This window comes from Mirounga angustirostris, unplaced genomic scaffold (assembly GCF_029215605.1).
Source record: "Mirounga angustirostris isolate CCGP_5_RB_7025 unplaced genomic scaffold, mMirAng1.0.hap1 SCAF_1, whole genome shotgun sequence".
Lineage (NCBI taxonomy): Eukaryota > Metazoa > Chordata > Mammalia > Carnivora > Phocidae > Mirounga > Mirounga angustirostris.
In genome coordinates, this window is record NW_026991709.1 from 178,903,732 (window position 1) to 179,047,910 (window position 144,179).

The 144,179-nt window shown below is 37.6% G+C and overlaps 1 protein-coding gene across 2 annotated transcripts; it reads left to right on the forward strand.

Annotated features, from left to right (window-relative positions):
• The first annotated feature begins 2,415 nt into the window (after positions 1-2,415).
• On the forward strand, positions 2,416-107,921 carry MDFIC2 (MyoD family inhibitor domain containing 2). 2 transcript variants are annotated; one of them, XM_045861971.1, is made up of 4 exons: positions 2,416-2,503; positions 61,736-61,774; positions 98,951-99,172; positions 107,662-107,921. In XM_045861971.1, exons 1-4 carry the CDS (start codon positions 2,416-2,418, stop codon positions 107,919-107,921), a joined length of 609 nt encoding a protein of 202 aa, XP_045717927.1. The 2 variants fall into 2 exon arrangements, with proteins under 2 accessions (XP_045717927.1, XP_045717928.1); XM_045861972.1 differs by lacking the exon at positions 61,736-61,774.
• The last annotated feature ends 36,258 nt before the right edge of the window (positions 107,922-144,179 follow it).

Below are 144,179 nucleotides of genomic sequence, written 5' to 3' on the forward strand. Positions count from 1 at the left end.
AATGCTACAATAGAACATACCCATTTACGAGCGAAACTCCACTTTCTTAATCCCTCCCCTAATCTAACATTTGCTCAAACACTTTAATAAGTCCACTTTCATTTTCTTTTACTGAGAAGCCCACTTTTCCAATGGTGTGCCCTCTTCATTGCCACAGGCCAATAAATCCAACTTCATTGGACTAGAAAAAAAAATGCCCTAACTATAGAAAAGAGACAACCTAAAGGAATTTTTTAATAGGTGTATCCTAACTGAGACTTTGGGACAAAGGAAAACACCACCAATTGTGTATGCTGGTTTTATTTCATTATTAATCTGTAGAATATACATTTTCAACCCAGATACATATTATCTGTGAGGTTCTTATGCTGTAGAATGTTCTCCTTGATAGCCAAGAAAACGAAATAATTTGAGAAGTATTTTTTACATAATAATCATAGAAAGAAATGCATGCTGTAGGAAGTAATAGTAATGAATCACTATTCGCTGCAATTAGAGAAGCCACACACTGCGCAAGATACAGAAAATGCTGAGATCTAGGCTGAGCCCTCCCAGGGTTTATAGTCTTGGGAGGAAGATAAGACAGATTTACGTGAGACCAAAATAGAGATGATTACACCAGGAGTCCCAAGTGGGATCAGAGTAGGGAGCAATCATTTCCAGGTGAGAGGCATCAAGAAGGCTTCAAGGTGGGAGTGGAAATGGGATTTTGAGGAAACATCTCTGGAATGTTAATAACAGAAGTAGGCAAGTTCAAGGAACAGGAGCATTACAGTTAGGCTGGAATAAAAGTTTAGGCACCTGGAGAACTATTGAGACTTGTAGCCACAGTCTCAACCTGATGTTATATAGAATCTGACCATTCGAGGCCTTCCTTAGATGCCTGAAGATTTTATCTTATTGACAATGGGAGGAAGTGAAAGTTGTCTTAGTACGAGAACTGGATTATCAAGGGAGTTTTTAAAGATGATGAAACTGGAAGCAAAGTACAAGAAACGAAGTTGGTAAAGGAGATGAAATGGGTGCGAGGTGATCAAATAGCAGAGTTGTCCAGGGACACTGGAGGAGGAAAACCACTTTGGGCCAAAAAATAAAGATTATTTTCCATGATGGAAAAAAAAAAAAAAAGATAACATTTAGGAATGATGGACTATTTATCATCATGCATAACTAAGGATCATACTTTATGTTGTTAACTTCAGGTTGAAAATTATATGATCTTCGACTAAGAATCTAATGACAAATCCTCTTTTAAAATGTTACTCCAACTCCTTTTTGGAATATGTGCAGACTCTCAAAAAAAAAAAAAAACTTGAAATGTTTTCTTGTTGCCTAAAAAATGTTAGAAAAACTTGCTTTTCAAAATGTCAGCTGCAGGATGGACTTCTAGAGAATACAACTTTGTAGAGATTTCCCTTCCTTTTCTTTTAACCCACATAGTCCATGTCTATTTTTCCATATGTTTTTTCCACGTCCTTCACATTTAACCCCCTAAGTGATGAATGGTGGGTGTGGAAGGAAAAGGACTGGAGAAATGGTCAATTTGAAAAGAGTTCTTTATTTGTACCCTATTTTGCAGAGTGTCATTTTAAATAAGTGCTATGCTGGAAAAGGTTTTTATTGTTTTGAACCCTCTCAGCCGTAAGTTAGATGCTTCTGGCAGCAAGACAAATCTAGCACCACCCAGGGAGGGAGCATATTTACTTCTCTGCTCACTTCTGGCAGGGTGGAGGAATGCTGGACATCCAGAGACAACAAGGAAGGCTGCCCAGAGCATCGCCAGGCTGCTCCCCTGTCCCATGCCTTGGGCCTCCTCCTTTGGGAACACTCAGGTAAATTACACTGAGGTGCTGATTCAAGTGGAGTGTCCTAGCTCACCGCGAGCAAGCCATTCAAGTCAAGTGCAAATGCACTGAAGGTGCACTAATAGGTCTCAGCACCTTCAGGGAGCTCCACTTGGCCTGACTTAGTTGTAAGGTTCTCACTGGATCCAATAAATTGCTGAAAAGGTCCTTTTGAGTTTTATTATTGGTTATATCTTTGTATATCACTTTGCAGCATGCTTTTTTATAGACTATAAAAAAGACATTAAAACAGCAACTGAATGTGTTTTTTTTTTTACAAATCTGTGACTAGTTGTTAATCTGTTATTCTTTTGTGTTCAGAAATTATTAGATCTTATAGCCATCCTTACTGCTGAAAAATGAACTATCATATAAAGTTTAGTTCTCACTGTCAATGTTTTAAAATACTACAAATGGATAAAATGTAAGACTTAACATTAGACAGCGAGCTGAAAAATTAGAGAGATAAAATTTTCCTATAATATGGCAGTAGTCTCTAAATATAAAGCTCAATGTTATAAATTCGGGTTCTTAATGAATTTTTTATATCACAAATTCTGTTTCCACTTAGATGTCAGAAACTGAGCTGGAAAAGATAAAAGTAAGAACAGCTGAGCATTTTGAAAATGATAAAAATAACATTTCTTGGTTAAAGGAAGGTAAGTCCTCTTGCTGTTCATTTTCTATCAATGTGAAAAATTGTGCTTTTGTTTATTAGCAAGGGGTAGTGTGGGAGAAGGAGGAAAATGTCCCAGAAGTTCAAATAATGTTAGTACTTCTGATTTTCTTTTTTCTTTTTCTTTTTTTTTCCTTTGGCCTAAGTGGTAGTTTAATGTCTTTAGTATTGAAATGCTTTTTGTATTCCCTATGCTGCAGTAAACACTGATTATTTTGTTGATAAGAAAATACACATTTTCAACCCAGATGCGTATTATCTGTGAGGTTCTTATGCTGTTGAATGCTCTCGTTTATAGCCAAGAAGACTAAATAATTTGAGGAGAATTATTTTTTAAATAATAATCACAGAAAGAAATGCATGCTGTAGGAAGTAATGTCTACAAATAGAATCACAATTCACTGCAATTAGAGAAGCCACCTTCCCAGGGGAGAATGCTGTCCATCACGGGCCTAGCATGGGTAAGATGGTTGCTTGAAATATGCACACAAATCGATATGTTCTCCTAAGATGAGTACAAATTTGTGCGCTTTTGAAAATATGTAGAAACTCGTGATTATTTACTAGAAGGTTTGGTTTTATAATCTTTTCGTTTTATGACTATCTTTAATGCCTCCTAAAGAAAACTGAATTAACATTTTATCTCAATAGATATGTGCCTTGTAGACTATTGCATGAATCTATCCAATTGTAAAGAGACGCCTAAGTAGTTGTCATTCCTCAAAATTGTTTTATAAGGTCATGGGGGACTTGAATGTTTATGTCGAGGAAGCTCTACAACACCAAAACAATAATGACATCAACCACACTGACAATGTGTATCGAGGATTATGCTGAGTCATCATACCCATCCGAGGAAGCAGTAACTATTCCTAATTTTCAGATGAAAAAAGAGAATTTCAGAGAGTTCAAGTAAAATTGCCTCAAATCACAAAATCATTAAGTGACAGAGCTGGGATTTGATCCCAGACTGTGCAGCTCTATAGTATGTGAATTTTACCACTGGCTTGCACAGTGTTTCAAAGGAAAGATACTTAAGTTACTTGTCAGGGCATGGTAGTGCTCAGATGCTTTTCTACACTGTTTAAATCAACACCTCCGCCTTCACACCCTCACATCCGCTCTTATCCTTAATCCCACCCTCATTCAAAAAGCGTTGACTTTGTAAAAAAAGATCATTTCTTCGGCCGGATGACCCAGTAATCAAAATTAATGGCTGGAGCTCTCATCTTTATTGCAGACTCTGTTTCTGGATAAAGGCTGGTACAGACTCAAAACGATTTCAAAAAGTCACAGGGCAAGAAAATTCTCTAACTTCTCTTTATTAAATATTTTTAAATAGGATGTTTTAAAATACAATGTGGAAGTAAAAAAACTGAACTTGAGTCAGAGATCCCCCTTGGTTTTTCTTGTGAACCTCAAACCCATGAAGACACAGGTGTTCTTCACTACTACTTAGCGTGAAGTTTATATTATTTATTTTTGCTTTAGTTGCTCCAGGCTATAGATGTCTCACGTAAAAGTAACGGTAAAATTGATAGAACAGTCAATTGTCTCCTGAAGAATTTTTTTTTTTAAATTGCTTCCATTAAGTACGATTTAGGCATTGAATTCTTGTAATCTATAAAATCTAATTTCCCAGGTGACCTGTTTTATCCCATTTGGACACTTCATTTAAGCTATACTCAAATTATGTTTACTATATTTCATAAAAGGAAATTGAGCCAGATGCTAGATGACAACATCTTAATTGGGAATTATCAGGATGAGTTAGTTTTCGAACATAAATGTCTTTTTTTTTTTTTTAATGTTAAGAAAAAGTATATGTGCTGGCTTTTTTTTTTTTTTTTTTTTAAGGCAAACTGGAGCAGTAGGAAGAACAGAGCATCTAAAGCAGGCAGGTGTGGTTTTTAAATCTCAGCGCAGCTATTTAACAGCTGCATGACTGTGGCAGTTTACCTAACCTCCCTGAGCCTCAGATTCCTTACTTAGCCAGGGACCATGATACTTGCTTTGTGAGATTATGGGGATAAGATTTCATTATTACTGTGGGGTTTCTTTCCCTTTTTAAGGCATGATTCAAAATAATGTAACTATGTTTTTTGAGATCTTGATTCACACTTTGAACCATCTGTAATAGTAACAGCACTGCATATTTTTATAGTATTTTACATAAATTCCTTCATTTAGTCCCTACAAAAATTGGCTATGCAGCAGCATTATCCCCATTTTACAGATTAAAGTACTGAAGTTCAGAGAGACTTTGGATCTGCTCAAACTGGCAGAATAGTTAAGTGGCAGCCTTAATCTTTTTTTTTTAAGATTTTATTTATTTATTTACTTGAGAGTGAGGGGGAGAGAGAGAGAGAGAGTGCACGAGCAGGAAGAAGGAACAGAGAAAGAGGGAGAAGCAGAGTCCCTGCTGAGCAGGAAGCCAGATGCAGGACTTGATCCCAGGACCCAGTGGAAGGCAGATGCTTAAACAACTGAGACACCCAGGCGCCCATGGCAAACTGAATCTTGAACCCAGTTCTAAATTCCATTCCTGGCCTTCATCCACTTTGTCACAGTGACTCCTCCAGGGGTTATCAATCCATATTTTAAATTTATCAACCCCTCACTTTCAAAGAAATGAAATCTGATACTTTAAAGTTATTCAATTTTTTTTCATGAATGACAAAGGTAGTTGCTTCTCACAGCAATGTGTCTCTTGCCTTCCCCTGCAAGTCCAGCTGAATGCTCCCTGTTGTTACAATGGAGGGAATCCCAGCAATGCCTAATTAGGGTTGGGGCAAGCCTCCCCTGGTTTCACCTACAGAAAGCAATGACCTGAGCATCTGGCCTCAGAGTGAGCATGTGACCCACAGGAGTTACCACTCACTCTCAACCTGAGAACTGATATTCCTTCTAACTTCTCAACTTCAAACATTAATTCAGTTTATCCGATGTGATTCAACATTTCTTAATCATGGCATTACTGGAAACAAAGCATGAGCATGTAGAGAACCATTAAAAAAAAAAAAAATAGAAAAACAAACACGGTCCTGTACTCAAGGGGTTTATCTAATTGTCTTGCTTTTGCCTGAAAGGCAAAGAGGCTCTTATTTACCTTCCACTGGCTCTCGGATGGGGATGGATCTCATGTGCCTGAAGGCCTCAGTCACGGTGTCAAAGAGCTGGCGAAAGCCACACCCAGAGCTGCTAACAACAATTAAGAGTAAAAAGTGTTTGAGAAACACGTTGGTAGGCCTGAAAATGCAATCACTATAAAATTAACTGAATCTTGTTTGATTTCCTATCAAACCATCAGGCAATCTTGTACCACTATTAGTCATCTTGCCTTTAAATGCCAGATTTTCCAAATTTGAGATTTATCAGATTCCTGGGCCCCAACTTAAGGAATTCAAGAGTATATAGGAAGCCCAGGAATAAATGCTGAAGAGCAAGACAGGTGATTCTGAAGTAAGATATGCACAGACCTTACATGGAGAAACTGTTTTAAGACCATCAGAGAAACACAATATAATTTTAAAATACATATGGGGCAAGATGAATCATGAGGTAGAAGGGTGGACCAAAATAGGTAAGAAAGGAGGTTTTTGTTTTTGTTTTTTGTTTTTTTTTAAAGATTTTATTTATTTATTTATTTGACAGAGAGAGACACAGTGAGAGAGGGAACACAAGCAGGGGGAGTGGGAGAGAGAGAAGCAGGCTTCCCGCAGAGCAGGGAGCCCGATGTGGGGCTCGATCCCAGGACCCTGGGATCATGACCTGAGCCGAAGGCAGACGCTTAACGGCTGAGCCACCCAGGCGCCCCAAGAAAGGAGGTTTTAAAGGAGCTCAGGATCTATTTGCGCAGGTGGAGAGGAGGAGATAGATGACTAGGAGTAGAGGCATCGGGGCTGGAAGACCCCTGCTTTGGTACAAGGGAAATGGGCCTTCCGGCTAGTCATCTGTGTATGGGGAACGAACAGACTGAGTTCGGACTACAGGTTAAGTCGCTGGACGCAGGTTCTGGGTTGTCACGACAGGTCTCAGGGCAGGGACGAATATACTGAAGGGGGATTTGGGGATATAATCTTTCACTGATGTGCAGAGCGGGAAGGGACAGGCAGAGGCAAGTTTAAAGCAGGAGGGACAGTGATGGCTAAGACAGCAATGCATTCATTCAGGAGCCCAGAAGTGAGGAAAACAACCTGGATAAAAGTCATAACAAGGAGAGGAAGAAAATAGGCCCAAGTGTGAAAAACTTTATGAAGGAAAAATTGATATAACATAGAAATTGGGGGGGAAATTACAGGTGGAATAAGATGGCATGTAATACCCCATTAAGCCAGGGAGCATTCTGGGTAAGCATTTTAGTGCTTGTACTTTACACCATTTGATACGGAAGAGAAACATCAAAATGAAGGGATGGAAGCCTTTAAATTGTTGCCATTTGCAGTTTAAAATCACAGCATCCCCAGTGTTTGAATGGCACACAATTTTTTACAGTGTCTCCAGATTTTTCAGGAGAAGACAGAAATCTGGATTTCTGTGTGAAATCTCCGGATTTCTAAAGATGAAGTAAAAACAACAGCAGCAGCAATAATAAAGCACCAGGCAGGACAAATGAAGGCAGGTTCTGTGAGTCTATTGTAGCCCAGAGGCTACCAGTTTGTAACTTCTGTCCCAAGAGCTTCTATCTCTAAACAGAATCTATTACAATTTCCCAAAAGGCACTCTTCCATAAATATTGCTGCATTGGCACAGATATATATAAATAAACACACACATTTATAGGTATGAGCAAAGACAAGTGTTTGACCTAAAAAAGGTAAAAGTAAGAACCTTGAAATAAAACTTTGTCCTTCTAAAGAATAGCTGCTTGTAATTGTTTTAGTGAAACATTCTTTTTACGGGCGTAATAAGCAGAGGGAAGAACGAAATCATCCCAAGTTCTAAGTGTGCTCTCAGTGTAACAAGCCACAGTTTTGTAATCTAACTGGGTGTTCACTCCACCCAACAGTTGTTAAATTGGGAGATGCGCCAATGAGAAAATACATACTTCGAAATCGGGTCAAATAAAAGGAGGGAGGAAGGCAATGCATAAGCTTTGCTGGCACCTTCCATAAATGCCTGGAAGAAAAGAGCACGAAAAATGAGGATTCTATAGTTATTTTGAATCAAGTATCGCTCCTTTCCTATAGACAGTTATGTGGTGACTACGCTCTTTGGTGATTTCAAAATCATTACTAAATACATTTTAAAGTAAACTTCCCTAAACTTATTTAGCATTGAGGTAGAAGGCTTAGGTCACCAATGACTTGGCAACTTGACAGCATTGGTTATCATTTAATCAGAATTCATGAGTATTAGAGGCTAGTAATCCAAGATACTGAAAACAGCCCGGAGGTCCCAAAAGCCATGTTCCCCAAATTCCGTTTTCAATAAAATGCCAAACTTCAAATCCATAATACAAGAATCCCATCTCATTCCTGATTGATGTTTGTTTGCAAAGGAGACAGCAGAAGTGAGAATCTTACATTTATTGACATTCACACATTCACTGGCCTTCCCTTAATTCTAAGTGAAGACAGTTAACTTCATTTGCTCAAAAAATAATTTCGGATGATAAGCGTTAAAACAGTTCCAAAATGCATATTTTATTCAACTCAACAACCCATTTGATGAAGCTCTTCTTGAACTCACAATGTGTTAGGCAAAGAAATAAAGATGCCAAAGACTGAAGATGTCACAGTCCCAGTCTCTAGGAGCTCATGTATTTGGGTGCTTTATTATAATGACTAATATTAATCCATGCTAATTCTCTCCCTCAGATAATTCTCATTTTTAAAGGGGTTTTCTTGTCTCTACCTTAAAAATTAAGACATGCTAAATTCAATTGTTAACTGCCACAAATAACATATCTTGAAATGTCTTCTACTATGTATACACATAAAATGGAATCATTAGCTCTTATTTCTGTACTCTTCATTAGCTTGTAAAAATGTGTTCCCTAATAACCAAAATACAGGTGAGTAAAAAGTAACAGCCAAATAGAATGTTGTTTTGTTTTTAAACACAGTTGAAAGGGAAAATTAGATGTGAAAATATGCCCTTGCAAGTCATATAAATAAGAAAACAAGTAAAAGAACACGATTAATTTTACAAGGGTAATTATTTTGAAGCTTTGAAGCAAGGTGATGTGATAGAGACTGGCATGAGGAATTATTCTTTCGAATCAGAAGTTCTGAAGGAGAAATGTTTGAGTCGGGACCTAAATGACCAGAAGGAGCCAGCTGTGACAAATCTGGGGAAAGCATTCCGACAGGGAGAAGAGCCTGTGCAAATAATATGGCTCAGCATGGCTGGAGGGGAGGAAAGAAGGGGGGCGGGGGGGAGGGGGAAGGAGGCAAAGGAAGTAAGTTGGAAATAATGTAGGACCCTGCTGGCCACAGTCAGGTATTTGGATATTTTTTTCCTCACTGGAATTAGAAGCCACTGATGACTCCAAGCAGGGGAATATACAGTCGCTTATATTGTATGAAGCAAGGAGTTTATGCAGAAATAAATTAGAAGACATTGCAGTTGACCAAGCAAAAGATGATAACTGGAATAGGATAAAACTTTGAAGGTGAAAGTGGGAGAATAGGGATTGGGATCTATTTGGGAGGTAGGGCCAACTGAACTGGCTGGTGCATTGGAGTGGGGCAATACAAAGAAATGAGTCCAGGCTGACTTCTGGTTTGAGACACTGCAGGTCAGTAACGCTGAATGGAGAAAAATGAGAGAAAAACTGGCTGGAGGTGAGAGAATCAGAAAGTCTATGTGGGTCAGGTTAAGTGTGAAATGTCTAAGAGGTATCCCCATGAAGATTATCGACTGAGCAATAGGATATACGAGATCAATTGTTCACTTGGACTAATGTTGATGGAGAAAGTCTGCTAGAGATTTTGCTTAGACCTGAGAATGAGAAGGCATTTGTTGATGGGGAGAGTGAAGGAAATGAAATACAATTTCAGGTCAAGGACTAAGGCAGGAAAGAACACGTTATGCTCTTTGTGAATAAAGTGAATGAAAACAAGTGTCTGGAGCATCTTGACCCAAAGGAAGGTTGGCATTCAGTGAGTCTGGAGAGTTTGCTCAGGAACAGAGCTTCGAACCTTTCATAGACCTTGGTCAGCATTTTGGATTCCAGTGCAATCATTACCCTGGAAATGCCTGCAAAAGATATATTTTATATTATAGTAAAAATATCCCACTGTATTTTATTCTCAAAAGAATGTAAGGTAAGAGACTAACAAAGGACAACACATTACTTTCAATATCTAATAATTACAACATAATTACCAAAAAGCTTTAGTAGTTTTTATTAGTCAGGGTTCTCCAGAGAAACAAAACAAATAGAATGGATGGATGGATGGATGGATGAATGGATGGATAGACGATAGACAGATAGATGATAGATAGATAGATAGATAGATAGATAGATAGATAGATAGATAGATTTATTATGATGAAGGACTGGCTCACACAATTATGGAGGCTGAGAGGTCTCATGATCCATTGTCTGCAAACTGGAGGCTCAGGAAAGCCAACAGTATAGTGCCCAACTAAGTCCCAATTTCTATGAGCCAATGATGTAAATCCGGGTCCAAGTAACAAGTTCTGAGAAACAGGAGTATGTCCAAGGGCACAAGATGATGGATATTCTAGTTCAAATGAGGAGAGAAAATTTGCCTTTCTTCTGCCTTTTTGTTTCATCTAACAGATTGGATGATGCCTACCCACATTGGTGAAAGCTTATTTAAAAAAAAAAAAATCAGACTATAAATTTGAATGTTAATCTATTCCTGAAACACCCTCATGGACACACCCGAAATAATATTTACCAGCTACCTGGGTATTCCTTAGCCTTGCCAAGTGACACATAAAATTATTCATCACATAGTTCTTGAGAAAAAAAAAAAGTAACAGATAGTGATTCTAGCTAAATTAATAAAAAAAGGAATTTATTGGCAGGCTTGGAGGTAGTTTACAGTCTAGAGGGAAAATCCAGGTCCAGAATGGGCAGGCACCAATCTAGCTCTGGTGATCCAGATAGCAAGACTTAACAACTTACTTGGGTCACCATTCCTAGAACAAATTGGCTCTACATACTTTCCTGTCCTCTTATACTCAAGACTCCAAATCCCAAGGAAGAAAGTTCAGTAGCTTTGGCCATGAGTCCCCCTTGTGGTTAGGCAAGGCAGGGAACCTTGACAGACAGTACCGCAAGACTGCATGTAAAGGGATAGAGATGCTTCTTCCGAGGGAATTCAGGAAATTCAGCACCAGAATAGAGGGAGAACAGATGCTGTGTGGCCCCCAAATGATGTTGACTCCACAAGCCAGTACCCATGATCTGACTTCCAGTGCTTTTCTCCACAAGGGAGAATATGTTCTTAAGAACCTGACATGTGCTATTGATGGAGCCGCTGAACATTTCAGGAAGGAGAGTACTTACTTTAAATGTATTGGCCTTCTCCTGAAGTTCAAGTGTCAGAATCATTTTGATTCTCTGATAACCTTATTTTATGTTTAGAAAGTTCAGTAAAAGATGAGATATTCTGTGTTCTCATAGGTCAACAAATTAAATTCCAGTGGCACATCCTACAGCTGACGTTTGAAATTTCTTTCCAACTAAGCCTATAAAGTAGTAAGCTCATTTCTTATAAAATGATGATGTTGATCCCAATGGAATGGAAGGCCTACAAGATGCAGTGTCAGCCTTGAGACTATGACCAGATGAATTAATCAGTGCAAAGTCCCTGTAAGTTGTTAAACAGCAGATTTAAGGACTCTCTTTCAATGATGATAGGGCAGTACATCAAGTCCAGAATGATCTTAGCTCACCATTATTAATTGCAATTTTATGAACTAACAGTGAAGCAATCTGTAGAGACTGGAAGCCATCTCTCCTGTCTTAACAGGAAGAAGAAAATTGTAGATAACTAGAAACTTCAAGAGATTTACCCCTTTCAGTTGAGATGTTCAAGAGACACATTCGTTTTCTTTTCGTCACAACAGCTGTTGACGTGGTCCACCTAATCAACATTAGTAGAAAGAGCAATCTTTGAGTGAGAGAAAAAAGTCCCTTATGTTCTATGCCTCAGGAATAAGGACATACCATTTCTTGTAAATTCTACAAAGAGATACTTTATTTTTATATGATTATGGCCCATTTCTTTCAGCTTAGGAACAGCATTTAGAGGGAATATACTCTCTAATAAAACGCACCTACACTAGGTGTTCACCAGACCATTAGTAAAAAAAGAAATGTGAATAGAGCAAATGAAGACATCACTCTACAGGCATAAATCATTTCAACCATTTTAGCCATTATTTAAGCCTGTCGAAAAGTAAATGTGCAGCAAAGACGAAAAGCAAGGGCAATGACAATAGTTTTGCCAGTGTCTAACTTCAAGAAAAAGTAGAGAGGACAACTCGTAGAGGCATAGTACTGAATAAGACATCAGGAAACTCTTCCTCTTGAGCTGAATTTCCACACCAGTGTGGGTTTGAAAAGAAATAATTACATTGCAGCAGGTAAGAAAGGTGCTTTGTGATGTCTAATCTCAAACAACAGACAATAGGAAAGGAAAATCTGCATTTTAGCTCTTCTTTCACTTACCAATTTTATTTTCTTTTTAATATTTAGAAGAGTCAACATGACAGATGGAAAAACAAATTTCTTCTGGAGTTACCAAAAGATAGGTGCTAATACTAAAACATCTTACATATAAATTGCAAAAACACATACAAAGTACATATAAATAAACTCTTCCAGAGAAAAAACGTATCAAGAGTTATATTCAGGCCACGGTTAATAAAAAGGAAAAAACTCCACTCTATGCATGTGTCTTAAAACTAATTTCTTAAAACAATACATGAGAAATCAGATTGATAAGATAAACCATTCATACCATAAAACAAGTACAAAATAATATGAAATTAAGTAAACCAAAACAACAAATGTTTTGATTTCCTACAAGACAGACTTAAACAAATAATATACTCTGCCTCCCATGCCCAAGGACCTTATAATTCAGTTGGGGAAAACAAAATATCAACAGTACATTCTGTTTGCCATATGATTCAGACAGGAGCAAGCTCATAAGTAAGCTGTATTTGAATCATAGTAGAATGTACACGAACCATTTGGGTGGAAGCTTTCAGTATCAAATCTCTCACATACTAAACCATACGGGTACACCCAATTCCTTAGATAGATACAGATTTCTCTTAAGATTACAACAGTGCTTTTTGGTTTGTTTCATCTTTAATGGATTTAGCAGATTTGATTTAAAACAGCTATACTAAGGAGTCGTTTGAAAACAGCTGAATTCATTTAAAAACATTAACTTACTGGGTGATGGACATTGGGGAGGGGATGTGCTATGGTGAGCACTGTGAATTGTGTGGGACTGATGAATCACAGACCTGTACCCCTGAAACAAATAATACATTAGATGTTAATAAAAAAATAATAAAAAAATAAAAATATTAACTTAGATTCCTTACAGTCTCTTAAAAGAAAAGACCTTTTGTGTAAATATCCTTTAATGTATTACCAGCCCTTTTCCTTAAAAAAAAAAAAAAAGAGAGAGAGAGAAAGAGAAAACAACTGATATCCTCATCTTAAAATGAGGAAAAACTGGGTGCCTGGGTGGCTCAGTTGATTAAGTGACTGCCTTCGGCTCAGGTCATGATCCTGGAGTCCCCGGATCGAGTCCCACATCGGGCTCCCTGCTCTGCAGGGAGTCTGCTCCTCCCTCTGACCCTCCCCCCTCTCATGTGCTCTCTGTCTCTCTCATTCTCTCTGTCTCAAATAAATAAATAAAATCTTTAAAAAAAAATGAGGAAAAACTGTAACATAAAGAGATAGAGATATTTAATAGATAGTAAGGGAGTTCATGTTTCCAAGGGAAATTCTTAAGGGAATAATTTATTCCATGAAGAGGGAAAATTACACTAAGGACTTTTTAAAAAATTAAAATAACAACACAACCTAGAGGCATAGTGTATTTACAGATCATAAATATATTGAGTGTCCAAATTCAGTACTCTGTTAAGCCTTTAAATTCTTGTAGGCGAACATCTACTAAATAAAAGACAGACACTCTCGAGTCTCGGTCTTCCAGGCTAAATGATCAAGTGTGAGATCTGTAACATAACTTGCTCTCTAACAGAAAAAGGTGCTCTGCCTCAGTTTTACTTAAGGAAATCAGTCTCATCTTGGACTCCCCTGGAACCAACTAGCAGAAAGAACATGTTCTCATCATTTAGAGATCAATAATGCTCCATAGGAACCAAATTTACATTTTGTTTACTTATTTATTTTTTAATTTTAATTTTTTTCCAAATTTAAATTTAAAAGCACTGAACAGAAAAAAAGTTACATAGTTTAAAAATTATATATGTACTATATAAAATTATATATAATATGTAACTATGTATAATAGTTATATGTATATGTATAATATATACATATATATGTATATGTACATATATGCATATATATACACATATATAAACTATGTATAATAGTATATAGTACATAAGTATACATATTTTATATATATATAATATATATATATAATTATGTTCCTCAAACAAAATATTTTATTCCATTCTTCTCTCTGCCCTTTCAACAATACATTTGTTGACTGTTTTCTATTTGTCAGATGACACAATGCTTCTATAAGAGAAGTCAAACATAAATAACACTCAAGGTGCCTACAATCAGTGTATGTGTGATTGCAGGGGGAGGTGGTAGTTAAGGCAAGTTCACCATAAGTAAATAGATTTAAATAAAGCAGAAATGCTTAAGTATTAGATTGTTAATTGCTCAAGGGCAAGAGTATATCTGGCTTGTTCACCTCTATTTTTGAGCATCTAGATAGCCCCTAGAACACAGCAGCTGCTAAAAAAAATGATACGAATAAATGAATGAATATACAAATAAATTTCAAAAATTCTATGAGATTCAGAGGTAGGAAAAAGTACACCTAGAATTCTGAAAAAGTGGGACTTGAGCTGGGCTATATAAATCATTTATAGGGTTTTAATAGGCAGTAGCATTACAGACTGATGACTATGATGATCTAAAGTGGAGACAAAAAAGTCCGGGGCATTCAGAGAAAAGTAGTTATGTTTGGCTGGGTGAAGGGTATGTGTGAGAGAGCAGGAAATAAACCTTGGCTGTATTTTAAAAGGCTTTAAATACCAGACTGAAGAGAATAAACCAAATATCCTAAGACAAAGAGAAGCAATCAGATATATCTGGGGTTAAGGTCAGGAGAGCAGGCAGGACCTAGGGTAACAGAATCAACTCTGCACTCTAGAAAACATCTGTGATTTGAGGATCTTTATGAAGATGGATTGGAAGAAATAGAGGTGAAAGGTGGAAACAGAGGGACTAGTTAGAAGCTTGTTGCGTCCACAGATGAGGAAGAATGACTTCTGAATTGGGACACTGGTTGCCAGGGCAATGGAAACAAAGGTACCAGCATCCAAGAGAGTGCTGTCCCCAGTGCCTTGGCCATAGACTGGGTATTAAGGGGTATGAAGAAGAAGGAGTTATCAGATATTATAGAAAGCCTCTGGTTTGAAACTGGAATTTCTAATGTCTGTGTGTGTGTGTAGCCTTATATAAATATTCTATGTTTATTTCAGAAAAATTAGAAGATGTGAATAGCCAAAATCACTCCAAATCCCGACACCAAGAGATAGCCACTTTACATCTTTCCTTCTATTTTACATTCATGAGTCAATGTTTGTATGTGTGTTTGTATGCATGCATGCAAAATTAGCAATTAGTAATTAATAAACTAGTAATTTAAATAAAATCTGATTATGCAGTATATTTAATACTGTGTTTTTCTTACTTGTAAATGAATATGCATTCCTTTCCAGATGAATATAGATGTACAAGATCATTTCAGTGATCATACACGTGGTATTCCACTAGCGAAGTAATAAAATATATACAACCCATTTCCATTTTTGGATATTCAGGTTGTTTCCAATTTTGTGCTTTTAAATCTCACACTACAACATCTACTAGAAGTTCCTTATAAGTGAACGAAGAACAAGCATCTTGCAGAGTCCTCACACCTTACCTCTGGCTTACAGGTGACCACTTCCAATGTTTTGTATATCAGTGTTTCAATTTAGTTACGTGACAGCCACGTGCAGAAGGCCTTAGCATGCTTTTTTTCTATAAAGGAAGAAAGTTAAGTCAGAGATGTTTAGATAATCGGTCCTAAGTCTCATGGTTAATGAACACCAGGACTAGGTCTCATTCCAGGTATTCTGATTCCAAATCCAGTGCTTTCCCACTATGGACTCTGCTTTGAAATACACTTGAAGGTAGATAACCAATAACCCTTCACTGGCACTTATTTTAACAACTAAAATTAAAGGAGGTGGGAAAAGTTTGGAGAAGTCATGCAGATAATGCATATTTAAACCTATGATTCATTTAGCTGGATTCTCTCAACATCTATCTTCAGCCCGGTCATGGTGACTCGAATGGGAAGGAGGACTTAGTTATGACATCAGGCAAAAATTCAGAAGCCAACTTATCTGCAGATTGTAGTGATTAAATAGGTCAGGATGAATTACAACTCTGTAATATTACACTGCATTCATATTTAAGAGATAACAATTAGAGTCCAGCTCCCATAATTTCCAGTCACTTAAGACACAAGCAAGTTATAAGGATTAATCATTTCAATATCTTCCTGTTGAAGTTGGCTAACTAAACAAAAACCATGGCCCATGGAAGAGGGAAGTGGATATCTTATTTTGCTTGTTGATCTTTGTGAAACAAACATTTGAAAAATAAAACATATCATATCAAAGCGTGGGGGGGAAATACCTCTAATGGCAGAATCAACTATGATCAGATTATGAAACAACAATATATTTTTGCGTGGCCAATAAACATCAAAAACCTGCAAACTAAAGGGCATTTAGATGCCAAATCTAACTTTAATTTTCAAATATCCCTATCTGGTCATACCATCTCTCCAGCAAGAAAATTACATTACATACAGTCCTGCTTTCTCATATTCAGCAAGTAGCCCCCCACCATCAAACCTAGACATGACCTTGATTTTCCTTGTTATATTTAGAATTTTAAAAAAGTGTCCCCTTAAATCTTTAAATAGTAGGATTTAGCAAAGAATAAAAGACACCACTCTGTAAAAGCTTTAAGCCAGAAACAAATATACTTCAGATAGCCATTACGGGCGTGGCATCCATTGTATTTTTCAATTATGAATTAATCTCAGTTATACTTCAGTGATTGGAAGTCTGTGAGCTTACAATAATAACATGTTTTAGTTAAAATGATAAAGCTTGGAGTTCAAAAAAGCTAGGTAGTCAAATGATACTTTACAAATTACCTGAATTTTTAACATCTACCTCACAGAAGGAAAACAACAGTAACAAAATGCTTAAGGAAGGATTTTAATTCCTCCTTTTACATAAGGAGAAAACAAAGTCAAATACTTTTCCACTCTCCAAGAAGAAATGTAATGAAGCTCAAGGAATTGTGTTTACCCAAATAATGCTTATTATTCTGCAAGGTACCCAGACATATGCAATAATAAGCATCTGTATTTCTGTCCAGTTGAAACTATAGACATTACATTAATTTGGCATTAGCAAGCAGAGAAACTAAATGAATAACCTGGGGGTTAAACAAAGGTACAGTCTAATTACAGCCCTTTAGTGGCTCAAATATCTAAACTGTTAATTTCCACCAAGACATTCAGTCTTTCTGCGGTTTGTAACATTTACCTTACAACCTCTATCTCAACTTTCCCTAGCGTATTTAAGTAAACAGGTAGGCTCGTTGGTTCTTTCACTTTGTTTTCATAAGGACTCATTTTACAGTAACTAACGATCCAGAGCCAGGGAAAAGAATCTGTACAATTATTAAAATTGTCCAATGTTAAATTCAACAAGAGAAGCATGCTTCAATATAAATTTGGTTTGTTCTCTCTTTTTTATTTAAAAGATGTATTTATTTTAGAGAGAAAGAGAGAGAGGGAGAGAGAGAGGGTGAGCACCAGTAGGGGGAGGGGCAGAGGGAGCGACTCTTCAAGCAGACTCCCCACTGACCGTGGAGCCTGACATGGGGCTTAATCTCACCACCCTGAGATCATGACCTGAGCCGAAATCAAGAGTCAGACACTCAACCTCAACTGACTGAGCCACCCAGGCACCCCTTGTTCTCTTTTTTAAAGTAAGCAGGGCTCAGAGAAAAATAGGTTTGCATCATTTCTGAAGAAATATCTGATAAGACATGATCAACAAACATTAGTAAAACCATGATACACTGGGGGACATCTACCAGAGCCTGGCAACACACTAAACCAGAAAGGCAGAACACAGTACTGAACAGCATGTGAAAGAAGCTATGCTAAGGGCAATAAGAAAATGCTAAATGGCAGTAAGCACAGAGGGGTCATGATTAGATTTGTCTTTTAAAAAGAACATTCTGGCAGCAATGTGGATTGGAAAGGAGGAAAAGCTGATTGGTGGATGGCAGGCAGGAGGAGGGCTTATGGCAGCCAAAGTAATAATTAAAAGAATGACAATGTAAATGTGAAGAGAAATTTGAGAATACATTGAAAATTAGAATTGTCAGGACTTCCTGGTAAATTGGTTCTGGGGATGAAGGAGACAGAGACATCAAGGACAGTACCCAGTTTGCTGGGGAAATAATCAACCTCTTTGCTCAACTGGAAACACAGGAACAGTGTATACTCTCCCTGGCATGAATTAAATAACAACTCATTTTAATTTTTAAAATTTACCTTCAAAAAAAATTTAAATGACCTTATCTGGAAAAGTATGTTAACTAGTGTCAAGGTGTTCTGACAGGTCTAGAAATTGGGGCTGAGGGGCGCCTGGGTGGCTCAGTCGTTAAGTGTCTGCCTTCGGCTCAGGTCATGATCCCAGGGTCCTGGGATCGAGCCCCGCATCGGGCTCCCTGCTCCACGGGAAGCCTGCTTCTCCCTCTCCCACTCCCCCTGCTTGTGTTCCCTCTCTCACTGTGTCTCTCTCTGTCAAATAAATAAAATCTTTAAAAAAAAAAGAAAAAAGAAAAGAAATTGGGGCTGAGTAATTTTCGGACTTTGATGAACTAAAATGAGGCCCATCATATTCTCTGTTAGGTTCTGGAAGCAGTAGTTACTAGGGAGAAAGTATCATGTGTAGTTTGTTTACATCTCTTAGGGAGACAATCAGCTGATAATTTAGAGAGGGAAAAGCAGCATAGGGTTTAAATTAAATTTCACTGAACCTCATGTGTTAAACTACAATTTATTTAGGGGCTTATGGGAAAAGGAAATCTAAGGTTTGTAAGAGATGCCAACAACTCCTTCATTTTATCTTCGCTTTATTACAAAGTGAGGAAAATGTTTTGATAAACAAGGCTTTCCCCCTTTCCCCACCAGTAAACATGCTGCTGCTTTGAATGGGCTGTCAGATGTACAACAGTTTTAGAATTCTGCTGGTGTCCTCAATAAGCTGCCACCCAGCTTAGACACTCACTTAAATGGTGTTCCACGAGGCTGTGAGGACGATGAGACACAGGGTGGGGGTCGTCTGCTGGGCACTTCTGGTGAAGATGTTTGTTTTGTTTCATTTCCTTTGGGAGAAGATGGGTGGCTGGTTGCTTTATTTTGTTTTGTTTTTGTTTTTTGTTCTTTGGCCACTAAATTCTCTTTCGGATGCTGAAAATTTTCATGTGATGCCTGACAGTGGGGAAGCCATCTTGTCACCATAAAGTTTATTATCAGACTGATAATAAAGCTACACACCTAACCCAGAATGACACAGGGGAAAAAATCTGTTATAAGAGTTGTTGAGCCATGGATTTGATCATCCTTGAACCGCCCTACTTATGAATTGGCACACGAGAAATAAATTCCCTTATTTTAAAGCCAGCTTGAGTCGGAATTTTCTGTTATTTCCAGATGAAGGCTACTTTCCTGAATGAGCAAAAATGAATGAGAAGTACCGAGCACCCAATAATAACTACTATTATTATTACTAATTTAGTTGTTTTCTCATGGCTTACATTTTAGGTTTCTTCCTCCCTTTACCTGACCCTTTTGAAACCATCAGGGAATGTGTGGTTTCTTATTCCTTTCTCTATATCCCTACACATCCACACAATGCCTGGCAAAAGCAAGTGCTCATAAATATTGTCAAATTGAAATGAAATGGAATTTAAGCATCCTCAGGTTGTATGATAAGGTTTCATTAGCAAAAAGAGAAAATGTCTTATAAAGAATAGCATGAGAAAAATCCATGTATTTTTCATTCTTAAGAATGCTATATTTTTCATTCCAAAGAAAAATATAAATTCCCATGAACTGAGTTTTAAATGGTGGGGCAGTATTATTTTGAACAACTGACATTTCTAAAGCACTGAGAAAAAGAAATGAAGATGAAAATACTCAAAACATGACAATATCTTTGTAAAACCAAGCTGCATCCTTAATAAAAATTGATAAATATTAAAAATTCATTCAACTCTTGCCCAAAGTACCCTCCTTGATCTTGCATTCATATTGCTGAGTGATAGCCTGGGCTGTGTGTATGCTTCCTCTTTCATCAGATAACTTTGCTCTTTCTCCAGCTCCAAAAGTCTCTTTAGGCCTCAATGTGTAATACAAAAATAAATAAAGTAATGAACTAGAACTTGGTCCAGTTAATTTATAATTAGCAAACATGACCAGGCTCATAAGAAAGTCTTTTTTCTGTCTTTTCAGTAGGGTTCAGATAATCGTTCACCTTTTTTTTTTTTTTTCCCTTAAGACTATCTGGGTGAATATTAGTGTCATAAAAAAATATCCTGTTACTTCTAGTGAAGTGTTCTGTCGAATGAGCAAATGGGAAGGAAAGGAAAATACCTATTAAAAAGTCTTATGTGGGGACAAAAACCAAGCTAACACCATTTTATCTCCCTATAACTAAAGCAGAAGTGTTTTGTTTTCACTAATATTTAACTAAAACTTAGAATTCCCTTCAATCATAAATATAGGCAATATCACAACAGTGGCATTGGCAACAACTGTGATTTTGTGAAGAACAGAAATCACAGATATTTTCATATCACACTATAATTGCCACTGATATCTCAAAATATTGTTTCTTCTTTTCTGTTTTAATTTTAATTCCAGCATAGTTAACACACAATGTTATATTAGTGTCAATACTGTTTACTCTTACCCCATCATTCATATTCACTTTCTAGGTCTTATTTAACTTCCCAATAAATATGCACATAGATTACTCTATCAAAAAATTTCAAATATTTTGCTAACTGTATATAATTGGTTTCCTATGTATTTTATTTTATGTATTTAAAACATTATTCTGAGAAGGGGTCCATAGAATTCATTAGGCTTCCGTGGCACAAAAATATGTTAAGGACCCCTGCACTAAAGGAAAGCAAACAAGCAGAACACTTCCTGAAATCTGAAAAGCAGGGATGGGGAGTTGGGTTGGGTAACACTGAACCTCTGCCCCTCCCATTATATAATATGCTACTGATTTCCTGTCAAACAACACCAATCAATGGCCCGAGATTGCATGACCAACAAAGTCTCCCCTTCTTTCAAGGAGATAAGCACTTCAATTTTTAGTCATCGATTGTACATATGTTTCTCTTATTAAATAATTTTAAATCATAAATACACTAAGCTTATTTTGAAAAAGTTGCTTATGTAGGAAATATAACCATGAGGGTAATTCAGCCACTTACGAAAAAATCTGAGGGACACCTGGGTGGCTCAGTCCGTTAAGCATCAGACTCTTGATTTTGGCTCAGGTCATGATCTCAGGGTCGTAAGATAGGGCTTTGTGCTGGGCGTGGAGCCTACTTAAGTAAGATTCTCTCTCTCTCCCTCTCCCTCTGCTACTCCACCCCCCCCAAAAAAATCTGAACAAAACTGCTATTTTTTTTTACAACTTTTGTACAATTCCATTGTGTAATCATGAAGAGGAAGGGAATTCTTCCCTTTACCCACAAGCAACAGATAGATATATGATAGATAATTACATAAATAACACCTATATCTATATAGAGATATATCATTAAATACATAGTTTTAAACATCTGTGTATCATTAAAGAGAATATTTCATAGGTGTCATACTGGAAGTGAATTTTATTTTTTGTCAAGTTATTAGGTGGCATAAAAGGGCTATTGCTCAAAAAAAAGAAAATTCATCCCAATACAAAAGACTCCGACATAAAAAATACATTAAAATGTATAACAGATACAAAGTACTCCTACATAAAAGAATTTAAAAAACAAGTTTATAAACTTTCTTTTCTCACTGTCTCTCAAACTGAAGGAGCCAGACACACATATAGCTTGAATACCATTTTGCAATTACTTCCAGATTCACTTAATAGTGATTAACAGTAATTGAGTTCACTATGTATAAGGCACAGTGGCTGAAAATAGCCATCAAGGGGAACAAGGCAGGCATAGTAACAACACTCAGAGGCCCCAGTCAAGCTAGGCAGGTACTACATACTACAAATAATTGGCTAAACACAACTGATACCAATATTATAAGAGAAAATCACCGGGTGTATATTCTCACTTAATTCTTACAACAACTCTGTGAGATAGGTACTACTATCTTCATTTTGTAAAAAAAAAGCTTGAATTCAGAGAGATGGGATAATTTGTCCCATGTCCTAAGGGGGCCACAGAGCTGCCAATATAACAGGGGGGATTAACACACACAAAATTAGTCATGAGTAATAGCTTTATAATTAATAAAATAATTATGATTATATTGATAATTCATAATATTAATGTTTACCTCCTTGAGGAAAGAGATCATTTATTCATCTTGAAACCATCATGTCTCATATATAATAGAACTCAACAAAGGAATGACTCTCTTTTTTTTTTTTTTTTTTATTTGACACAGAGAGAGAGAGAGAGAGGAATCACAAGTAGGCAGAGTGGCAGGGAGCGGCAGAGGGAGAAGCAGGCTCCCCGCTGAGCAAGGAGACCAATGTGGGACTTGATCCCAGGACCCTGGGATCATGACCTGAGCCGAAGGCAGATGCTTAACGACTGAGCCACCCAGGCACCCCCAAAGGAATGACTCTTAATTAAAAATAAACCATTGGACAAATTTAAGTAAGAGAGGGAGAATGGGAAAACAAAGTATTATACTCCTACATTCTGCCAGGAAGTCAACGACAAGATCGGCAGATGCAGACTACACATCTTGGAACAAAGTTAGGTTCATCCTTAGTTTAAAAAAAAAATAAAAGCACCATCTGGCTTATAATGGAAGTGATGTTTATAATCGAAGAGGCTATATATACGTGGGAGCTGGGGGTTTAGGAAATTTCTGAACCTCCCTCTCAATTGTTTTATAAATCTAAAACTACTCTCAAAATTGTTTTTAAATTTAAAAAAAATAAACAGACAAAAGAAATTTATATCACTCATTTGATGAGCATGTATTATATGGGTAACAGATACTTTTGCATCTTGAACTCTGGTTCTAATCTACTGTCAGTGAGGCCTAGGCTGCTGTGCTGAAGAGGATTCTGAGTGGGATAAGGGGAGCAACACTGTCTTGAGTACCAGAAGGAAAAGTGTCAGCACATTCGCCAAAGATTTGGCCGTTTTATCCACCGATGTTCCTGACCCTGTGTTAAAAGTATTGTCCCTTCTCAGGAGAATATCAGAGTATAGTGGCAGATATGGGCAAAGAAACAGGAGAAGTATTATATACCATGACAGGTGCCAGAACACAGCCAGTTCAGGATTGTGGGCCAGTCCAGAGAAGGGAGATGAGAGTTCCGCATGGTAAAATTAGTAACTCGATTTATTAGCTCTAATAATAACAGTGTACATATATCATATGCTTACAATTTGTCTGCCATTGTCCTAAGTACTTACATGTTTGAATTCATCGATTTCTCTCAAAAACCACATCAGATGGCTATCAGCGTTACCAACTGAGCTCTAGAAAATAGAAGTAATTTGCCCAAGATCAATACGTGGTAAGTGGGAAAGTCAGGTGCAAACCCCTTACGGTCCAGAACTCTAGTTGTTAACCATTAAAATAGGTGAAAAATACTTTTTAAATTTTGCACAGGATATGTGTAAAATTACTTCAAGAACATGATTTTCCTTGGTAAGAAACAAGTAATTTAGAACTATAGTGATTAAAGTTTAACCCATGTAACATTGTCAGTAAAACATCAAAAACATAGATCAGCTACACCAATTCCATTTACTCTTGATGTTTGTCATTATTCAAAGACTGCTTTTCTTGCTTTTGTTTTTGTTTCCAGAAAGGTTAACACAAATACATAAAGAGTCAAATACAAATTTTGATAGTTTACAATTTGGAATTGAGTTAACCTCACTAGAAAATTTAGGGCAAGATTACAGAAAGAAAAAATCATAGGAATGAGCAAGTACAAATATCTAGGCCTTGTCACTTTTCCTGCTAGTTAACGTTCATTAAGTCTGTCTAATGAGATAAAAACTATGAATTAAACACAATATGACCCTTGCTTTCATGGAACTTTAACTAGAACGAGGTGACAGTTTTAAGAGTTGTACTCATGAAAACCAGTCTAATTGGGCTTTAAAATCAAGTTCTATTCAGGACGTTAAAAAGCCATTAGCCAGTATTTCTGCCACGCAAAGACTATGTAAAGGCTGTCTGTTTGCGGGGAGGGGGGAGACTAACATTCAGGGATCAGAAACAGAGTTAAGATTAATAATCTTGCGAGATTATTAACAGCACATATATTAACTATTTGATTTTTGACATTTTACATATTCTTTTAAAAATACATTATTTATTCACCATCCAGATTTAACAGATGTTAACATTTGGCCATATTTTCCTCAGATCCTTTTTCTTTTTTTGTTCCTTCTTCTTCTTTTCTCTTTCTTTTTAAGAAATAAGCATCTCATACTCTTTACTCTGTCTTACTCTGTATGAAATCAGAACTCTAAACGACAACCCCCTTAAAATTCAGACATCCAAACCCCGGCCCTTATCATGATAATTGCTACAAAGAACCTGACCCAAACATCAATCCCTTTAATCTGTGCACGGCCCACAGAGGGAAGTGGGTGACCCAATTATGTCCATTATACAGATTAGGTAACAGGAACAAAGAGAGGCTGAGACTAGTCCTCAAAGTCCTTGTTCTTTGCATATGTCTATAGTACCCAGGAAGAATAACGATAGCCATCAGTCTAAATAGTAACTACCCAGACTCAGCTACTGCCAAATCCAGGTCCTGTTAATTCCACTATTACTGAGCATTTACTATCTGCCAGGCACAGTGCATTAAAAACACAGACCAACCAAAAAGCAATCACCCAGAGTACTGCATCATTTTGCAAGGCTTCTGCAAATCTATTCCAGTGTCTTCCCTTCTAATAAAGCTGGGATTTACAAACATCTCCTGCCACAGAACTGCTTATGCCCCCGATGACCTAGTGCTGGTATTAATGCTGAGATAAGTAGATTCTATTATTTGATTATTAATCCCCCCCCAAAGCCACTGCTGAAGAGAATCCTACTGAGGTTTCTAAGGACTAGCCCCCAAACCCTTGGTGATTGGGATATTCAACTGTTTCTTTAGTCTCCTGCTCCATTTGTCTTGTTACCAGAGTTAGTCTTGGTGACAGGCATATCTTGGACACCAAAAGTTATAAGGCTTATCTTTTATTTCCCCATTTCCTGTTTTGTATTGGTGAGAAAATGTTGGCAGATTTGTTCATTCTACAAATACTTACTTAACACCTCATTTTTCCAGCCACTGTTCTAGGCTCTGTGGAAGGAATTAAAAAAAAAAAAGTCATATGTGTTTACATTTTAGTGGAGAATAGTAGGCAATCAACAAACAAGTATATGGAATGCCTGGTGTTGAGAAGTGTTAAGGAGTAGAAGCAGGTAGGGTATAAATTGGGTAGTCAAAGAAGGTTTCTCTGATTAGGTAACACACTAGCAGAGACCAGAATGAAATGAGGGCAAGAGCCACGTTTATACCCACAGGGAGAGAATTTCTAGCATGAGAAATAACAAGTGCAATGTCCCTGAGTCAGGAGAATGCTTGCCATGTTCAAGACCAAAGAGGTAGGATGAGCCAGCTTGAGTGGTAAGAGTGAAGGCCAGAGAGGCTCAGGGGCTGGAGGTGAGAAGATTTTAGATTTTTGTTAGGGAGGAATGAGAAATCATTAGCCCATGTAAGTAACGTGATCTGATTTATGAAACTTAGGTGGTAGGAATAATACAGGTGGCCATTTGGGAATTTGGTGGGAGAACACATCAGATTCCAAATGGATAGACCATCTTCTTGAGTCATGTATCTGTCCAGAAGGGCTTCAATTTTAAGCCAGGACTTGCCATGTTGAGCACACAGGGTGTTCAAGCAGGTCAAGGGGCCACCTACACTGGAATCACTCCAAGAGTTTTTTAGGCATGAAGATTTCATGAGACCCACCCAAGACATGATGAACCAGAATTTCTTTGGCTGGAGCTAAAGAATCTGCATTTCAGACAACGTGCCCTGGTGACTTACAAGTGTAAAAATTTTGGACAACTATGAAGTCAGGCAAAGCTTAGCAGAAAAGAGAATTATTGAGCTGAGTTTCAAATAAAAGAAAGAGTCCACCTGTGGGGAAGAAGCAGGAGGTAATGATGAGGAGGATCCCTCAAGGAAAGGAACCATCATGGATAAACACTTAAGAGACATAAAATATCATCTGATAATTAGATTCCTGCATTCAATTTGACACAACTGTGTGACCTTTTTTTGAACTTTTACCCTGTGCCAGACAGGTATGTGGTCTCATTTTATCACCTTAATCACCATGAAAGGGGATTTAAGAGAAGTGAGGGTCAGAGAAACTAAGTGGCCCATCCAAGACAACTTGGCTACTAAATGGTAAAGGCAGAGTTGAAGCAAATGTGGTTTAATTCTGAAGTATGGGATCTTAATTATTAGATTGAGGAGAGTCAAATAATGAAGTCTGAGAGATAAGAGAACAGATCAGGAGGTCCTGAATGCCTTCCTATAAGCCAAGACACTAACTTACTACTTGTGTCATTTCATTTGTCTTTATGACAGCCCTTTGACTTGGGATGGTTTGCTATGCTTTACAGAAGAGGAATCTGAGGCATAAGGTAACATAAGTTACTATACCAAGGCCAGTCATTTATCAATTTGTAGAGATAGAGATGTCAACCTAAATCCCTCTCTGTGGCCCATTATATTCTCCATGCATGATCAACTGTACATAGAAAACATATGCCAAATCCAAGTGTATTTTTCTTGCATTTTCTGTACATGCAGCATATAAGAGCATTTAAATCTATTAAAACAATAGTGCTGACAACACCAAGCACTGGAACAGCACAGAGCAACTGGGATTCTCATATGCTACTGATGAATGTACATTTTGGAAAACTGCTAAGCAGTATCTACCCAAGGCTAAACAAAACAAAACAAAACAAAACAAAAAAGCAAAATCCCACTGTACAATCTAGCAATTCTAATTCCTAGGTTTGTACCCAACAGAAATGAGTGTTTTATACCCCTTGCATAAGAACATGTGCAAGAATGTTCAAAGCAGGTTTATTCAAAATGTCCACTCACTGGGAACAGCCTCAATGTCCCCTAACAATAAAGTAGATAAATAAATTGTGGGATAGTCCTGCAATGAAAATTCTACACAGCAATAAAAAGAATGAACTACTGGTACATGTAAAAACATGGGTCAATCTTACCTTTAAGATACTCAGCAAATGAAGTTAAAGATAAAAAGAATACACATTATATGGTCCCATTCATATGAAGAAGAGGCAAAAGTCATCTATAGTGATAGAAGCCAGAATAGTACTGTAGTTATTCTTGGGGCAAAGGGGCTGACTGGGAGTGGGGTGACAGGAGCTGTCTAAGGTGCTGAACGTGTTCTACATTTTGAAGGGTAGTGTTTATTTACATGGGCATACGCAAAAAATTAAATCTGTATGCTCAAGATTTGTGAACTCTATTATACATAAGTAATATCTCAATAAAATTTTAGTTTATAGCATTGAGGAGCCAATAAAATCTGGCCAGCAGGCTAGTCATCCTCTTATTAAAACTGAGTTCCATCTTAATCAGATCTGTTCTTCCTTTCATCCCCTGTAACTTGCACATAATGGGACTCAGCAAGAATTTATATAACAAATGAGCACATGCCTATGACATTACCCAAGTTCCCACCCATCTTCAAGTGCATCCACCCTTGTTCCTCAGATGAACCATAGACCATGGTGGCAGCAGGCCCTTCAGCCCAGGAGGTGATAGAACCATCCCCATACCTGGCCATACTTTCATTAGAAGAAATAAACTATAAAACCAAGCACCAGTTTTGCAGTATGACACAGCAGTATTGCTTGCATTAGGCCAATTTTCCACTTATGACAGCAGTAACAGCACTAAAAGCCAATAAAAGCGGTCTGTTCGTTCAGAGATTGGCTTTTATGGCTTATTCTAAATATTATCAAGTGAATCAAGAGCCGTCATTATAATGTCTAAAAAGCCTTCATACCTTGTAAGCAAACAGTGTGACTTTGACAAATAATCATTAGCATGCCTGTGTGAGGCCAGTACGGGGGAAAAAAAAATCAAATAACTGATATTTCCGTTTACATAAGTCATTAAGGTAATGTAGGTTAGTTTCAGAATAAACAAAATGGATTTCATATGTAAAATGACATACTATTGCTTTCAACAATCCCAGCATTTTTTAAAGTCTTATTTCTAGGCAGCTGAAGATATGGATGGCTTTAGTTATAGTCTTCTCGGTCCTTATGAGCATATAAGGAAAGTCCAATAAAACTTCTGAGGGCTCAATCACACAGGCTCAGCCAATATTTCTCATTTAAAGTACATTTCAATAATTCTAATCGCACTAATTTCAGATTTGGTGATTACTCATGCATGTCATTTACTAAAAATGACTTGTGTTGTAAGGAGTTCCTTACGGAAAAAAAAATAATAAATCCAGTGAAAACGAAGACGTTTGTCTTGTTAATGTGAGGACTTTTCCCGGATTATAGTTGAGAACATAAACTTTCATGAGGATAACATGCCAAAATTAAAATTGACTGGATCAGTGGTTGGCAAACTTTTTCTGTAATTAGCCAGATATTTTCAGCTTTGTGGGCTCTACAGTCTCTGTCCCAACTATCCAAGTCCACCATTGCAATGTGAGAGCACAGACAGTATATAAACTTGTAAATGTGGCAGTGTTCCAATAAAACTTCATTTGTTAGGAGGAAAAAAAGCCATTAGGTTGTGTTCGACCCATGGTCCATAGTTTACCAAATTCTGCACTAGACTATGCGATACAATAGGACTGTACCTGCTTAATTCACCATGGTATTCCTAAGTAGGTATCTAGTACAGGGCACAGGTTAGATATTTGGTAGATATTTACTGAATAAATACCGAATAAATCATAAGCCTTAAAATTCCATCTAATTCATTGGTCAGCCACCTCTAGGTGTTACTCTAAGAAAATAACCATAAGTGAATGCAAATTTTGCTATGAGTCCTGTCACAATATTTATTTATAATAGCAAGACAGAAGTAATGATAATGTCCAACATTGGGGGAGTTGATGAAGAAATATTTATATTAATTAGATGGGATGTTAATCACTCATTAAAAATGATATGCAATATCAGAAGAATAATATTTAACAACATTAAAATATCTTCAAATACATGAAGTAAAATTTTTATTACAATAAAAACTTTATTCCATTAAACAAATATTTATTGAACAGTTACTCTATACCAAGCACTATTCTAGACACTGAAATACAGCAGTAATACAACTGGCAAAAATCTTGCCCACATACAGCCTGTGTCATACTATCTTAAATATGATTGTGTTTTTTGTTAAAAAGAGCATATACATATACATGTTTTTGTAAAGTTTGAAATGCTCTTCATCAGAATATTTTAAAAAATTAATTGTGGCCGAATGAAATCATGGGTAATTTTATCTACACACTTTGACTAAAAATACTAACCAAAACTGATTAGGTAATACATATTGCATCAATAATAAATAATCTGATTTTAAGTAATTATTGCCTAATTAAACACTCATAGGATAAGATACAGATTTTAGAATTATTTTTGCAAAAAAGTCCTTATTTCAAATGTAATTTATTTTATTTACCAGGCCCTCATATAGCACTTATTACACACACACACACACACAAACACACACACACACACAACACTGCTCTAAGTACTTCACAGAAATTTCCTTATCCTTGCACCAACCCTAAGGGTAGGTATTATTATTATTATCATCCTTAATTTACAGAAGAGGAAACTCAGGCCTGAGGGCTTGGGTAATAACTTACCTAAAGTCACAAAACTAACCAATGGGAAGGCTAGGATTTAAACCCGAGCTAAAAGGCTCTAGGGCAATCATCATGAATACTATTTGGAAACACAAAATACAAAGCAGATAATAATTTGTTAATTCAACTTTTTTGTAAGTTAAAATTTCTAACATTTTTAAAATTATAAGATCAGTGAGAATGATGAGGTGATACTTCTGACAACTATAGGAATTTTTGATTGGAAGTTACAGATGACAGCTACAGACTTAAATCACCCAGAAAGGGCAACTTATTTCTGCAGTGAACTTTGGAAGACAAAAATCTTTGTTATCACAGAAAAATAGTTTCACATGGTAATAGATTTTCTTCTCCCTTTTGATATAACTCATTTTGCAAAACTGGTAAAAATCTCTAATGGAACTAGCCCAGCGTTTAGAGAAGTAGTAAGATATTTATATTTTAAAGTTAAATCGCTAGCAATATCTAATAATTTTTACAACATTCCTTAGTGCTCCTAAGTTAGTCAGTCAGTTTAACACTAATTATCTGCAGAAAATACTTTTCAAACATATCATATAAAACCCAGTTGATGAACAATGTTATTAAAAATTTTATATCAGTGCTCATTTCTGTCAGATATTTATCCTATATTTTAAAAGTTAAGTTTATTTTGTTGAATATGATGACTCTAAACCTTGTTTTATTTTCATCAATCATAATTTATTTGCAATCAAAACACCAAAATGTTATAATCTAAATTGCCTCATCAAACTCCCTGAGATTCAAAAAAAACTCCACTCTCTTTCCAAGACATGTGCGCACACACATACACACAGAGGCAGCTATTCATTGTATTTATAATATTTATAGCAATCTTTTTCTGAAAGGCCAATAAATTTTGGTATCAAAAACAAATTCTGGACCACATTGTATATTTCACTACTAAACAACTCTGAAAAAAAAAAAAAAGACTGTCCTTTAAAAACTGTGATCAATTAGTAATGCCTGTCACTGGCATCATACATCGAAAATGGCAATGTCTATGTGCTGCAGAGATCTATGCCTTGCCTTTCTCCCCTCTGACACTATCAAAATGCCTTTATAAACCAAAAACAAGACCCTGCACTTCTTTTTTAAGAAGTATCTTTATAACTCAGACTTTACTCAAATATTGACTTTTTCCCAATTAGATGACATTATTGTATTATCTGGAGTTTACTGTTTTAGGGAGGATTTTTTCTGGAGCATCTCCCGGGTGATGGCAATCATCCTAAAATACTCCTGGAGAGAAACAATTCTGTGATCTCATCCTGAAGCTTTTAAGACTTCCCTTTGGATTAAAGGTTTTAGCATCTCATTTTTAAGAAGAAAAAAAGAGGTGATAAGTACTATATAAACACATATTTAGAGTAATCTTCAGAGAAATTGTTGAATCAAGAAAGTTTTAATGAACTAGCTGGGCTTAGCACACTTGTTATTCCACCTCTGGGACCAGCATCACATCTGCATGAAAGCTCATGCATACCTTTCATGTCTCACTGATCACTGGGGTAAATCTCAGCTTTGGCAGTCCTCAGGATCTTATCCATTTTAAGACAGCCTTTCTCAGACAAAACTCAGGCATCTGGCTGGACTTGCTTTGGCAACAGGTAGGCAGGAGTGTGAGATTATTTGGAGGTAAAGCGAGGAGGGAGGATACTATTTGACATGGATCTTAATGGCACCAGTCAGAAGGCACAAGCCTAGGAAGGGCTCTTCAGAGAGCAGATGTTGCTTGCTAGCTCTCTCTTACTGGAGTGATCTCACATCTCTTTTCCACTTCTGTTCCTCCCCAAAACCTTGCTGAAAGAAAATTCTGACTCAGTGACACAGTAAATATTCATTTATACTTGTCAACGAGAACTGAGAGGAAAGTGTGGGAGAATTCAGAGGAAGGATAAGAGGGTTTCTGCATTCCAGCCATGCTACAGATTCTATCTAAACTCACAATTTGAAATGTGACATATATAAATATATATATAAAATAATACATAATATATATTTATATTTTATAAAATATATAAAAAACCTTTTTTATAAAGTTAAACATGTTCTTACCATAAACCCAGCAATTTCACCCTTAGGTTATTTACCCAAGAGGAATGAAGACATATGTCCACAGAAAGACCTGCCCAAGAATGTTCGTAGTAGCTTTCTTCCTATGAACTCAAAACAGGGAACATCCAAATTTCCATCACAGGAGATCAGACAGACAAATTGTGGCTTATTCATATAATGGACTATGCCTCAGCATTACAAAGGAATGAACTAACATGGATGGATCTCAGAAACATTAGGTTGAGTGAACTAAAACAGACACAAAAGATTACACACTGTATGGCTGTACTTACATGAAATTTGAGGAAAGGCAAATTTAAGGGAAAGGTTCCCAGGGGCTGCCTGGTGGGAGGCATGGTGACCACAATGGGGCAGGAGGAAGCTTTTTGGAGAGATGGACATGTTCTGCACCTTGATCATGATGGTGTTTTCATTTGCCAAAACTTCACCATACATTTAGAATAGGTACACTGTGTTGTATATAAATTATACTTCAATAAACTTGACCAAAATAAATCACAACTCTTGGCTTGTGATGGGGATTATCATTATTGCTTAAAAAAAAGTGTTTCACTCATCACAATTTTAAACTCTATGAATCAGGGCTAGCAGGTCACTCTGTTAGGCTTTCTCATAAGTTTTTAGTGTAAACAGTCTTGGCAACTAGTATTCAAAGCTCAACCCTGCCCCTGTCTGTGAGACTTCCTTAGATGGGTCAGTTAACTTAACAGGGTCTCAGTTTTAGTAGATGTAAGATGACCAGGCCAAATTTGCAAACTGGTGGCCTGTGGTTCACATTTGGTTAACATTTGCAGGTCCAGTGTAGTGTGAGTCTTACAGTGTAATTCTTGTTAAATATTTGAATTAATTACGAATTCTTAAAAATCAGAAAAATTTCAAAGAAGTTCCAGACTTATGGCTTTTGTTGAAAAGCAAATCTCTGATGGTATTTAATCTGCATCGCAAATGGCACCAATTAGCTTGAACTGTTTACCCACGTGTAATATTCTCCAGTTTGCCTGTTCCTACCTGGCCCTTATCATCATTTATATACCTGCCTAGTCCCTGGTCATTTGGAAACCCTAAATTACAACAATGATAAATAAGCGGATCCTTAAGATGTAAATACAACTTCCAAGATTTGATAAATGACCTAGGATCCAATTTTAGGGATGAAATTTTAATGTATTAAAAATCAGTTCTGCAAAGTCACTCATTCATGTATATACACAGAGAAAGCACTCCAAGTTGTGAAATTCCAGCCATCCTTTTGCAAACATTGGAATAGGACTAAGCACGGCCACATATGTACTACAGAAATTAAAATAGCCCAGGAATTAGACTGTGATCATCAGCCACTGATCAATGAGTGAATGAAACACAAAATTCAGCCCTGAAACAGATACTTCTTTGTATGTGATGGCTCTGTATTTTTCTTATTTTGTTTAATTTATCATTTTGGGTTCAGGATTAAGTATTCTTTATAAAATAATTTTGGAAAAACTGTTCCTTTTTATTTTCTCTACTTTGAAATATTTTATAAAGTGCTGGAATTAGCTGTACCTTGGAAATTTGAAAGGACTCATCTGTGAAATCAGCTGGTAATTGAGACTTTAACTGCTTTTCTCAAAGTTGTTAGTCTATCCTGCTTGTCTACATATTCCAAATTTAAAAATAATCTGGAATTTCTAATTTATTTATATAACTCTGAGGTTTATATTATTATATTTCTCAGAATTTTGTATTCTCAGTGTCTTTCTTTCCCTGCAGGAAAAATAAACTCTTGAATTCAATTTTCTTTGTATTCTTATTCAATTCATATTTTTGCTTCCATCTGTCTTCCTCCCTTCTCTTTTCTTTAGGATCATTTTCTTTTTCAATTTTCTTGAGGTGAGTAGTTATCACTTGAGAATAGTAATTTTCCTAAATTTACAATTAACTCATGCCTTAAGGTTGGATATTTAGTATCACTGCCTTTTTTTCCCTAAATACAGTGTAATTTTGTTTTGATTTCTTCTCTGTCTTAATTTGGAGAACAGCATTTAAACTTTCAATTGGATGGGTATTTCTTTTTTAAATTGCCATTAATTTCTAATTTTATGTCACTGTAGTTAAATACAGCCTGTATGTTTTCTGCTTTGGGGAATTTATTGATACTTTCTTTTGATGTAGTATGTGATAAGTAATTAACTTTTAATTTTTGTAAATAGTGAATGTGGATATTCCAAATAAAAATTTCACAGCTATTTAAAAAGAATATGTATTTTCTGATATAATTCCACCTTGTAAGTCCTATTCCCCCAATCTTTATTTTATTTATGTATAAATACTAAGAATTTAATGATTTGAAAGAGAATGCTCAGAAATTAGAACCAATGCTCAAATTCCCAAGTCTACTTTTCAGAAGGTGAACTAATCCCTTGAGTGGATTAGTACTCATATCAGATTCCTATTCTTCCTTAACAAAATTTGTTTCCTAAAAAACAACTTAGTTCTCATCCAGTGAGGGTCTTTATCTTAAATTGTGTGCCATGAAGCTGCCATGAAAATGCTATTAAAAAAAAAAAACTGTATTAGAGATTAGAGTCCACAATCCTACAAAGTTAGATTACATTATTTTAGAACATAATAGAAATAGAAATACCTCCACAATACTAAGATGCATCCATCCTTTTGCCCTTGATAAAAATGAACCTTCCCTCACTATCTGAGAAATATGAGGGTAATTAAGTATAAAATCACTGTACAATTGGTCAGAGAAAATTTATAAATTGATTTATAACCTACACTCCCTTCTCTACCCCTACCCCCCTCCCCAAGCCAGCAATTTTGGGGAGTGACCCAAATGAATTTGACACATCACTCAGAAAGAGGCTAGAATTGGTCATCATGAGAGCTTGGATAAGAAAAACTATGAGAGGCAAATGTTGGCAGTGTTTCATCCAAGCATGTCCATATGTGAAAGCTTCTCAGCCAACAAAACTCCAATATCTTATCCCACTGCCAGACTGTGCCTCTTATGAGAATGGATGTGTAAGATCAATGTCCCCAAACTTCTACTTGATTTTTTTGACATATTCATGTAACATCTGGACCGATATTTACTCATTTACTTTAAAACTGATTCATGTTCCAAAAATTAAATAAATGTATTTTAAAAGAAACTATGTATCTCTGTGATAAGTAAAACAGCAAAGCAGTTACAGTTGCTGTAAAATGTCTACATAAAAAACAACTACAGTTGAAACAAAATGTCATTCAACTTTATAAATTAAAAATTTGACATTATATATAAACAAATATGATCAAGGATGTAATCAACTTATAAAAATGCATGGCTAAAAATAAGTTCTTCGGGGCACCTGGGTGGCTCAGTTGGTTAAGCGACTGCCTTCGGCTCAGGTCATGATCCTGGAGTCCCGGGATCGAGTCCCGCATCGGGCTCCCCGCTTGGCGGGGAGTCTGCTTCTCCCTCTGACCCTATCCCTTCTCATGCTGTTTCTCTCTCTCTCTCTCTAATAAATAAATAAAATCTTTAAAAAAAATAAGTTCTTCAATGAAAAGAACAGAAGTGTTTATATATACTTTGTAATAAAGGGACATTCTATTTAAGGCTACTTAATTGAAATCTAAGATATAAAAACCAAATAAATGTAAGAGCGTTTTCTGTTCAATAAACTTTTGGGTCAAAAGACAAACAGATCTCACATTCTCTTTTTCTCTTAAAAATGCCTACTTCAAACAAACAAACAAACAAACAAAACAAAACAAAACAAAAATGGGGCGCCTGGGTGGCTCAGTTGGTTAAGTGACTGCCTTCGGCTCGGGTCATGATCCTGGAGTCCCGGGATCGAGTCCTGCATCGGGCTCCCTGCTCGGCAGGGAGTCTGCTTCTCCCTCTGACCCTCCCCCCTCTCATGCTCTCTCTCATTCTCTCTCTCGCAAAAAAAAAAAAAAAAAAAAAAATGCCTACTCATCGGGGCGCTTGGGTGGCTCAGTCATTAAGCCTTCGGCTCAGGTCATGATCCCAGAATCCTGGGATCGAGCCCTGCATCAGGCTCCCTGCTCCATGGGAAGCCTGCTTCTCCCTCTCCCACTCCCCCTGCTTGTGTTCCCTCTCTCGCTCTCTCTCTGTCAAAAAATAAATAAAATCTTAAAAAAAAAAAAATGCCTACTCATCTTGAAAGGTCCAAAGGATACTATGGAAATATCCCTTATCCACTTAATGTTGTTATTCCATATTAGGGAAGCACCTTGATCGTGTCTTTCTTGTGTCTCCTCATAATGTGCCAGATATCTTTATGGAGCTCTTTAGATGTGTTTATGGTAAGGCTGTTCAGAGGAGGGAAAAACTTTTGTTATTTGTGTACTCATTAATAAATGGATAAGTTTAATGTGTTCTCTATCGGGTCTCTTGGGGTATTATCTCTGATGCAGGATAAAGTAATAATGCTATCATTTATTAGATACTCATTAGAAATAAAGCACTGTGGGGGCACCTGGGTGGCTCAGCAGATTAAGTGACTGATGCTTTTTTTCTTTTAAGATTTTATTTATTTATTTGACAGAGAGAGACACAGTGAGAGAGGGAACACAAGCAGGGGGAGAGGGAGAGGGAGAAGCAGGCTTCCCACTGAGCAGGGAGCCCAATGTGAGGCTTGATCCCAGAACCCTGGGATCATGACCTGAGTTGAAGGCAGATGCTTAACCACTGAGCCACCCAGGCGCCCCTATGTGACTGATTCTTGATTTCGGCTCAGGTCACGATCTTACAGTCATGGGATCAAGCCCCACATCCGGATCCGGCTCCCTCCTCAGTGGGGAGTCAGCTTGAGATTCTCTATTTCTCCCTCTCCCTTAACCTCTCCCCCTGATCGTGTTCTCTCTTTCTCTCTCTCTCTCTCTCAAATAAATAAATAAATCTTAAAAAAAAGAAATAAGAAATAAGGCACTGTGTTTAAACACACCTCATTTCAATCTCATTTAGTCACCTCATTTAAATCTTCTAATAACTCAAGAGATAGGTACTATTATTATCCCCACTATATACCCAAGTATGCTGGGCCCAAGATTTACCTAAGGCCATGCAACACATAACGATTATTTCAACTCCAGAGCTATGCTCTTAACTATTGCCTTAGGCTGAATCACACTTCCAGGCTACCATTCCACCTGATTCCTCCCAAGCCATCTGAACAAATGGATATGGTTAGAGGCCCTTTAATGGACAGGGATACTGGAACTACTGTTTCTAACTATCCCTACTCTTGATGGTTCAACCTCACCCCAAAAGTCACAAGATGGTTGGGAAGTTTCATTTATAAACAATGTATTAATGTGGGCATGCATGGTGTTGAGGTGAGATGGCATGAAGCAGGGCTGAGGGAAGGTGGGGTGGTGTTCATCAAAGTCCCATAGTCAAAAGAGATGACTGATTTCTCTGTTAGCTCTTTCCTCCTTCACATCTACTCCAAAACCTATACCCTACCCTGTTCTTGCCTACCATCAGTGAGAAAAATATCACACTTTGGAAATACTTAACTAGATCAGTTTTTCTGCTTTCTTTATCCACATAATTCTTGTTAATCCTTTATATCTCAACTTAAATATGTTATTCTCAGAGAGCTTTACCTATCCTAGCTTACTTTAGTTTCTCCCTTGATACACAGCCCCCAAGAGTTCCCATAGATCCTTATACATTACCTATCATAAGATTTATACACTGCTGTTACTCCTTGTCTAATGTCCCAAGAATTCTTACAGCATGATACTGCATTTGCCCTGTTTACAGCATTTAGCAAAGTAAATGGCATATTGTAGGTGTTCAATGAATTTGTTATATAGATGAGTGACACAATTTATGCCCTGATGTCAGCAACGATTTGATTCACCTAATTCACTTTGTTCAAATTCCATGCTCATAAATGAGTCGTCAGGTTGTGTCTCCTACAAGAAGAGAATGCACTGCTCATGTAGACTGGGGCACTTTGATGCTTATGGTTGGTCTGTAAATTAACAAACTGAAATCTAATTCTTAGACATTAGTCTGATGAGCCTATTGCTGTGAGTAGGTCCCTGAAAAATAAATCCAAACTTAGAACATTAAACAAAAACACATTTCTAAGAATGTAAAGATGATAAAATACTGCAGTATGAAAAATTACAAAATAAACTCAACTAAGGAGACAACTAGTATCCCCCTGATAAGACCAAGGCCTTTTAGAGGTCAAGGGGGGTCAGGAGAGCCTCAAGTCATTGCCATATTTTTCCCCTAAGGCAATCTATATATTTTTAAACTATGAAGAAATACCAAGACCTTTTTGACAAATCTATGTTATGTTTTAAATATTTATATTTTTAATCACTTTTAAAGTAATGCTTTATGTAAAGAGATAAAATGCAAAATGATTGTGCCAGCTACAAGATAATTGCAGAATTTTAAAAGTAATGATAATTCATAGTGAACTTCCTGCTTCTAGACATAAGGGCATAGGAGGATCTGAATCATTCTTCCATCTAGTATTAACCACTAGAAAACTGGACCAAATATAGGAAACAGCTATTTTAGGTATTTAATGACAAGAATTTCACGATTTTGATCCCTGGGAGAAAGGAAACAAAGTGTGTCCTACCATTATCCAGACCTTTAGGTTGAGGATAATTTCTGGACTGCAGTTATAGAAAGGGAACACAAAGGGAGCCAGGTAATGTCAGTGAATTGAGGAACTAGAGACTGAAGATTGGAGAGGCCAAAAAGGATAGGATCAGAGAGCCCAAAAAAGAGACCTATGCAGAGAAATATTTGAGAAATTTGCATAGGAGTCCATTGAGGCATACCATATATATATGTGTAGGATGGAACTCCCATGAGGCTAGGCATGACAGATTTTCTGACAGACAACAATTACTAGAGATCTGAAAGCCAAACATTTCTCAGAAATTACTTCTAGGCTGAGAATTATTTGAATTTCCACCAGCCAAAGGAGAAAAACCTCTGTGAACACATGGACAATCAGTAGAGGCTCCAGAAGAGTCACATTTTAGAGAAAGGCTAAATTACCCTAAATATTACTATAGGCCTACCCTAAAATAACTTAAAAATAAAACTTAGAAGAATTATGCTGGTCACAATTAATTTATTTGCCACTAGAACAAGTCTAACACACTTAGAGGAGTATAAAAATATGCAGCCCTTGATAATATAAAATTTACAATGGCCAGCATAAAATAAAAATTACTAGGCAGATGAGGAAGCAGGTGATCCATAACCACAAGGAAAAATCAGTTGATTGAAAACAACCATAAATGACAAATACAATGGATTTTACAGTCGAGGGAGTTAAAACAATTATAATAAAGCAGCGTCACATGCTCAAAGATGTAAAGGAAAACATAAATGTAATTAGGAGAGAAATGAATTGCAGAGAAATAAACCAAATGAAATATCTAGAGGTAGAAAATACAACACTGACAATAAAAATTTCATTGATGTAATTAACAGTAGATTAGACACTGGAGATTAAAAAAGTAATGAACTTGAAAATATAGCAATAAAAACTATCAAAAGCAAAGCACAGAGAAAAAATATTGAAAAATGAAACAGAGCCTTATTGACCAATAGGACAATACCAAGCAGTCTAACGTAAGTGCAATTGAAGTTACAAAGGAGAGGAGAGAGATGAGAGACAGAAAAAATACTTGAAAAAATAATATCTAAAGATTTTCCAATTTCATAAAAAGTATAAAGCTACAAATCCAAGAATCTCAAATAACCCTGAACAGGATAAACATAATGCATGCACCAATCTAAAGTCCAGTTATGTGGGACACCTGGGTGGCTCAGTCAGTTAAGCATCTGCCTTTGGCTCACATCATGATCCTGGGGTCCTGAGACCCAGTCCCACACTGGGCTCCTTGCTCAGCAGGAAGCCTGCTTCTCCCTCTGCTTGCTGCTCCCCCTGCTTGTGCTCTCTCTCTCTGACAAATAAATAAATAAAATATTTTTTAAAAAAAAGTCCAGTTATGTGACACAGCATAAACTACAGAGTGAATGACTACTTGTTTTGAACCTAGTGGTACATCTCTATATATGTATCACATATAATCTTACGTAGAAATAACTTTTAAATTATTTTATTTAACAGTAAATAAGGCCCACATGAAATGACCTTCCAAATTCCCCTAAGCCATCATGATAAACTCCACTGCATTTCCTAAAAATGCTCTTATTTCATTTTACAGACTTCCTAAGAATCTTTCTCCATCTTTTAAAAAGCTTTTATTGAAGTCACTGTCCATTATGCTTTTCAACAACCTAAACATAAGTAGCTACTTAAATTCCACCTGGATTTTTTTTTCCTCATCACAGCTTGTTTTATCCGATGATGAGTCTTAACAATGCATCATTTTCCATTTTGCTTTGGCCCCCAGGAATTTCAGAGTTACATTTTATTCTAAATCCTAGTACCTATTTTCATTCTGAAGTTCCTGGTACAACTATTATCCATCCCCACTCTTTCCTTATGTAGTCCTTTCATCTTTATTTGAAGGTTCTATTGAAAGTAGAAATTGTTAAAAGTGGTGAAGAAATCTCATTCAATATGATCTTATGTAAACAGTTTTCATTCAATGAAATCCTCTATGCCCTAAAGACTGTGCTGAGGACTTTGCATGCAATCTCTCGTTAATCCTCATAGCAACAGTGTCAGTGATATTATTTCTCTGTCATCCAGATGAAGAAAAACAGGCCTTTGAGAGGTTAGGAACTTTTCAAGGTCACAGGGCTCAGATTTATTTTGTCTGACTCCAATGGTTATATTTTTAACCACCATCTTATCCAGTCTCTGTATGTTCTGGGTGCTTGAGTATAGTAATCACAAAACATTAGGAATGATGATAGCATCACTACCAAGAGAAGAAAATTCAAAACTACGTTAATGGGCAGGAGGCAGAGAGATAGTCAAGGGAAGTTGCATCTGAGATACTGAAAGGCTGCAGGTGATAGAGCAAGTGAAGTGGCTGAGGTTTCAGATTTAGCATATATGTATTCACATGCATTTTTTTGAAGCAGAGATGTTAGAATATGACAAAGAAGGGAGAAGCCAGCAGAGCAGTCAGGAAAAAGCTACACTGTACTGACTACCTTAATTTAAAAGCAATAGTCATGCTTTTGATTTTAAGAATCTAGGATTGACTCAAGTGAATCATTTAAAGCTTTGAGTTTTTGAGTAAATTTCAAACAATGCAAAAGGAGACTAAACTGAAATATAATATTTTCTGCTCATGGACATTTGATTTTTGTGCTTTTATCCAAAATTAATGGAATTAAACTTTAAATACAACTCAAGTGCTTATATTCTTACTGTTTGAGTAAGATCCTTCCGCAGGTTTTGTTTGATGCTGAAGGGAATTTTTCAAGAGATCTGGAGTCCACAAATTCTGTAAATTTTATGACCTTGAGGACCTTATGCACCCAAAGAGATGTTGAGGTCTTAGTCCCCAGTACTTCAGAATGTGATGCTATTTGGATATAGAAACAGGCAGATGTAATTAGTTAAGATAAGGCCATGCTGGAGTAGCATGTGTCCCTAATTCCAATATGAGTGGTGTCTTTGTAAGAAGATGGCCATGTGAAGATACAGAGACATACAAGGAGAATGCCATGTGATGACAAAGACAGAGATTGGAACTATGCAGCTGCAATCCAAGGAATATGGAAGATTGCAAAGTACTAGAAGCTAGGAAGAGGCAAGGAAGGATTCCTCCGACAGGTTTCAGAGGAAGCGGTGCTCTGCCAACACCATTATTTTGGACTTCCAGTCACCAGAACTGTGAGATAATCAATTTCTTTTATTTTATGCCACCTAGTTTGTGATATTTTTTAAGGACAGCCACAGGAAACTGATATGGAAGCTCACTGATACAATCAACACACATGGGACTTTCAGGGTTCAGGATGGTTAGAAAAGACTAAAAAGTAAATCTGGAGGAAAAAATAAAAATTATCCAGCAGAGGGATAATCTAGATAGCCCTATTCAGTTCTAACTCCTGAGACAGATGTGACTAGAGCAGACAGGTCACTGCCATTCAAGAGCTTCTCTACTACTTCTAACATAAACTGGACCTGAGTGCAAGACTTGATTCATTACTTTTGACTGATAAAGGTCAGTTTTCTTGAAAGATAATGCAAAAATTCTAACCCTTACTCTTTCTTAAGGTTTCTAGCCTTGACTATGAATAGAGTGCATCCTGGCAAATGACTAAAGTTGGGGCTGTAAATCAAAGAAAAAGACCTTGTCTGCCATCCTGATGCAGTTGGGATATAAATGGAGAGCTACTGGGAGCCACTGGATAATTTTAAGTGTGGGTTGACCTGATACCTACATGATCTTGATCTAGTTTGTTAGCACTAACTTCAGGACTTTCTCTTTTATCTCTTCAACTTTTTATTTATACTTTGAGTTGTTTCTCAATTTTGCACTTAAATTTTAATTATAAAAATAACAAGTTCACTGATAGAATATGTCTAAAACCTTTTTTAAGAAAAGAAAAATATCAACTACAGCTAGCCATGCCAGCATTTCTGTGTGCTTTCTTCTAATTTTATATTTTATTGGATAAATAACACTGTATTGTAAGGTTCTGTTTTCCTATTAATGGCTATTTATATAATTTAAGTTTTCATCATTTAAAAAACGCTTCAAGGGACACTCACACGTAAAGCTTTGATTGCAAAGTTTCTTTTTACTTTCTATAAATTTCCAGTAATTGAGTTGGGTTAGAGCATATGAATATTTTTAAAAGATTGTGCCAATCAATAATCTCCACCAGCAAATGACAGAAATTCAGAATTACTAACTTTTAAATGAGACTCTACTGGCTCTTATGACTGGACAGTCTAGGGATTGGTCTACAGTTACGGATGCATCCAGAGTATATGAGTGTGTGTGTACGTGTGTGTATGTCTATATGTGTGTGTTTGTGTTTGTTTTCTCAAAGAAAGTTCTTTGTCAAGTGAATATACTGGAAATATTTTTTTCTTTTAAAATATTTTAAAAATATTTTTCCATATATGACTTGCTTTTTTATTTTCTTAATGGTCTTTCAAAGAGCAGATAATTTTAATTTTGGTAAGCCCAACTTATTCATTTTTTTACAGTTCATGCTTTTGTTGTCCTAAGAAATCTTTGCCTACTCTAACATTCAAGTTGCAAAGTCTTTCACCTATGATTTATTCTAGAAAATGATAGTTTTTACACTTATATTTGTACCTATGACAAATTTGAGGTTAATTTTTTATGGATGATGTGAGGTGAAAGTTGGGATTTATTTCATCTGTCCATATGAATATCCAGATGTTCTAGTACCAATTGTTGAAAAGACTAACCATCGCCCTCACTGAATTACCTTGGCATTTTTGTCAAAAATCAGCCATTTCGTAGGCTTTAGTGTAAAGGTCTTACACATACATCCTTAAATTTATTTCTCAGTACTTCATGGTTTTTGATGCTATTGTTAAGTGGTATTTTCTTCAAATTTATTTTCTAATTCCCTTCCTTCCCTCTCCCTCTCTCAGTCCCCTTCTTCCCTCCATCTTTCATATCTGCTTGTCTATGATTCTTTTTTTTCCCTTGGCCATATTGACTTTGACTTCTGCAACAAACAGGTTGTCTCCAAAGGAAATATGGCCCCTGACAGTCTTAAACCTAATCCTTAAAAGCTCAAAATCCAAAAGGAAAAGGTTCTTTCCTGTTAGCTCTATCAAGAAATTCCCAAAGAAGTCTATCCTTGAAGTGCCCTGAGTGACTGAGGTAACAAGTGTTAAGAAGTTGGGAAGAGTTTGCCATAGAAATCCCTTCCCAGTATTGACGGAGGGTGCTGGGAAGACAAAAAGCATAGTTAACCAGGTTCTCCACAATAATCATGACATATAGTACCAAGTTACTTTCTAGAAAAGTTGTGCTGGTTTACGTTTCCATAAACACTGTACAAACATTCTCTTTCCTTTTTCATAATCTATGCTGATGTTTATTTTTACCATCAAATCTCTAAATTTTATAATACTTACCAGCTATTTTCCCCACCATAGATGTTGTCCTCCTCTCATTTGCTTCACCCACAATTTCCTTGGGCCTCACAGTGGGGACAAATTTTAATCCATTTCCCATGGAACTGAAAACATCTGCTAAAATCCCACCTATCCATCTAAATAAATTTATTTAAGCTTCTAGTTATTAACAAAGGGAAAGTACCTATCAACTCTGAATTGCAGTATTAGTAAGTTAAACATGTTAGCAGTTCTTAAACTTGAAAGTAAATGATTAATAGAGTCACGTCTCATAGTCAAAATAAATTAAGAGATCAATAATATCATTTGACCCTTTCCACTGCTTCTTCATACTTCTAGGAAAGAAGGGACATATCCCACAACTTTAGGCTTTCCTGTATAATGCATTATTTACTGGTGGAACAGGGAGTGGCATAGGTTTTCCAAAATCATATCAATTTCTTTAAAATCACTTGAGTTCTGATATGTAACACTTAGAAGAACTAATTGAACAATTGGGTCCTGAGATCCTCAAAGAGTTAATATACTTCCCTAAATTATGGTGGAATCATAAGCTTTGAATAGTTAAAATTTACAGCCCACACTCCATCTTAAAGAAACCTTAGAAATTACTTTATATGATGGATCATCATAGGAAGGGTTGATAAAGAAGCCAAACCATGTCTTGCAAATAACCAGTGCATTTATATAATACCCAGAAACCTTGTACGATAGATACATAGATACATGCATCTCTGACTCAGAGACCCTGTAACATAGATACCTGTTATCTTGATTAATATAAAGTGGCTTTATTTCTACTAGCAATAATTTATAATATTATTAAGGTTTTAACATTTCCATCTTAGTTACTAGGACCCGCTTAAAGAGTTTTCCTTATCATGAAGAAATTAATAAATAAAATTCTTTGACCTTGCTGCTTCCTGCCCCATTACCCAGAACCCTGAATTCTCAATATATAACTACTGTTTGTACTAAAAAAATTGGAGGTGTATTATTACACCTGTAAATTAGTTCAGTTCTAATGGGGAGAGAAGAGGAAGTAGATCCTGATTTTAAATTATACATTTTAAAAATTTCACTAATTGTCCATGTAACGAAGTGGTTTTTTTTCCATAAAATGCCCAGGATCTACAATTTTACATATAACCAAGGAGTTAGAGCATTTTCCAACATGACAGAGGCTTCCATCAATTGGTGTGTATTGTTCCCTAATCCCCGATGTTTAGAGATTAAAGCATAGTTGAAGAATAGGCCACTTAAATGCTCCTTAATCACAGAGCCAGCATGCTCATTCCATATCTGCTTATTATGAACCAAATATCAAGAACAGCCCAGACTCATCTTCAGCCCATTTATTTGTGTATTTTTCATGCCTATAAAATTACAAAATATTTTTCATAGTTTCGTTTTACAAAAAAAATTACCAGTCATTAGTATAATCTACTTTTTATTCTACAGTTTACTAATACTTTAAATTCCTTTTACTCTTCTTGTAATCACCTATCTCAAAATAACTTACTTGCTCCCAAAGGACCAGAGTAATTGAAGAATCTCCTTGCTTACTATTTTCATTAGTTGAAATGTGCACCTTTAATTGGTCCCTAACTTTCACATGCATATCTCTCTTCTTCAAGCTGGCTCACTACTCCTAAAAATTATTACTTTAACATTATAGGAAACAATCTAAATGTTTTAAGCCTATTACTGGTCCAGGAATATTATGAAAACATTAAAGAGAAATGTTGAAGTGGGACAAAATAGAGACCATTGCATATAATAACCTCTCATGTTTTAAATAAAAATGGAGGATATTACATATGAATAAATCATGCATAGGAGAACGCATAAGAAACTGCTCATAATTTAACTACAATGGGGAGGTGCTTGGACATCTCCATGGAGGTGGAGTGGTTGAGAGATGACAGGACTTCTAATTTCATTTTAGAATCTCAAGATTCTTGATGCCTGATTTCACAGAAGAAAATTTCTTCTCCCTTTTTGGTTTTTCAGTGCACTACCTCTGCCACCTCACCATTAGGGAAAATACACTTGTATTTATTGTTCCAAAGACTCCTAAGTGAAAATTAATTTCCCCCAATGTTTCCCCTAAAAATGTCTCTTTGTCCTTTTACATCTTTTGTATCTAAGATGGATTATGTTATTTCCGTTCATACTCACATCTGTTTATAATAATGTAAAACTTGCATAAAACAATACAATAATTGAGAATAACTGCACAGATGGCATAAAAATAAGCAATTTTTGAATGTTTGGGATTGAGCTTTTTTTAAGATTCTTTTAAGTACTTAAAATATGACTTTAATTTATCCATTAAATTCAACAGAATTCAAGTAAGAATTTATAGCTGTTAAAATCATCCACTTGAAACTAATGTTTTCTCATTACTATTTAGCATACACTTTTTATAACCAAAACTAGGTTTTGTTATGTACAATTGCCAAAAAAATTTAATATTCTGAAAAGATTATTAAAAATATACATAAACTAAATACCTATTATTTGAATCAGACTATACAGATCAGTCTTATCTCTGCATTTGTTAACCTCTTTTTTTATTCTGATGAAATAGTTCTATATTACCAATGACCAGAATAGAAATTCTGGATTTTGTTTTGTTTTGTTTTTGGACATGATTGTGCATTTTTAATATATTTACATATTGTTATATCCTGGAGCAGAATTTTTTCCTTTAGGTTTATTTTTTGCAAGAGTTTCAGATGGGTTATAGCATAGTCTTGTTGGATGGTTTATGTTATCTTGCTCTTCTTGTGTTTTTTTTTTTTTCTCCTTAACACTTAGAACAATCTGAAATACTCTTCATTTTACTTACTTAGTTTTTTTTAATGGTCTGTTTCATAAACTAGAATGTTAATTCCATGAAGATTTCTGTTTATTTACTGTTGTATCCACAGAATCTGTAACAATTCCTGGAAGATAGCAGGTGTTTCAAAAAAATTTTTTTGAATAAACAAAAGGCTATACAGGACCTGTATGACAAAACCAGTCAAAGCCAAATAGCTACCTCTTATAATTGGGGCATATGTTCTTCAGTTTTTCATGGATGTCACATTCCTATTACCTGGCCCACTTTATTGATTTATGTTCTTTGCTTGGTTTTGTTTAACTTTTGAGATTGTAACTTCCGAATCATGCTTCTAACTTACTTACTCTCCAACCTATCATAAGTGAACTACTTAACTTAATAATCCATTTGAAAGGTATCATTATAATAAATTATCAGTTGAGACTCACCTCCCCCTTCTATCACCCATTAAAAAAAGGTCACGTATCAATCCATGGAAGGTTTATGGAACACTAGTATGCCCCACCATACCCCAGTGGTAAATTACAGCATATGATACACATACGTTAAGCCTAAGTGATATATTGGGTATGAGTTCCACCCAGACTATGTGTATCTCTACTTCATAAATTATTTCAAGTTTGCAAAAACCTTCTATTCTGTTCTATTTAACCAAACAACAGGTCTGGGCATTGGTCAATTACACATGACTCAACTTTATTCAAGCTTTTCAAGTCTATATGAGCTAAAGTCAAACTGTATCTTCAAAGCTAGCATAGCAAAAAGACTTAATCAAGAACAGTGGAGATGTCTTCCTTTAGATCAGCACCTTCTCACCTATGCAGAATGTTGTTGTTTTGAAGACACTGGTTGAGGAACCAGAACTGGACATGCTGTATCATTTGGGTAGATGACATAATAATATTGTATAACAAATCACCCCAAATTTCAATGGCAAATGACAAAGAGCATTTATTTCTTGCTTGCATATCTTTGAGTCAGCTGCAGTTTGGCTAATCTAGGCTAGGGGCAGTAGGGCTTAAGTCAAAGCTACAGAATGAGTCCAGGTCTACCCCACATGTCTCTCATCTTTCTTGGACCACAACTATTTAGGCATGATATTCTCAGAGAAAAATGTAGGAGTTCCTATTCGCAAGTATACTGCTCTTATTATAGTCTTTATCTTGGCCAAGTCATTAAACAACACTAAATTCTCCAAAAAGAAGCAGGGATGTATACTTTACCTAACACAAGCCAGAGCAAGGGCTTGCAGATAAAATGCTATTTGAGGGAGTGAAAACTTCAGACCAATAAACCAATGTAATATACCAACTATTATATAAAAGTAGACAGAGACCTGACATATCTATATTCTTAGACCGCAGTACGCATAGTCCGGTAAAATAAAATTCTGGTCGTGCTCTTAATATGGCAAATATGAGCTATCAATATTGGATATGAAGACTGAAGACTGTGGTAAGTCACTTTAGCTTCTGGACATTAAGTTCTAAGAACTCAGATGGTAGAACTGAAACTCTACAAATCACAGGCATCTCAAAATCCTGAGACAACAATAACCACAGAACCTGAGGAGTCACTTTGTCTCCAGAGATGTGGGCAGAAACCACCTTTTTGCAATTTCTCTAATGGAATTACAATTAACCACAAGCTTGTTGTGGAATAAGGCTCCACTGGGTATTACAAGTTTGGCTTAATGAATACAATTCAATAGTGTATAGCATATTCTCTATGTCTCTCTGGCAAGGTATTTAAGTGGTGATTTCATAAAATATTACTTTTGATCAAATCACATTAGCACATGTCATTATTTTATAGTTTATCTTTCTCTAAATAGATTAAAATTGAAGATCACTTTTTCAGCCAAATGTACTATATAGTTACGATAAAGCCTTCTTATTATTTGACAATTTGCCCACTAAACCTATAAAGGTTCTCCTCTGCAAAGAACTGTGTGCTGAAGAAGAAATGCATATGTTTATGTCGATAAATCCAAAGGGAACACACTATTTTCCTGGTCCCAAATTGCAAGATGCCTCCAGGACAAATAAAGAATTGCCAGTGGAAACTCTGGATATTGGTATTTGAAGTGTTGTGAGAAAGATGGAAATTTTTGCGAAATAAAAACATACAGTAATTTAAAATTACACACATTCACAGAACAAACCTTTGCCAAACTGGCTGCTCAGGGTCTATTTTTCCACCCAAATAGTTTAATGGCTTTTAAGTATTAGTTGAAAATATTTACCACCAAGTTCAAGGAATGTCCCAGAATTGATTAAATTTGGTTGGAAAACGTTCTGAGTTTTTTAAAAAATGACTCATTATGAAGAAAAAACAATATTTTCTTGTCAATAACAATAAAATCTGAAACAGGCTGTAGCTTCTTTTCAGTTACCTAAAAAATGTCATTGACCTCAATAAAATTATAAATAATTTATAAATTATGGACTAAGAAGAATTAATAAATCAGAGAGATTTAGGGCTTTAGCTGTAGAAGATGAGAAGAATTAAGAGACCCAATTCAAGAAGTTGGGAAAAAGTGCTAAAACTTCAAATCCCTCAAAATATTTATTGAACAGAAGAGATTAACTAGCAACAAATTGAAAAAAAAAAAATCCCTTGGCTTAAACCACTAAATAGAAGAGGGGACATAAAATTTGCAGAACCTGACCATTCTCTTTGTTTAAAAACAATGATTTAATTTAAAAAAGCAAAAAACAAACTCAAAGCCAGTTCTCGCTTGATTTTCAACTGAAATAGCTCAGCATCAGCTGGACTAGTAGATCTAATTATGTGCTATAACATAGGCCACTTGGTGTACAGTTCAATTTTTTTTTTTTTTTTGCCAAAAAAACTCTCCAGCCCCTCAAGAATGTTTTTCATTAGAGTTAGCAAATAAAGAAATTTTAGTTCTTTATTTTATGACCACTGGCATCGGTGGTTACAATTTAAATAACTACCGTATCTTAGCAACTCTAATCTTAACAAAATAAATACAGCAAGGAGCAAACAGGCTCCATGCCACATTAGTGTCTCATCAACATCCAAAAAAGGGAAAGGGGAAATAAACGGAGGATGACTTTCATCGCGCTGGTACTCCGGGCTTGGCAGCTTTCCCTATGGCCAAAAACATTACATTTCTTTCCATTTTCACAGCAGGGCACCTGCAATGATATATTTTAGGAAAAAATTTACTTTGACCTACAGGGGCAAGCATGAAAGAGGTAGAGAAAAGGATGATTAATCAAAAAAGAAAGATGAGGGGGGAAAATTGAAATTTAATTAATTTCTTCTCCTTTTTCTTCAGGGACATGGTCATCACAACAATGATAGCATCTGGTAGTTGTCTCCTACAATGCATCTAAACCAATGCTCATAACTTGGACAGCATGATAAGTTCCATCCCTTAGACACTAAAGCCTGAAGTAGCAACAAATTATGACTAAAATCAGAAAGAAGGCATTCAATACATCTTCAGTGAATGAATGAATGAATCCAGTTCTGTCTTTTCAAATTGGTTAGGAAATATCAAAGAGGAGAAGCTCTTGGAACCACTTCCTACTCCTGGATAGATTACTTAAAGTGTGCCTGGTGTAAAATTAAATCCTTGTTAACTTGGTCCAAATACACACATCAGTCTGAAGTCAACCTGATGCTACACATTTTAAAGGGAAGAACAGGAACTTTGTGTGTTGATGGGCTTGAAGAGAGACCTCCACACCATGATTTCATAGCTCTGTGAACTTATGACAGCACATTTAATATTTCAGAGATTCAATTTCTTCTCCAGCCAAATGGGATAAAACTCCATAGGAAAAAAAGATGGCTGTGAAGTTGTCCACTGAAACAATGTATGTAAAGCTACCTAGTCCGTTTCCTTATAAGTTGATTTATCATCAAAAAAGCTAATTCACTTTCCTTCTCTTGATTTCCCTTCATCTGAGTCACACATGCCACCATCAGCAAACACATCACAAATGGCAGCCACTCAATACAATCCTGTTTTATATTAGCCAGGTTTATCACCACTCTCCAGAATGTTCAGCTGTTGAATTCTTTGGTTCATTAACTTCTGGATTTATTATATCCTGTCCATCTCTAATTACAAACTGACACTTTGTTTAAGCTTTCATTACCTCTTGCCTGGACTATTGATTCTAAGAGTCCAAACATTGCTCTTCTAACTTATCTTGTCCCTTCCAGTCTGCTGCCAGCATTCTCTTTCTCAATTTGACCATATATTTTCCTACTTTAAATTCTCCTTCTTATTATGCATAAGGTCTCCAAGTTCTGAGTTATCCATATTTCTCAAGTCCTATTTCCTGGAATTCTTTCTACCCTGAACCTTACTCTCCAAACGACTTTGCTTCTAATGCAGCTTCATGACTCAACATTCTGGTAATTGTTGTGGCCTCTACATAAAATGTGGTTTGTTTTTTGGGTTTTTGTGCGTGTGGTTTTTTTTTTTTTTAACTTTTTTTGGCCAGTTGATAAATTCTTTCTGAACCAAACTCAAGCATTACCTCCCCAGTGAAGACACTCTTGCAATCGCATTATATGGTTGGTAACATTCTACTTGAGACCATGTCTTCACAATATCCTATGTCTTTATAGCACTTTGTTACAAAGCACTGCAATCATTTACTTCCTTGTGTGTCTCTCCCCTTAGACCATGAGTCAAAAAGTCCTGAGGTTATGGGGCATCTGGCTGGCTCAGTTGGTAGAGCATGTGACTCTCGATCTTGGAGTTGTGAGTTTGAGCCCCACATTGGGTGTAGAGATTACTTAAGAAATTTAAAAAAAATAAGAAAACAAACAACAACAAAGAATCCTGAAGTCAGAGATATGGTTTAGTACTCCCATTGCCCAGCAAAGTGCCCAAATATAGGAGATACTTGATAACTGTTAGTCTAGCTCTCTCCTATCAGCCTCCTCCCTACCCTTTAAGTAATAAAAAGATGGATTAAATTGGTTTGTTTGGACTTTTATTCTGACCATTTTAACTGAAAATTTTACTTTATTAATGTAATGTCTAATCTAAAAAGAAAAGAATAAACTTCTTTTCACCACACACACACACACACACACACAGATATTTACACTTAAAAAAACACAAATTTGATGTTATTTTTGTGCTTGTTGGATACTTCTGGTTTCTGCTTTCTTGATAACCAAAATCCTATGTGTTTGTAACCTTGAGTCTTCTTTAAGGCTCTATCTCACTCTGCTTCTTGTTACACTCACTGCACACCTCTCTCATTTTATATTTCCTTGGGAAATGTCCATAGCATGTATACAATAAAAACAAAATTAATAACAGTGAGGAGGGGGATGAAAAGACTTACTGTTTGCTATTAAAGCATCATAAAATTCCAAGTTTCAAAAGAGATGTAATTTTATATATCACAATTTTAACAAAATGGAGCTGCAGCTTGGGTCTGCACTTCAAAATTTGGCACAGTACCTAACATAAAAATTCTATATATTTAAAGTCCTTTAAGAAAATTCTTAACTCCTTCATATAGTAGATCATATACATTACATAATAAAGAATATATATGAAGTGCTCAAGAGTGTAGATCAATTTCTCAAGTTTAATGTTTCTATAATATACCTTTCCTGGTGGGGTTAAAAAAATCCTTGACTAATTCTCCCCATCTCCAGGAGAATGACCCTGAACCATCCAGACTTAATCTAAGAAATACTTGTAAGAAATACAGCCAGAGAAATACTGCCTATATGTTACCACTAAAATGGTATGACATTTCACCCTGTGTATGCTGAAGAATATCTCAAAATAGAAATTATAATGTAGAGAGAAAATTATCATTATGTGTGAAAAAGGAGGAAAAGGAGAAAAGGTTAGAAGAAAGGAGAGAAAATAAATTCAATGGTCAAAGAATAAACTCATTGAGGCAATATGGATTGAGCTCCTATCACCTGCTTAGCACCATACCTCGTTCTCAGGAAAATAAATTTAAAAAAAATTCTTTATCCTTCATGGGCAGTCAGGGAGACAGGTATCCACCAATTATAATGATATAACTTGAGTCTTATATATTCTGCCCAGGATCTACACTCACAAATTTTTTAGCAGAGTCATGTCTAAATCAAATATTATGAATTACTATTCTATAGGGAGGAAAAGAGTTTTATAAAATTTTAAGTTCGTAAGCTTGTTTTAAATGCAACAAAAAGATAAAATGCTGTGTTTTTTTCCTCTAAAAACCTTCTTTACCCCAATCATAAACTACTTTCTAAACAGTACACAAAGCCTTGCTTTTATAGTTAGGATTGCCAGATTAAATAGAGAATGCCTCATTAAATTTAAATTTCAGATAAATAACACATAATTTTTTAATATTAACTATGTTCTACATTCTGCATGGGATATATTTCTATTAAAACTTATGCATTGTTTATCTAAAATTCAAATTTAACTGAGCATCCTGTATTTTTATTTGCTAAATCTGGCAATCCTATTTTTAGGGGTGCCTGTCCAATCTTCAGACTCTTCACTCTGAGTTTACTGTGTGAGGTTTTAATGGATACAATGGATCCCACAGTGACTGCAATACAAAGCAGGCTACTCGACCTTGTGTTTACAACAGCACTGTTTTTCAAGTATGCAGACTCAGACAACTATGTTCCCAGCTTTCCTAAACTGCTTCTGGTTTATCACACAGGTAACGAAGTATGACCTTTATCCTTTTCTTCCTCCTGAAGAAAATAGAAATTTTCTAAAGGGGGAAAATTTTCAAAAATTAAAAATGACTATGAACTATTCTAGAATCCTAAGGCTGTCAATACTTTATGCTTTTAAATAGTTGCCATGGTTCACCCTAGAAGCATCTGCATATTTCTGTGGGTTTTTTTCATGGTGTGTAGTGAACTTTGATATCTTTGGGGAATAAAAGAACTCTCTGTCTATCTACACATATATATTTAACAATGCAAGTTATTGTTATATAAATGTAGGCTGTTGTCAATTTCAGTTCCCTGCCATATCAAAAGAACAAAGCAGGCAGGAAGAGCAAGAGGATGATCTAATATGCCTACGCTAATAACAAAGCCAGTGTCCTAAATTGGCAATGGCAGCCCTCTTCTGCGGAGATTGTTTTTAACACCAGCAGTAGACATTTAAAAAAATTGGATGGTGACAGGAAGAGTACATTTTAAATTGTCAACCTTCATGATGTCCTTTTGAAGAATAGCAATTACATAACTCAGGGAGCTTTATTTTGCATTTGAAAAATATATATATATATATAAAACAGTTTGCAGTGTTATGCAAGACTCCATATTCAGAATTCTTTGTAGAAATCAAAGTTACTTATTCTTTACTGTAATCATTTGTCCTTTTATTACCCAATTGTTAGTTAAGGTTGAAATCAATATTGAGTATTAGTACAGAATGAAAACTGTTTTCTATTTCAGTTATTAACAAATCCACTTAAAGAGGCTGTCAACCATATGGTATTTCTTAATCATAGTTGAGGTCCAGTTTGTAATTTCCTAAGGGTCACCCACCTTTCTTCTTCTCTATGCCATTAAAAGAGTTTGCTAATAATATTGTAATTTTTGTTGAAGTTTTAAGTTGCTTCCTCTTAAGCAGTGAGAGGAAAATCTTTTTTTTTTTTTAAAGATTTTTTATTTATTTATTTGACAGAGAGAGAGAGAGCGAGAGCAGGAACACAAGCAGGGGGAGTGGGAGAGGGAGAAGCAGGCTTCTCACCGAGCAGGGAGCCTGATGCGGGGCTCAATCCCGGGACCCTGGGACCATGACCTGAGCCGAAGGCAGATGCTTAACGACTGAGCCACCCAGGCGCCCCAGAAAATCTTATGCAAAAGTAATTTTATATCACCAAAATTCATTTGGTCTTTTTTTTTTTCCTAATTCTCTTCTTTTTTTGAAATAATTTTAGGGAAAAAAAACTTATAAAAATACAGACCTAATGCCAAGAGAAACGCATCGCAAGTACCCTAAATAGTTAATGTATTTTCTAAATGAATGATTTAAAATAGCTATTAAAGGAGAGGAAATGAGCTTAGGTTTCTAGTAATGACTTCTCCTCTTCAAAATGAAATCTGTAAATCCCTGATTGCAATTCCAAATCCCCAAAGGACCAGCAGTTCTGGGACCAGGGCTCACTGGCTTTATGTCTAATAGCACCAGATAACTAGCATGATTTTTATATATGTAATTTGGGAAAATATTCAGAATTTATAGACCTGGAGACAATTTATGAATGAATTTCCTTTTTAAAGTACATTATTCTAAAAATCAACTTTTCCACCCAAATTGTAAGCAGAGCACATAGGAATGTGAGAGGCATGGATATATACGTACAGAGACATATGTATATGTATTTATATATGCATGCACACACATGCACAAAATATAAGTAGCATCTTATTCATAAGAGCATAATGATTCGGGCTGTGATTGTTAATAAAAATGCATTTCTAACCATCAACTTTGAGTCTATTATTCTAAGTTAATTGCATTTGCCCTAAAGAGACTTACAGCTGGCTGCCAGCCTGTTTGTGTCAGTTTCATTTTATTCATCAGTCAGTCCTGTCTTTTTATATCCCATATATTGATCAAATAGATTTGTGAGCATACCTCCCCAGCTTTCACAGCATTTAAAAAACTAAACAATAATCTCGATATTGTTATGAGTTTGATTACTTCATTCGTTTGCATGTTATCTTAACTGCTATTTCAGTAGCACATAGACGCCCTTTTGACAGGCCCATAAGATTGTCATTAAATTTAACAGATGTAACACTCAAGGAGACACTGAGAAAAAGTTAAACGAAAGTTAAATGTATAAGTCTACACTGCAGTGGTCAGTGGCATCCCGGAACAGAGGGTGCTCATCATGGTAAACGTTAATTCTCTACTGGAGTGCATCACAGAGTAGAAAGCATCTTGTTAAAATTCGCCCTCCAAAGAGGTGTGTTATTAGGTGGTGAAGTGGATTAAGGAAATAAATGGGCATCATGTTCCCATTTGAGCCAAAGAAAACCAGGGGGGGAAGGGAAGAGCAGGGAGGTTAGGGTAGAAAAGTAGTTAAGGTGGAAAATCTGAGAAGAATTAGAATCTTCCTTATGTGAGTCAAGTTGCATAGAGGAGAGATAAAAGGCATCACGGGGTGAGGAGATAATTAGCAGATCAGAAGCAAAGCAGTTAAAAGGTGACCCTTACCTCCTCTGTTACTCAGTCTAAGAAACTATAGACAATTATTACAGTATTTTCTCCAGGGATGTGTGATATAGTTCCTCCACATATCCTCCAAGATACAAAGCTCTCTCAGCATTGTCATTGCATTGCTTGAGTTCAGGGCTTTTTATGGAAATTCCTTTATATCACGCCAGCCTTGTCTTTCAACCTTGCTTTAGATCAGTGATTCTCAAATGGGGTGATTTCACACACACCGCCAGGGGACATTAGGAATACCTGGAGACACTGGGGGAAGGTGCTCCTGGCCTCTGGTAGGTAGAGGCCAGGGATGCTCCTACACAGGTCACAGTGCACAGAGCAGTCCCCACAACAAAGAATTATCCAGCATCAAGTGACAATAGCGCTGAAGTTAAGAAACCTTGCTTTAGATGGATGACTGAAATGCACTTAAACCAAAAAACAAAACTACATCACAGTTTAGCAGCAGTGCAGTGAGTAGGATTTAAGCAACTCTGAGAGGCAGAGCACAGTACAGATGCTACACAAAGAATTTCACACTTGCCTAGTAAATAATACAATTCATTACCTAGACCCCAGGAACAGTTGAGCAAAATACAACCCCAATTTTGAGGAGGACAAAGAAAATGAAAATCGTTGCTTGATAGGAGACGTTTCAAAGACCTCCAAGACAAACCAACTGAAAAATCCCCAATAAAAAGACTCAGCAAGAAAATTGTGTCACAGCCCCTAATCCTCAACAGACCTTAGCAAGATGCTCATGAGCCAAAGACTCATGTCTGCAGAAGACAAAAGACATGGGAAGCAATGTAGTCTAGAGAAGGATTATCATTGAGAGGCAGGAGAAAGATAAAACATATTCTTCAACCTTACAATTAGAACTCCTAAAAATAATAACCACAAATGTGGTAAAAACCATGTCATGATTACTGTTATATCTTTCTGCTCCTGGGCAAATTAATATTTAGGTTAGGCCTGGGACAATATTTTTAAACCTTTATTTTTCGATGGGTGCTTTTTACCCCACCTGACTAGACACCCCTGCCACCAAACCAGTCCCTGACACAGATGGCCAAGACATTTGCTTTTTCAAATACTCCATATTTCCACAGCCACCCACCAGACAAAAATTAGATTACCAATGCTTGTGTAAACTTTCCAAGCTCTGACACAATAAGATTCCAGGAAATGTACATGCACGGCTAAAAGCAGCATTATACATAATGCACTGTAATTCCAACAGACAAGTTGCTATCTTCGATAGATACACACATTTTCCATGCCAAACACATGAACGTCAATACATTTTTCTCAAGTTAAAATGGAAACCATTTAACAGATATAATGGGCACAATGAATTTCATTTTGCATTACTAATGCAGCAGCAGTGAAGGAGGGAAGCTCTGGCAAGGACTGCAATGAGACCAAGAAAAACAGGAAACAACTTAGAAGCTGTCATTGCTGTCCAAGTTATTGCCCCACAGCATGGTCATGGAACCTAAGGGATACTGAAATTTCATATCCTCAAAAATCTAATTCTACATAAACAAATTTTCTGTTTATGGGGAGAAAAAGTAAAATGTGGACATTTATGCAAAAAGAGCAAGAGAGTGTCCCCAGGTATTTTTCCCACCGTTCCTGAAGACATGTTACCCTCTATTCAGGAGTATAAAGGAGAAACATATCCCCCAACACTCTATTTCATCACTGTCAGAAAAATGGCAAAAACAGGAACACACATCATTGCCGCTTACCCTTATTTCAAGTCTTAGTGGCATCTTACTTTATTCAGTCATTGCACACAGAAGGATTTTTTTTTTTTTGGTGCTATCTACAGATTTAGGTAATAAACCTCTAAAGCCCTAAACAAATGTTATCATACAGTTTAGAATGAAGGTTTTGAGCACCGGCTTATTGGAATCAGGAAAACCTCAGTTCTAAGCCCATTGCCACTACTTACAAACTGAGTGAGCTGGGGCAAATGACTTTGGCAAAATTTCAGTTTTTCCATCTGTAAAATGGGTACACGTTCCCCATATTGATAGGTTTTAGGAAGGATTAAATGGGGTCATGTGTGTAAAGCATTTGGTATCTTAATGTCCAGCAGCAGCAGGGACGTGATAAAATATTCTGGACCTCCTGGGTTCAAATCCCAGCCTCCACAACTTCCTGGCTCTGGGAACTTTGGTATGTTAGTTAGCCACACTAAATCTCAATTTCACCTCTGAAATGAGGATGATAATAATGATAATTACTTAGAGGATTGTTATGGGGACTGAAATAATAAATATAAAGGGCTGTGTAATCCCTAATACATTTTATTTGTATTTATTTTTTCCATCATATTTACAAAGGGGATATAAACATCTTTCGTATTAGGCTCCGCAATAATGGGGGAGAGTATCTCAAAATGCAAATGTACATACAGAGAAATACTTGGAAAGAAACCAACTGGATGAAGAGCATGAGCCTTTCTTATATTTATCATGAGTTCCAGCAGTGACTTGCCTTTCTTGGATTTTATTTTTGCCCTTAGAAAACAAAAACACATCTCTCCACAGTCAAGTTTTAAAAGTGGAATATGACAGTATTCAGGAAGATCAGACCGAGCAATATTTCCAAAATATCCCCACTCCCAGCAACTGATGACTTTTCCCGCTAATGCGCCATGTGGTACCTCATCTAATTACAACAGTCAATACCATGACAGTCAGTCCTGTGGCTAAAAACATTATGACAGCAAATTGGTTTCGAAGTGTAAAAAATGGTGGACACAAAAAATGAGAACATCTTTGGCTGTGAAAGGTCAAGATGAGTTAGTAAGCTATTAACTTGGCTCATTTTTCAAACTTTTATGAGAAATATTCAGTGTTTCCAAACTGCTTATCAAGATCCTAATTCTGTCATCTTCCAGGCCTATATTAGTGAACTTTTTAGAATACCACTTAATATCATAATTGTTAAATTACAGTGAGGTGCCCTGAAGGATGAAAATAACTCAAACTTTTAGCTTGTTTCCATCTTCCCATGTAGAATAAACTTTTCAAAACGAGGGGCTTCTGAGGTGCACCATGTTTAGCCAGATGAAAGATAAGCCAGATTGGTATGACAGTCAGCAATAGAAAGACAAACAAATTAAGTACTTATAATTAAAGCTTGAGGAATGAAAGAATTCACACTTTCTCAGAGCTATTATTTCAGACAGTCTGGTGTCAGAATTAAAAGCCAACCAGTGCATCTGTTTATATTGCCAAGGATTTTCACAGTAAGAAGGGCTAGGAAACACATATTTTTTAATTAGGGTCCAAATTCCAAAGAACACCAAAAAAAATAGTATGTCAAAAATATATGTTCTTGTGATTTGTATTGTTCAATGTCTAAACAAAGACAAAAAATTATGTTTCTTCCTTCTTCACAAACACAGTGAAAGAATTAAAAAAAAAAAAAAGTAATTCTGTTGCTTTGGCCACAGACTCCTTTTTCTGTTATCCTGCTTGCTTCTGGCTTAGCTACTGCTTTTCTTTCGCAGGATGAAATAATATAGGAAAAGCCGATTAAGGAAGGCTTCATTCACACAGAAGGTTCACCAGGATGGCTTAGTTACCAAGCCTTAAAAGCTGAATTACAATGGCCACCTAAAATGACCATTTTACACTTTAAAGTATATCTTTTATTTTAAAAATTCGAGTTAGCTCTTGGCTTATATTGAGCTTTGAATTAAAAGAAAGTCCTCTTTAAAATCTATGCTGATGTAGTACTCAAATCTATCACTAACCTATTTTTACCTCTCACCTGCAAAATTGGAAGAATTTCAAATATCACTCTCTTGGTCATTTGGGGGAAAAATCAAAATAAAAAGTAGTATTCTGTACACAAAAGCTAATAGACTTCATTCCCTCATCTATTTATTCAACAAATACTTATTGATCGTCTACTATTTGCCATAGCCTGGGCTCACTGTTGGGAAATACTGAGTTGAACAAGACATTACTGCATCTAGCCATCATTGGGTGATCCGATCTCTAACAGGAGAAGTACAGGGTTCTAGGGAAGCATTTACCAGTAGAAAGGTGCTGACATAGACCTGAGAGATGATTGGCCCTTATCTTTTACTTGATGGAAGAGGAAACCAAGATTTAGAAAGCTTGAGCCACATAATCACAATGCTCTGTAGTGGAAAAATCACAGGACTAGAATTCACGTCTCCAAATTCAAATCTTGTACTCTCTCTATAGCAATATTCTTCACCCTCCAAAATGACTGCTCTTTCCCCAAAACAATAATACCAAGCCATGAAGGTCAAGACAGCTGACTAAAAGTTGGAAATATGCTTTAAGAACAGAGAAAAGAGTCAACATCCATCCTAATTTTATGGCATTCCAGACGGTGAAGAAGGACAGGTTAGAAGTCAGACCCAACTGGATTGTAATCTTAAATCTATTAAACTTAACCAGATAGGGGACACCGGGCAAGACTGGAACTCTGAAAATCATTTGGATTTTTTTAAAATTTTTTCAAATCAGGATAACAATGTTTACATGAAAGGGGTAAATTTCATGAAATAGTGGAATTGAGTAAGTAGTCAATATATATAAGTTCCTGTCCCCTCTTCTCACTGTTGTAAATTGAATAAAACTGATAAAAGACCAGGTCAGCAGAAACCACATTTCAGTTTCTTGATTTCTAACCAGTCATTTTAGCATAAGATCCAGCCTCCAATTTTAAGCCATTTTTGTAGATCATTTTTGGCATACCTTCACAAAATTAAACATTTCCATTCTGTGAACATTTTGGGAGTTAGAAAGCAGAGACTAAACAATTAAATTTAGAGAATTTCATCACCATACATCCTCTAAAAAGAGATGGGAAGAAAATAGAGTCTGAAGAAATATTTAAAATTAATTAAATCTTCTATATCATTTTCTGAGTCTCTCTCCATTATAAAGCATACAAATTCAACTAGCTTAGGTAAAGGGAATTTGGAGACTCACTTACTTATCTAGGATGTCCAGGAGTAGACCAGCTTCAGGAGTAAGTAAATCAAGAGATCCAAATGACAAATTAAGTGTCCTGTCTATACCTTCTTTTCTCAGCTGTTTGGCCCTGATTTAGGCTTTACTTTCAGACTTCTTACCCATGGTGGGAAAGTGGGCTTTTGTCAGTCACAAGCCTACATTATCTTTCCACCTCGCAAAAGAGGAGAGAACCCTCTACTCCCAGCACGCTTATCTCAAGTCACAGGGGACATCCTCATTGGTACAACCTGACTCTCATAACCATCCCACAACAAACTGCTGTGGCTAACCCACAGAGAACGTAGGTTCCCATGTCACTGTGCATAGGAGAGGGGTGGGCAAGGCCATTCCACTCAAGCTATATGCAGTGGGTCCTTCACCGAAAAGTGGGGTTCTCTTTGCTGAAAGAAAGGGGAAAGGATTCTGGACACGCAAAAACAAAGCAAAACAACAAATACAAAAACAATGGATATCCAGGTGAATAATCCTTTTTAATTTCTTTTCCTTTAGGATTATCCAGCTCAATTCAAAATCCTCTTGGAGATCCTGGTAGGTTCATCCCTATTTCTCTATAACAGCTTTCTGTACTGACTGGTGGGTACTGTTGATACAACATGATAAAGGAAGAACTCCATCTTTGTCCACGTCCACAGTACAGCTGATATAACACTGGCATGCAAATCATCAAATATCTGCATTAGTCAAGGCACGCTGAGCTATGTTTTTACCTTGAAGGTGCTTATAGCCTATTGATGCATAGATCACAAAAAGTTTTAAAAATCATGTATTTGTTTATACAATATGTGTATTCAGAATCTACCATACATAGTATGCTATGTCTAGCCTTGTGGGAGTATAAAAACCTCAGTTCCTGTCCTCAAAATTGAGGAATCTCTTCATACTGCATGGAGCACTGGGTGTTATACGCAAACCACGAATCATGGAACAGTACATCAAAAACTAATGATGTGATGTATGGTGATTAACATCATAAAAAAATAAAAAAAACAATATTTACAAATTTCTTAGCACATAGCAAACCATCAATAAATCATGGATACCTTAAAAAACAAACAAACAAACAAAAAAACACTTTAAGCCTGAGATAGCAATAGAGGACTCCAAGTATAAGTTTACATTTGAACTGGGTTTTGGAGGATAAGTAGAAGTTTCACTCGAAGGAATAGCAAGAATAGCATGCACACAGAGGCCAATAGAGAAAAGTATGAAATCTGTTTTCTCATTCAGTTAAAAGATTACGCATCTGAGAGGGATGGGAAATAAATAGCAAGGTAGCTTTTAAGGATTCATCAATAAAATCTGTGTAAATATTGCTTCTGTATGAAGCAATACTATGCAGTAGATCTCGAGGAAGAGGCAGATCTAAATAGGCACTCCTCCAAGACATATTAATAAGGGGAAAATTCTAGCTTCACATTAATAAATACAGTAATGTACACTTACATAAGGTAAAAATCAGGCATGCATGTGTTCATTAATGTAGGTAAAATGTCTATAAAAGAGTTATCCTGAACTGATAATAGAAATCATCTCTGTAAAGAACAGTAAGAATGAAGCAAACATCAGTGGTGGAGTGGGGATTTTGCTTTTAGTTTACACTTCTGTGTTGCTTTTTTTTTTTAACAATAAAAATGTATCTACATGTTGCTTGCATAATAAATTGATATTGTTTACATAAAATAAAGTTTTCTATTAAAATAAGGGTCAAATTACTAGCAGACTAAGGAGTCTGATTTTTTAAAAATTAACATTATTGTTTTTGGTTTCAGTGAGGCAGGTAGCTAATAACTCAAGGTACAAATTAGGATGAATAGTATTGGCAGGGGGCATTATCTTAAAGCCTATAAACAAATAAGCAGGTAGAATTCTTTTGAGGTTATTACAAATATATAATACATATATTTTATATGTGTATATATAAATTAAATACACAGGTTAGGCATATATTTTCATATCAGAGGCTATTTTAAATGTACATGTATAATAAATAAATATATATAATTGTAAATATATAATGAATATATATGAATGAGTAATAAGAGAAGGAAAGAAGACTTTTTCTTTTTTAAACATAGGGATTTAAGGTATCAAAGAGATGTCTTGAGGATGTTATTTTGGGGCTTATCTTAAAGATAGGAAATCTGGATCTGGGGTCACAATAAGCTGAGTCTGATTTCAATTTAGATTTGGTGGTGATCTACATGAAGATGGTTGGAAAAAATGAATGAGGTCCAAAGGTCCTCAGGGATTAAATGAGGTCAGTAAGGGAAAGGGTGAAGGAAATTGAAGCCAAGCTTTTGGGAAAGATCCTCCATTAAGAGAAGGAGAACAATGCATTTGCTCACTCATTCACAACTAATAGTTTTCAAGGACCCCAAACTCAACACTGCTGGTTTTGAGGACAGAAAGAATAGGAAGGAAAAAAAAAATGGCATGGAGACTGCCCATAGGGAGCTTACAGCCACTGGAATGCAAATACTAACATTAAAGGAGCACTTATGATCTTTGCAAGGGCATTAAGCATCACATCAACCTTTAGAACAACACTATTATCACCTCCTTTCTATGGATGAAGAAAGGGGCACTTTGTCTTAAGTTTTAACAGCTATGAAATATCAGGAACTTGATTTTAACCCTAAGTTTGTCCTCCACTAAACAAGTGGAACTCTGCTTCCAAAAAAGTGGCCAGTCAAGTGTCATACAAGAAACATCAGAATAAGAGAAGAACCAGAATTCTGTTAAAGACAACAGGGACGGAGTCATAGGCCTGACTAACCATGTATCAAGGAGGAGGAAAACTGATTAAAGATCATTGAGTTGGTGTTGAGAAAGTCATGTATTCACTTGTTTATTCATTTAACAAAGTATAATGAAGCACAAAGCATGCAGTATCACATGAGCTTTGAAAGATGAGTTTCATTTAAATGGGGATGGAAGTCAATTGTGAGGGATTAAGGAATGAGTGAATAATGAAGTAGTAGGTGTTAAGGACTTCTTTGAGGAAATGGATGGAAAAATTAATGCAAGAAGCATTTGGGGCTATGGTACATGTAAGCATACATGCAAAGGGAGGAAGGAGACAGTAGAGTGAAACTCAAAATAAAGGGAAGGGGACAATGGTGGACAAAGATATGTCTTGTGTATGGTGAAGACATAGGGATGCAATTCCCTGATACATGTGTTCACCTTTAAAAGGAAGAGGGCCTCTTCTCCTCTGATAGGGTATAGAAAATGTAAAGGAAGAGACAGATATTGCAGTTAAACACAATCATAGCAAACTGTACCAATAAGATTTTGTATGTATACTTTTGTGGGAGGGGTTGGTCTTAATTTTTTAATTTATATTTTTTATTTAAGGATAAGTGACATACAACACTGTATCAGTTTTACGTGGACAACACAGTGATTCTATATTTATACATATTACAAAAGGGTCACCAAGTAAGTCTAGCTACCATCCGTCAAAACTGTTACAATATTTGTTACTATATTCCCAATACTGTACATCTCATTCTCACGTCTTACTTATTTTATCACTGGAAGATTGTACCTCTTAATCCCTTTCATCTATTTTGTCCATCCTGATCCCCCCCTCCTCTCTTTCATCAGTTTGTTCTCTGGATCCCTGAGCCTGTTTCTGTTTCTGTTTTGTTTGTTTGTTTTGTTTTGTTTTGTAAATTCCACATATAAGTAAAATCATATGGTGTTTGTCTTTCTCTGTCTGACTTATTTCCTATAGCATAATGTCCTCTGGGTCCGTCCATGTTGTTGCAAATGGCAAGATTTCATCTTTTTATGACCAAGTAACATTCCAGTGTGTATGTATGTCTCCACATGTGTATACACACCACATCTTCTTTATCCATTCATCTATTGATGGATATTTAGGTTGCTTCCACATCTTGGCTATTGTCAATAATGCTGTGATGAACATAGAGGTGCATATATCTTTTCAAATTAGTGTTTTCATTTTCTTTGGATAAATACATACAGAAGAAATGCTGGATTGTATAGTAGTTCTACTAATTTTTTGAAGAACTTCCATACTGTTTTCCTTTGTGATTGTACCAATTTATATTCTTAGTAGCAGTACATAAGGGTTCCCTTTCTTCCACATCCTTGCCAATATTTATTTTGTGTCTTTTTGATAATAGGCATTCAGAGAGATGTGAAGTGGTATCTTGTCTCAGTTTTGATTTGCATTTCCCTGATGGTTAGAGATGTTGAGCATCTTTTCATGTGCCTGTTGGCTATCTGTAAGCCTTTGGAAAAATGTCTATTCATGTCCTCTGTTCATGTTTAAATTGGATTATTTGTTCTTTTGATATTGAGTTATAGGAGTTCTTTATATATTTTGGACATTAACCCTTCATTGGATATATCACTTGCAAATGTCCTCTTCCATTCAGTAGGTTGCCTTTTCATTTTGTTAATGGCTTTCTCTGCTGTGCAAAAGCTGTTTAGTTTGACATAGACCCACTGCTTTACTTTTGCTTTTCTTGTCCTTGCATTGGAAGACAGATCCAAAAAATGTCATCCAGATTGATGTCAAAGAGCTTACTGCCTATGTTTTCTTCTAGGAAACTTCCTGGTTTCAGGACTTACATTTGAATCTTTAATCGATTGTTTAGTTTATTTTTTTATATATGGTAAAAAGTGGTTCAGTTTCATTCATTTGCATGTAGCTGTCCAGTTTTCCCAGTTCCATGTACAGAAGAAACTATTTTTTCCCCATTGTGTATCTTTGCCTCCTTTGTTGTAAATTAATTGATTATACAAGTGTGAGTTTATTTCTGGGCTCTCTTCTGTTCCATTGATCGATGTGTCCATTTTCATGCCCATACCATACTGTTTTGATTATAATTGCTTTGTAGTATGGTTTGAAATAAAGGAGTATAATACCTCCAGCTTTGTTCTTTCTCAAGATTGCTTTGGGTATTTGGGGTCTCTTGTGATTCCATACAAATTTTAGGATTACTGGTTCTAGTTCTGTGAAAAAAGATTGATATTTTGATAAGGATTGCATTGAATGTGTAGACTGCTTTGGATAGTATGGACATTTTACAATATTAATTCTTCCAATCAATGAGCATGGAATATCTTTCCATTTATTTGTGTCATCTTTAATTTCTTTCATTAATGTCTTATAATTTTCATAGTACAGGTCTTTTACCTCCTTGGTTAAATTTATTCCTAGGTATTTAATTATTTTTGATGCAATTATAAATGGGATTGTTTTCTTGATTTCTGATAGTTTGTTATTAGTGATAGAAACACAATAGATTTCTGTGTATTGATTTTATATTCTGCAACTTTACTGAATTTATTAGTTCTAATAGTTTTTTGGTGGAGTCTTTAGGGTTTTGATGACATGCAAATTATGACAGTTTTACTTCTTTTCCAATTTGGATGCCTTTCATTTGTTTTTCTTGCCTAGTTGCTGTGGTTAGGACATCCAATACTATGCTGAATAGAAGTGGTGAGAGTGAGCCTCTTTGTCCTGTTCCTGAACTTAGGAAAAGCTTTCAGCTTTTCACCATTGTGTGTAATGTTAGCTATGGGTTTGTCTTCTATGGTCTTTATTACGTTGAGGTACATTCTTCCTATACCCACTTCGTTGAGAATTTTTATCATAAATGTATGTTGAAATTTGTCAAATGCTTTTTTTGCATCTATTGAGATGATCATATCATTTTTACCCTTTGTTTTGTTAATGTGGTATATCAGGTTGGTTGACTTGCAGATATTCAACCATCCTTGCACCCCTCAAATAAATCCCACCTGATCATAGTGTATGATTTTTTTTAATAAATTGCTCAATTTGGTATGCTATTATTTTATTGAGGATTTTTGCATCTATGCTCACCAGGAATATAGGTCTATAGTTTTCTTTTCTTATAGTGCCTTATCTGGTTTTGGTACCAGGGTAATGTTCACCTTGTAGAATGTTTGTAAGTGTTCCTTCCTCTTCAATTTTTTGGAATAGTTTGAGAAGGATAGGTATTAACTCCTCTTCTTGAAATATTTGGTAGAATTCACCTGTGAAGACTTCTGGTTCTGAACTTTTTTTGTTGGGAGGTTTTTTTTTTTACTATTATTATTACTGATGCAATGTGAGGTTGTCCAGTTTGTCATATGATTGTACTAGTCTCTTATCATTCTTTGTATTTCTGTTGTAACAGAAATCTCTTCAGTTGTAACTTTTTCTTTTTCAATTTTATTTATTTAGGTCCTCTTTATTTCCTCATGAGTCTGGCTAACAGTTTAACAATTTTTTATCTTTTCAAAGAATCAGACTTAGTTTCATTAATCTTTTCTATTGTTTTTTAGTTTCTAATTCATTTATTTCTGCTCTTATCTTTATTATTTTCTTCCTTCTACTAACTTTGGTATTCCTTTTTTTTCTAGTTCCTTTAGGAGTAAGGTTAGATTGAGATTTTTCTTGTTTCTTGAGGTGGGCCTTTATTGCTATAAATTTCCCTCTATCAACTGCTTTTGCTACATCCCAGGGATTTTGGAACATTGAGTTGTCACTTTCATTTGCCTCAAGGTATTTTTTTTTTTTATTTCCTCTTTGGTTTCTTTGTTGATCCACTGATTATTTGATCTAACATATGATTTATCTTGTAGAATGTTTCATATGCACTTGAAAAGAACATGCATTTCAATGGTTTTGGGTGAAACAAACATTATATCTATTAAGTCCATCTGATCTAATGTGTCATTTAAGGCCAATATTTCCTTATTACTTTTCTATCTGATCCACCCATTCATGTAAGTAGGGTATTAAAGTCCCTAACTAGTATTTTGTTATTGTCAATTTCTCTCTTTGTGTCTGTTGATATTTGCTTTATATATTTAGGTGCTCCCATATTGGGTACATAAATATTTATTAGTGCTATATCCTCTTGTTGGATTGATCCCTTTAAGGGTATTCATTATATAATGCCCTTTTTTGTCTTTTGTTACAGTCTTTATTTTAAAGTCTATTTTGTCTGATGTAAGTATTGTTATCCCAGCTTTCTTTTCATTTCCATTTGCATGGAATATTTTCTCATCCCTTCACTTTCAGTCTGTGTGTATCTTTCAATCTGAAGTGAGTTTCTTGTAGGCTGCATATAGATGGGTCTTGTTTTTTTGTTTTTTATCCATTCAGTCACTCTAGGTGTTTGACTGGAGCATTTAGTCTATTTACATTTAAAATAAGTACTGATATGTATGTATTTATTGCCATTTTTCTCAACTGTTTTCTGGTTATCCATGTAGTTCATTTCTACAAGAGCAATTGCTCTTCTCTTGTTCTTTTTCCTTGTGATTTGATAACTTTCTTTAGTGTTATGTTTGGATTCCCTTCCCTTTATTTTTTATGTATCTATTATAGGTGTGTTGTGTGTGTGGTTACCATGAGATTTATATATAACAACCTATGTATATAACAGTCTATTTTAACTTAGTGTTCACTTAAGTTTGAATGCATTCTAAAAGGACTATATTTTTACTGCCTCCCCCATATTTTATGTTTTTGATGTTATATGTTAAATCTTTTTGTGTATCCCTTAACTAATTATTTGTAGGTATAGTTGACTTAAACCACTTTTGTCTTTTAACTGTTATACTAGCTGTAATGTGGTTGATCCATTACCTTTACTCTATGTTTGTCTTTACCAGTGTGATTTTTTTTTCTTTCATGAGTGTTCTTGTTACTAATCAGTGCTCTTTCTTTTCACTTAAAGAAATGCCTTTAATATTTCTTATAAAGCTAGTTTAGTGGTAAAGAACTCCTTTAGCTTTTGCTTGTCTGGGAAACTCTTGATCTACCCTTCAAGTCTGAATTTTAAATTTACCAGATATGGTATTCTTGGTTGGAAGTTTTTCCTTTCAGCACTTTGAATATACATTCCACTCCCTTGTGGTCTACAAAGTTCCGTGGCAAAATCAGCTGACAGTCTTATGGGGGTTCCCTTAAATGTAACTAATTGCTTTTCTACTTGCCACTTTTAAGATTCTCTCTTTATCTTTAATTTTTGACATTTTAATTATGACATGTCTTTATATGGATCTCTTTGGGTTCCTCTTACTTGGGACTTTCTGTTCTTTCTGGACCTGGATGTCTTTTTCCTTCCTCAAGTTAGCAGAATTTTCAGCTTTTATTTCTTCAAATAATTGTTCTGCCCTGTATCTCTCTCTTCTCCTTCTGAGACCACTATAATGCAAACATTAGTATGCTTAATGCTGTCCCAGGTCCTTTAAACCATCCTCATTTTTAAAAATTCTTTTTTTTCTATTTTCTGTTCAGTTTAGATGATTTCCACTACAGTTCCTTCCAGGTCACCGATCCATTCCTCTGAATTATCTAGTTTGGTGTTTATTACCTCTAGTGTATTTTCCATTTCTTTGTTATTGTATTCCAGATTGTACTGTATTTCCATTTCTTTGTTATTATATTGTATTGGGGGTGGTTTGTATTCCCAAACCACTATCAGCATCAGACAGCTCTGGTTGGCACTTTCTTACATTTTCTATTTTTTTGTTGAAGGTCTCACTGTGTTTATCCATTCTTCTCCCGAGTTCAGTAAGCATTTTTAGGACCAATATTTTGAACTCTTCTTTGGGTAGATTGCTTATCTTCATTTTGTTTAGCTATTTTTCTGAGGTTTTTGTCTTGTTTTTTTCATTTGGGACATATCTCTCTATTCTCTCATTTTGCCTAACTCTGTGTTTGTTTTTATGTATTAGGTAGTTTGGTTATGTCTCCCAGTCTTAAAGGAGTGACCTTATGTAGGAGATGTCCTGTGGAGCCCAGAAGCACCATTCCTGTGCCATCAGAGCCAGGTGCTCCAGGAGTGTCCCCTGTGTGGGCAGCATATGCCCTCCTGTTGTGGCAAGACTGTGATTGTTGCAGGTACACTGGTGGGCAGTGTTGGCCCCTGGCCTTGCTGTCTGCAAAGCCTGGCCACAATTGCTGGGGGCACAGTGGTGGGCAGCATTATCATCCTGTGAGGCCAGCTGAAGTGCAGTTTGTGCAGGGCTCTCAGAGGGGTATGGCCCCTGGCATTCACAGTTTAAAGAGGGGATTCCAAAATGGCACCCACTAGTGCCAGGATCCGCACAGCAGAACAAGATAGCAAAAATGTCTGCCTCTAGCATCTCAGTCACTGAGGAGAGGCCCAGCTACCTCCTGCCTCTTCAGTAGGTGCTCCAGGATTAGCAAGTGGGTCTCCTTCATCTATGGTCTATGCACTTTCCCATCTGGTGTTTTGTGCTTGTTTCCAGAGTGAGCAAATCTTCACAAACCCTTTAAAAGCAATTTTCCTTTCCCTACAGTTCTAGAGTGTTCCTGGACGTATTCCTTGTTGGTTTTCAAAGCCAGATGTTTTGGGGGCTCATCTCTCTTGTGTAGGATCTAACAGTTAGAGTCCCTGATGTGGAACTCAAATTTCTTCCTCTTCAGGAAATCTTTGAAACCCCCTCCCACCCTTAGAACACAGTTCTTGGGGTGTGGCTTTTTTTTCTTTTCTTGAGACCATGTCTCTGCCTCTTCTACCCATCTCAGTTCTGTCCCTTGTTGTGCAGGCTCTGTTTATCCAGCTCCTATATCCCCTTCAGAGGGAATTATTCCATATGAGTCTATGTTGTGTCCACAAGAAGAGCTGAGCTCAGGATCTTCCTAGACTGCCCTCTTGAACTCTCTCTATATGTCCACTTTTGGAGAGTGGCTCTCAACCCTGACTATACATTAGAATCATCTTGGCAGCTGTCACAAATTGTGATGTCCACAGTGTACTCCAGACCAATTAAATCAGAAAAATCTTGATGTTTCTTTGGGCTGAGGATGTCCAAGGCAGGTTTTAAAGAGAAGCTGGCAGGATTTAACTAGGTGAGAAAAAGAGAGGCATTACATATGACAGTGACTTGAGCAAAATTTTAAAAACTAGGAACCAATGAAGAAATTAATTCACTTAAAACAAAGGTAGCAAGGAAGAAGTAGGGAAGACAGCAGGAGTGGTAGTATATGGGCATATCACAGAAAATCATTATAAATTTCTAAATTGCTGCAAGGTAGATATAGGTACATTCCATTGCTTATGATGATAAGCTGTATTAAGCACAGAAATCTTATCAGTACTAGTCGCTTTTGTATTCCCAAACCACTATCAGCATCCCTGGCACATAGATTTTCAATAACCATTAGTTGAATAAATACATTTAATAAGTAAACAAATGTATAAATCAGATGTCAGCCCAGGAATCTCTTCAAGTGTCTAGAATCCTTGAGAAAAGTAGAATTGCCTCCTACCTAATCCTAAATGGCTCATTGCAAACTTTTCCACACCTCACTCACCTATCTGGGTCCTCAGCTGGCTTCACTGAAGTTTGACAAAAGTGAAAAAATAATGGGGATGAGGGCTTTGTGATCAAAGTACTATCTAGCAAGCAATTTAAAATGATCTTAGACAGCCATGTTGCTAACTATGTCACTTGACCATTCTCATTGTCCATTATGCCATTCTGAGATCTTGCCTCCTGCCATATTACTGCACTCCTATTTCTCTCAGACTTCCACCCAAACCACACATTTCAGCATTTTCTTACATAGGGCAATTTAACTAGGACTATCTCCTATATCATGGTTTGGGGGAAACCCACTTTTAGTATCCAACTTTCTCAAAAATTATTCTGCCAAACCAAAGTTTAGCTATTAACCCCATCTCTCTTAGGGTCTCAAACTTTTATAGCCAACTATGATTTTAAATGGCAATTTTTGTCCTTCTCTTTATAGAAAAGAATGAATCACATAGGGAAGACAAGTAGAAAATCTCCAACCCATTAACAAGCGAGGACCCATGAGGGAATAAACATTCATTATCAGTAGTTCACAAAACAATATGTATTCACATTACTGTGGAGAATAACCCTTCCTTTCCTTGCTACGGAGTCACAAAATGAATGTCTTTGTCTTAGAATGTCATCACTATATCCAGTCACATGAGTGGTGGTGTGAATACAGTGGACACTCAGCAATGTGCACTAATCATGAGGATAGAGGGTAAAGATGAGATACTCTGAGATTTTATACCTTATAATAATAGTGGTAATAATAGCTACTTCCTATGTCCAAAGTCGTTTAAAAGCATTAACATTTCACATGGTGCACATCCTCAGAAAGCAGATCAATATTTATTCTTCCAAGTGTGTCGAGTATACAGTTGGGGCACCTCGAGGTGAAATCATCACCCTGCCAGTGTCAGCCTCAGAACTTGGAAATCACATCCCCCAGTTCATTATGTCAGAATAATAAAGTGACCCTGGCCAGTTGAACATATTCATTAACAGTTAGGGGGAAGCAGGGCGGAAGGAGCAGACAATAGGCTTTGGGAGCATCCAGCGCTAACTAGCCTTCAAGAAAACAGGACTATTATTTGGCATAGCATCAGTTGGGAAGGGAAAAAGCCATGAACACACACACACACACACACACACACATCACAGCAGGCCTGTTTAGTCCTTCCAGATGAGAATTTATTTTTGTGACTCTTGGTCCAAGTAATTTCATTGCCACTAATTGGGAAGGGTAAGAGAGAGGAGAAGGGTCTACCTTTTGCCCCATCTCCTTTCTCTCTGTCACTCTTTCTCTCATTAGTGTGTGTTTAGCTGATTAAGCAAATCAACCTTAATTAGTAACTAACTAGGAAAGAACTCTGCAAGGTTTAGTTAAGCAGCATCAAAACCCACAGCCTGTTCTCAGTGCCCATTAAGAAGTAATCATCCAGCGCAACTAACAAGTCACTCAGACCATACTTTTGTAATTTGGCTCTTTTGTTCTGTCAGTTTGAAGAGCGCTGCGCATGTGATGCAATTTAGAAGGGAGCTCTTTTAGAGCTTTCACTCAGGAAGGCGTCGGGAGCTCTGGGGGTAGAGCTTAGCTCAGAAAAAGGGAAAGAATTCAAGTTTGCGTTGACAGCTTGATCCCAGAGAGATGACTGGCTGCTTGTCTAGCAGGTCCTTTGGGTGCGGATGAGGCAGGGGCAGGAGTCTTCGTCTTAAGTGAACGTGTGCCGCCAATGTTAAAGGCACAATTACTTTCCTGTGCACTGCTCACCATTTGCTGCTACTGTTTTCCTTCAATAAAGCCTCTTTTCCATTGCCAAGTGGAGCCTGTCAGGCAATAATATTTCTCATGCACGATACACATACTAAAATGCCCTTGTGTGTTTTTAATAGATTTACAGCCGGTAACAATAGGGCTGTTTTGTCACGAATGGTAAAACTGTATTTGTTACAAATGCAGAGCTATGGCCAGTGTTGATGTACCTCACAGTTGCTAGTCCCTCATAAGGGTCAATCCAGCTCCTGTGAGCAGGGAACAGTAGCACAAGTAATCAGGTTGAAGGTCTTTTTAGTCAAACAGAAGTTCACCGTTTTAATAAAGAGCTTTGTTGGTTGAGACCCTCTTCTCCCACCTGGGAGGAGAATGATAACACAAGCACAGTGTGGCAGGCATGCAGAATCCTCGTATTTGAATGCATACTTGGCCCTTGCATTCATCATGGAACGTTGTCTTCAAAATTTGAGGAGGATGAAGGGGTGGGATAAATTGTTCCATAGAGTAAACCATAGAGGAGGTATCCATCAAAAAATGAGAATCCTTGACTAATAATTCACAGCTTGTTATTATTACAGCTCAGTTTCGTTTTTTGTTAAATGAAACCACATATTAAACAGTAAATAATAAATAAATGACTTCTATCAGCCAATTCCAAGAGAGATTTCCATTGTTCTTCAAACAACCATTTGGCTAGACTTAGAAAGTGTGTATATATATATGATTCATCTATTATTTGCCTAATTATAAAACGAGTTGGTAGAGGTTTTGAGAACCAAATAAAATTCTAGTGGTCAAAAATAAAGGTCTGACACCAGTCTATATCTAAATACATATTTTAATGAAAGGACACACTGGTGAAAAGAATTTCTGTTGTTATACTCAGGATGAAATGGATCTTCTACATTATTTTACAGAATAAAGGGAACTATGCTGGTTGTTATTCAACTATGTTTACCTTCTTGTAAGAAATAAGACATCAGTTGTTCAACATACATGATCATATCTACCAGTGGGACACAATATACGGTTAAGTGGGCAGCTCTCATGTCTAAGAACACGGATTCAAATCCTGGCCATACTATTGTTAATTCTATGATCTAAAGTAAATATCTCCAACTGTTGGGCCCCAATTTCTCAATCATTATAGTGGAGATGGCAGTAATAGTACTTACTTCATAGCATTTCTTATAGGATAAAATTACATAATAAATATACTCTATTCAAGTCCTGGAATTCAATATTAAATACTTCTAAATTATTCTATAATAAATACTGAAAAATATTAATTAATTAATTCACATGAGTTATACTGCATATTATTAGCCATATTTATTAAGAGCAGTGGCTGTAAAAAACAAATCCTACTTTTTAGTGGCCTAACTTAATAAAAGTTCATCCCAAGCCAAAGTTCAATGCACGTAGATATTTTTGAGTTGCTGTCCACCATGTGGTGACTCAAGGATCCAGGCTTTTTTATCTTCTGGCTCTGCTACCCCCAGGGGGCTCCTCAGTTTTCTACTGCATTCTTTTTTACTTTTTCTTTTTTCTCTAAATTCAATTAGCCAACATATAGTACATCATTAGTTTCAGATTTAATGTGTAATCATTTATCAGTTGCTTAGAACACCCAGTGCTCATCACGTCAGGTGCCCTCCTTAATGCCAATCACCCAATTACCCCACCCCCCCACCCACCACTGCATTTTTTGCTTAAATGTGACATAGTTTAGAGGACAAACTTGCAAGTGTGGCACATCATTTTTGCCTACATCCCTTCTGCCAGAACAATTTGCATGACACCACCCAGATGCAAAAAGACCACTGGAAAATGTTGTTTAACTGTGTGTCCAGAAAGAAGTACATTCAACTCAGTATGCATCCAAGTCACCAGCGTAAATCTTCATGAGCTAAAGATGGTATAATTGAGAGTATTTTCCTTAGCCACGTTTGAAGCATTGGATACACCAGTATATGTAAAGAAGGAACCTTCTGAATACATAAGGTTTATATATATATATATATATATATATATATATATATATATATATATATATATAGGCACTAGCACTGCTGACCACTAAATAGTCTTACACACTCACCTTACTTGGCAGTCTCTGGTTTTTCTTCTCCTGCACTGGTTCCTCTTCTACAACGTGTACCAGGATGCTGGTAACAGAAAAAAAAAATTTTACCAAAAGTTTTATGGTTTTTGCAAAAGAAAATGCACATCCTTCCTATTCTTCCTCTAGATTCATATCTTGATTTATCTTCTCTGGGAAGACCTTTTAACATGGAGGCTGTGAGCATCCCTCACTGGTAACCCCATAACATCTGTCATAGCATTTGGTACATGGGATTCTCAGTGTCACTTTACCGGACTTGGCTACTGGAAGCTATCTGAAGACTGACTTAGGTTGTTATCTGAGTTTTTCCTCACCTACTACAATGTCTGCCACATAGTAGACACTCAATATCACTTACCAAATGAATGAAGGAATTTCGGGGTATAACCCAGCTGTACATTTTCATCAGTAAAGAAAACCATAATACAAATAAAACCTGAATACTCTCTATCAAAGAATAAATGATTCATGAAAAAACATCAGTAGGAGGAATATACATTTTTCTTTAAGTACAAAACTCTTTGTATTTTTGTTTTCAATTTTCAACACTTAGCACCATACTTTTAAAAAGTAAAAAAAATCTTGACTATTTCATCAGGATCCAGTACATTGACTTGGGAAATATTTTCCTTTCCTACATGTATTCATGTATTTTAGCTAGAAGATAAGGACAAACAACTGAGAGCCAAGGGTCCCAGGGATTCTTCTCCCAGAACTTTTGTGCTATCATTGAAAAACCGAGACCATCTCTGACTCTCTATTAGTGAGACATTATGTTTTTGGCAACCTAACATTAATCATAAGACAAACGGCTCCTTTTGAGGGGTAAGAATGAATACTTAAGCTGCAGATAGTTTACTTTTCAAATTAAACTCTTGTTAAAATGTCTATGCTACCCAGAGCAATCTATACCTTCAATGCCATCCCGATCAAAATTCCAATGACATTTTTCAAAGTGCTGGAACAAACAATACTAAAATTTGTATGGAATCAGAAAAGACCCCGAATCGCCAAGGAAATGTTGAAAAAGAAAAACAAAGCTGGGGGCATCACATTGCCCGATTTCAAGCTATATTACAAAGCTGTGATCACCAAGACAGCATGGTACTGGCAGAAAAACAGACATACAGACCAATGGAACAGAATAGAGAACCCAGATATGGACCCTCAACTCTATGGTCAAATAATCTTTCACAAAGCAGGAAAAAACATGCAATGGAAAAAAGACAGTCTCTTCAATAAATGGTGCTGGGAAAATTGGACAGCCACATGCAGAAGAATGAAACTCGACCATTCTCTAACACCATTCACAAAGATAAACTCAAAGTGGATGAAAGACCTCAATGTGAGACAGGAATCCATCAAAATCCTAGAGGAGAACATAGGCAGTAACCTCTTTGACATCGGCCACAGCAACTTCTTTCAAGATATATCTCCAAAAGCTAGTGAAACAAAAGCAAAAATGAACTTTTGGGACTTCATCAAGATAAAAAGCTTCTGCACAGCAAAGGAAACAGTCAACAAAACAAAGAGGCAACCCACAGAATGGGAGAAGATATTTGCAAATGACACTACAGATAAAGGGCTGGTATCCAAGATCTATAAAGAACTTCTCAAACTCAACACCCAAAAAACAAATAATCAAGTCAAAACATGGGCAGAAGATATGAAAAGACACTTCTCTGAAGAAGACATACAAATGGCTAAGAGACACATGAAAAAATGTTCATCATCATTAGCCATCAGGGAAATTCAAATCAAAACTACATTGAGATACCACCTTACACTAGTTAGAATGGCAAAAATGGATAGGGAAAGAAACAACAAATGTTGGAGAGGTTGTGGAGAAAGAGGAACCCTCTTACACTGTTGGTGGGAATGCAAGTTTTTACAGCCACTTTGTAAAACAGTGTGGAAGTGCCTCAAAAATTTAAAAATTGAGCTACCCTATGACCCAGCAATTGCACTCCTGGGTATTCATCCCAAAGACACAGATGTAGTGAAAAGAAGGGCCATATGCACCCCAATGTTCATAGCAGCAACGTCTGCAATAGCCAAACTGTGGAAAGAGCCGAGATGCCCTTCAACAGATGAATGGATAAAGAAGATGTGGTCCATATATACAATGGAATATTACTCAGCCATCAGAAAGGATGAATACCCAACTTTTACATCAACACGGATGGGACTGGAGGAAATTATGCTAAGTGAAATAAGTCAAGCAGAGAAAGTCAATTATCATATGGTTTCACTTATTTGTGGAACATAAGGAATAGCATGGAGGACATTAGGAGAAGGAAGGGAAAAATGAAGGGGGGCAGAATCGGAGGGAGAGATGAACCATGAGAGACCATGGACTCTGAGAAACAAACAGGGTTTTAGAGGGGATGGGGGAGGAGGGGTTGGTTAGCCCGGTGATGGGTATTAAGAAGGGCACATACTGCATGGAGCACTGGGTGTTATACGAAAACAATGGATCATGGATCACCACATCAAAAACTAATGTTGTATTGTATGGTGACTAACATAACATAATAAAATTTAAAAGAGTAAAAAAAAAACTTTCATCAGAGACAAAAGATTTTGTCAAGGTTTTTTCCATTTACAGTGAAACACAACATGAGAGAGCATTAGGTCTCTTCAGTATCTTTACATTACTCTAATATTTTAGATCTTGTTATAGATATTCAACTTTGAAAAATGTCTTTCTTCATATCAAAACTTCTAAAACTTAGGGGCACTAAAGACTACTGCTAGTACCTTATCCAGTCCCAAATAGTGAAATATTTAGCACACATTATTCTAATAATAGTGACAACCTATTCAAATTGAGATTAAAGTTTCTCCTTTGCATATCTATTGCTCACTAATTACTACCACAATACTACTATATTATCAATATTACCCATTATAGTACATGTACTATGAATATTACTATTTACCTATGACATCTACTTTATCAGAGGCAGTGCACTGTAGTAGAAAAAAGCTCACCTTCTTTTCTGAAACCAGACTTTCTGGTTTAAATCCCAACTGCACCTCTCACTAGCTGTAATTTTAATTCACAACTTGTATTATCTTTCTGTGCCTCAGCCTCCTCCTATGTAAAAATCCACTTATACACTGAAAGCCTTATGGAATATTGGTACATCAAAAGCCTCTAGAAATATTTAGCGATTATTACCTACTGAGAGAGTAATACATGTTCAACTTTTCTATGTTCTTATTTCTGTTTTCCCCCATCCTAAATTAATCTGTCTTCTATCCTTACTCATGTATTGAAATTGTTCTAACAAACATCACCAAATTGCCAAACTCAGTGGTTTGGTTTCCATCTGGAAATATTACTGCTTTCTTTGTAGCATGTGGTCCTTTTAACCAGACTCTTTTCCTTAAAATGTTCTCATCTCTTGGGCAAGGAGAAGAGGAATGGAAAGACTCAGAGAGACTGAGATCACAGTGGCTCAGAGAAAAACAGTGTAAGGAGAAGGCAGTAACTGGTTTACATGTTAATTTGGAAGAGACCAGGCAAATAACAACAACTAGAATCCTGGACTCCAGTCTACTTTCCCTATAATCCATCCTTCATATTGGCCTTTCTGAGACAAAGATATGATCTTGTTTTATCCCTACTTAAAACCTTTATTTCAGGCTCTTCAATAGGAGTGAAAGGAATTTGGATATAGTTTGTATGTTTGGGGGGTAGGAGTGGATCACCTGTATCATATGTCTGAATGTAGTGCATTTTTCCAAGAGAAGATCCACATATTCCCTTGGGATCCATCTCTCCTAGATCAAGAACCACCACCCCAGTGGCTAAAGTCTAAAATCCATAAGAAAAGATAAAAATCTTCACCTTAACGCTCACCAGTCCTTTTCTCTCTTCCCCCATCCCCACCATGATCTTACCATGCTCTACTAAACACTGTTTTTCACACTTCCAAGGTGTACAAACTTTGTCTACTTCATGGAATGTCCCTGCTTTTAATTGCCAGCTGGCAATCGAATATTAATTTTTAAGACTCAATGAAAATTTCATCTCCTCTTAGATATTTTTCTGCATGACATCCAACATAATTGTAAATTCCTGAATTTTGCACCCACAGAACTGTGCACATACCTCTATTATCTGCTTATCACATGCTCCTGAAGTTGTCTGAATGCCTGTCGCCCCACTGAACAGTGAACTCTGAAGGCAGGGCCAGGTCTTATTCATCTCTGTGTATCCACCAGCACTTAGCCTATTGCCAGGTACTTTATAAAGAGCATATAAATGTTTCCTAAATGAGTGAGTGAATTCCTGGTTGCTGTCTTGCTTCCAATTCATCTGTTAGGTGAGGTACTGTATGGGCTTTACTTAAATAAATGCTGGTTAACCCACATGGCTACCATACCCTTCCATATAGAGATGAATTCAGGAATAAAGTGCTATGCCTCATACCACTTCGAAATTGTTTTAAATCATGTCAACATCCTATCAATAACCAACTTAGTAGTTGCTGAAGGAACAATGTTTTGATGCCATGCTTTTTAAGTCCAGGGAGGTCAGTACTCCGTCCAATGGCATCATCTGTCACAACGGGGCTCGTGGTGATGTTATTTCAACAACAGCCCCACCATATATCCTGAATTGTTAGAGGGCAAAAGTGTGGTAGAAGTCACATGCATAGCTAGTGAGGGAGAAACTGAGTCAGAAGCAAGTGATAATATTTTAAAAGACATAACTCTAAAGTACTTTTGTTCTTAGCACTAAAATATACTTTCACTCCATTGTTTCATCTTTGTGGATTTAAAAAACATCAAACCTCTTTTGATCCAGAGGAGATACAAAATTTTCTTATGAGGGTGTATAAAGAAGTTAGAATTAGGGATGCTTCTGGCATCTCCACTTCGTACAGAGGAAAAGATTTTGAAGCTGGGAGAACATAAACAGTATACACTAACTCTTGACACACCATTGCTTTCTTAAACTAGAATAATAAAAATTTGCAAATGAACAAAAGAGTGGGAGGTAGATATCTGATTTACAATGTTTTTGAGATAAAGAACACTATAAAAAAAGATCAATGTGAATAATAAAGCATTGTTAACTGAGTCATGACATTTCTATTCTAGTGACAATTGAACAGCAGAACTGCAAATGAGCACCTTGTGCCACTTTCAAAGTGGGAAGAAGACATATAATTATAATTCTTACACTGACGAGAATTCGAGAAAATCTGGGGAAAACTTTATTGAAAAACATATTGACATATCGGTATTATAAATTATTTTCTCTTATTAAACCAAAAAAAAAAATTCTTTTGTTGGCTAGCTCATCATGGCACAAAAGGTGTTTCGTGAAAAGGCATCCCTGCCTTAAAAAACCTTTTCTTACACTGAAAAATATCTACCATATATTTATTCCGTAACTTTCGCAACATGCAAGCTATATCAGAGAAATATATTTTCAAACAGTTTTAACCTCCATTGTCTTGAGCGCACGTATCAACATTGTCATGTCACTTACCGAAAATCCTCACAGAAACCTTGTATTTAGTCAAAACTAATGAATCTGTTTTAACACCCTTTACGAAAGTAAAAGAAGATATGATATTATGTTTTCACTTAACATACATTTTCATCCATCTCCTTTCTTTGTTGGCTGGTTCACGGGGGGGAAAAAAAGCTGCAAAAATGACAGGGACGTTATCAACTGTAGTGTTTTAATAGAGAACCGAATGGAAAATGGCATTTTGCTGAGTGAACTTCTAAATTAATTAAAAAAAAAAAAAAGAAGAAGAAGAAGAAGAAGAAGAAGGGTGAATTTTCTCCTGATGTTTAACTCCACTGAAGTCTCGGAGGGTAGACTCCCAAGTGTTGAAGGAAGCTCTCTAACTGACCCCATTACTGCGTCTGGCACTTGGGAAGGCGAAGGGGCAGTTGTAAAGTCGGACACAGAGTGAGCACTGCGGAAATTATAGTGTGGTGCTAAATGTATCCTCTGCAGGGTGCTTTCCTATCTTCAGAGAACACACTCATTAAGTGCTGCCAACAAGAAAACTAAGCATTTTTCTTTATAAAGAAGTGCCACCTTTTATGGAACATCTGGAGCTCATCCAAAGGGCTTCCAGAATAGGTGGAAGAACATAATGAAGCAGAATGGCTCAGCCACTGAGGTTTTCACATCAGCTGCAGCATGGAGTTATGGCTACACAGGAACCAGGGTTATTCACCTGTCATTATAATGTGCTTGGAAGACCCAGGAAGAAATGCGATGTGTCTGGTCCATGTAACATCCTTAGCTGGCACTTGGAATCAGTCTGCAAAAGGCCTACTTACACACTTAGAGGAAAATATGTTTTGGCTCCTTATTATAGTTGACTAAGCCAGTTTTATCCACACTCCATTATTTCCCCTCTGCCTATTAGTGATAAAGATAGACCCGGGGATTTGGTTTTTACATTAACCTGGTGTTTTCTACAATGTCTGCTGTGATAAAGAATAAAGATTAAGACACGCAGGAAATATATAGACCATAGACATGGCATTCTTGTATATATCCAATGCAGATAGCTTAGCAGTTTATACTCGAGAAGAAAAGAAAACCACAAGAATAGGCGGGGAAAAGGAGGGCACAAAAGTCAGATTGACTAAGCATATCAAAGAAAGAGCACAATGAAAGAGGAACAAAGATTAGGTCTAAAAGAGTGATCATAACAACAAATTCATCCATGAGGAAAACAAAACAAAACAAAACACTGAAAGTATCCCAAAGCAGCCCAACCTTCATTTGTATGTGATTTAAGCTGAATGCACGCAAGCTTGTGGTTGATGTGGTTCTGCTCTGTGGTGCTCTTAAACTTGGCTAGTACACACTGGAAAAAGAAATTTCTTAGACTTAAGTTTTGGAGATGAACCTGGGGCAGGTCACCAGCCCTTACGACTCATTATGACAAGTCCAGAGTACAAGAACTTGTCAATAGAGTCCTCATGTTTCTAGGGAAAGAGAACTTCGATCCTTCTGATTCGAGGTGCCACAATTAATTTCCTTGAAATCTTGACCAAAAAAACATTTGCTTAGAATGGGAAAGGGGCTCATTTCGATTCTAACTAAAACTTCTTAATCATATGTGGGGCCAAATTACTGGACTCAAGTGTTTATATCTGTGCTTTGCACTTACCTCAGTGGATTTTAAGGAATCTGTGCAGAGATATATGGTAGCAAGAGTTTGAGCAAACTGGGTTTGAGTCCTGGCTGTGTGACCTTGGGTACAAAGCCAGTTTCAGTTGCTTGGTGGCTCATAATAGGTGCACAATAAATGAAAACTTGAGACAAAAGTCTTGCTTTCACATATTAACATCCTGCTGCAAATAGACTAATACAGAATAATGAGAATCACCTGAAGCAGGAGGCAGACATGTAGCCATAAGACATGCCAAGTTTCCCATCACTCTCTGTTGAATGGAATTTACTTGAAATTAAAGTCCGCCCCTAACGCAGACTTACAGAATCAGAAATCCTGAGAGTATAACACAGCAATCAGTATTTTAACACGCACTCCAGGTGATTGTGATGAATGCTAAAGTTTAAGAATCACTGCCTAGGTATTATAAAACAAGGTCTAGGTGGGCTCATGCCAACATACTGTATAAACTGTTTACATACTCCAGTTGGACTCAACAAGCTGATCACCTGTAAAGGTGTTCCTCTCAGAGCAACCTTGACAATAGCAAATGTATTTTCTTTAAAACATCAGCAGTATCTTCTGACTTAGGGAGCTCTCTTAGAGGAAAAAAAAAACCAACTCTTTCGGTCTGGCACAATTACTGAATTGGACTCACCTGGTATATTTATACTTGTTTGTATCACCAAGGGACAACTTCAGACAAAGTATGGCTGGCTCATTTCAGGTTTAAATATTCCATTAGCTAAGTACTAAGTAAGTTCATGTAACCCAGGAGGCCCTATGGTTCCATTTTAAGTATTATTCCTTTAGAATTTCTGTTACTGTTTTCAACCTTTTGAGCTTCTGCAAATGTACTTGGCATTCAATTAAAGTGAGATTAATCCAAAGCAGATGTAGCAGTAGTAGAGCTCTGTTTGTTGAAAGCCTAGCCATCCAAAGTACTAAATTATAAGCACATAGACACAAGTAAATCCATAAATATCAATTATTTAAAATTATTTAAAATGCATAGTTTTATATAACTCATTTGACAAAAATACAAATGCCAGTGAGCTCTTAACAATGAACTATAATGACTAGTTTTACCTTTATGGCAATATAAAAGTATTTCAGAAGCTGAAGACCTGGAATTTCAAAGAGTACCCATCTCCGGTTGCCAAGAATTCCAATTTTACCCAAACCTCCAAGCCTCTCTTGCTGTGACTGTACTCCTACCTTAGATCTTAGATTTCCAGAGGAAAAAAACCAGCAGAACTTCTCTGTCCTGTCTGCTAGAGAACATAAAATTACCTAGAGAAACCTAAAGCTTAAAGGGTGGGTGTGGTTAATATTGTTATTTACTAAACCAGATAGAGCCAGAGCACTCACCTACTAGACCTACAGGGTGTCAGCCAGGCTCAAGAGTGGTGGTGGTGGCGGTGGTGGGGTTTCTATGACAACCTAATTGCTAGAGCCTCTTAAAGGGGCAATCAGGTAGTTAATCCACCCAACTGATAGGATGAGGACCAGCCCTCATCCTCTAACTGAGCGATGCCATGTAAATATGGAAGATGGCCTTAATAATGATAGCTTGGCATAATCATATGCATCAGAGTCCCAGAAAGTGGGACAACAGCCAAACTGCCTTATTTCCCAGCATACACAATCTCACTGTCCTTTTCCCCCCTTCATTTGAACCTTGGCCTACCTGGGGAATTCTGACCAGCCATTAATCATTAAGCAGAATTACACTGGCAAAAAAATCAGGTTAAAGATGGCATAGAAGGGTTGCCTGTGGGCAATCTACCCGTTGACACATTTGGCTCCTTTAAATACACCATAAACTCCCCAAAGGCACAATTATGTCTTACTCACCTTTGTATCCCCTGCATATACCACAGTGGTTAAGAGGAAAAACTGTAGCTGCCAAACACCTAAATTCAAATTCTTACCCCGATCTTTACTAGCTTAGGAATACAACAGTGAATAAGGCGCAGCCCCCTTCCTCGCTAGGAAAACTGAACTTGTAATAACTTCCTCATTGGGTTATTGTGAGGATTAAATGAGAATCCATTCAAAGCTTCTCATAGTGTGAAGCAAATGTTAACTATCATTACTTTTATTATTACAGCAGGAGCTAAATGAATGAATGAATGGATGAATTGGTGTGTGGGAAATGAAATTGACTGACATCTACAGTTCATTCCACACCTAAAATTCTATAATTCTATTTAGTTTCTAAAGAGCTCCATCTCTGAAAACTTCTTATCTGAAAATATTGCACCAGCACTGGTTATTATCGTGCCTGATTCAGATGCAATGTAATATACGAAAGTGCACAGGACTAGAAGCCAGAGAACCATATTTAAGCATTCGATTACCTGCCATTTAGTAAGCTGACACACACCTACATTCATTCAACTTCTATGCCAAGCCCTGTGCTAAGCTCAGGGACTCCAAGACATAGGCCCCTTCCCTCAATAGTGGGAAAGATGCACTTATCACAGAATGTCATGGAAGCACAGAAGTGACCTTCTTTTTCACAGGTTAGGGAAGGCTGAGATGTCCACGAGGGCAGAAATGGATTTCATTCATCTTTGTATTCCCAGTACCTGGAAGGATTTCCAAGTACAGTAGCAGTTGACAAATAGTTGTTAAATAAAGTACCATTTCCTCTGACTCTTGAATGATGAGCAGGAGTTCAGCAAGGTGAGGCAAGAAGGGAACTCTAAGTAGAAAGAATGACCTTGTAAAGGGCACTCACAAAATTGGGAGGTACAAATGTACGTGTGTGGGGAGGGTGCTGTCGGGACGGAAGGAACCACAGAGAAATGAGATGGTGGCTGTGAAAGCAATATGAGTTGAAAGCGTACAGCCATTTTGTTGCTGTGCCGATCTCTGCCCTCATTCTGACCTCTTTGGCATCCACGTAGTTCTGAGACGTGTTCCTCATTCACCAGCTCCAGTGTCCTGTCCAAACTGCCTTCATTCTCTCTTCCCCCTTTCTTTATGAAAATATTTTAGAAATTCACTTAAGAATAAAAATACACAATACTTGCCTTCATCATTCCTTTTGTTAAAAAAAGGAAGTACGTCTAGCACTTCCCAAAAAAGAAAATTATCAATGTCTACACACTGACCTCTCTAGCCACTAATGTTTCCATTCGACTGTCTTCTTTCCTAATCCACATCATCACATTAGCACGTCTTAGCACTCATTTTAAAGATCCTCATTTTTAATTTGTCATTTGTAAAAGGACTATTTCTTCAATGAAGCAATATATCCTTCTGAGCTTTTAGGACAGCCCTTTGCGCTGAAATGTTCATTTAAGAAAACTTACTTGAAAGACTCAGAAAACTGGAAAATTCATGCTTATTTGGAAAATTCAAAAAACACATCTGTGAGTGGAGGTTTTATCGGAGCATCTTTCTTATGTGTAATTTCCAGGTTACTGCCACAATCAAGAATAAAAATCCATGCAAAGGTTTTCTTCGTTTACACCCAGATATCATCCTAAAAGGAGACCAAACACTTCCACGCACTTCCTGGTTTCTGGCTTTGTAGCCTCCAGTGCAAGTTGGTTTTGAACGCTGAAATTCACCCCAACAATGTCATTGTAATTCCTGGGGACGATCTGTCATCTTTCCTTACCTCAGCTTCTCAAAACTTGAGTTCCTGATTTTGTTTTTGCTGTCTCACAAAGTGCAAATATGACTCTGAATAGTTTTTCCAAGAAAGTTTTCATTGCTTTTCTCTGGGGTAGGACATTTTCTTCTGACAGTGCATGATGAGAATGCCTTATTGGACTTTTGCACAGAAAAGTCAAGTGGATTGAGGATAAAATTACCAAGGCATAATCTTATTCCCTCAAAATGGAGAAAATGTTGTATGGCTGTTTTCTGGTACTTAGTTTTATGCAAGAAGGATTGGGGGAAAACCTCAGGACAGGTCTTTCTATAGTTTTGCTTGTCTATGTGTTGGAAAAAAATCTTTATTTTTGTAATTCAAAATACTTTCTAGGATTGTAGGTCTCTTTTTCCTAAATTTTAGACAGTGAGGTACACACTCAAAAATTGTTTCTACTAAAAAAAAAAATTGTTTCTACTTAGAACATAAACTTCAGGATTATCTTTGAACAAAGCTTATGTTTAAATTGCTTTGGTTTCTTCTTTGGAAAACTTTTTTATTAGGTGACAGCTGTGTGCTCTGACCTGTGTATTAGTGTCATTTTTGCTATGACACAGCTTGAATCCTGTGTTTTTTACTTTTGAACCATGGGAAAGTTTTTCATATTTGCTCTCCACATTACTACTGATATTTTCTGCAGTGTCAATTCTGTGTTTTGCTGCTCCTAAGGCAGATTTTAATTCTCTATGTACAATTTTGACTTTTTCAGAATCTTTAATTTCACTATGTCCTTTTGGATCTATCCTGCAGGCTTTTCATCTCAATTTGCCTCTTGAGATTATCTTCTCTTTTCTTCAGAGAGCTCTTCATGCAACCTAATGAGAACCTTGAACAGTTTTTGAAACTTTCCTTCTGTTTCTTGTAACAAACCCTATCTGGATTGGTTAGAGTGGCAAAGAATTCTAGCTCTCTGGTCAGGTCACCAAGCACACCTCTTCAAAAGCCATGGCAGCCCAGTTTTCGGGGTCCTGAGCCAGGAACAGGGAAATAAAAGCTGTTCATTTCCCTCTCAGTGTAAGTGCCAGACTGATTGAATTCTTCAGGTCAATTCTAATGGGTTGATATGTGATGTAAATATTCCCCAGGTCAAAATAATATGTATTTTGTAGATGTGAGCATTGTTCTTTCCTGTTTTTTTTTTTTTGTCACAAGTATTTTAGAAGGAAACTAGCAGAAGCTGTATCAAGGCTTGCTAAACAGGAAGCCTTGATTACAATGACTATTTGGCCTCTGGAAATGATTTTTAAACCTGTCATCATTAATAAATGGAATAATTAGACAATTTTTCTAAAGGAGACTTTTTTTCCCTTCAAATGGCCCAAACACTTCATAGAATTGTCCTGTTATTTTTAAGACCTGAAATTTTAACCTAACTTTGTGCTAGCTTGTTTTAACACTCTCAAATATATTCAGAATAGTCTACCTTAACATGCTTGAATGTTGAATATTTTATGCTTGGACAAAGAGCAAACTGTAGGTCTTTCGCCAAGCACAGTCAATGTACTTGAGTATGGGTTACCAAAAACGCTGGAGATTTTTTTTTTCTATTTATTGTTATAGCTCAAATCCTTGTGTCTCTGGTAGGCTTTAAGTGACATAAATATGCATTTCCATCTGCACATCCTTGTCAGGAATAGTTCTGCTGGGAGGTGTTATGCCACCCAAGTACTTCCAGAATAGAGTCTGTTAATCCTGTTACCACTATAGAAACTCAGAGGAAAAGTCTACTCAGGCCACTACTGCAGCTGCTGTGGCTGTAAATGTTCCAGCAACCACACCCTGGGTACCAAAAGGAAGCTTAAGAAAATTGATTTTCCTTCAGGTGGAGGGGAATAGAGAGAGAGTTGACCTTAGTCTATTACTTAGACCAGTGGTCTCCAAAGTTTTTATTGTAAACTTTTATCAGTAAAAAAAAAGGGGGGAGGGAATAGCAAGCCCACCATATACACACACACGCATCCATACAGACACACACACACACACACAATGGACACATACGCTGCCGTATTAACTGCTACATACATCATAAAATATGCAAAAATGGCTACTATACTGGGATTTTTTAAAAGTCAACATTAAATAGATGCTCTCACCCCATTAGATAGTTTTGCTATTCCACTAGGTCTATATATGCCACTTTGGAGACCACAGGGTTAACTTCTACCAGGTGGTTCCACCAGGAAAATAAATCTCAACCCCTCAGTTAGATTCGTAGATTCCGTAATACATTGGGCATATGCTGTGGGCAAAAAGGAGTTGTGAATAAACAGGTCGTTTGTTTCTCCTGGTTATTTCTTGCCCTTCCTTCCAGTGTGGCTTGACTTCTGGCCTCCCCTGAGTCTCTGTGGAGAATATATCTCTATTCGCCATTTATCCAGGTGAATCGTGGATGGATACTAACTGGACAAAGCCTCGAAATAAACAGGGAGCCTCCAAATTCTGTCAACTGATATGTCACCTCAGAGCCCTTGTGACACAAAGGCAATAACCAGCTAAATAAACTAAATTCAATTATCAATTATCCAATAAACATTGTTCAACAAGAGGCTCTTGATCTACAAACACAAAATGAGTGTCTTTACCTACCTAATCTGTATAATGCAGGGGACCTCAGAATTACCCATGAATCTAGTTTTGGAACAAAGATTCCTCAGAAAGGGCAGTGAATGTGAAAAAAACCTTCTACTTCTCATGATAGTGAAAGACTATCTTTATGGAGTAGAAAATTTGGAAACTTGACTCAAAGTTCTTTTCAAACTGATAAAAGTAAATTATTTTATTGGTAAAATCTAGAATTGGCCTGAGAACAGCAAACTTCTTCCAATCACTGTTGGTGTAAGTATAAATTGACACAATCTTTCTGGAAGGCAATAATTTGTACATTATATTCAGACCTTTAGAAATCTGGCCATTAATGCAATGTCATTCCCTATGAATTTAACCTATATAAACCTATATATGTATTTATATATGAAAAGATTCATGAAGATAATGTTTAAGGCTATTTAAAGTAGTAAAAATAGGAAATGATCTATTTTTTTATTGAATGGGGAAATTTTTAAATAATTTATGATACACCATGCAAGGAATGCTATGCATTCTTTGACTCCTTATTTATTAAGTACCAACTATGTCCCAAGACCTCTTCTAGGATATAGCAATTAATTAATACAGACAAAGCTCTCATAAAGGTGATATTTTAGTCTAGGGAAGAAGAGACTTGAACTCCATAAGTGAATCAACGAACACATAAACTAAACATTTTCAGAATACTGGAAAGCACTATGAGGACAATGAGACATAGAATTCGCTGGTGGTGAGAGCCTGGGACTACTTTATATAAGGATTTCTCAGCCTCAGTACTAGGGACATGTGAAACCATAGTCTTTATGTTTTATTTGGGCAGGGTGGGGGAGAAGGAGTTCTTGTGCCTTGAAGGATGTTTAGCAGCATCCCCTGGGCTACTCACCCTACTAAATGCACTCGCCCCAAACATGACAACAAAACATGTCTCCAGCCATTGCCAAAATCTGTCCCTATTAGAAATATTGCTTTAGATTTAGTGTAAGAGAAGGCCTCTCCCAGGAGGTGACATGTGAGTTGAGACCTGAGGATGTTTTTTTTTTTTTAATTCTTATGTTAATCCCCATACATTACATCATTAATTTTAGATGAAGTGTTCCATGATTCATTGTTTGTGCATAACACCCAGTGTTCCATGCAGAATGTGCCCTCCTCAATACCCACCACCAGGCTAACCCATCCTCCCACCCCCCTTCCCTCTAGAACCCTGTTTGTTTTTCAGAGTCCATCGTCTCTCATGGTTCATCTACCCCTCCGATTTCCCCCGCTTCATTCTTCCCCTCCCGCTACCTTCTTCTTCTTCTTTTTTTTTTTCTTAACATATATTGCATTATTTATTTGTTTCAGAGGTACAGATCTGAGATTCAACAGTCTTGCACAATTCACAGCACTTACCAGAGCACATACCCTCCCCAGTGAGACCTGAGGATGTTTTTAAATAATCTTTAGGATATAGAGAAATGCTCCTGATATAATGGTAACATATAGAATATATTCAATAAAATCCCAATACTGTTTTTCTTTTTAAATCTCTACCTAGAAGACAATATAGCATCATGGTAGAAGCCTGGACTTGGAGCCAGATGGCTAAGTTAAAATCACAAGCTTCATTGCTTACTAGTTGTGTGACCTTGAGTAAATTCCTTCACATCCCTGTACTTAAGGGTCCCCATCCAAAAAATGGGGATAGCACCAGTAGTACCTACCACAGAATTGCTGGGAGTTTTAAATGAGTTCATTTATGCAAAGGTCCTAAAAGAGTGAATGACACATCTTGGAAGTACTGTATATAATATACATAATATATTAAAGTGGGTGACACATCTTGCAAGTGGTAGACATATGATATACCTATTAGAATATATTAAAATTAGAATATATATAAATATATTTCTCTCTTCTGATTTTAATATATATAATATACACATATTCCAGATCTGACATATATATAGATATATATACGCCAAATATTTCCATTGTCTTTTTGTGAAACAAATATAATAATGTGTTAATAATGGTAGAATTATAGGGGATTTTATTTTCTTTGTGCCTTTTTATAGTCCTCACAGTTTTACAGATATAAATGCAAATGTTGCCTTCAAATCAAAATAAAAATTAATACGTATTTTAGCACAAAAGAGAATTTTTAGACTTTCTTCAGTATTAACTGGCATATCGAGAGTGGGGGAGGAAGACCGACGGAAGATGTGCTCAGAAAACCTGTCCCAGGGAAAATGAGTCAATTGTCAACTGAGAGCTGAGACACCCCACATTCAATCTGTCAGTCAGTTCGTCAGTCATCTGAAATTTATTTAACACCTGCTTTCTGCCAGACACTGTGCTAGGTGCTGGGAAATCAAAGATGAATGGAGCATGCATTTCCTCAAGGAGCTCACAACAGGAAGGGGAAGAGAAATACATCCACAATTAACCACAGTACCAAAAAAAAAAAAAAATAGGATATCAACCCAGAAATCTGGGGACTCCCAGTTGGAGTGGGGGGCATTGCAGAAAGCTTCACGTAGACGGTAACACCTGCATTGGGCTCTGAGGGATATGGAAAATGCAGTCATTTGTTGGAGTTCTGGTTTTGAGCACACACACGCAGAGCCTCCCTTAATCAACGACTAGCGAGGTCAGTTACCCTCAAGAGAGAAACGTCAGAAGGGACACAGGAGTTATACTTCAGAAAAGTATTTTGATCTCCTATCAGAGTGCCTGGTTTCATAAAGCGATTTACGGATGTAAAGTTTGACAGTCACAGGAATTAGAAGACCTAAGTGCAAGTCCTAGCTCTGCCCCTTACCAGCAGGGTAATCTTGGGCAAACCACTAAAATCTCTGACCTTCCATCCATTTCCTCATTCGTATAATAGTGATAATAATACTTTGCAAAACTGTTGTGAGCCTCAAATGAGATAATGCAAGAAAGAGACTTTAAGTGGCATTCGCTTCGTTGGGATGAATAAATTGTGATGGTTTTAACATAATAGAGAATATTTTGAATAATTATAGCTTAATTTTTAACATTTATATTTAAATACTGACAATAAAAAAGCAACCGTATATGTAATACCAATTAGGCATGAGTTTATAGCCTGATTGGCTTCACTGAGTTTTTTAAAGCCCTAAACCTATTACTAATCCAAGCATCAAGCTGTAAAACTGCTAACCAATTTGTTTTTTCCTGAGATAACAACATCTTTATTTCTTGAGACATTTTACAGAAACATTAAACTGAAGGTAACTGCATACAAATGAATTGGAGACTCATAATTGCACGCTGTTCTCATGTCTGAAGAAGATCCAACCACCTCCTAGGACAGAATTTTTCCTTGATACAAGCTTAGGATCTAGCTATGAAAGTGTATCAATTAACCTGCATCTGTCTGCGGCTGCCAAGTGTACCACAGGGGAACAGAAAACAGATAATGATCTAGAAGCGTTAGGCCAAAAACCCCACTTCGGTCCCAAAGGGTTGAAGATGCTTGGCAGGTATGGAGGAAGCTTGGCGAGGGGGCTCTGTTCAACCTTATTCTCTCAGTTCTTTTCCCCTCTTTAATCCTTTTCACCTTGAACACTCGCTGCTATTGTATCAGGACAAATGATATTCTTTTGCTTTTTCTCTCTCTTAAAAAAAAAAAAAAGATTTACTAATGCTGATTGAAAAGGCTTAAAATGTCCCCTTGTCACAGCCCTCGATAAACATTTCATCTAACGTTTTTTGAAGCAGGGTTTTAGTTGAGGCACCGCAGAAGACAAAACAATGGTATATAAAACTACTGGTTTAATTTGGAAGTCTTTAAAGGACATCTTCTCACCAGAGCCAGCATTTGAAAATTCCAGAAAAAAATGTCCAATATCTTTACCTCACCTATTCCACTCCCCTCCAAAAAAGAGGTTTAATAAACCCAAGATTTTTATTTTGTCCAATCTCATAGGAAATAACAATGGAACATGCCATGAAAAACTTATTTCCATTCGTTTCAAAAAGGTGAGACTAGCTTCATCCCTTAGTTTGAACAAATTATCCCCCATTCAGTTTCCAAAAAAGAAAATGTGTTGTTGTTTTTTTTAAATACAGCTTCTTTAAGTACCAATCACTTTTCAATATGCATTTGTCAGGACTGAGAAATCCTCATCTTCCTAATTGTATTCTGTCTTTAGCCGTAAGGATCAGTTTCCCAAAATTGTACTCAATATAAGCATAATAGTGCTCTACACCTCTAGAAACTGTGATTCTAGCTCTTTCTCGTAATTTTCAGCAAGTTCCATCATGTCGAATGCTCTTCAATTTCATATTCTTATCCACCAAGCTATGGAGAATAGAGCCCATACATTCTAGTATTAACAACAAAAATCATTTCTGACATTTGTATGAACTTTATAAACTCTACATACAAAGGGGAAAAAAACCTTTTTTCTTCTTCTTCAGCATTACTTCAATTAACTACATTTACTAACCATAATTATTTGTTGATCATTTGGTAGCTTATACCTTGAGATGTCACCTGTCTGTTTCAATCTGATTTCAACCCCAGATAATTACAGTATGAAGTTCTAAGCTAGAAGATATTTTAAATCCAAGGGAAAATATAATTTATCATGATAGCTTTAGAAATGGCCCATACTTTCGAAATACACACTGACTTTAAACATTTTGGTCCAGAATTAAAATCACCCTGTTTTTTTTTAAGATTTTATTTTATTTTTTTATTTAAGAGAGAGAGCACAGAGGGAGAGGGAGTGGGAGAAGCCAGACCCTCTACTGAGCAAGGAACCCGATGCGGGGCTCAATCCCAGGACCCTGAGATCATGACCTGAGCCGAAGGCAGATGCTTAACCAACTAAGCCATCCAGGTGCCCCCAAATCACCCTGTTTTAAACACCTATCTGACAACATTTGCGTAGGCTTCTGGAGTTTACTACTCACAAGAAAAACTTAACATCTTTTTTCTATTTTGCAATAGAATGCATAGATTAATTCAGAACAAGAGAATGGGAAAACAGTCTGGTAATAATGAGCGACTAACATTTGGTGTGTGCGTATGTGTGTGTGTATGTTTTGTTTTGATTTTTTTTTTAAGATTTTAATTATTTATTCATGAGAGATAGAGAGAGAGAGGCAGAGGGAGAAGCAGGCTTCCCACGGAGCAGGGAGCCCGATGCGGGACTCGATCCCAGGACCCTGGAATCATGACCCGAGCCGAAGGCAGACGCCCAACCATCTGAGCCACCCAGGCGCCCTGTTTTGATTTTTTAATGAGTATTATGATCAGAAGAATATTACTCAAAACATTTTGATTATAGTGTACAAGATGTCTTGGGGAGGGCTGTCACCACAGTTGAGACCACTGGTGACAGAAATAGTAGATTTAAGAACAGAGAGGATTCATCTTGAGTGGTAGTGATGGGAATGAGAAATCTGAGATGCACTTGTAAGATATTTAAAAGCAAAAATAAGTAAGAACTGGTAAATATTTGGATGGAAGGATGGGGCAATTCAAAGAATATTCTGAAGCACCGGGAATTTGTTAAAAATGACAATACAATGAAAAGAAATTGAACTATGGGTTCTCCAGAGATATCCAGAGTTACCCATTTTGGGGAGAAGAATAGGGCCTTCGTAGAAAGAGATATACTAATTGTAAATATTAGCTGATAACTCAAGTGAAAGTCCAATAGTCAGTTACAAGTGTGTGACTACAATTTGTGCTAACTGTGGGCCTCTTGAGGACCAAGACTATTTGCTGTTCTTCTTTGAATCTCTCAGCACCCAGTACGGGGCCAGACACATAGTTTAACACTCAGTAAATGTGGCCCAGCTGGCTGATGAACTGCACAGAGTTTTGGGGGCCAACTTCACAAAGAAAATAATTAAATTCTGAGTGTGGACAAATAGGACCTTCAAGGGTAGGGTACAAAAAAAAGGAACTAAGAGGACAAAAATAGGAATAAAGGAATAAAGATGTTGAAGGAACTGGAAGGGAAAAAAAGAAACCAATAACAGAGACAGGGCAGATCAGGGAATTAAACTGAGAGAGAGAAAGAGAAGAAGGAAAGGGAAGGGTAGGGGACAGGGAGGGGAAGGGAGAGGTGACGGGGGGGGGGGGGGGGAGGAAAACAAGAATAGAATCAGAGGAGCCAGGGAAGAAGAGATGCTACTTATTGACAATTGGAAAGCATATATATAAATATATGCACTCAAATAGAGAATGCATGGATGCAAAAATTACAAAGTCACATTTAGTGAGCAGAAATGAAAATCATTAAAATGTTTCCTTAATAACTTAAAGTAAATAAATTAATAGCTCCTGTCATATTGATTCATCTATTGCATGTGGGCACTCAATAAATGTTAATTGAATTAAATTAATAACATTTGCTCAATGACAATAAAAAATTAACTGTCTTTTCTGTTACTTAAGTTTATGCCCATTGGTTCTGTAATTACTTCTAGCCCAAACATGAATTTTCTATTTCACTGACTTAAGATACACTTTAATTTTTTTCCCTAAGAAATAGAGTTGAGCTTCTAATTTTTGTCCTAATTTTGGTGTTTTTTTTCTGTTAAAAAATTATTTTCTCTAAGTTAATGTCAAGAACTATGTATAACATCCCAAATATAGTTTCACGAATTCCTTATTTAATTCCAAAATCGTTTTCTCTGCAGGAGATGTGATACCACTTTTTATATGTTTCTCCTTTTAGCCTATGCTACTTTATAATACTTGGGATACAATGTCAAATAACACCGCAAAAGAGGAATCTGGGGAAATTTATTGATAGCTTTCCATCTATAAAAGATGGAAGATGTCAGTAACATTCACCCAAAAATTGTGACTCACTTCAGATGTCAGAATTCTGGGTTGAACAGACTGGGGTCTGAAATGTGTGCATGTCAGATGATTTTTCTAATGAGCAACAGATAGTTCCCACTGGGGAATGAAAAAAAAATAAAAAATATAAACAGAGATAGAGAATTAAAATAACTTTATGAATGGCAGTTTAACTTCTCCACAAAATTCTCTCAGTACAATCCCAGTGACTCCAAATGGTTGCTTAATGTAGCACACCACTTAGATTCAAAATGCTATACTTAAAATTGTCGCAAAATTAAAAAGAGAATCATATACCACTTGGCTGTATACAGTATTCTCCGCATGTTCTTACATTCCAGTAACCTCTATCCAACATTTTTTTTTGTTACTGAATTACTTTGTGCAAAAGCAATTTAAATTACATGCAGCCTGACTACGTGTGATAATTTGAACTGATTGTTAATTAATTCCGTAAGTAAATAGCTGCCGCAATCTCTATACTCATCAAGGTTTCGTTATCTACCAGCTCTTTCTGAGCTGCTCTTTAATGTACAGTATAAAGCAGCTGTAACTGAAGATGCAGGATTCCCTGAGTGTGCAAGAAGGTAGTCCTGCTTTGCAGAGACTGCTCAGGGACAGAGGCATCTGGAAAGCTAAGTAATCTGCTAGACTAGATTTTGGGTAGGTGACACATCATGCGTGGGATTCAGGGTTCAGAGGGGTTTGCTGATGTGCGGTCTCAGCAGCTAGGAAGCAGAGATAAAAGCTAAGAATCAGAGTCTATTACAGAGACAAGGATGAGAGCTGAGCTTTGGGAATACACCAGGCCTGGATTCAAATCCTAGTTCTATCATTTGCTAATGAGGACCACTGGGACAACTTATCTAAATAAACTAAGTTTTGGTTGCACTCCCTCATCTGTTAATGGGGGATACTAGTTACTCTCCTCTGTTCAGGGAGGCTGACAATATCTACCTCCTGGAGTCTTTGTGATGCTTCAGGTAAATACGGTATGTAAGTGCTAATATGGAACCTGATGTAAAAGGCATGCGACATGCTATGGTGTATGTGGGTGTGTATATAAAGCAGTGGCTTGGATTTCCACCCTAGGTGACTTTGCCCCGGAGGGGAAATTAGGCAATATCTGCAGACAGTTTTGTGTGCCACAACCTAGGACAATGGGTGCTACTGGCATCTGGTAGGTAGAGGACAGGGATGCTGTAAACATCCTACGATCTCCCCATGACAAAGAATTATCTGTCTCCTAATATCAATACTGCTCCAAGTGTTCTAAGGCATAATTTGAATGGCTATCTGTTTGTAATATTAGCTAGCTGTTGGACACTTCGATACTCCAGAAAAATAAACCATTATTTTTATATCATCATCATTACAACACTAATTTGGTGAATCTCTCTGGGACTAGAGGAAGCCTAGGGTTTCCCAATCGGTTGAGCTAATTCCATCTAGTCACTATTACATTAATTGCTATCAATGATCGATGTTTTCATGAACCCTAATTTCCACCAGTCCAGTTTAGAGTGAATCAAACCACAACCAAGAGATTTAAAGCCAGCAACATAAGGGGTAGGGAATAAAAAGCAAACCTCGTTGAAAGCCAAGGCTGTTTGGAGGCTGAGAAAGAAACAAGACAATGGCGTGTTCCGGACTGACAGTTCCCATGCCAGTCAGGAGCCTGTGCAGCCTCATGTAGGGAGCTTCACAAATCCCCCAGGGGCTGGGAGCTAATCTGCTGAGGGGTGGGAGGGGTTGCCTGAGCTTGAAGAAATCCCAAAGTTTTAAAAGATTTCCCAGGTTATTTTACTCTTTAGACAAGTCTGGGAACCACTGACCCAGGAGATAGGACCCAGTAGAGATCTCCATCTGCCTGAAACAAAGAAGCATTTGGAAAAGGTGATGAAAATGGATGTTGGCCACTCGTTGTAAGCATGGTAAAAAGCAGGTTGCGAGCAGTAGAATTTATTCTAGACACTCAATGAGCATTATTGGATCAACCAGGCCTTGGGTTAGCCACAAGAATGCAAGTCTCCAGAATGCATCTTCACCATCTCCCAGTAGGGCTGCCAAATGACCCGGACTGGTGTTTGTGAAGGGCTTAAGGTGTCCCTAGGAACCAGCTGGTCTGCATGTTTGAGAATACCTTCTATTAACTCTTTTCTCGATCTTAGGATTCTGTGTAATGGGTATAGGTAAGTTATGGCCGAGACTGGTTATGTCTCAGACTCTAACATGATTTCATGATATGTTGCTCTGTCATACACTCCTCAATATTGTGACTTAGTTATTTCTTTGCTAACTCCTTTGATGCTTGTGGAAACTGGGGTCCATGCTGGTCTTAGGCGCTACTGCATCCCCCGTGCCCAGCCCAGTGCTTCTTACATAACAGACCCATATATGATTATGTGAGAATGAATGAATGAATGAATGAATGAATGAATGAATGAATGAATGAATATGGGAGCTCTAAAAGACATGAGGCACCTCGGCCTTCTTGGTCTTTTCTATGCCTCTCCAAACCAGAATCTCAAGGGTCAAGGATTTTGCCGGAGGTTCCCTTCCAGGTGGTTATATGGAAATAAAATATATTCCAAAAAGCACACCCTCAAAAGCCATATCAACACTCACCTGAATAGGATCCTCACAAATGCTAAGGCAGGGAAAGGGGTGGCAACAGAAAGTCTCTAAGGCTAGAAACAGATATGAGCTGATAGAGGTTCATTTATAACCACTCCTCTTATGCAGAGGAGGAAACTGAGGTTTGTAGAACCAAAGAAATAAAAACAACTTGATTGAGATCACATACATTATTGAGCAGCACTGTCCAGCATTTAAGACCCTTTTACTGCTTCTGGGATCCAGACCATAAGCTGACAACAAACTATGAGATCTCATTGATGCAAGTGAATGAATTATTTGTTTCTCTCCACTCATCACCTTAAAAAAAAAAAAAAACCACATAGTAGAAATAAGTGTTACAAATTACTGTGATAGGGAAACTTGCACTGTGTGTAAAATTTTACAATTATTGCACTTTTTAATTCTTACTTATATTTTTATTCAAAATGATTCCGTTCAATGATGCTTCGTTCTCTTAAATAAGACCTTATTCTCACAAAAGTCTTGAGTGTGAAACTTTCTGCAAGTGTCCATTCTGAGATCACTAGGTCATGTCAACTATAGTGGGTTTGTGTATGTGTGTTTTCTTTTTTCATCTAGATACGCAACTCACAAATGAAAAGCATGCAGACGAGAAACCCATTAATGCTATCATTATAAATTCAGTATCCGAATTCAATATCACAGATGGACCAGCCAAGGAAACCCCCAGTGAGAAAAAACTGTCAGAATCCAGCACATCACTGTCCTCCCTTGAAGAATGCCAAACGAAATTTTCCTACCTCCAAACTGATACTTCAGTTCATCAGAGAGACACTGATGGTACGTTTCTCAGAATCAACCCATCTCTAAATAAAGCTCCCCAACCCCCAGCCCCTGTAAAATCATCACATATGCTGTTAGAAAAAAAGAGCCTTTATGAATATTAAACAGTAAGACTTTGATTTGAAAACCCTGGTGAATGACACATGTCAAGGTCACTCTGCAATTATGAGGTGCTTGGCAGATTGTTTGCTCTCAAAGCTGGAAATCAGAGGCAAAGTGTTTTAAATAGCTGGAATGAGGTATAATCATTCTTGCTACGGAGCTATGAAGGGGATAAAGAAAAACGGCAAACTTTTCTCAACTCTGAGACTATTTCAGCCCGTGATGCTAGGCTGAGAGAAGAAGGCAGAGTAGAATGGTATTAAAATGCTGGAAATGTATAAATGTGGATTGTAAAAAATATCAAGATGCTTACATCAGCAACCAGGGTTGGTTCCTCTAGGTGATATCACCTCCTGGGCATTCTGATCAGTGCCAACCTACACCCAACCACCCCTGTATATGACTATAAAAGGACCATTCCTTCTGCGAAGCCAATTTCAAGTTTATTTGGTTCTAAATGGTCATCACAGTCAAGTTCAAAGTCAAGCACTCCACACCAAGACGTATGTAATTTTACTCAGGTTGCCTTTGCAGTGTCCTTTACAGGACACCCAAACCATTCAAGAATTTTGTAGTGTTCCATATCTGCATTTGCATTTAAAGAAAGCTTGCAGTGTCTCAAAGGAAAATATAAGAGGGTATAGTTTCTAGTCTATATTTAAATTAATATTTACTTTTTGAAAACAAGGAAAAAATAAATAAATGGACTTTTGTGTAACAGGAGCTCTGGAATCACATCAGTTTAATTCCTGGCTCTGAAATTTATTAACCGTATAAACCTGGATAAGTTTTTACCATCTCTGAATCTCAGTCTTTCAGTTATATAATGGAGCTAGGGTGTTTTGAAGACCAAATGAAATAACATGTACAAAGGATCCAATACAGGACCTGGCACGTCATAGGTGTTTGATTTTTGCTTTCATTATGGTTATGGTTTTAGAAAGCAAGGGGAGAAATTTATAACATGCATTCCTTATGATCTTGTGCAAACATGTCATGGCTGCTTTAGACCAGAAGCTACAGACACAATTGCTTGCAGGTGCCAGGGGATGATGTGAATAATGAGTTAGAATGGCAGTGAGCAACAGGGATTGGTGAGGACTGGGGCACAGTGAAGCATCCTGCTGCTACTCTGCTCCAGCTAATTGTTGCCAGAAGGAAATAAAAGCTCAGAGTTGCCAGCTCCAGAGTGTTATGTGAAACTGCCAAATTTTTTAGGTGTTGACAATACTTCTATTTCTTCTATGAAGCCCCAGACACTCCCAACAATACACAGCTTGGGGCCAACTTTGGCCAGTGGACTGCCAGGTTACAACCTCAAATTCAAGATGACGCCCATGTTTCCGGCTTTGCTGGAGTTTGATGCCAATCGAGAAAACAGGCAATACAGGAGAGTTCTTTGAGACACTAGAAAGCACGGTGACACTAGAGCATTTCGTCGGATTGTCTCAGGGATGCATGTAAGAGATCTTGGTTGTCATGACCCACGAATTAGGTGCTGCCATTGTACAAATCCATCTGGTACAACACAGTACCCTCTAGAACAACTCTGATTTGTCCTAGCAGGGATTCAGGGAGAAGGAGAAGGGCTGGTGCAGCTAACATGATACCTGAACCCTTGTATTCTCAGGGAAGGGCCAAAGGACCACTCCATTAAAATGGCAACTGATACTCAGGAGCCTCATGCAGGAAATGCACCACTTACTGTTTTTTTCAAAAGAGCAAAGGAGATTCACAAGGACAGTTGACTTAGACTGTTTTTCGTAAGCCCTGGCTGGGAGGCCGGGACAGCCCGGGAAATCATGATTTTAGGCTGACAACACAGGTAAAAGCCCACCGCTCCCTTCCCAAATGGTGAAAAAAGTCCCCCCATTGAGGTGAGAGTTTTGGGTACCTGGATAAAAGAGAGAGCAAAACATCCAAACGAAGGCCCACGAGTGTGGATAAGACGCTCTCATTATCTTAAACAGCAAACATCAAGGATATCAAGAGTTAAGTCAGAGAATTTTTATAGTAATTAATTTAAGGATGCAGAAATTGAGAGCTGGGGTCATTGTTCGTACTGAGATAAATACAGAAATATCTTTCAGGAACAGCAGGGGAAACAGAAGGGAAAAGAGAAGATTGCATCCACTTTCATGTAGTTTGTGGTTAATTTATTTTCAAATGTATAAATGAGTGCATAGGAATGGATGCTTAATTGCTAATATCTATTATTTATATACATTGCCCCACTTAAAACAGAATGGAAAAGCCTCACACATGCAGATTTTGTAAAATGTGTTACATCCATTAGCACAGTTCATGGTGTGTGCTCTGATGGGAATTTAAAAGGATCTTTACTGCACATCACACACTATGTGCTGCAACATTACTTTATTATTAAATTGTGGCTCATCCTGTGTGGTCCCTTTCCCGAATAAAATGTAAAAAGTCCAGAGCACTACCTGTGTCTCTGCTTCTGTTGCTACATTCTGATTGCAAAGGCATCCCTGTGAGTAATAAAATCAAGGATACACACAATGCTCGAAAACAGGTGCCTTAAAAAGAAGCCTGAGAATATACCTAATTGATGTATAATTTTGAATTTGAGACGTCTCATCCAGGTGGAAGAGGAAAATCATAAATATAAGATACCTCAAAAGAATAGTCTTAATTACACCATGGACTACTGAATAAAATGATTACATTTTCTACACTGTAAATTTCATACAATTAAATGCAGTAGTGTCACCTTATAAAATGTTTCAATTTTATAATTATTTCAGTTCATTTGCTCAGAAAAAAAAACATAAGCACAAATTTACTAAGTATCACCCAAATCTAGTCATCCTCATTCTAAAGAACTGACTTGAACGTTAGTTGTGCTTGTCTGAACTTAAATAGATCTTGACATATTTAAGTAGCTATTAAAATTGATAACATCAGGGATGATACCCCAGCTAGAGAAAGGCATTCAGTCACACTTTATTTATTCCTATTCTACATTACAGACTTAAAAAAAAAGAACTCAATGTTGGAGGAGTGGGAGCCAATTTTTATACTTTTTGACCAGAAACTTGGAGTAATTAGCTGGAGTCACTGTGTCACGAATCTCATGATTCTGCTGAATCTGCTGGGAGAGCACGTTAACCATTAACATATTAGGATACTGGGTTTGGGTCATGTTTATTTGCCATTATTATTATTATTATTATTATTATTATTATTATTATTACTTTGTTTGGAGGGGAGGGGGATTTTTGCTTATCTGGGGCCAATTTTGGAGGAACTACATTCTTGCTATTTTGAATAGTGATGCCCAAACGAGGAGGTGGTATGTGTCCGGAGCTGAGGAAAGCTATAAGAACTCCAGTGGGCAGCTAAATCTGCCTCTGCCCCTCCCTCCTCTTAATCCCAGGCATCGTGGTGACAGGATCCAAAGCTGGGAGGGCGAACCCAGGGAGTACAGGACCGTGACCGTGAGGCTGACCTCAGGCACACTGGTGGGAGCCCCTTGCATTGTTACCTTTTCCACTATGATTAAACATGATCCTTTCTAATGAGACAGATTCTCCCCTTAATTAGCCAGTCCCCAGCTGTACATTTAGCACCTCTAGAGGCTGTATTAATCCTTCAGTATCATTAGGGTATCACTTAGCACATTATAGCCTCGATGTCCTAAAGGTACCCTAGAGCTGCAAAAAGGAAATGAAACAACCTAAGGGGGTTTTCGTCATGGCTTCTTGCTCACAGTCAAATACCTCTTTTGGCCGCTTGGCCTGCAAGTCTTGGCTCCCTCTTGAACCTTCTCTGATCCAGGTTTAACAAGGCAAGAGGAGGGAAAGAGAGATGGACACTCCGAGAGGCCAGGATGCCAGGGTCAATAAAGGGACTTCAACATGCAGAGAACTCCTTACAAAAATGTTGGAAGAGGTGAAAAGCCACGTAAGGGAACAGTGAAGCCACCCAGACCTTAGCAACAAAGATCTGCCACGTCTTCCCTGGCCCCTCCAGGTCACTAGTAGAGGACTCGTCCTGGCCTTTGCTCTAGGCCACTAGGAACTTACCATTACTAGACAGACCACCAGCAAGTGGCATCAACAAGAGCTGCAGAAAGAAGGATGTTCAGAAAGGGGTAAAACCCAGGGGAAGATCCAGGTACTGCCTGAGACACCACTCAAAGCAGAGAGAGCGGAAGAGAAACACCTGGCATTCCCTTCTTCCCACCCTCCCATTTCCTGCCACTGCTTTGACAGAACCTGGAGGATAGATGTTAGCAGCCTGGGGGATACAGAGCGGAGCAGGGAGTGAGCTGGCCGCGTCCTGCGCCATACTGGATTTTGACAAAGGAAGTGTGAGCCTTCTGAAGGACAGGCCAGCTGCAGGATTCAGAGCTCTGGAAGGGACAGTTTGAGTCAAATCATGGCTGCTCCATTTCCTGTGCTTCTTAAATTCCCTGAGCCACAGTTTTCCTCATCTATATAAGGACAAGGATAGTACTCACCTCAGGCTTATTTCAGGAACTATGTGAGGTGCCTACAAAGTGCATCCTTGCCATGGCCTGTGTGATAGGTTCCTGCCTGTTTTTCTGGCTTCCCACCCTCTGTCCTCCTTGCTCATTGTGCTCCAGCCACTGGAGCAGGACCACACATTTGCTCCCAATGTAACACCAGCTAAGAGAGCACAGACTTTGGATCCAGAAAGATTGAGATCTGAACCTCCTCCCCACCCCCAAGCACCTTACAGTTGAAAGATTCAGGACAATCAGGGACAATCCCTGAGCCTTAGTCCTTTCATCTACAAAATGAGGACCACTTTATTTGTCTCCCATCATTCATTTATTCATTCATTCACTCAACAACAGATACAGCTTTCTTGGAGCTCAGGTTCTAGTAGAGGGAGAAACTCACTAATAAACTAATTAGCTTCATATCATCCTATCATCAGTACCATGAAGAAAAAATAGAATGCTATGAGAGTTTCATGGCATGTAGAAAAATGATGTCTTAAGCTAAAGGCTCAGAGGTTGAGTAGGAATCGGGTCACGCTGTGAAGGGAAAGTATGGAACACAGGCCAAAGGGAGAGCATGGGCAAAGGCTCTCAGGTGGGGCATCTCAGGATCTGAAGCTGAACCAGTGTGGCTGGAGTGCAGTGAGCAAGGAGGACAGAGGGTGGGAAGCCAGAAAAACAGGCAGGAACCTATCACACAGGCCATGGCAAGGATGTGGGACTTTAAGGGGAGAGTGAGTTCTTCCCATCTACAATGAAAAACATCACAGGAGCTGATGAATTTGAGCTGGGCTCGTGTAAAAGCAATGTGTTAGATGGGAGCCTATTGCTGTTGACCTGACGACGGCTGATAGTGGCCGGAACTAAGGGGGTGGCCCTAGAGGTGGGTAGAGGCTTCTGGTTTTCACATACCAACTTGAGACAGAATGAGCAGAACCTCAGCAAGGAACTGGAGGGAGGACGGTGGTATGATGGGGAAAAGGAAAATGACAAGAATGAGTCCCAGCTTTCTGCTGATTTCATCTGAGTATGCAGGAGCCATTCACAAGAGAAAGCCAGAGGAAGGACAGGTGTGTGGAATGGGGAAAGAGGGAGATCTGGATATAATTTGGCCTCGGTAAGTGGGAGATATCTTGAAGACATTGGTGAAGAGAAGAGACACGAAATGGGCAGATGGAAGCATAGCGTACTCTTTTGGATGGCTGACAGTAGGGTGCTAATCATGGGCTATGACTTTAGAAATCATGTTTATTAAACATGGAAGCCCCAAGAAATTATGCAGGCAAAGGAAAACACACCCATTCAGGAATAGGGGACACTCAACTCTCTTTTCAAACAGTTGCAAATTTCCCCCCAGAACTGCTTATGTTACTTTTGTGCAAACAAAATTTGCCCATATGCAAAATAGTTTCGGCTGTCCGTGTAGAGTTATGTAATATGCCTTTTAGGAAAAGTTTTCAATGCTCTTGAAAGTTCGGAAAAATCTGTTTTCAATTCACCAATGTTGCCATGTTTTTTTGGGCAAGAGGCTCTGCCTTTTATAACCAAATAAAAAGGACTGACTTATACACAGAGAGAGAGAAAAAAAAAAAAAAAAGAGCTCTTCTATTCTCAAATGCAAAATAGAGAGGTAGAAGGAAACAAATGCCAGTTTGGCTGAAGGATTAGCGTGTGTGTGTGTGTGTAATTTTGTGTGTGTGTGTAAATAAAATCTACGGTGTACATCAGAAGCAGAGACCTCCAGAATCTGCCAGCTTGAGAAAACAATGGCAAGAGGAATTAAACCAAAAGATTATATGTCCTCAGGAAAGAATAAGTCCATTTCACAAATAGGTATTTCACACTTCGATAGGAAACACCAGCTCCCACCCTAACCTGCCTGCAAACCAAACTTTCAGCCTCACATCTCCATCTACAAAGGATGCGATCCCACTGGATCATTTTTATATGATCATAGTCTGAGTCAGTCTTTTGAGCCTCCAGCCTGGGGGCTATGGAACATTTGCTTGGAATATTTTCTACTGAGAACTTCTTCTTTGCTGGGGGCTGCTAGAGTAGCCTTCTTGGCATTAGTAAAAGTTGATGAGGTTTTTTGCTCCGTACCTTTAACCACCAACACACCCTCTTCAGAAATGCATACATGAAATAGAGTCTAGGTACTGTGCTAACTAACTCCTGAATTTTTGTGGGTGGTTTGTGGTGACTTATATGGGTGAGTTAGCCACATGCTAGAAGCTGGCTCTGAGTGAATAAAAAAATACATCCTTTCTGGCAAAGAGATGAGTACATACGCCCTAGAGGTATTATGGGATACGCTGCCTACACTACTAAGAAATACTTAGTAATGGCCACAGCACCTGCAACAATATATGGCAATTAAAGTCATCATAAAAGTCATGGTGAGGTTTTTACCACCGTCTTATTGGGAAGAAAAAAAAAAAAAGGAGGGTGTGAGGCAGGGATAGAGGGTGGGATGGAGGCAGGAAGGAAGATTTTTGTTTACTTATATGCCAGGTCACTTCACACATTTATATGAGGATTTTAAAAGAAATCTTCAAAATATTTGTTCCCTTTTAGAGCAAGTTTCCATGTTCTCCCTCCTCTTACACATTAACAAATAGATGAATAACAAAAGTAAAAAAGTTTTCTGGAAAGCATTGTTGGAAGTAAATGAACAGGGCTCTAGGAATACTCAGAACCCTTTAGCAGATGACTCCAGGAGCAAAATCTCTCCTGCAGGCTTGTATAGTTTCAGCCAGCTAAAGTCTGAAAACCAAAAGTTATTAACATTAACATTCTTGGTGAAAAGAATAATAAATCTCTATGAAAATCTAACTTTGATTGATAAACCCATCAGGAGGAAGAATTTTTCTCCAATTAATGCCAGATTGTTACTTTCAATCATCAACAATCTTCAGGATACTGACTTTAATTAATTAGATGATGTCTCATGTAAACGCTTACCTACCCAGTTAAAAAATGCTCACATGTTTTTGAGAACTTTTTGACTAAAAAAAAAAAGTTAAAATTTTAACAAGAGAGCTGCTACATCTTCTAACTAATTCCCTTTATGGAAACAAAAAAATAAAATAATTTATAACCCAACACAGCTGTTTGGCTAAAATTACCAATTACCTTCAATACCTTAGAGATACTTTTCAGATTTTCACAAGTCTGCGTAGTAAATTTTTAAACCAATTTTCTTAAAGAGGATTGAGAAGATTTCTACTCTTTTAGGCATATGATGACGTATTCCATTTAACATGAATATAAAATCAAGGCTTCACAGTAACTGGAGGACAAAGGATACAGGGATTCAAAATAAAATACAACTAACATCAAAACTACGATTATTTAAAAATCATTTATATTAGGTCTTTGGCTTGCATGTGAATATGGGTGTGGTGGATTTCTGGGAATCCACACCATACAAATGACAAAGCCTTGGGACAAGAAACTGGAAGTTTGTACAGTCTCTCCTTGTCCCCAACCCTAATTGCTACCGAAAGCTCTCTGCACTTGGGGAGGACCTGCTATTTTTCAGACAGTTGCAAGGTTTCCAAATAGATAGCTAATTGTGTGCCTTCCCAGCACCTCTGCAGGCAAAGTAAATAAAGGAGTTTAGAAAAGTGACAGCACTTTAAATAACCAGATTATGTGGAATCAATAGAAATGCTCAGGAAGTTAAGAAAGCAATTGCTTAAATAGAGTGAGTCCTGCATGGGGGGTGGGGAAGCTTGAGAGAATCATGGCGTACATCACCCCTAATATGGACAATTAAGAGTTGGCCCATAAAGTTATCAAGAACACCACCTTACACGCCTGTCCTTCAGAGATGCCTCCAATCATTAGGTGCCACTAATCATTTTTTGTCTTCTTCTTCCTTAAACAGAGGAGTGTGCCTCCCTTATCCTCACCTGTCTGTTTTGCCAGTTTTGGGACTGTCTCCTGATGCTCCCAGATACTTGTGAAATGGTGTGTACCAACCTGTGCTGCCCCTCTCACGGATATCACCACACCTCGGATGAAAGTCACGCTTGGAATGATTGCAACTGCAACTGTGACGTGGACTGCAGCCTGTTTGAATCTTGCCACGAGACCAGCGAGTGTCTGGAGCTGGCCATGGAGATTTCGGAAATCTGTTACCGTTAGCACAGCGAAGTTAACCACATCCCAGCAGACCCTTTGGCCCCACAGGGAAATTCCATGACAATAAGACTGTGATTTCTATGTGCCGAAATGTAAGGACTGTACACATTTCTTGGATGCTATCGACCATTTTATTCTGCACCTGTCTGGGAAAGCCAGTACTGTCAATTCTATGGTCTTAGTCCAAATTTCATAACAGCATGGCTCGCTGAAAAATAAGATCTTGATCACATGTGATGAACAAATCCTAAATACCTCTTAAATGCCATAGGTACAAGGTGTGTCTTGACTCTAAAAAAAAAAAAGCATGCTAAACCACTCTGTGTTATTGCATTCATTGGCTTGCATCATGGATTCAACTTCATTCACAAATTCAGGACAAATTAGTGCATTCTTTTAGAATTGACATATATTAGTTCATCTTTGTAATAGACTCATGCATAAACATTATGCATTGTTGGCTATTATTAATAATGTATTGTATAACATCATTTTGTAATTAAAAATTTATATACATTCTCTTAAAATTCACTTATATGTACAGTTTAGGTAGAAAAGGGAATTAAATGAATTAGAAACCATGTTCCTGTAATTACAACAGATGTCTCTAAGACATCTCCAGTGAATTTTGAATATGATGTACTTTGAGAGAGTACTGTAATTCTAGACAATATTATTATACGTCTATGACTATGCCATAACAGGTTATGCATGTTCTTAATTTGTTACAGAAATGCTCTTCTTTATTCCAATGAGCATAAATGGGAATAATATGCAAGTTTCAAGAAAATGGCCCCAGATAATCAATTCTTCATTTTCCTCATTTCTGTTTGTCAGGTACAATAAGCAACAGGATATTAAAACAGAATCATGTCATTTCACTAAACTATCACTTATATAGGAACCAAAAAGAAATACATGTTTAGGTACTTATTCAGCACCTAGTTTCCTAATAAAGCATGCGCTTCAGAAATCATATTTTTTTCTTTTCTGATAATTACAGTAATTCATAATTATGCTGAGTACCTCCTCATACTTACAAAAAAAAATGTTAAAGATGTGGTATCAACTTGGAAAGTGATTTTCAACTCAAACAGATTAAAACAAACCATTTTGGGGGAAAACACATTTAGGTTGGTGTTACTTTAGAATCTTTACTTTCAGTAGGCATGGCATTGCTCATTAATGTGTGCTTATATATTCCCATGGAGATACCTCAGAATATTCACTGAATATACATATATATGTGTGTGTGTGTGTGTGTGTGTGTATACAACAAAGAACACAAAAGTGAAGTAAAGAGTAGAGGGAACTTTCTGCAATCTAGTCAAACAGCAAAAAATTCCAAAACACCCGCTTTTGCCCAACTTAGGTAATTTCAGGCAAAAGCAACATTCGTTTTGTTTCTGTAGTAAACTAGCACATTTTTCTACTCTGCAAAAAAAGTCCTCCAAACATTGAAAACAATTAATCTTTAAAAAATGTCTTTAAGCTGCCTGTAGAAAGGTATTTAACTGCTCCTGTCTTGTCCTGACAACACAGTGCATGCACGGTTAATGCAGCTTCGTTCCTCTTTGACAATCACCTTATCCACAAACCACAGAGCATGACAGTGCCCTACACTGCTTAGGAAACACTTCAGTCTCTGTTTTTCAGAAGTTCAAGGACAGCTCTATACTCTGTGCATAGAACCTGCAGCTCATTCATGGAGGAAAAGAAATCGATTCTTAGACTAGGAAGGGAACCTAGGACAATTCCAATCCAATATTCTCATTCTCCATAAGAGAAAATGGAAGCCCCAAGAACTAACTTATCCAAGACCACACAGTAAGTTAATGAAACTGTTAAGAACTCTAACTGGTGGTCTAATTTTCTAACTACACTGCACCACCTGATAGTTCTGCACTTCTGAGTCCAGCTGGTACACAGTGATACAGCTGTTTCAATGGTTCAAATATTAAAATACTACCAGACTGGCTCATAAACAGTTGTTACCTTGTACCTCCTTAGTGTTTCCTCTATGCCCCCAGGCACCCTGGCCCCTCTCCAAGCGCCCGCCCCACCTCCCCATGGTCCAGCCACTAAAAGAACACGTGGAACTGCAGGGTCTCTGGGATCCTGTCCCAATAAGATGGTACCTGGTGTCACTGATTTGGCCATGTCGTACTCGTGTTCAATATTTTGACCATCATCACTTATTCTTTCCAGTCTACGTACCCTTAAATTGTGCAGAGATTGCATTTCAAATGCGAATCGAATGCTTGTCAATTAGAGACATAAAAATTGCCAGGTCTGATTTTATAATGTGGTCAGAATACTACAAGATTTTTCTGTGGTCTCTCCACGGTTAGTTAACTTGTTCCTCACTTTCAGAATTCACCATGCTATAACAGAAAGTATGAAATTTCTTTTCTTTATAACCAATAATAAAACATCATCCTTTTTGCAAACACGAATGGCTCCTTCAATTGAATTCTTACAATAAAACATACGCAGGTGGGAAAATGCACTTGCAGAGGTAAGACAGATGAAAAAGGAATGTGGTTATTGATTAAATACAGGTATCAGAATCTGAGAAGGCTCGGATTTTTTTCTATAATGATGAAGGCCTGTGATTACAAATAAAGACAATGGGCTTCTTAGGGAACAGAGTATTCCTATGTAAGGCAACACATTAGATAAAAATGATTTGAAAACAAACCACATTTATAGGGAATCGAGAACAGAGACTTCTTCCCCACCCCCACCCCCAGCACTATAACAAGATAGTTACATTGTCTTTGCTATGCTCAATGGATTTTTATAAAACCATTGCTTCTCTAAAAGCCTACAAAATATGGAAAGCAAGGAAGAAACAAAGTTACATTTAACTTGCTAATGAAATCTCACTACATAAGCTGATGGGCCTACAAAATTAATTATCGATGCTGGACAAAGTTAATAAAGCAAAAGTCACTTCATTTTTTTCCAAGGAAGTAAGAAAACATTCAGGCAGAGGAATGTTACCAACAGGAAACATCACTTGAAGGCGTATCAGCATGTTTTTCAAAAATAAATGTATAGGTGGAAATGTCTGAAGGACAGAATTCATTATCCAATGTCTCCAAATTCCTCTCTCTACAAAATGGAGCTAAGGAATAATATGTACCCTTAAGTAAGGTAGTTTGACTATAAGAGTTTTGCCCATCACATGGGGAGTTCACCGAGCCACATAAACTGATGACCTGTGATAAAATTTAAGTACTTGGTTTAATCATTTGCTGGGCATTCTCTGAAGAAGGGATCAGAGCTAAAACCTAAAGAGTTGCCATACATGGCCTCATGTGATCTGTGTGGACAGGCAAAGTCAATACACCAGGATTGTCTAGTGATTATAATCAACATGGAACTAAAATTTGTTGTTAGGTTCCTCTGAATAGGTCCAGATAGCCCCTAACATTACTGGGAAAGAGCCCAAACTGTGGGGATAGGGGGAGGAATGAAGACAGAGGAAGGACCTGCATCATTTTTTGGATATACAGTTGACTCTTGAACAATGCAAGGGTTAGGGGCCCTGAGCCCCTGCCCAGTCGAAAATCCTCATATAACTTCTGATTTCCCCCAAGCTTTAACTACTAATAACTTACTGTTGACCTTACCGATCACATCAACAGTTGACTAATACATATTTTGTATATGGATGATGTACTGTATTCTTATAATAAAGTAAGCTAGAGAAGAGAAAATGTTACTAAGACAATCATAAGGAAAAGAAAAATATATTTACAGTAGGGTGCTGTATTTTTACAGTACAGCACTGTATCTGTTGGAAAAAAAAAAAATCCACGGAGGAGTGGACCCTCACAGTTCAAACCTGTGTTGTTCAAGGAGCAACCTTAAGTGCCACCTTCTGGTCTACCATCTTGACATGCTTCACAGACCTGCTTGTGCCTCTATCTCTAAAGCAGTGTTTCTCCATTAGGGGTGGTTTTACCCCACCCCACCCCACCGCCCCACCAAGAGACATTTGGCAATGTCTGGAGACATATTAGGTTGTCACAATGGAAGCAGGAGCAATTCTACTAGCATTTAGTGGGTAGAAGCTAGAAATGCTACTAAACATTCCACAACACACAGGACACCTCCCACAACAAAGAAAGAGCTCTGAAAGCCTTCTTTTCAGTCTCAGTGAACCATCACCAAACTGACTGCAAAACATGGCTAGAAATAGAATTGCCAGCTAACCCGGAGGATGCCCAGTTCCTTTCAAATTTCAGATAAACAACAAATAATGCTTTAGTACAAGCATGTCCCGAATACGGCATGTGACACACTTCTACTACACAAATGATTCCTGGCTTATCTGAAATTCAAATTTAGCTGGTTGTCCTATATTTCTATTTGCTAAGTCTAGCAGCCCTAGTTCAAAAGACTCCACATTTTGAAAGGGCTCTCTAGAAGGAATGATTTTCCAGCTCCCTCCCTGTCTCCGAGAGAGGAATTGTTTATCTCTTTGGTCAGAGGCCAGGACATTCATTGGACCCCATTTTACAATGTGGTATAATTTAGGTCAGGGAGCTTGGCTTAAAGATCAGCTCTAAAGAAGGACACTCATTTACCCTTCTGTCCCAGGCTTGCACTATGACCTTTGACTAAGCTGACCTCCTCTTATTCTCTCTGCTTCACATTTCTGAGAAAGGACCTCAGCGGAGGGGTATCTGGATTCAAGGGGTAGAAAGCAGTAGTCTACTTAAACCTTGATAACTAAACCACATTTTCTGGTTCAGTCTTGGCCAGAAAGACCCTTCTTGACTGGTGTCTGCACACCTATAAGGGAGTATTTTTTCCCTATCTAGTTATTTTCCTTTCTGTATTGCTTGCTCTGTCAGAACTCTGTGGGGAAAAGGGGTGAGTGAGCATTTCTTGGGCCTGGATTGCAATACCATCTACTAACTCTTACGCACTCTTAGTTTATATTTGGGGGTTGATGAGAGAACCTGAACATGTTCCCTTTACTACATTATTCTTATTTATTTTACAGATGAGAAAAATATCCGATAGAAAATATTTTATTAAGTGCTTTATATACATTACCACAGTTCTCTAAACAGCTCTTAAAATAGATTCTATTATTAATCCCATTTTTCTAGGGGAAATAGAGATTTAAGAAAATTAAATAACGCGTCTGAGGTCACACACCAAATAAGCAATAGTCATGAGGTTTAAACTCAGGTCTGTTCATTCCAAAGTCCTGTTTTCTATCACTATGCCTAAAAGTTGTACATATGAAGAATGATCAAACCAAGATAAAGTTCAAGTATTCACTTCTAAAGCAAAATCAATCAGAAAAATATAATGACTAGATTCAAAGAAAACCATTTGCTGATGTAAATGTTTTAAAAGTTGTTATCCTGTGCAATGATTAGAATTTGGAACATCTTCAAAATGCTTTTAAGATATGTCCCCAATAAGTAAAAAATGCAAAGTCAATGTATTGCAATTTAATGTTCATGTCAGTAGCTTTGCCCCATTCATCTACAGTTATGAAGGCTTAACTTTTAGTGTTCCATTTTAGCCAAGCAACTTTGATCTCTGCCTCAAAAATCCATCCTGCACACAGCAACCCAGGCCAGCCCTCATCAGCATTCCACAAGGGGTGCCAGGAGCACGAACATTTTCAATCAGTCAACAACACTACAGTCAACCAAATGCATTCTGATACTTAGACCTTTTATCTCAAAAGCAATGCAGAAACCAAGGTCATGGTAACCTCTTTTATGGTTTATTGTTCCTCAAATGTACTTAGAGTGAATTTACGAAGCCACAACTGATTGTGTGGATGCAGAGCTTTCACTAGGTTCAGCCCTCTCCAACATCCACTTTGTTTCCTCTTTCAGCACTTTCTGCCTGTGGTTCCTTATTTAATATCCAGTTCCTGTAAATTTTTAAAAAAAATAAAACAAGAATATTGAATAAGATTTTCCCAGTAGCTAAGCTACTCATCATTCGTAATTGAGGCTCTTCAGAAAGCTGCATTAACATCTCAAATCACTGCTGAATAGCTTTGCAATACCAGGGCAGGTCCCCCCAATAGTGGAAGAAGACAAGAAGGTGGGATGGTGCCTGCGTCATAATTCTGCTTTTGTGACAATCAGGTCATTGCCAATGTGGGCATGGCAGGAAACCACCTTGCTCAGGAGGTGAGTTTGTGGAACTACTCCTGGGAGGTGAGGTGGGAAGGGAGTTCTAAATGTTGTAGAAGAGCCTCAACAGATCCACAGATCCCATGAAGTTTGCTTGCTTTTTTGATGACTCTCACTCTAAGCAATAATATGTGTAAATTTATAGTTTTGATCTACAAGTAACATGTTTACAATAATGTATCAGCAATGTGTTAAAAATAATTTTGAGAAGTATCTGTGTAGCACCCAAATCATCCTGCCTGCTACTCATGGTACTTGTAGAATATGCTGGAACACTAAGTTTAACAAAAGCCAAGAATGAGACCCATTCAGTGACTGCCAAATTCAGGTGAAGACCTAGTGCAGGCCTGGACTAAGGGGGTGGGTATGAACTGAATCACTGGGGAGGAAAAGAAAAGGCAAGAGCCATGTCTAGAAGGGGCCTCGAAGGCTAGTTTGTGTTTTACTTGGGAGCAGATGGAGAGCCACTGATGAATGGCAGGGGATCCCATGATTAAAGTGGTGTGCGAGGAAGCCCAGCCACGCAGCTGGGGACAGATTATGGCAAGGAGAGACTGAAGACTGACAAAGGAGCACTTGCAGGAAGACATGGGGTGATGAAGGCCTGAAATAGGATGGTGACAGGGAAAACAGGAGGGAAGAGATGGATGGGAAAGAAATTAGAAAAAGACCATTAGTCCTTTCTCAAACTCTTATTTTAAGACTGAAATATTCCCTACTGTCTATCACATATATGAGTCATGAAGCCATTATTTTCATTAGGGAAGAAACGGGTTGGGGTGGGGGGAGATCTATTCCAAGTGGAAAGTCAAGGTATATTTTTAGCTACATTAAGCCAGCCTTCTGCTGTTCTGCACACTGATGTAATTCCAACATAAAACATAATCTATAATATTCCCGAGGAACAAATCCAATTCCGGGTCATATAAATTTTCATATAAGTCCATCACAATTCATTCCCAAAACATCTCATTCTCTTTGAAAGCTGGAATTGCAGCAAGTGATCAAAAAGAGTAGTTTAAAATTGCTCTGGAATTTCCAGAGATGCTAAATCTAACCTGCCTACGGTGCAGGACCAATCCCCCAAACTTTAAATCAGAGGTAAAGCATTTTATGTTTTAAAAGATATATTCCTCAAAGTTTATCACGGTGTATTAAAGTCAAATGTGAGTTATTGCTTACCAAATCTGGAGCTGATATCTCCTCTTGATTACCCTAGGTAGGCGAGAGTAAGTATCTTCCAACCAACATATTTTTTACCTTTTCATCTGCCTCTTGCTATTTACAATAGCGTGAAAAATAATAGCCAAGGAGTGACTTTGCAGGGTTGGATGAAGTGCAAATCCCATCTGAGTCGAGCCTAAATTGTATTCCAGGCCCCTGGCAAGTTCTGCTGCTTAGAGAATTATGAAAACTGACTTCTCAATAGCTGGCGTGGTCCTGGAGGAATAATCAGTGAAAAGTCATCTGATGAACTTTCAGCACATTTGCATTGGCTTAGAACCCAGTGTATATATTGTTGGTCATGCCTGAAATGTACTTCTCCCTGCCCTTGCTGGGGCTTTCTGCATGAGGGAGGTAGCTGGGCGATGAGCAGGATGCCCTGTGAAACCCTAGGGTGAGCAGAAATTTCATAACTAATGCCATTTATACAGGGAAAATTCCCCACCAACTCTTCTGATTTTATCTGTTGTAAACATAGCAGCTGCCCGTAATTCAAGATTCCTCCTCGGGGTTGAGAGAAGTGGGAGAACAGAGGACATCCTTTGGTTTAAACCTATCTTAGAAGGGTCAGACTTCTCTGTGGGTGTGGCAAAGTATCACCTCAGCAGTCCAAGTCAGAAGAGCAGCCCAAGGCTCACAGTTTCAAGCACCCTCCCTTCTGGTCTTTGGGGTGTTTGGGCTATTAGGAGGTTCCTGCTCCAGAACATGCCATTAGAATGCAAGGGTATTCCACAAAAAGACTTCATGTTAGCCTGTAATGACAGGAAAGAAGATTGAGGTCTACCAACAGACTTGAGGTCAAATCCTGTCTCCCCCATTTACTAGCTAAATACATTGAATTAGTAACTAAACCTCTTTGAGCTTCAGGTTCCTCGTCAGTAAAATGTGGTTAATAAGACCCATCCCATGGGTCATTGTGAGGAATCAAAGAGATAATTCAGCAAAGCTTTTAGCGTTGGTTTAGTACATCCAGTACACTTACTAAATCTCAGCTACAATTATTGTTAGCATCACTACCTAGTTCATTTGTTTTCCTAACCCAGGAGAGATGTCTATATCTTTATTTCTGCAATACCCCACATCATACCAAGTTTTTGAGACTTACCCCTTTTTTAAGACAAACTTTTCATTATTCTCTGGTTCCTCTCCCAGGAAATGAGCACCTCTATTACCCATATCTCTTTATTTTTCTTTTCTCTTATGATACTGTATCCTCTTCTCCAAAATTAGGATCATACTTATTACAGCAGGTAATCTTAATAACCATGTACAGGGGCCTCACACCATAGGAATGACCTCTGATGCATCATATCACTAAATCTTCCCAACAACCCCTGAGGAAGGTGTTATGACCCCCAGAGGACTGATGAGGAAAGTCAGACTTGCAGCATTTCAATACTTTCCGAATCCCAAGGAAACATGATGGCAGAGGAGAGATTTGAATGTAGAAGTTTATTTGACTCCAAAGCCCACCTTCCTAACCACTTAAGCTGGGAGGCAACCATGGCTGAAGGCCAGGCTGACCAATTCGACACTTGGAGGATTTAAAAATGTAGGGCAGTGAGAGTACCTGCCCTCCTCCTTACTCTGCTGAGAGGGACTTCAGTGTGACCACACAGAGAGCTTGACACGCGCCCTTGTTTTGTGGAGAAGAGGTGGACTGCGTTGTTTCTCACCCAGGAAATCAGAGGGGTGAGCTGCTTTGCAGCTGAGTGCGGGAGAGGGGCCTCACCCAAAGAGAGCACCACTTTCCAGAGTGAGCCCGGGCAAGAGTGCTATAGGTTAGTCCAGAAGCTGTGTCCGCAAAAACCAGGGCATATTTAGAAGACTCCCTCAGCCAGAGGGGGCCAACCAATATAATCAACTTGCCAATCCCTTACCAGCTGGGAACTCCAGTGAATGGCCCCAGGAGTTGCCTTGGGCACTGTTTAGGATATGCAGATACCTCATGAGCCAGGATGTAGAAAGCTATGGGGACTGCCTCAGGCTCTTGCAGGTGAACCCAAATGTCCTGACACACATCCTGACCCCACAAGGGCCACCCATTATTATCCGCCCCTCCGCTTCCCACTGTCTAAGCCAGAGGGTAAACCCTTTTAGAACAGACCAACTGTGCAAAAGGGGACTGGCCAGGGCTGATGAGTGATCACCAGCCAAACCGCTCCGAGTTCAGCCCACTGCTGCTGTGGTTTATTCCTTCCTGAAAGACTCTCCCTGGAGGAGCACCATGCACACCCCTAGGATCTAGTGTTCTTGAGGGACGTAGGTGGTTTCTGTCCTCTTCCAGAGCTGGGACCAAAAATCCTACAGGTCCTCTTTTTTTCTGTTGTCTCTGCCACAGTGCTTGACCTGTATTTTTCAGAGTCATAGACGGGTGTATCTAACTCAAAGAGTAGCCCTGCTTGGGAGAGGCTCAGAGCTTTCATCTGTTTCATTAGTATTTCGGCCTTCTCAAAAGTAGCTTGCTGATCTGATCCCCAGTCCCACACGTGCCCTTTCTTTACCGGGGGGGTGGGGATGCGGGGTTGGGGGGGCCATATGGGATGGAGGCACTGTGCTAGGTGGGGAATAAATATTCTACAACTCCAAATCCCCACAAAGACTTGGATTTCTTTCACATCCTTAAGGGTTGGATAGGCTTGGACTGTATCAATCACAGCTGAGACAATGCATGTCTTACCTGACCCAAGACTCCCAAAAACTTCACGAGGCTGCCTGGGCCTGGAATTTTCATCCTCTCCTTCAAAGACGTTCCAGACAAGACTGCGTAGCATCCTGCAACAGACGCAAGTCTTCCCATGTGAACACTACGGCACCAATGTAATGGGCCCATTTCACTGATGTGAGGAAAGAGAATGGGCACCAGGGCTTGGGCTACCATCTTGTGTAATCCATTCCTCTTCAGTGCCATGGTATGATCATAGCTAGCAGAAAACTCTATTTCTCAGAGTCTTCTCCATGAATCTCCTTGAAGAGGAAGCACATTCTCAGGAGCCCTTTTGCAAAAGCATCAGAATGAAACAAGAGCTGTCTGACGAGAGTTTCTAATAATGCAATTGACCGAGAAATTTGGTTATTTCTTGGATGTACATTTAAAAAGAAATTCATTAATAAATTCATTATGGCTGATAACATACCAGGGCATGTCAGATTTTTAGGAATTTCATATAACTTCTAGAACACATATTAACCATTTCCATACAAATATTTCCTAAGGAAAGGTTAGCATCGCTTGCTTGGCAATGCTTCCCATTTAATGTAACATATCAAATAAGCCCCGACGAGTTAAGTATTTCCATTTTATAAGGGAAAAAAATAAATCTTTTGAGATGTTCTGGGAGACCTCTAGAAATCCCAGTGTTAGTTCAAAGTCAACGAGACTTCATTTAGAATTTGATGTGGGGGAAGTTTGTCAAAAATATCAAAATGTTTGGGTGCCTGGGTGGCTCAGCCAGTTAAGTGTCTGCCTTTGGCTCAGGTCATGGTCCCAGGGTCCTCCAGGGTCCTGGGATGGAGTCCCACATGGACCCCTGCTCAGTGGGGAGCCTGCTTCTCCCTCTGCCCCCCCAACCCCCACCCCTGCTCACGTGTGCTTGCTCGCTCTTGCAAAAATAAATAAATACAATCTTTAAAATATCTATCAAAAGGTTTTTAAAACATTTGATTAAATAGGATTATAGGTTATAGGTCACTGTGAAAAATTACTTATCCATTTAACCAAAATGACAAAGATTTTAAAGGCAAATACAGAAAGTTACATGGTTGTAAAAAATAACTTAGCTCTTTTAATACAGAAGACTCTGTTTTCTTTAGTAATCAAAGGCATGATTAAGACAACATGAAGCACAGGAAATTATTTTGATAAAACACAGAATCTTCGTTTGCTAGACAGATGGCTTAAAAGGTAAAGAAAAACCTTTTACTATCCCATTAAGAACAGACCAGTAGTCCAAGAAAACTTTGTCCTCCTAGCAGATGAAAGAAAATTGTTTTACTTTTACATAAGTATACTATTGTTCTTAAAACTTATTTTTTTCTTTAAGTCAGTTAAATAGAGTGAATTTACGAATTATTTTGGCAATCTCTTCTGGAGGTAGAAAAACATCAAATACACATAGCACATCGCCATAGACAGACAGACAGAGACCCTGTAACTTTCATTCTAAACTGCAGCCCTAATCTTACAGAGGCTGTGAGGAGCCTTTGGGCAAGAGAGCTTCCCTAGAAATCTAGTATTTAAAAAGCCTCTTTTCAGGAAAAAAAAGGAAAGAGAGAGAGAGAGGAAGGGAGGGAGGGAAAGAGGGAGGGAGGGACTGAGGGAGGGACGGAGGGGGGGAGGAAGGGAGGGAGGGAGGGAGGGAGGGAGGAAGGAAGGAAGGAAGGAAGGAAGGAAGGAAGGAAGGAAGGAAGGAAGGAAGGAAGGAAGGAAGGAAAAAGAAAAGCCTCTTTCCCTTCTCCCCCCCCCCCTTTTTTTTCCTCTTTGTGGGCAGTCTTTTGGATACCTCCCGAGGTGTTTATATTTCAAAAACAGAGTAAGATTTACAAAATCAAGAGACAAAGAAAGAATGAAAGGTTTCTCCTAGGGGGTTTTTTGGGGGGTAGCATCTCCTATTACTAGAAGTCTAGGGTAATTGCTATTTAAATTTTTCCTTTGTATCAGGGGTCAGAAGGCATTGGACATTCCATCTGTTTCCTCCTCCATCACCACAACATCTTCCTGTTCCTTTTCATCACTTTCCCATGGATTCCACTTCTTAGCATCTTACTCAGGCTTTGTCACAAGCGCTCAGACCTTCAACCCAGGCATCTTGAACCCTCCTAGCTTTGCAGAACCACATACTAAGGTCTCCAACTCATCATCCTACTCCCCCATGCCATCTGCAGCTCCCAAAGCCAGTAGGTAGGGGATACTCACCCGTCCTTCTCTAACCTCGGCTCTTCTTCCAACTTTCTCCCCGGAGCCTCAGCCTCTACTCGGTCATCAGCGGCCAGCCCACCGTGACAGCCATGTTTCCTTTGTCTTGGACCACCACAGACCAGCAGTATCCCTCCTCCACGCAGCAGATCTTAAAAGTTTCTATAGAAATTAACTGGGTTCAGTCACATATTCCAGATATCTCAACATCACATTACTATCTCAAAGCTGTATTTTGGGGCAGCTTCTGGGAGCAAGGAAGGCAAGTGGAATGCACAGTCCAAGGGCAGGGGACAGAGTGAGAAGCATCTGACTGGCCAGGGTCCAGCTGACACATCGACAGGCGGTCAAATCCTCTTGATGACCGCCCCGACAGAAGCTTATATAATATCTAGATAAGCTCTAGAGGGAAACTTCAATCATTGGAAATTTCTAGGCCTCTTAATTATAGGGGAAAAAGACAGACCACACACTGATAGCTACACCTTAGCACCTACATGAAACCTTCAGGTGAATATTATAGCATGTAAAAGGGGTGTTCTGAACCTTTTTATCATATTGCCTGAAGTTGGTGAGACATAAACTATGGATGAAATTTTAATATGGCCCCTTTTTGTGGTAAAATCCAATTAAGGCTTTCTTAGGATTGGGGCAGAGTCACATTTTCTGGGGCTTGATGCTTAAAACTTGGGAGAATCTTTTTAAGAATGAAAAATCCAAAAATATCTTAATTTTGCAATTTTGTAGGGAAAAAAAAAAACATTTTAACAGGTTGAAAGGGGCTCAGCACAAGAGAGGACCCCCGGAAGCCTAAGTTTCATTAGCTTTAAGGTAAATCTCATCTGTTTGGGATACAATAGAACAAGTTTTTCCTGTACTCTATTGACAGAGATCTAGACAACAAAGGGACAATGAATTTTACAGCTAATCAGAAGGGGTCTCAGCAGGGCATTTGCACATGCTAGCATTCTCCTTTGGTGTAAACAGTCCTGTCTTACAGGAAAAGGACACTGCAAACTTGGCCGTGATGCTTTAGAACAGTACACAGCACATAGTCTCATCTGACAACTTGAGAAGTAAAATATGCTATGCCAAGAGGTATCTCAGACTTCATTTTAGGATTCTTCCCAAGGATTCCCCATAAAGGTGACATAATTGCACATAGTTATTCTAGCAAGTGCTTACAACTAAATTATTCAGTGGGAGATGAGACTCCAAATTTCAGTTTTGACTTACCCTACTGTTTTCATTTCTTCTTCAACATCTTTAATTTATGGTTGTCTGAAAATCTAATTAGTTATTAATCCTTAGGAATTATGTGCCACAAGCATGATAAGAAACCAAAGAGGACTAAAGGAAGGTGAAAGAAGAAGATTTAACTGAGAAATTTATTCATAATGAACTTCTATGTAGGTGGGGGCTTAGCCACAATGACCATTACTACAATTAAAAAATAAGACCCTTCTTTAGCTAAGTGATGGTATATCAGCACATCCCTAAGGCTGTTCGGCAGTATAGTAGTTCCAAGCAGATATTTTGTGGAGAAAGCATTCTAAGACCCAGTGGTATAATATTACTCCTTCTTGGGGTATATTAAAGGCTCTGAGAAGTTCTGCAGTAAAAATAACCTGCACATATATGTTTAGCTCAGCATTTTCCAAACATATTAACTAAAGAAACCTGTCTATTAATAAGGGCAAATATACCTGAAACACTGATTCAAACATTTATTTAACATTTTGAAAGCATCATAGATGATGCACTTCCTTGGGTATTATAATTCTTTTCGACAGTTGCACGAGACAGTTTTTCAGAGAAAATCAAATGACCCACCCCATCTTTGCACCCACCCTGCTTCAAACAGGAATCTGCACCAACATGGAGCATCCATCTGCTTTAGCTCACAGAACTAAGATTTGGAAATCTTTTCAACATGACATCCAACAGAAGATTTTGATTCCGCCACAGGGAAGTAGTGACACCCTCTCTCTTCTTATTTTTCTCTTTGTTTCATGGCATGCGACTTACTCTTTCCTTCCGTGTATCCCATCCCTCTAAATATGTATCTATGCTCTTATTATTTTTTTTCTTTTAATTGCTCTCAATCTGAGAACCATAAAAGTGCTCATTTATTGATTAATGTGGCTCCTAAGAATCAAACAGAGGCACAACTTTCGGGGTGCCTCAGTCACACTATGCCACTTCAGCTTCTTCCAGACACTTCTGGCAGGCCAGGGGACATGGGATAGCTGCTGGCTTTCCCAGAAAACTGCTCCCAAAATAATAAAGAAACCGTAACTTCGGTATTAATTAGTTATGTCCGAGTTTCGGTTGCATATTCATTAATTCCTCCGAAAAAGAACCGCCTTGACCTCCAAGAGGCAGAAACCCCTGCTTCTGGGGTAACAGGATTATCTTTAACTTCATTCCAGGATAACTCATGTTACATGAGCCACTGAGAATAGAGAAGTGAGTGCAACATTTTTTCTGGGAATTATGGAATATTTTGTTCTTCATGATTCCTGCAAACTTTTCAAAAAGGACCACACCAGTCCATCCATAATACACATTCATAATCATCTTTTCCACTTAGAGTCACGTAAATTCTCTAACCTACACTTCCTTCGCCTGGTACATAGAGATCACACTCAGATCTCATAGTTAAAATAATGATGAAATGAAAAAGTGCATGGGAATCACTTAGGAGAGTGGCTGACACATAGCAAGTATACAATAAAGAATAGTTATTATTTCAATCCAAATGCATGAGGAGGACTCCAACGCCTACTTTTCCCCACACTGTCAGAATAAGAGGGACTTTTTATGCGCAAATTTCAGTTTCGATGAACTTGGTGGAGTCTTTCTTTTGTAACATTTACATATAGTTACCCCCCAAAAATCTAATTAGTCATGAATCCTTTGAAATTATGAGCCATAGCATGATAAGGAACCAAAGAAGCCTACAGAGAGGGAGAAAGACGAATAGTTGGCTATTAAATGTTCATTCATAATGAACTTGCATGTAGATAAGATCTAAGCCACAGTTGCCCTAAATTAGCAAGAAATTTGCATCACTAAGAACAGTCCTGCCATTTCCATTACACGGAACCTGCTAGATTTATGTTTGAGTAAAATGGAGCTAAATTGGGCTAAAATCACATTTGGGGGCCTCGCTATAAATTAGCCTGTGAAATCATTGAGATTGAGGTGAAATTTCCAAAAGCTTCGTCTTCATTGGGAAAATGAACAGACCAACAATTCCTGAGTGTTAGCTCCACCCCACTCCAATCTGTTACTTTTACGTCCAACGTCAAAGGCAAGCTCTCCTCATTCCAATTGTACCCTGAACACTCTCCCCCATAAAATACGGTTTAAAGGCCAGCTGCAGTGTGGAGCCTTTTCTCGAAGCCTACAGTTTCAAACAAACGACTGGGCAGAAGCCAGGATCTATATGGGCTCACGAAGACTGTAAAACATTTGGTGCCTAGTGGAAAAAGACGCCTGTGAGCTCTGCCAGACGTTTTCAGTTTTCTTGCACCTGTGCCAAGTGTTTTTCAGTTCCCCTACCCCTTTCTTTTGAAGGGGGGGGGAGCAAGGAGTGGGGAGATAAGCAAGCTTTCCGAGGGCATATGCCATAGGAATTAAAAAACTTGTTACCACCATTAGACACTCATTTCCTGCCCGGTCCCCTTTCTGAAGGCAAAATGAGGAGTTCCAGCCAATCTTGGTACTGACATTCTGAGCGTTTGTGCCTACTTGACATTCATTCATCCTATCCTACATCCCCCTGGATTCTGAAGACCACCTCCCCCCTACCCCGGCCCCCTCCCTAAAGTCTGTCTGAAACCTCTTTCTTGAACTCTCAGTTGAATCACCCCTGCCCATCACAGACACTAAATTGCCAATTATTTCAAGGAAATAATTTGCACATTGAGACAGTTTGTAACATGCAAAAATATGTGTGGAAGAAAGTATATGTTTCTTAAAGCAAGAACACCCAAAATGTTTTCGGATGAAAGTGTGAAAATGTCTAAACATAGATGACATGATACAGATCATGAGAAAGTCAATTTGAAATTACCCTGGAACCTTGTGATAATGTTTTCAAAAGAAGGAGAATTCAGGGGAAGGGGGGTCCTTTCCGGACCCTGCACAGTAGCATTGAATATAAAGAGTTCCACAATGGTGTGTTTATTCCTATGCATCATTTCAGTGAATTCAGCAACTCTGAGTGCCCCCCTCCCCCATTTACAGATAAGGAAACTGAGGGTTAAGAAGATTAAGCATATCAAGTCATACACCTAGGGAGCAGGGCTTGGACTTGATCCCTGGTCTTGTCTCTGAGCTCTCACACACTGATAGGCTGGCCATGTTCCTCTCCATGAGAAGCCCCTTCAGCTCTTAGAGTTGTTGATGGAAGAAAAATCACACTTAGAGATTCATTCCTTTGGCTTAAACTTGGATCTCTGTTAAGATATAAATGTTCTCTCAAGACAAAATATACAGCTTCATAAGCCAATTTTCTTATCAGGAGTGAGAAAATTAAATCCTTTTCTCTGGGCATGTTTCACTAGATAGAGAGGGCAGATGCATCCCTGGCTGCTATGGATGGGAACAGAGTAAGAGGACAGCAGCTGCAGGTGGGACAATGGTGCCAAAGAAAGTTCTTAAAAATGTAAACTAAAACTTTCACGTCCTTGCTTAATACCTTCGAAGTTCACATTGTTCCCTGATAAATTCCAAGTTCCTCACCCTGACTTACACCATGATCCTTGCACAAAGGTTCTAGCCTTAGCAGAACCAGCCAGTCCCCCCAACACAAGGAGCTGTTTTCTACCACAGGCCATTTGCTTTGGTTGTTCATTCAACTGGCTAACTCTGATTCACACTTCAGATTACAGACTTTGGTCTCTTTCCTCTGAAACCTTAAATTAGGAGGTCTCTGTTTCTGTTTCTTAGCACCTTTCTTTTCCTTCATGCCACTTAATTCAATTTGTAACTCCATGGGGCAGGAACAATATGTCTTATAGCCCCTGGTACGTAGACCCTGGTAAACAGTTCCTAATCCAGAGTCAGAATAGATTTCATATTGTGTGAAAGAATGAATGGATACAGGGCAGCACAATCTACTCTGGTATTCCCTGATTGTTCAGTGAGGAAAAGTATATCTCAAAGTTCAGCTAAGATCTTAAATGTTTGCTTGACTAGACACTAATGCAGTTAAAGGAGATTCTTGCTTACTCTGGCTTGTAAAAAGTTCTCAGGTCTTAGATATCAATTTTCTTTTCTTTTTTTTTAAGATTTATTTATTTGAGAGCGAGAGAGAGAGAGCATGAGTGGGAGGGGCAGATGGAGAGGGAGAGAGAATTATAAGCAGGCTCCATGCTGAGGGCAGAGCCTGACCCGGGGCTGAATCCCACATCTCTGAGATCATGACCTGAGCCAAAATCAAGAGTCGGATGCTTAACTGACTGAGCCACCCAGGCGCCCCTCAGATATCTATTTTCTAAGGCCTAGGTGTCCTATACCTGTATATAATCCCTACATGCATATGTGTTAGTACTTACGCTTGTGTTATATACACTGCCTATATATACTATGTATATTATATAATAGATATAGGTAACTATCAACATGATTATTATTTTGTTATTATTGTTATTATTAGGGTGGTCCCCACTCACCTGAGAACTTGCTATGTACTAGACACTGGCCTAGGTAATTTATATATATTAATCAGTTCAAGTTTCATAAAAAAAAAAAAAAAACATAAAAAGCTATTACTACCTTCATTTTACATATGAAGAATTAGGACTTAGCATGAAGAAGATATCTGACTGAGATTTCTTAGAGCCAGGATTAAAAGCTAAGTTTATTCAGTCATTTATCTTCAAGGACAACAGACTTCCAGTTCATTATTCCAAAGCAAAACAAAAACACAAAATTAAACAACAAAAAATCCTCCTCTTTATCCATCTTTTCTCTTCTTACACACATACACACACACATACACACACACACACATCAAGGTTAAGTTAAACAACAAAAATCTTCTTCTGATGAGAGAAAAAGAAAACCACCAGGAAAATGAAGGCCACGGGACCAGTAAACTGTCTATGGGCAGCTCGTTGCCACATACATCCCTCAGCTCACAAAGTCCATCTTCCTTAGGAATTGAGCCTTTCCCTAAAGACTAGTCAAGCCTGTCATTATGGTGCAGGACTTCTCATAGAAGCTCACTGGCCCCACTCACAGAACAGAGGGTATTCCAACAGCCAGTGGGCAAAGTGAGCTCAGCAAACTCTTGAAGATAGCTATTCTCATACACAAGTAGAGCCCCGCTTGGAAGCAGAGCCCTGGTCTGGGGAATAAAGATCCTAATGCTCCTAACCTTCCGCAGACAAGAAGGCCTCAGTAAAATGAGGTATTGGGTGTCACTCAAGGTGGTGTCTGAGTGGTCAGTGGAAACAGGATGGCGGTCAAGGGCAGCTGAATGGACAAGAGGCTGTTCTGCTCTTTCCCTGCAGCCACTGCGGCTCCGCCTCCATCTCAGGCACTGTGGTCCCATGAATGGCTCCATTTATGCCCATCTAACATTCATTCACTCAACAAACACCAGAAGCCGTGAGCCCTGAGCTCCAGGAGATGTTGAAGTGCCTAAAAATTCCACTTCTTAAAAAGAGGAGGAGCAGAGGTTTCAGAAGGCAGAGGGAGAAGGAGGGAAAAGAAGAAATAGAACTCCATGGATCTAGAATTCTGACAACCCTTCCAGCTTTGACATTCTCCACTGCGGACTCATTCAACCCCGGACACCTGGATCTGCCCATCTTTAAAAGGGGGATCATTCCCCAGCTGCGATCTTCATGAGACTGTTGTGATGTGTGATTCCAGAAGAAAAAAACTTAAGTGGAAACCGCTCTATTAGATGTAAAGTTCTTACTGTTGCTCCATGAGCAACTAAAAAATCATTTTTCCTAGTGTGGCATCTAATCATTCCTCATGACCCATTAGGGGAAAATTCTAAAGGCCGACCCAGTGGTATTTGCAGAGCTAGAAACTCCCGGCGAAGGCATCCTTCACAGTGCCATGCCCCGATTGCAAAACATTAGTCCCTCCTCAATTTAACGTATTTTCTTGGGTTGCAGAGACTCTTCCACTAATAGGCAGAGGTGCATTAGTGGGAGATTTATGCTAATATCTCAGCAGTGGAAATCATGAGGCTCGCTATATTCTCATTCGGTCTGAGACAAGTAGCCCGGGTACATCCTTTAACAGGATTTCCAGGAAGGATACTGCAGCTTAAGAAATGCTGATTTGCTGGCATTTATGGATTCCAGGAAGAGGGCTGCCTTAAGTATATCAGAGCCTAGAGCGGAAAATTATTTTAATGCCCCCTCCTCCCTCCACAAATCCCTAGCATAAGAGAAGAGCAGAAAATATCTGTTGGCTACTGAAAGGCTGGCACTGGCGAAGGGCCTGAAACCGTTTTGAAGAGCCCTCATAAGACAATAGGACAACCCTTCTGGAGAATGGGGGTGCTATACATCCCCAGCAACTGCTCCTAAGATGGCCCTGCCAGCATGTGTAACGGCCAACTGGTTCATCTTGCTAACTATAACGCTCAGCATATGGGGAGGGAGTGTTTATAGATATATACATACACCATACATTTTTCACAGCAAGTACATATAGAGACCATCCAACTGTATATTTTGCAGACATACAAACACGCACATATATTGTCCATATGTTCAAACAATTTTTAAGCTATATCATGAACAAATAAGGATCTCTTTTACAATAAAAGTTCCTAAAGGTAGCATAATGGGCACTTTAGAGCAAGTATTTTAAAAATGAACAGAAGGGGGCTTGAATCCCAGCCTTACCTTTTCCAGCTATGGGACCTCTTCTATAAAATGGGAATAATATTGGGATCTTCCTCACAGGATACCTGTGAGGACTATATGGGATTATATATGTGAAGCATTAAACACATTGTCTGGTGCAAGGTAAATTCTTAACAAAAGTTAGCATTATTAATACTAGATGCCAAACCGGGTTGTGACCAGCAAAATCTTTCCAAACCAAGAGAAGTCAAAAAAAAAAAAAAAAAAAAGGCAAGCTACTATAGAGTGCTCATCGACAGTCTTCCACTTACTGCCCTTCCTCTCCTTCTCACCATACCCTGGATGCACACCTATCATTGTACTTATCCTATTGTAACACCCTCCCTTCATTAGACCATGACCTTCTTGAAGTCAGGAACAGTGTATTTTTCATCTTCATTTTCCCAGCTTTTGGATCAGAGATCCGTTCATGGTAGGTACTCAATAAGTACCAATTGAACAAACCATTAGTATTAGCAGATAACACCCTATGCAGACAGATCTGCAAATGGGAAGTGTCAAATTTGGTCAGTCAGGGAGATGGAAGAATGTGAATTATCACAGTAAAAGCTCATCTCCTAAACAAAGAAGTCCGCATAAGGAAAAAGAGTATGAAAGAAGACACATACTTTCTTCAGACATTTTCTTTCACTGAGAATAAATACATAGATGTACATATTCTTTCTAATCTTTTAGGATAATGCCAAAGGACAAGTGGATATGTGATAAAGTCCTGCATCCTTTTTCTTGCGTACACCACCTCGTTAACACATAATTGGAATATTCAGCCTTAGCTCTTAAAGTGAAGAGCTTAAGGACCCTTTAAAAAAACAAAAACGAAAACAAAATCTGAGTGAGGAATTCCTCTAGATATTCTATTTTGTGTTGTGGTGAATTTGGTGAATTCAAATTCTTACCTGAAATGTGAATCTTTAATGCACAGAGCTATTATGGCTATGCTGAATTTGAGTCTTGGAACAGTGACAGAAAGATCTCTAAATGAAATGTGCTCTTGATTGGCAAACTAAAAATTCAACCTAATTACCATGTGCAAAGGTGTTTTGGTGGCCCGATGTAAAGAGCAACTAGGAATGGTCAGGGCACCCCATTTTAAAAACTAGCTTTCTCCCAGGAGGACCCCAGCCCCAACTTTGTACTACCATCAAAAAGGATTTTTATGCTAAGATTTCCTTGTTATTATGCAATAGTTCTGAGAAGCTTACCATATGAAGTCATTCTAAGCCATTAACACCTCATCAGGAATTCATTATGCAGTCATTTGGCAGAATTTCTGGAGGAGACTGCAGAGGGAGCAGGGTAAGGGAAAGAATAAATCCAAATCCTTGGATAAGATCTATGAAGTCACAGCCCACGTTATTATTTTTTAGCGCCATAGATTTGTGGACCTGGGTCAGCTTACAAATAGCCACTTCCTTAAGGTGAACACTTGGAATTGTCTACCCAGATGGATACACCTTCTGCCTGTCTGAGGAGAATAAACCAATCAAGGTGAGGCATTACCCTGGTAACTCTGATTGGTCCACGGGTGGCCAGGTGGCCTAAACTGAACCAATCAGACTGTAAGGAAAAGGTATTCGTTCTCACTTTCATTTGGTATGAGTAAGGAAGTGAGGTGTCTTGGTTGCTTTTGACACCCATCTGATGGCCATGATTAAATCAATACTATACTCATGTTCATATCATTGGCAGAGAAGAGAGAAAAAGAACCAAGATCTCTAATATTGTTAAACTACCATGTCAATTAAAAAGCAAACCTATTCATCTCTAGACGTACTGTTAAGTGAGAGATAATTTTTTAAATAATTTTTTATAGTTAAGTCAATTAAATGCCAGCTTTTGTGATATAAAAGAAAAACTACTGCATTAAGGATCCATATTGATTTTAAGATGTAGTTCAATTTGAAAACATTAAAATGTATATGGGAAGGTGGGGAGGGTGGTACTTATTAGAATTTGGGAAATAAGCTATAATACAAAAAAAAAGTTAGAATTGGCTTGGTTCATGATTTTGAAATTAGAATGTCCACTTAGGATTTATGATCTATAATTAGAAGTGGTTCCAGTTCAGTGGTTATTCTTTCATAGATGGCCGCCTAAAAAATCTTAGGCCTCGTTGGTATTAATTGAGTAGATAATTGAAAGGATGGAAGATTAACCTTTTCGCGATTTTCCATTTGTAAGTATATGAATACAATAAAACTAGATCCTCTAAGAAAAATAGACTGTTGAGAAGACTTGGGAAAAAATTCTTTTTAGGTATCATGAAGTACCTCTAACTCACATAAGTGTTTTTCTTATAACTGATGTCTATTTACCTAGATCCAGAGTTATTAAACAGCTGTCCCCACTTCCAGGATTCTTGATCTCCACACCACATCTCACTTAGTTCCTTTCTTTCCCATGCCTTCATGTGCATTCTATTTTGGCTCGACTCCAAGCTTAAGTTTCAACTGCTTCGTAAAGCAAAGAGCACTCTTTTTTCCCCCCTCTATTCAGCCATTTAAGCTCTTTTAAAGATACCAAAAAATGACTTGATTTACCATTGAGACTCAGTTCAAAAGGTGAAAAAATGGTTTCCTGGAGTAAACAGTTTCTCTTGTCACCATGCTCCATACTGTCTTACTAAATACTCTGGTGTAAGAGTGCTTGGTTGAAGCCCAAGAATAAATAACAAATCCATATAATCATCCAAAGATACGCCATTCAGTCAAAAAACAAGCTCACTCATCACTTGGGAAAAATACAAGAAATTACACCGAATAGGATGCTTAATGAAAAGAATGTTCAACTAATTCAAAGGAGTATGTCATCTAGGGGTTCTCACTCCGAGGACCTCTCCTGGGGCGCTCATTTTTTGTTTTGTCTTTTTTATCTTTTTTTTTTTAATCAGCCATTCTGATTCCCCAGATACAGAAATGAGGGCCCTGATAACATGGTGTGATACAGCTAGATCATGTCCCCATCACTTTAACTGCATAAATTGTTTCTCATGCTGAGAAGTTAATAAATAGCACCTTTAGGAGAAGATGTTATGAATATTTAAGGAAAAGAACCCTATTTTTCTAAATCATCTTCAGAGGACAATTGAATAGGGACACAGTTTTTACCTAGCTAATGTAATTAACAAGATAGTGGAAACAAATGGTGCAGAATTTCAAGAAGTATTAAGTTTTGTCACTTGGGTACACAATCACCGTAACCCATCAACAACTCAAAGAAAAGTGTTTAAAAAAGATGTTGCAAGAACCATCCAGTATGAGCATATATGAATGCAACTATTTATTGAAAGCACATGTAAGAGTAGTAGTCAGAGGAGGGGTGTCAAGGATAATAAGACGCCCACACAGGTGAATTAACAGTTACAATATACACTTGCTTTCTTAGTGAAAGTGGATTTCGTGTTTTATTACTGTGAAAAACCTGGGCAAATTTTACCCCATTTCTTGAAATATTCAAAATATTAAAAATGGATTTTGAAAAGGCAGGACAAATAGGAGGCATTCGATATGTTTTTTTAAGAATTAAGCTGAATTGATCAATGCAGCTCCACATCGGCCATGTGACAAAGAGAACAGAGACTATTTTAAAGGGAATTCATGCTGAAAAATAAATGGTTGAAGAAACAGTAGCTTGTATTACAATCTATTAAACTCTCAATGCATTAATACAATAGGGTAATAATATGTCCATCAGTCTAAATTTAGGCCGCTTATATTTATCCAAGAAGAAAAATGCAATAGGCTGTTAGTGGTTAAGTATGCGAGCAATAATTTATATATCCTCCTAATCCCTGCATGGTGCTGGATCATCTTATAGTAGATGGTTTCAACATCTCCAGTAGGAGAGAACCAATATGAGATTAATTCACAAGGATGCTATGAGGCACACTTAACTAAGAGAAGAAAATTCTTGGAAAATCAAAGTTTCAATAAAGAAGCAAGTAACTGAGGTGTAAAACTAATATTTGCCCTAAACCGATACCAATGTCTTTTCAAGACAAATAAATAACCCCTATGGAAAATGTATCTCCTTAATATCATTCCCTTCCCAAAATTAAATACAAAAAAGGAAGGAAGGGAGGGAGCGAGGGAGGGAGGAAGGAAGGAAGGAAGGGCTCAGATTTTGGAAATATGCCCAGCTGAAAATTTTGAAATGCCCAGGTTTCCTTTCGGCTGTGATAAGCTACAAGAAATAGTTCTGTTGGATTAGCTTCAGGGAAAATATCCTTACCTTTGTAAAGGACAGGTCCTGGCAGGCATTGCGCTTCCCACTGTCCTTAGCTCCTCCCACTTAGTGTTTAAGCTCCCCTTATTTGAGCTTCCAAATAGCCAAAGCCACCCCTAACCCAAACATGGGCCTGAAATCTCACAAGCAACTTGCTCTTATTAAATAGAATCTCTTCAAACCACCTGAATATAAACCAGCACGCCTAAGCAAACTAGTGTGATGAACTTTTTACCCCTTTAAATAACTCGAGAAAGTTTCTTAACGGCACTGAATTTCCAAGGACTTGAAAATGAAGCTTTGTTTTCTCCTTCTCATGGATGCAGGTGGGACCATAAACTTTCTAGCATGACCCAGGGAACTCCCCATGGCTAACATGAGACTGTCACCTAAAAAGAAAAAGACCACTCGTGAAACAAAGTAACAACTTGGGGAGGAAAATCTGTTTGGGTTCCGATAACTAACGAGCCTATAAGGAATTTAAAAATATTGTACCTGGCCTGTGGTTACCCACTGAATAAAGGCAAATGATATAAAATATGAAACTTAATTGAACAAAGCTTCATAGAAAGTTCTCTGTAATGGGAAGCATATTTCTAAAGGATCAGATCAGCTGTCCAGATGAAATCACTGCAGTTTTGATAGTATCTCCTTGTTAGCTTACTTTCCAGAGAAAAATGATCACATCAATGCTGACTCTTCAAATCACTTATCTGCACAAACCAAATCACTTCCAATTTAAACTTAAAATACGGAAACTTGCAACCTGAAGCTTCTTCAACTTAATGCTCTCTCTCCTCTGACAGCAGGTGTTTTCCTGAAACCCATGCCAGGGGGTTCCGGAGGACAGTTCCTTCCTTTTTGAATATCCAGTGATTCTTACTTAGATGTTCTGTTTCTTGAAAAGAGTTACAGAAGGTTTAAAGGACAATAGAACAAATCCCCAAATACACCACATGGAAGTTACAGTAGAAGAATATAAACAATTCTCATTTTTTTTAACTGAAAATCAGTCATATTGGAGTAAAAAAACTGGGAATAAAACTCCCTCGAAAGACTATGCCTTTTAAGTTACACCAATGTCTGGTTATTTGGTGCCTTTTCAAGATTATTTCAGCCAAAACTAATACTCAGATTTTCCATTTTCTGCAGTACACATTTTGAAAGTGTATTTTTATTTATAGCACTATACATAAAACCTGTAAATGCTTTGAACAGTATGGGTTTGCTATGTCTGAAGACTTTTTTTAAAACTTATATTCACAATATCTTCCAGGAGAAATATATGGCAATGAAGTAAAGCTTTAGCTAACCTAGATATAACTCTTAGGTACTCCCAGATTTACTAGTGATCAATTCTCCACCCTTGTCTATCTCTGACACTTTGATATACAAATTTCACTTTTAAAATTATGATGGTCCTAGAGTCTCCTGAGAGAATAGTCTTCTTAATTTGTGAGAAAAGGAATATAGAGAAAAAATAATATGGGAAAAAAATTTTAATGTGTATTTTCTGGACAGCAAGAAAGTAGGCAGTTATTTCTGGAACTCTTGCATTGCATTAAAATATCACAGAGCCCAATTCTGCCCTCCAATGATTTTTCTTAAAGTTACTTGAGTCCATATGTTTCTAGAAGCTGAATTTGCTTCATTGCATTACAAGGTCTATCTTGCAGTTATTTCACAGACAGAATGTTTATGAAATTGAATTTTTGCTTGTGTAAGGACAGTGTATTTGAATATTTCCCGAAGCAAAATGTGGTCAAAGACTGTGGAGAATTAGGGTTAGTGGAAAATAAATTGCAGATCACCAAAACATCTCTTTACTTTGCTAATTTTTCCTACAAGGTTTCTCTATCCACTTGGGAAACTCCAAGAAGACTTGTAAGAAGACAGAAAGTAATGTCTAGAGAATTTTTATGTGGAGCTATCTCTGAAAAAATTGACAATGGCCTTTACAATTTCCTTTTAAAAATACTGTTGTCTCTGTTTAGCTGGTGAATAAAATACAAATCTATGTAAAGTACCATGAATGTAAAATAAGGAAAAGGAAAATCTACACTGCAAGTGATTCTGCTTAAAATTGTTATTCTTGAAAGTCTGGTTGCCAATTTAATACCATATGGGCATTAATTGTGCAGTATAACATAAAATATTATGTGCTTTTCTGTATAATTAATGAATCTTAAGTTGAAGAATTTAAAAGAGACAAAAAAATTATTCCACCAGATCCCAGACATTCAGGAACCTCCGTATAAAATCACAAATCTTCTTTTAAGGTTTCTGAACATTTGTCATTTTCCTGTAAAGCTATATTCATCTTCATACCAAAAGTACCTGTTTCACTTTTCAGATAATAAAGGGGGAAAAAACTCTCCTACATCTGCACAAAATATGTCTATCCTCATTAGATCCATTTTCTCAATTAAATTCAAGTTTCTCTGTCCAAAAGGCATAAATCTGGGTATTGATTTAACTATAAAATCACGAAACTCCCGGTAGTCTTCTAAAACAATTTTACTTGGATGAGCATATAAGCTTTTAAAATATCAAGTTATTCCAGTATTTAATACACATAACTGCTTCCAGAGGGCTAAAGGCAATAAGGCACAGCTGCCCATTCCATTTGAAGAACTGCAACTAGACTACTAGCCAGTGTCTTGCTACTTTCTGGGGATTTTTTTTAAGCGTTTGCTTCTATTTTATTCAGCATGAGTTTGATACCTTCTGAACATGAACCATATCACCAGCAGCCAAAATCAATAACCTATCTAATCAAGGTCCTATAAACTAACAACAGACCCTCGGTGCTCTGTTCCTATAAAATGTAGTTCATTCTAAGTCTTTCCTTCCAAACCAGTCTAACTTTAAATTTATTATCCTCTTCTGACAAGGTTAGAGCATTGTCTACTCAGAGTCCTAGAAAGACCCTTTTGGGGAGGAAATCAATTACCTCTTGCAAGAAAAAAAAGAAAAGACCTCTCTAAACTCTCCTTGAAATCTTTTTATTTAGCTTCAATTTTCTTTTGAGAGCAAAGGATCTTCACCAGGAAGACTTCGTGCAGCAACCAGCTACTCCTTTTCAAATAAAAGTCATGTGTAAATATTTCATAGACATGTCTCTCATGTGAATTGCACAATATGAAAAGGTGATGTTAAAGAAATATTTCCCTAAATCATACCAAATAAGAAATACATTTTCCTAATTCCATGAAGTTTTGAAGTATAAGCTACAAATTCTCCTTGTATAAAAACTCATGATTTTTTTGATATCCTATAAGCTGTGGTTGAATAGCCTTCAGTCAATGACTTCGTAGTGCATTTGATACTTACGTTTATTTTAAGCTTCTTCAACTGATGTTTTCCATCTTAAAAACTGAGAAGGAGTTTTGTCTTGAAAGCTTATTCATAGGTAGCAATATAAGCAAAACCAAAAGTTTATCCAAAATTTTTTTCTCCCCCAGATCTGTGACATTAAACACATGTGTGCAAAACCACTTTTCATGATAGCAATTTTCCTCTTATATTTTAGTTGTTTAATGAGCCTTTCTCCCCAGCTAGATTCTGAGCTCTTTCTGGACAGGGACCTTGACACCTTCACCTTGTTGCTATAAGATTTCTTGGAGTAGAGCGATTCCAGCACAGCCAGGGATAAATACACAGCTATTGAACTGGATGGAAACCAGCAAACACAGAAAACATCTGGAGAATTTGAACCAAGTATCGGCAAGGACATTGGCATGAGTTCCACATGCAACCTATTGCTTCTTGGTAAAATATAATCAACAACCCCCTTTAGAATAGTACCAGAAATTAAAACTTGGTATAAGCGTAATAAACAAGAAATGTGCTAATAAACTGATGGACAAGCAGAAATGATACTATCTATTGAGAACACGCCTAACTAAACCTAACGTCATAAAGAGGGGCCATAAATAAGTATTGATATGGAAGCATTTGTGCTGATGTTGGCTACCAATGCTAAGTCTAACGGCGTTCTTATCTGCACTCATTGATCTCACCAGCTTGCGTTCTTTTAGGATCTACTGATAGCCCCATATTTTAAAAAGCTAATCTCTTTCGCTGCTTTGTTTACTGGCTTTGCATCCATTCTCAGCTTTAACACCAAGGCAGGCTTTCACTGAAATTCACTGTGATCCAATTTATAAGCATATGACTCTTCCTGATGGTGCAAGCTCTGTGTGCTGGTTTTCTTTAAAAGGTGCCACTACTGACCTATGCTCCAGAGGTTAGGACTTGTTTTGCCAATAGGGGTTATGGATGGTCCTTATCAGCCACCCCTCTTTCCTGTAATTCCCTTGGGATCAACCACACACTCATTGAAGATCACATCTGGAGGAAGGAGGGGATCTGTGACAGGGAAATATTGAAGTTCACTAGTCTGTATGATCATTGACCCTATGCCCTTGAACTCTTCAAGCCTGCTAACTAATGCTCTAATCAAGATAGTCAGAGAGGTCTAGGAAAGCATGAGGAAACCACTCTTCGCCCTTGGATTCCGAATATATGAGTGTTTTGCTGAGAGCATTTTGAGCACAGAAACAATGTTTTATTTTTCATTCCTTAAAACTATTTCTGGGAGAGTGGTTCCCTGTGAGGGTGGCTCTCTGTGATTCAAAACCATTCTCTTTTTCGCATTCGGATGTAATCCAAAATCAATAGCTTTAGCTACTCTCCTTACAAGCTGTTCAAATGATCCTTCAAATGCCGTGATGAGATGACATTAGCACCACCTGCAGTGACCACAGGCTTCTTCCAGCCTGAAGTCTATCACTGTAGCCATCTCCATTGCGGCCCATTACCATGAAAGATTTAACAGCTAGAGTGTCATAATGCAGTCGGTGCTGATGTTCATCTGGTTCTGTGATGCCCATTTGCTCCCCTAACACTCTTTATGCTGGCAAGAAAGCTGCTGCATTTCGTTGACCAAATATCCAAGAGATAGAGATCTCCCAGTAGGAGAAATTCCGGAGTTTCCTAAGAGGAAGCTGAAAGGAGCACCCTTGGCCATGTTTTTCTCAGTTCAGTCTCTCAGTCACCATGCTCTTCTCATGGGCATCTTGCTAGATTTGTATTGTTCAAAATATGTTGCTCACCATGTCCAAAGGCCGTGAAAATATAGACTCAATTGCAATTTGAAACATATGGCATTAAAGCATGGTCTTTATTTTCACTTAGAACGTTCCACAAAAAGATCATCTATTAGAAGATGCTTGAATTCTGTTCATGTTATTTAAATGCAAAAATCACTGACTATATATTCTGTACTTATTGCTACGAGGCAAATAACAAACAACAAGTAATACACTGGATTTCAAAAACTAAAAACAAACAGATTTTTAAAAAGAAGAATTTTATATTGATTACATGTTGAAATGATATTTTACATATATATAAATATACTTTAAATAAAATGTATTAAAAATAATTTTACCTTTTTTACCTCTTTAATGTAACTACTAAAAAATTTTAGATTATATATATAGTTCACATTTGAAGCTTGCCTTATGTTTGTGTTGAAGAGCACTGATATAGAAGAGAAAGCTAGTTTCAGAGGTCAACTAAGGCAAATAATATCAATGAAATGCAATCATTTCTAGCTCTACCCATTTCCAATATTCTCTTTCTCTGGAGGTGAAGGAAGAGGAAATCTAAGACACTTACTGTACAAACTATGGACCTCGGTGATTTAGAATTTACTTAACTTTTGTTCAAGGCAAGTATTCAATGTTGAAGATTCTAAAAGAAAATTGCCACTTCTTAAACTGCCCCAGCTGATTTGGACAAGTTTAGAATAGAAGGGAGCTTCCTTATCATGATAAAAGGCATCTACGAAAAACCTACAATGAATACCCTATTTGACTGAAGGAGGTGCCCTAAGATTAGGAACAAGGTGCAAATGCCTTCTCGCCTCTCCTCTCCTTTTCTATGTTGTTCTGCAAGTACTTGCCAGTACAATCAGTCAAGAAAAAGAAATAAAAGGCATCCAGATCAGGAAGAAGAAGTAAAACTCTATTTGCAGATGCCATATCCTATATGTAAAGAATCTTAAGTAATACACACACACATACACACACACACAATTAACAAGTAATAGCAAGGTCACAGGATTTAATGTTAATATACAAAAATCAACTATATTTCTATATATAACGAACAATCCAAAATAAAAGTATACTTTCACAATAACATCAAACATAAACAAATAAATAAAATCCTTAGGAAAACATTTTATAAAAAAAAAAAGTCCAGAGTCATATGTGGAAAATTACAAAACACTGCTGAAGAAGATCTAAATAATGGAAAGATGTTGCATGTTCATGGACTGGAATACTCAATATTGTTAAGATAGCAATTATCCCCAAATTGACCTATGGATTCAATGCAATCTCTTTCAAATTTCCATCAGACTCTTTTTGGTTTTGTTTTTCAAAAATCAACAAGCTGATTCTAAAATCTATTGGAAATGGAAAAGATCTAGAATAGCCAAAGCAATTTTGAAAAAGAACAAAGTTGGAGAACTTTCACTTCCCAATTTCAAAATAACTAGAAAGCCACAGGTATTAAAATGGTGTGGTATTGGCATAGATATAGACATAGAGGTCAGTCAGAGCAGAGTCGGGATCAGAAATAAATCCCTATATTTATGGTCAATTGATATTCAAATCCCACACTAAGGAAATTCACTGGAGGAATAATAGCCTTTTAAACTAATGGTACTGGTAAAATAAGCTATCTACATGCAAAAAAAAAAAAAAGAAAGAAAGAAAGAAAATAGACCCTTACTTCACAGCATACACAAAAATTAACTGAAAACATATCGTAGACTTAAAAGGAAGAGCTAAACAACACAACTTTTAGAAGAAAACAGAAAAATCTTCAAGACCTTCAAAGATGTATTACATATGACATCAAAAGATTGGTTCATTAAAAAAGTTGACAAACTGGACTTCATCAAAATTCAATATGTTTATACTTCAAGAGACATCATTAAGAACATCAAAAGATGAGCAACAGACTGGGATAAAATATTTGCAAAACACATATCTGACAGAGTACTTATATTCAGAATATGCAAAGAATTCCTACACCTCAGTAATAAGACAAACAATCCAATCAAAAATGAGCAAAAGATTTAAAGAGACATCCCACCGAAGAAGATATACAAGATGGTCTAATAAAGCACATGAAATGATGCTCAGCATCATGAGTCATTAGAACAATACAAATAGAAACCAAAAGTAGATGTGACTTTACACTCACTGGAAAGGCTATAATAAAAAAGATGGTCAATAATAAATAACTGCCAAGATGTGGAGAAATTGGAACACTCAGACATTGCTAGTAGCAATGTAAAATGATACAGTCACTTTGGAAAACTGTTTATAAGTTCTTCAAAATGCTAACATAACTCTATAACCTAGCAACTTCACTACTAGGTATATATCCAAGAGAAATGAAAATATATGTCCATACAAAGACTTGGACAGGAATGTTCTTATCAGCATTATTCATAATAGCCAAAAACTGGAAAGAATCTAAGTGTCCATCGGCTGGTGAATGATATGCAAAATGTGGTGTATCCTTATAGTAAAATACTATTCAGCAATAAAAAAGGCATGAATTATGAATACATGTCACAACACTGATGAATCTCGAAAACATGCTCTGTGAAAGAAGTCTGACACAAACACAACATATTATTATTATATAATTCCATTTATAGGAAGTGCCCAGGAAAGTCATGAAAACAGAAAGTAGATTAGTAGTTGCTAGGAAAGGGAGCAGGGACAGGGGAGGGCTTAACAATGAATGCACGTGAAGGATCATATTGCAGTGATAAAGATATTCTAAAACTGCTTTACAGTGGTGGTTGCCCAACTTGGTAAATTTACTAAAAAATTTGGGAATTGTACACCTGAAATGTGTGAATTTGAATATGCCAAATAAAGGTGGTTTTTTTTCCCTAAAAAAAAACAAACAAAAACTTACAATCTGGCACTTAAGACCTTACAAAGTCTGGTGTCATCACACCCAGAACAAAACAAAAACAAACACAAACCAATAAACTGTGAGCACAGAAGAGTGTGAACTCTAAAGTGATTGTGTCATTTACCATCTGTGTGCCTTGGGTGAGTGATTTTACCTCTCTCAGATTTACAATCCTTGTCTGTCGATAGGGTTAATGATGGTGTCTCTTCGCAAGATCATCCTGAGAAGTGGAAGCTGGACACACAAAGCACTAAGCCAAGCTAAGCAGAGTAAATGCTCACTGGTAGCTAGAATTATTAGCTACATTTCCAAATTACTTCCAGGGTTTTCCAAAATGCTCTGGCTATTTTGGGTAAGCTGTTGCTCCTAGGCATTCCTGATTTGGCATGTTGTGCTATCATTCTCGTCACCTAAAGATCTCTACCCGTCCTGCCTACCAAAACTACTCATTCTTCAAGATCCACTCATCCTTTCAGAGCATGTCATTTGACGAGGGATGCTTCTCTTCTAAACTATTCTATGAATTACTGTATACATGTCACTCATGTGATTTATAAGCACACAATCACATTATTGTCATCTACCTTTCCTTGAGTGTGTAATTTGACTGGTGTGTTTTCACAGTCTCCACTGCCTGAAGCCATGGAAGATATCAAATCCCAGAACTGGGGATTTCGACTGGGGAGCTCGAATGTAACTTCTAAGTTCTTCTTTAGCGCCCTTCCAGGTAGCCAGAGTGGTCTGACAGCTATTTACTACCCCTGCATCCAAATTAAATCTTTACAGAAATATATTTACATCAAGAAATACTCTGTGATTTTGGAATAGATAAATAAAAATGCTTGGGAAAAGGTAAAAGTCCTATAAAATGCATATTAAAAATTTACCCAAGTGACTGATATCTTCTTTGGCTGCAAGACAAAGAAACCAAGCCCATTTCTCCTTATCCTGCTTTCTAAAGGGTTAAGCACTCAAGACTAATAGAAATGAACTCAGTAGGAATAGGCAAGAAAATAAATTTCAGTGTGTTAAATCCCTAATTTGTAAAGAAATTCTGAGCCCTCTCTTCTTGAACCTTCTCAATTTACTGCAAACATGCAGCAATGCTTTTGTGAATGAAGAAATCAGTGCATTACTGTAGTCACAATTAATCTTCTGTATTAACGACTTAGCAACACTCCGTTTCTTAAAAGAGAAACATACATTGTAAGAAATGTTTCCTTATTTTACCTCCTATAGTTCTTTCAAATGAAAAAAATTAGGCATTTTCCAGGAGTTTAGACATCAAAATGTCAACCAAAAGACCTGTCTTTATCAAAGGAAATAACTGCTCACTCTTGCTACGATTTTTATTCTTCAGACGATTTCTAAATTGCCCCCTTCCTTTTTTAAAATACCTTACAACAGATAACGACCTACATCATTCCCTTTTTTTGTCACTTTTGATGGGAACTTCACTTTTCTGCTTCATTCATTAGTCTTGTCTCTATCGAAGTATTGGTTGTTGAAAAATTGTATAAAACTTCACGGTTGCTCTTGTTGGAGTTTGAGAACAGCATGTTCCTGGCCTCTCGTCAACACGATGAGTGTGACCTTAGATGAGAGCCTCAAAATATAGGGAGATCAAAACACCCACCCTATGTATCACAAAGGTGTTTTAGGAGAATAACTGAGACCACAATTATGAACATACTTAGTGATTTAGGATAAAACTCAAGATCATCATCATGCTCATTACATTTCTTCCTTGGCTCTGAATGGCCAGACCCACCAGAGACAAATCCTCATCTCCCATTGGTCCCTTAAAGTTCAAAGGTATGTTGGTTAGTAAATTTCATCTTTTTTTATTCACTAAGTAGAGGAATGGCCTTCACAAATTAAACTCGGATCTTTCTGTTTGAAAGGAGCTATGTAGTTGGGGCAGAGGTTTATTTTGAGTCTTGGCTTCCATAGTTAGAGCTCTGAGCAAATCACTCCAACTCTGGTCAGGGTCTCCATCTGCAAAATGGGAGTGAATAGCAAAGGTTATAAAACCCTTTAGTGCGCTCAGATGCAAATGCTCATTAAATATTTAGTAAGGCTGTTTCGAAAAGATGCATGTTCAATATTTGAGGAGCTCTAACACGTATCAGCTCTATTCCTTATTCCACTGTGTACTTCTCAAAGAGCTCTCCTCTGCCCTCCATCCTTAGCAAGAAATGAATTTTCAAAACAGAGTAGTTTTGTAGAAACAGAGGAAGGGGCAGGGAGAGGGAGGCAGATTTACAAATATACCAAAGTTGAAAGCAGATGTCTCAAGTATCTTGCCTGTTATTATAGCAAAAAATGGGAGAAATGGGTAAAAAAAGCTTCATTACTGCCCAAGCCAATTTGACTTGTGCAGAGCTAATTAAACATGTCTTGAGTATATAAAATATATCATCCCCAGATAACAGCATACTGTTAAGTTCTTCATCTTATTAAGAGCTTGCATTAATGCTTCTCCAACATAAATTTTATACCCGGACAGGTACGATTTGAGACACCTCACAATAGGAATGACCTAAATTAGGGTGACAGAGGCAAAAGATGGATCACCAGTGCCTGTCTCAATGAGAAAAGGAACGAGAATTCCATCTTCCATTATTGTCCGATTCTAATGCACTAATATTATTTTCTGAAAAAGCTTACTTCCTCTGGCCTTGGGGCCCCCGGGAGCTCTGCAGAGAGGGAAGGGATTTCACAATCCAGAGGGATAAACCCCAAGCCCCAAAGTCATAAAATCAATGCTGGAGGGCCCACTGAAACTTCACACTTGACAAATGAGGAATACAAAACCTAGACAGGTGGCACGTCTCTGGGTATGGACATTGATAGCTAGTATTGCATTCTTGGAGAAAAGAAAGTGAATAGAATATAAGGAAGATAGCCACCAGGACCTACTTGAACACTACAAATAAAAACAAATAAAATTTTAAGAATTAATCAAAGAATTCCATCAGTTGGTCTGATTGGTCCATGCCTTTCATATCTTCTACTACCTACTTGACTGTCTTAAAACACTCTTTTGGCTCATGACCCCCTACCCATTGGATCTAGTGTCTCCAGTGCATCATTCCCCTAGCCTACATTCAAATACCCCTTTTTGATGTAAACTTTCCCCTTTTGGGGTGTCCCCTCTCCGCAGGATCAAAGGTGAAGCCAAAGCCAACAAGAGCACCATGACTCACCATAAGATTCTATAAAATAGCTGGCAACTAAGAACTTTATCACCTTAACTTGCTTAAAATAAGCTCTGCTTATATAACTCCCTGGAACTTGCATGATTCCCCCACTGCTAAATAATTCAAGGCCAAACTTCTTCAAGGATACAGATACTCAAGGCCATTCACTCAGGTGCCAAGGCTCATTTTCTCTTATTTTCCTAAATTCTATTCCACAAGTTCTCAAACTGACTGTATACTGGCCTCACTTAAGGAGCTTTAATACATTGTGAGTCCTCAGGATCCCCCCCTTCACAGACCAATATAAGTATTGTCTCTTGTTGATGAGACAGGAATGTGAAAGAAAAAAATATAGTAAACAAGAGCACAGCCTCTGGAACCAGACAGCCTGGGCTTACCACTTGGCTACGCGACTTGTTTGTTGTATGATCAGGGGAAAGTTACTTAAGCTTCTTATGCCTCAGATCACTCTCTATGAAATGAGGAAAACCATAGACCACTCTTGTCGGGATATCATAAGAATTAAAACAATGAATACACGCAGAGCACACAGAATTATGCCTTGCACATAGAAAGCCTTAAGTAGTGTTGTT

Excerpts from the sequence above, each read along its gene's own strand:
- MDFIC2 (XM_045861971.1), top strand. The coding sequence starts at position 2,416 with ATGTCAGAAACTGAGCTGGAAAAGATAAAAGTAAGAACAGCTGAGCAT. Across the intron at positions 61,775-98,950 it reads AAATCCTCTTGGAGATCCTG|ATACGCAACTCACAAATGAA; the intron begins GTAGGTTCATCC and ends TTTTTCATCTAG. Across the intron at positions 99,173-107,661 it reads TCATCAGAGAGACACTGATG|AGGAGTGTGCCTCCCTTATC; the intron begins GTACGTTTCTCA and ends TTCCTTAAACAG.